The following is a 144179-nucleotide window of genomic DNA, read 5'->3' on the forward strand; positions in this document are numbered from 1 at the left end:
ATAGCTTCATTACTCGCGGCATCTTGCGTGCTCCTTTAAGAGTTGAGTTTGATATATATATATATATATATATATATATATATATATATATATATATATATATATATATATATATATATATCAAGAAAGTCTGCATGAAGTGTTCCAGAAAAATGCGGTATGTGACGTAACCGAAGGATTTACCCATCGGACGTCTTTTATTGTGCCATGCAGTTACCATTGTTAGCAAAGTGGTTATCGCCAAGCATAAACGTGCGTTGTTGTCCTCTCAGTTTTTTCTCTAAGGGGGATAAGCAGGCTGCAAGCTAGTTGTTGTACAGAATATGTATTAATAAATCAATACTTAACTATGCAGCTGTAAAACTGGCATTATATATACAACGTGCAGCCGATATTTCTTTTTTGCCGGAACGTCGATGTTTTTTCCAGCGATATATCGTTGAGTTTCTACGATATATCGAGGGCAGATAATAAAACATTCTTATAAGTATCGATATATCGGATTTCCGATATTTTTAAAAAAATCATACGTCCTACTCACAACTTCGCTGTGGGGGCCATATTTCTCGTGGGCCCCGAGTAGTCCTCAAGCTGACATCTACTCGCCAAACGTGGATATAAGAGGACACATGGCTTCGTTCACTCAGCTATCATCAATAGTTTCAGCATCAGTGTCACCAATATCAACAGAACCTCAAAACAGCATTAGGGCAACGTCGTTAGTCGCCGCCAAGAAGAGCAAATCGCTCATTGTATTCAGGACTAGGCAACAGTAAAAGGCAGTTCATCGCAGTTGAACAATGAACTGCTGCCACACACTACCGTGATACAAAAGTTATAGTAAATTTATATTAACAAGTTGTGGTAAATTATTGCTAATTTCTATCGTAGTATTGCCTATCCTTATTTTCCCTGAGACAGAGCTGTATAGTTGCTGCGTGCAAACAAGCAAACTCAGTGATAAGGAGGTATGACTTTCTCTTTTTTTCCCCCAAGATCCTATCAGTTGCAAAATGGAAAGCACATTGAAAATCAAAAGTGTTTTACGTGCACCATGTAGGTACACTTCCACTCACGTCTCTACATAGTCGTCACTCTGACTTATACATTAGTCTTTGCGTGGCTTAGCTTCCAATACACTCGCCGTACAAAGCAGTCGCTTATGTTCTCCACCAATTCCCTACACTTGCCTGCAGCTTGTTGTCTGTGCCAAAATCCTGTCCTCATAGCCATCGGTTCATGTAATCGTAGAGATGAAAATCAGAGCGAGCCAAATCCGAGCTGTATGCTGTGTGGTCAAACACTTACCATGAAAACACTGTAGCAACGTCGTTGTTGCGTCTGCAGTGTGCGGCTGACCATTGTTGTGAAGAAGGAAACGCGTGACTTTCGGTACGTGAGCTGCTTGAAAATAGGTGGAACTCCTCAGCAGGCACTACACTACGCTTGGCGGGAGATTCTATTGTTGTAGGCAACTTGACTTTTTGACTGTGCGAAGTGCAACATGGCGCGATCGACAGGCTTGATAGAGACAATGCGCAACACATCTGCAGAAAGCTTCATCGGATTTTCATTGTGGTTTTAATTTGCCAACCGATCGGAGGTTGGAAAAAAATAGTATTTATCGTATAATAATAATAATGTCGTGTGACGAGGGCCCCCCGTCGGGTTGACCGCTCGCCTGGTGCAAGTCCTTCGATTGGACGCCACTTCGGCGACTTGCGCGTCGATGGGGATGAAATGATAGTGATTAGGACAACACAACACCCATTCCCTGACCGGAGAAAATCTTCGACCCAGCCAGGAATCGAAACCAGGCCCTTTGGATTGACAGTTTGTCGCGCTGACCACTTTTTTTAATTTCTTTATTTTTTCTATTTTTATGTGTAGTAAAGTAAGAAAAAAAGGGGTAAAGGTGGTTTGAAGCTCAGACTGAGACTTCAACGCTACTCATTTTTTTATTTTTATTTTATTTATTTATTTATTTACTTTTTCCAATGTCAGACTTACAACCTTTGCTGACATGCATTTTGTTGTACTACCGCATAAATAGTATCTACAATGTCCAAATGTTGACAAATAGTGGCTAATTAGAAAATTAATTAAGTAAGGAAATGAAAAAACTGAAAATGTCCAAATGAAAGACATGAAGACATCGCGGATAGTAGAAATACAAAAGCAACATGCTCCTGTAGCAATGAAATGAAATTTATGTCGGGGGCGACACCTGCTCACGACCCGACGTTGGATAGAGCAAGAAAGCCATCTATCTATTCGTTCTCCAGACGTTGGTGTAAGACTGGGTCGTCTTTAACCACCGAGCTACCGGGAGCGGACTAGTATTTACGGTGGAATAGCCACACATTTAAGTTTAACACGAACAACAGCTGGTGAATACAAAATACACGATATATGTTCTGTTTCTGAACATAAGCTCTTTCTTTTGTTCTCAGTTGTACCAGTTTGCAGCCCTGTCGGAATATGAAGAAATAGTCCAAGTACTTCGTCACAAACGACGGGATGCACACAGTTACTGTGTTGTCATCTCACAAGAGATGAACGCTACATGCCTATGCTGCTCTTGCCTCAGTTTTTTTATTACAGAGGGCAGCTAACCCTCTGACCGAACACGCTGAGTTACCGTGCCGAGAATCCGTTAGACGGATGTAAAGAGCGAAACAGCTGTGAAGATACGCAAACTGTTGAAAGCTGTTGGCGGCATATCGCCGTCTACGCTCATTGTGTAGCCGACACGCGTGTAGCGGCACTGCAGTGAAGAGGCATTTGCATCTAGTGGCACAGGCAGGGCCAGTGACTGAGTCGGGGAGATAGCGGCGTGATTCCCACATGGCGAGGGCGCACGCAAAGCGCCTCCCTCGCTGCCGCAGACGGCTGGCAGACAGTGGGGTCGTGCGTGGGTTAGGGACCTTAATCGCGTCAAGACGGCCGACGAGGCGCACCCCGCCAGAGCAGGGGCGGGGGCAGCATTAACGAAGGCGGGCGGGGGCAGCGCCGCCGCTGCTTAAATATTTGTCCCGCCGCCCTGAGTGACGTGGACGTGACGGCGGCGCCAAACAGCCTGACGGCACCCGCCACTCTGCCTGACGGGACACGCGAGGGCACCACGACCTGCTCCGAGCCGGCTGGTCGGTCGACTACCTCGTACCTCACGAGCTCGCTTTCTGCTACTTTTTATTGGCTCCTACAGGTGCCGCAGTCATTCAGTATCTCTTTCAGCGGCATCATCATTTCAAAAAGAATTTGGAAGATCGGAGGAAGAAACAGTTAACGCTCAATTTCGTAAGGATGGGACTGTTGTATTTTCGAATGCTCTGGACGTTCAATAAGTAATGCAACACACATTTTTTCTCCACAAATTTCGGCTGAAAAAATGCAGAGTTTGTTGTGGCACATCCCCTATAGATTCATGAAGTTCCGATAGGCGGCAGCGCTATACTAATCCCCAAACTGGTATGTGTAAGGGACATGCGTTCCAAGCAGAGACCTGTCATTGAGTTTCTTTTGGCGGCAAAGTAGAGCACTGCGGGTATTAATAAGCGCTTTCAGAATGTCTATGGAAACTTGCCAATGAACAAGAGAACAGTGAGTCGTGGGTCGAGGCGTCTGGCATCAACGCAACAAGGTCGCGCAAGCCTGCCCGATGCAGGTTCAAAAGCGTGTAATCAGAATAATTGCTGGAGCTCATCCAAGATCATCCTGCAGACACTTATTTAACGAGCTAGAGATCTTCACTGTAGCCTCACAATATATATATTCACTTACGAAAATTGTTATTAACAATCCGAACGAATTCAAAAGTAACAGCAGTGTACATGGCTACAACACTAGGAGAAAGGATGATCATCACTATTCAAGGTTAAATCTAACTTTGGCTCAGAAGGGGGTAAATTATGCTGCCACGAAAGTCTTTGGTCACTTACCTAATAACATCAAAAGTCTGACAGACAGCCATATAGCATTTAAAAGAAAATTAAAAGAATTTCTTAATGGCAACTCCTTCTACTCATTAGATGAATTTTTGGACATAATAAGTGGGCAATTTCCCCAACCTCCCCCCCCCCCCCTCCGCCCAAAAAAATTAAAAATATTAAGTGTCATGTAATATTGTGTGTAATGTAATATCTTGTATAGACACCTTTAATTTACCTGACACGTTCCACATCATTACGAAGAGTCGTATTCATGATCTATGGATCAAGTACTAATCTAATCTAATCTAATCTTTCGCGTGCTGGCCGGCCACACGCTGCTATGACTCCTGCAATCAGTTGAAGACATAAAGTCTGAAAATGATTCCGTGATTATATTTTTGGCACTTAATTTTACAGGTTCGTCTTGATCACTTTTTTTTCTATTACCGGTTTCGGCCACTGCCATCTTTAGATCATAAAATATACTGATTATGAACGTCAAACTAAACATGTAGGTACATAGTAAGTGCACTTAATATGTACGTACATGTTTAGTTTGACGCTGACTGTAAAATAAAGAGACTCCTGCAGTCTTGGAACGTGCGGACACTCTCATCCGATTTGATCGACGGTTCGCAATCAAACACCTGGCTGCACAAATGGACGTCTCTGTTGGTAGCTCTGACCCACTCGTTCATCAGTTGGGGTACTGACTGTTGTGTGCCCGCTGCGTTCCTCACAGCCTAACAGAAGACCATAAAGAGCAACTTGTTTGGCCGAGCGGTTCTAGGCGCTTCATTCTGGAACTGCGCGACCGCTACGATCGCAGGTTCGAATCCTGCCTCGGGCATGGATGTGTGTGATGTCCTTAGGTTACTTAGGTTTAAATAATTCTAAGTTCTAGGGGACTGATGACCTTAGATGTTAAGTCCCATAGTGCTCAGAGCCATTTGAACCATTTGAGCAACTAGTTTAGCCCAATGAAGGATGCATTCTGCGGAAAGCAGTACGCAGATGATGGGAGGTTATTAATGCACAAGACGCTGGCCCCGACGTCGACCAGTAGAGTGGTACCAAGACGGCATATAGGTTCTCCCGATAAGGTGGCGTACCGCCGTCGCATTCAACGAAGGTCATGTTGAATAACAGGGTTTTGTAGTCAAAAGAGTTGGGAACAGTGTGTTCTATATGAATCCCGAATCAAACTAACCTGTGTTGAAAAAGAAATATGTTGCATTCCTCTTTGTACTCCCCTCGTACTGGCACTGGAAATACCTGTATACTACATAAATCGTGTATGTGTTCCTATCTATGAATTTCACCAGTATGTAAAAGCATCATCATCATTATCATCTTCATCTTCACATCCCTTTCAAGGATTGTTCTGATGTCTCTTCCAAACTCACAAACAAAATCATTGCCATCTTCTACGAGGTCTTACAATATCTCTTTTCCTATTCGGCTTTTAGTTGGGGAAATCTGTGAACTGTCATTCTCTACGCCAATCTGCACGATATTTTTGAATTTTTTCATTTATGTTGAAAACATTTTATTTTTTATATTATCTTCTTGTACAGCCTTTCGTTTCCCTTAGGAACATCATCACTTTTTTTAATTTTTTTCCGTGGTAACCAATTGTTTAGCTTCCATACGACAACCAAGAACTGTCATCACTTTATAGATTTTCGTGACGTTCTCATTTGTACTTTATGGTCCAATGTTCTGCTTATGGTACCACAGATCCTAGTTAAGATATTTGAGAGACTGAATTATCCAAAACAATTTTGACCTGAGCAGATATTTTCCTCGAAATGCTATTATTTTCGTATTATTAATAGAAATTTTGAAGTTGTATTTATACATATTTCTCCCTTCAATTGGAATACTGATTTTTGGGTGTCGATTTTATGCTACTGAATAATAACGATATCATTTGCAAACAGAACCACATTTGCAGATGACTTCGTTATTATTTAAAAGAATGATGATGACCTCCGAAGATAAGTGCAGCAGCTCATAGAAACATCCAATAAATACAACCGTAAAACTTATAGCATTAAAACGAAATAATGGCACTCCGAGAAAAATATCCAATCAAATATAAAAAGCAACAACTGCAAATGATTCTCTTACGGGTTACCACTTTCTTACTCTTTTAATTACGTCTTCAATCCCAGCTACCTTCGAACCTGTAAAAATGTAGCTGTCCTATGGAGTTATTGGCTGCAATGCCTCACGAAGTGGGCTCAGATGACCGTCAAAGTGGGTGTTCTTCCTTGCAAGTATGTGGAAACTGTGTCTTACATGTATTTGTAGAGTGTAGGGAGCGTAGTCAGTTCCTGTATGGTGTAGTGCCATGTTAGTGTTGCATGATGATGATGATGATGATGATGATGATGAGAGAAGGGAGAGAACAGCACCAAGGGCTCCGCCGAGTTTAGTACACCCATCCGACGGTCACCATCAACAATAACACATGCCCTCACTGCATGAGACATTGCAGACAGACAATTGGTGCAAAGAGTGTTGATCGGGAACTTGGCGGCCAAATACTATCAGTGGAAATGCTTTTCCCAAGCGGGATTCGAACCGGCTTATCTCCGAGTCGAGTACCAGTGCACAAGCGGGCGTTAGCGACCTTGGCTACGGAGGCCGGTATTGATTCTGTAAACGTGAACGAAGAGTTCGATGAACAGACGGATGGTGTTGCTATGGGGAGACCCTTAAGCGCGTTTATAGCGAACTTCTTTATGGAAAAATTCGAGGTCCAGGCATTGGAAACCGCGAACAAGAAATCGTATATTTGGTTCCTTACGTGAATGATACTTCTGTTTTGTGGCAGCTTGGTGGGGAGGAACTGTATCGTTTTCACAAACATGTGAACGGGATTCGTCCGAAGATTCAGTTTGCCGAGAAGGAGGACGCGGGTGACAGATTGGATTTCCTTGATGAGTTAGTTTTCCAGAAAGAAGATGGTACCTTGGGCCACACGGTTTAACGGAAACCCACGCACACTGGCCGTTACATACACCGGGATTCGAAACACCACCCGCAGCAGAAGCGAGGCATGATGAAAACGTCGGCTGATAGAGAAAGGAAAATCTGCAACTCAGAGCTGCTTGACTCAGAATTAAAACTTCTCACCAGTGCATTGCTCAAGATTCGTTATTCGTTCGCTGAGGTGAAAAGAGCGTTAAGACCACCGTGTGGAAATTATAGCGAAGCTCAAGAGCCGGTGATATAAAAGGTTTTCCTGCCATTCATTAAGGAGGTGACTAATCTCATAGGAAATATCTTGAGAAAGCGGAACATCGCGGCAATTACACACCCACATGGAAGACACAAGATAACCTAAAATCGGCCAAGGATGCCCGCCAATCACTGGGAAAAGCTGGAATTTGTAGGATTCCATGTAGTTGTGAGGAGGTGTACGTGGGCACTACAAAAAGATCTGTAAAAAATATTAGAAGAGCACAAGCGCAGTTGTACAAGACGAGAGACTGACAGATCAGCTGTGCGGAACATATTTTGCAGTCGGGAGACCACGACATTTATTATGGCAAGACTGGTACTGGCAGCCACGAGCCGGTACCATAAAAAGCTGTACAGAGTGGCCATAGAGATTGTAAAACACTCGGGAATCTTCATTAAGAAGGAGGAGGGCGTGAAATTAAATGACATTTGGATGCCGGTGCTGAAGAAAGTATGTACCAGCCTTCCACCACGGAATGATAGCATCAGCGGATGGCGACAGACGACAACGGCCAAATGCGATCGCATGTTTAAAACATGCAACGTCACGCCAGTGGAATTTCGCTGTAGTCAGTAGCGAGCCATGGTGTGAATCGGATTCAGAAAAATAGGATCCCCCTTGAAAACGTCTTACGCAAATGAAGACGGAACGTCAGGATCTAATGTGAAATCCATTCGACCACGGTATAACGGCCCGGAATATTTTATCGATTGTGAAACATGAGACAAGCGGAACCCAACAGGCGCTTTTCACACATATCCTGAAAGCTGTGGGTCAAGGCATTCTGGCGATATGTAGTATTTCCAGACTTCCGAAATGCATTTACGGACAACATTAATGATCATAGGCTGTATCAAAAGAAATGTGTGACTAAATTGAGGTTTTCACGGTACACTCGGTGTAGAATGCTATCCTGGAGTGCCATGAACAATATTCAAGAAGATCCAAAGTAACTTCAAGCGTGGCCCAGGACAGATCATGTCGGTCATTAATGAACTGGCAGACAATATTCATAATACACTACTGGCCATTACAAAAGCTACACCAAGAAGAAATGCAGATGATAAACGGGTATTTATTGGACGAATATATTATACTAGAATTGACATGTGATTACATTTTCACGCAATTTGAGTGAGTACATCCTGAGAAATCAGTACCCAGAACAACCACCTCTGGCCGTAATAACGGCCTTGATACGCCTGGACATTGAGTCAAAGAGAACTTGGATGGCGGGCACAGGTGCACCTGCCCATCCAGCTTCAACACGATACCACAGTTCATCAAGAGTAGTGACTGGCGTATTGTGACGAGCCAGTTGCTTGGCCACCATTGACCAGACGTTTTCAGTTGGTGACAGATCTGGAGAATGTGCTGGTCAGGGCAGCAGTCGAACATTTTCTGTAACCAGAAAGGCCCGTACAGGACCTACAACATGCGGTCGTGCATTATCCTGCTGAAATGTAGGGTTTCGCAGGAATCGAATGAAGGGTACAGTCAGGGGTCGTAACACATCTGATATGTAACGTCCATTGCTCAAAGTGCCGTCAATGCGAACCAGAGGTGATCGAGACGTGTAACCAATGGCACCCCATACAATCACGCCGGGTGATACGCCAGTATGGCGATGACGAATACACGCTTCCAATGTGCGTTCACCGCGATCTCGCCAAACACGGATGCGACCATCATGATGCTGTAAACAGAACGTGGATTCATCCGAAAAAATGACGTTTTGCCATTCGTGCACCCAGGTTCGTCGTTGAGTACACCATCACAGGCGCTCCTGCCTTGGTCTCCGAGATGATAGTCCATGCTGCTGCAAACGTCGTCTATCTGTTGGTGCAGATGGTTGTTGTCTTGCAAACGTACCCATCTGTTGACTCAGGGATCGAGACGTGGCTACACGATCCGTTACAACCATGCGGATAAGATGCCTGTCATCTCGAATACTAGTGATACGAGGCCGTTGGGATCCAGCGCGGCGTTCCGTATTACCCTCCTGAACCCGCCGATTCCATATTCTGCTAACAGGCATTGGATCTCGACCAAGGCGAGCAGCAGTGTCGCGATACGATAAATCGCAATCGCGATAGGCTAGAATACGACCTTTATCAAAGTCGGAAACGTGATGGTACCCATTTCTTCTCCTTACACGAAACATCATAACAACGTTTCACCAGACAACGCCGGTCAACTGCTGTTTGTGTATGAGAAATCGGTTGGAAACTTTCCTCATGTCAGCACGTTGTAGGTGTCGCGACCGGCGCCAACCTTGTGTGAATGCTCTGAAAATCTAATCGTTTGCATATCACAGCATCTTCTTCCTGTCCGTTAAATTTCGCGTCTGTAGCACGTCATCTTCGTGGTGTAGCAATTGTAATGGCCAGTAGTGTAACAGCAGGCTTTTTTCAGGTGTAGATTATGTCTAATATACTCGGAAAAAGATAGTCAAATATCTAGACAGATCATGAGAGAACTAAATGAGTGACAAGTTTGGCACATGGGTTTGAATGTTTTGAAATGTAAAATTGTACACTTCACAAAACGCAGGAACGTAGTATCTTGTGACTGTGATGTCAGTAAGTAAAAAATTAAATCAATCAACGCGTACTAATACCTGAGCGCCACAATTTATTGAGGAACGAAATGGCATGATCACATAGCTTCAAGTGCTAGTACAGCAACTGACACTCCCAGGTATATTGTTTGGATGCTGGTATAAAGCAATGAGTCTACCAAGGAAATTGCCCACAAAACACTCCTGTGACCCATTATACAAAATTGTTCAGGTGTGTGGAGGCTGACAGGGAATATTGAATATATATAAATTAGGTACACAGGTTTGTTTCACCCGGAGAAAAGCGTCACGGACATGATGAAGAATGTAAAATGGTAGACGTTGGAATATGTCAACTATCCCACGAAAATCTTCTTACAAACTTTCAAAACGAGTGTCAACTGATGAATCTACCAAGATTTATTTGTCACTCTCGCAGGGAGAATGAAGACTAGGTGTGCCTGTTTACTGCGCGTACATAGGTAATTAACCAATCACTGTTCCCGCGACCCACACTTGAATGGCGTGGAAAAAAACCCTGATTGTGCTACAATAGGAAGTTCTGTCTGCAGTGGACTTCACAGTGATTTGCAGAGTATGGATGTATATGTAGATCATTAACAGAAAAACAGTTTGTTTCTAACAGCTTCAGAAAAACCACCTTTTATTCTCCACATATCGAGTTTGAGCAGTACGGACACTCTGCTCGCATTCGGGAGCACAGCGGCTCCAATACCCTTTTAGCCATCCAGATTTAGATTTCCCGTGGTTTCCCTGGATCATCTAAGGCAAATGCTAGAATGATTCTCTCGAAAGATCACCGTACTTTCCTACCTCCTTCTTCTCCAACTCATGTTTGTACTCAGATGTTCTCGCCTTCAATGGATGGTTAACACATAATTGTCCTTCTTTATAACTGGAAGAATCTAAGTAAAATGTATCTACGCATGAGTGCTATTACTGTTATGTGTTAATGCAGATTAACGCGAAACAGATGATCTGCATCAGTATTCCGAAGGTAAAACGCGGTGACAGTAAGTAATTAATGCACCAGGGCCATCTTTAACTTTTCCTAGTCCAAGGGCGGTGTGCTGGAAAAACAACTGGTAAGCCCACGTATGAGACCAAATTTCTCCAATTTACTGCCTTCACCACAACGCCCAGTGTCAACTCTCGCACGATCATTCATATTCTGCCTTCATTTCGTATCAGAGTTATGTCCTGAGTGTTCAGTTCGAAATAGTAAGAACTTACCATGAGTAAGTGTTGTGAAAGGCGGCATGTCAAAGTGTCATATCAGTTGCGAGCACTGTTCAAAAAGCAGTGTTTGGGAACACCAATGTGTTGTCACGTAAAACATAATTACAACAATCCGTCGTCCTTTCTAGCACTTGCGTGCTACAAGCACGTGATTGTTGGGTTATGTCACAGCTATAACGGAACCAATAAATATTTGTTTACAGATGAAACGCATTTTTTTTTTTTTTTTTTTTTGCTGCAGTGTAGAAAAAGCCATTTAACTTATCAGCGAATATTTACACAGTATTCATGAGAAATCAGTGCACCTACAAATAACAGTAACACCAACTGAGCCACTGGGTGGTAAGAATTTTTGTGCAGGAAGTTAACACTCTCACCTGCTAGAACCGAAATAAATAAATAATTCTTACAGTTATGAATTCATTGGTGTCGCATCGTGTTTTTTTTATTTTTTATTCTTTTTTTTATTTTTTTTAGATGGCAGAGTTAGAAATTGTCAGTTTTTAGATACTGGATTCAATTACAGTCGTTGTCGCATATTACTTATGTAGTCTTCGCACTGTTCACATTACAGTATCAGACACTGTAACACTTTGTAGATCTTTTTGCAAGAATTTTCATTCACACTAATTATAAAATGTAAGCGTTGCAGGATAAGGCTATTCAAGATGACAAAAATGTCGAAATCAACCAAAGCTTCATAAATTACACGCTCTTGGAATAGGGCAGTCTGTTGAATGTATTTAAAATTCAGATTCATGCTTCTCGTGAGGTTGACGAAAACAGCACAAGTGTTGGAGTTCACCAGAAATCGGATGCAGCGGACCGGATTCATCTACATTAAGGGTCATTCTGAAACCAGTTCCGGGCTACTTAACTGACTTTTGGTCACTTTAAAGGCCTCCTGAATATTTACGAGAGGCAGTCGTTTTGTCGGAAAGAGTCCCCTAATAACCCGAAGGAAACTTAACTTCACAACAACAAACGCAGCAGTACCGTGTCATGGAAACTTTTCTCCGTTTTACGTAAGCCATTGTCGTTCTTCGAATTATATATTCAATAAAAAATTAATAAGACATGCTTTGATTATAAAATTATGATTTCTTTTCCTCGGCGACTGTTGTTTAGGTGTGTGCTGTTTTTCCACAGACAGAATAGATTATATTATAAGGCCAAGGATTATCCTTCCGTCGACCTCAGCTGAATATTAGTATTTCATTCGTTTTATTGACGCAGTATTTAAAGATGGAGCAAGGTTAAAAATCAATGTTATAAATAACTAAATATTACAGGCCCACCACTGCATTTCATTACGCAAGCGGAGAACTAACGCCTAAACACTCTGAAAAAAAAAACTGTCCTCTAGTTTGATAGTGGCTTTCGTAATCTTCCGCGATGACATGACAGTAAAATCATCTTGGTTTTCCAGCAACGGCAGTTGACTTTCAAAATGGTTCAAATGGCTCTGAGCTCTAGGGGACATAACATCTGAGATCATCAATCCCCAAGAACTCAGAACTACAACTAACCTAAGGACATCACATACATCCATGCCCGAGGCAGGATTCGAGCCTGCGACCGTAGTAGTCGCTCGGTTCCGGACTGAAGCGCCTAGAACCGCTCGGCCACAGCGGCCGGCAGTTGACTTACAATTTTCGAACTCCCGACACCTGTGACTACTATCATCTTCAGATATCGAAACCATAGCAGTTTCCAGGCAAAGATTATGGCTGCGGTAGCTGTTGAATTCTCAACGTACGCGTTTCGAACACCAAGAATACAACCCATCGGTGAAATGAGTGTGAAGATCGTATTTAGCAATTGTTTCATTTTAGTGTTTGCAATGTTGACGTAATGGTGTTTCCTTATGGTTCTTTTTGTTCAGCACATGTCACAGTCCCATCGGGATCGGGTATATAGTTTACTGTTTTATGAGACTTTTGTGATAGTAAGTCTAAGTGGAAGAACATCGTTATCTTTATGTGCCAAGAAATAAATAACGCAAAACGATAAAATAGGGCAGATTGCGATAAATTCAGACAAGGTTTAAATATTTTAATCTGTTTAAAATCACCAAGAAATAAGGTTTAGACGATTGTTAAAACATAGATGAACACGTTACTAGGTATGTGTGCTGAAGCTGATTGATTATAGTGGTGTAGTCGCACATGAATCTTTACTTCCATGTGCATCGCTCTGGCATCTCAGAATTCTTCAGATAAAAGAGAAATACTAGTACAACACCATGTTTCACTTTAAATTAGACACACTCAGTTTCAATCTATCAGGAAAGTTCAATTAAGAAAAGTTTCTTATGAGCGTCAATATTCGGCCATTACGTTACTTGTTGTTGCTAAGTCGTTATATCTGACGTTTGTCTTGGATTTTACGTTGGTCATTACTTGCTACTGAGTGATTGAATGCCATCCCTTCTAATTCCAAGTTAATACAATGAAGAAAGTGAATGAAGAGGAAAAAAGTGAAACTTAATAAAGCCTTGTGGCTTCCCAGACAATTGAGGCGATCGTTATCCTAGAAACTCTATTACAACTGCAGGCGATCGTTATCCTAGAAAATCTATTACAACTGCAAAGTCCTAATAAATGAAACACGTGAAACCACAATCCATTTACGTGAAAACAAAGAGAAAAAAGTGGAAATGGGAATAAAATACTCGTTGTTTAAACCAGTGAATACAGGCTTTCCTATTTCCTTGTTACAGCTTTATAAACAAAGTGCTGAAATTCGCATTGGTCATTTTCATTCTAATAGAGCTATTTCCATGATTTTTTTCCAAATATGAAAACCTACACATTATCTGGTGGATCACGAAAAGGGTATAATGCAATTGTCTATCAACGGAGTGCGTTAATATGTTGGTTAAAACAGTTTTTATGTAGAGGCTAAACTGCTGAGATGGCATAAAATAAAATAAAATAAACTGTCTAAAATGTAAAACAGAATAAAATTATCAAGGAGCGAGTGAGAAGACTTGTGTCTTTGAGTCTGTATGGAGGTCCTGACTTTACCTTTCCGTTATCTTCCCGTTTCCTTTAGAGAAATGGTAGGATGCTTTCTTGAACAGTTTACAACTGTTCCTTGACGCACCCTTATCAAAAGAACCATTTTTTGATAACGTGAGCTCTAGAAGACATTGAACTCCCACTTTTCTTCATTTCCCCTACACTTTCCGATGTTTTACACTGCCGATGGCTAGGAGTCTAAGTACACATTGTCCTATCACAGACTTCCGATCGTGTATCCCTAAGCTGCCACTTACTGTAAACATCACTATGTCTCTGCCAAAAGTTTAAACTAGGTACTGTACGAGAGTTTATTTATTCCTTTTATAAATTTCTACAGTAAATTTTGTTCAACAGCGTAACTGTTTATAATGGTAAAAGTTCAAGTTATTATTGGTTGGCGGTGTAATTAAATGATCGGTGTCAGTGAACAGAACGCCAAGCACAATCTCAGCTGAGATGAGGTCGTGGAGACTTTACCACAGCATACAATACAGTTTATAACTGGCGAAGTGAATGTAATCATGTCCATTCAACTGCTTCAGATTTTCATGACCCCATCGGCTTACTGAGGTTTCAATCTGATTAAAATTCCACGAGTGTCATTATGTCATTACCACCGCACATTTATTCTGAAGATTTCTGAGGCAGTGCGGACCTCATTGAAAGGGCACATAATTTTATTAATAAGGGTTCTGCATATCAAAAAGATACGTACATCTTTAGAGGCCAGTTTCTCCACAATATATCAAAAGCACTTGATAAAATACGTTTGAAAATCATACTCGGTAACGCTAAAGCATGATTCGAATAATTTTTGAAGTCGCTGTATGACTGTACATGAAACTTACATTCGCCATCAGTCTAGGCGGGCACGACCCATGTTTCAGCCTGACGCCTTTACTCGGTCGATAACGGAAATTAAAGCGCATTCAACTTCTGTGAATAAAGCTGAAACACGTCATTAACAAGACAAACAGATAAATTGTCTAACAAGTAATGTAATAAAACGATGAGAGATAATGGTTAGGCGCACATTACATGAACCATTGCTGAAATTCCTGTAGAAGGGATGGTAGTGGGAAAGAATAATAGGCGTAGTTCTAGACATGAATACATAAGCGGGATGGAGAAGTTATGGTATATTGGATCTCTGGTAAGCGACGGAAATGAGTCCTTTCACAACAGTTCTGATAAACAAGTTTCTTTTTTTTTATCAGTCTTCTAAATGCCTGACTGGTTTGATGCGCCAGCCACAAATTTCTCCCCTGTGCCAACCTCTTCATCTCAAAGTAGCGCTTGCAACCTACGTCCTCCGTTATTTTCTGGTTGTATTCGAATATCTGTCCTCTACAGTTTGCCATCTGCAACTCCCTCTAGTACCATGGAAGTCATCCCCTCATGTTTTAACAGATGTCTTATCATCCTGTCTCTTCTCCTTATCAGTGTTTTCCACGTATTCCTTTCCTCTCCAATTCTACCCAGAACCTCTTCATTCCTTACCTTATCAGTCCACCTAATTTTCAACATTCGTCTGTAGCACCACATCTCAGATGCTCCGATTCTCTTCTGTTCCGGTTTGCCCGCAGTCCACGTTTCACTACCATACAATGCTGTGCTCCAAACGCACATTCTCAGAAATTCCTTCCTCATATTAAGGCCTATGTTTGATACAAGTAGTCTTCTCTTGGCCAGGAATTCACTTTTTGCCAGCGCTAGTCTCCTTTTTACGTCCTCCTTGCTCTGTGCGTCACTGGTTATTTTCATGCCTAGGTAGCCGAATTCCGTAACTGCATCTATTTCGTAACCATCAATCCTGATGTTGAGTTTCTCGCTGTTCTCAGCTGTTCTGCTACTTTTGCTTACTTTCATCTTTCTTCGATTTTCTCTCAATCCATATTCTGTACACATTACATTGCTCATTCCATTCAGCAGATCATGTAATTCTTCTTAACTCCACTCAGGACAGCAATGCCGTCAGCGAATCGTATCATTAATGTCCTTTTACCTTGAGTTTTAATTCCATTCTTTGACCTTTCTTTTATTTTCATCATTGCTTCTTCGATGTACAGACTGAATAGAAGGGGTGAAAGACTACATCCCTGTCTTACATACTTTTTAATCCGGGCACTTCGTTCTTCGTCGTCCACTCTTATTACTCCCTCTTAGTTCTTGTACATATTGTATATTAACCGTCTCTCACTATAGGTTACCCCCATTTTTCTCAGAATTTCGAACACCTTGCACCATTTTACATTGTCGACGCTTTTTCCATATCGACAAATCCTGTGAACGTGTCTTGATTTTTATTTACTCTGGCTTCCATTATCAACCGCAACGTCAGAATTGCCACTGTGGTGCCTTTACCTCTCATAAAGCCAAACTGTTCGTCACGTAACACATTCACAATTTTCTTTTCCATACTTCTGTATATTAATCTAGTCAGAAACTTGCATGCATCAGCTGTTAAGCTGATCGTGCGATAATTCTCGGTCTTGTCAGCTCTTGCAGCCTTCGGAAATGTGTGGATGATGTTTTTCCGCATGTCAGATGGTAAGCCGCCAGACTCATACATTGTAACACCAACGTGAGTAGTCGTTCTGTTGCCACAGGCCCCAAAGATTTTAGAAATTCTAATGGAATGTTATCTATCCCTTCTACCTTATTTGATCTTATGTCCTCCAAAACTCTCTTAAAGTCTGATTCTAACACAAGTTCCCCTATCTCTTCTGGCCCCTGTTAGTTCTTCAATCACATCAGACAAATCTTCCCTCTTATAGTGGCCTTCAATGTACTCTTTCAACCTATCCACTGTCTCCTCTGTATTTAACGGTGGAATTCCCGTTGGACTCTTAGTGTTACCACACTTGCTTTTAATTTCACATAAGGGTACTTTGACTTTCTCTATATGCTGAGTCAGTCCTTCCGACAATCATTTTTTTCGATTTCTTTACATTTTTAACGCAGCGATTTCGTCTTACCTTCCCCGCACATCCTGTTTACTTCTTTCCTCAGCGACTTGTATTTCTGTATTCCTTAATTTGTTCAAATGTTCAAATGTGTGTGAATTCAAATGGACGAAACTGCTTAGGTCATCGGTCGCTAGACTTAGACACACACTTAAACTAATTGATACTAAGAACAACACACACACCCATGCCCGAGGGAGGACTCGAACCTCCGGCGGGAGGGGCCGCGTAGTCCGAGAAAAGACGCCTCAAACCACGCGGCCACTCCGCGCGGCCCTTAATTTGTCTGAACATCCGAACATCTTTCACCGATCAGCTGACATATTTCTTTTGTTACCCGAGGTTTCTTCGCAGTTACCTTCCTTGTACCTGTGTTTTTATTTCCCACTTACGTGATTGCCATTTGTAGAGATGTCCATTCCTCTTCTACTGCCTACTGAGCTACTCCAAGCTGTGTCTATAGCCTTAGAGAACTTCACACGTACCTAGTTAACCCGTAGTACTTCCATATCCCACTTCTTTGCTTATTGATTCTTCGTGATTAATCTCTTAAACTTCAGCCTACTCCTCATCACTACTACATTGTGATCTGTACCTATATCTGCTCCTGTATAAGCCTTGCAATACAGTATCTGATTTCGGATTCTCTGTCTAACCTTGATGAAATCTAACTGAAATATTCCCGTATCATCTGGCCTTTTCCATGTGTGATTCCTGAACAGAGTATTCGCTATTACTAGCTGGAAGTTATTACGGAACTCTACTGGTTTCCCTCCTTCTCATTCCTTGTCTCAATCCTGTATTCACCTCTAACCTTTGCTTCTACTGCTTCCCCCATAACTGCATTTCAGTCCCCCATGACTAATAGATTTTCATCTCTCTTTACATACTGTATTACCCTTTCAGCATCCTCATATATTTTCTCTATCACTTCATCTTCAGGTTGAGACGTCGGCATGGATACTTGAACTATCGTCGTCGATGATGGTTTGCACTTGATTCTGATAATAACAACCCTATCACTGAACTGAAGTCAGTAACACGCTCTCCACCCTACCTTCCTATTCATAAGAAGATAGAGCAGAGATTCATGTGAAGCACTTTTATCACAACCTACCAAAGTTTTGGCGAATGTTGGACAATTGCTTTTATACATTACTTACAATTGTTTAATCTCATGTTACTTGTCAGAACGTCATTATTGACAGTGCTTCAAGTAGTCAAAGGCTCTTAACCAACACAGAAACAAAAGTGAAACAAAACATGTTGTCTGTCATAGCCGTTATTTACAAAAATGGTTCAAATGGCTCTGAGAACTATGGGACTTAACATCTGAGGTCATCAGTCCCCTAGACTTAGAACTACTTAAACCTAACTAATCTAAGGACATCACACACATCCATGCCCGAGGCAGCAGCGCGGTTCCAGGCTGAAGCGTCTATAGCCGCTCGGCCACAGCGGCCGGCCGTTATTTACACATTATGATCAAAAGTATCCAGGGGCTCTTATGTAATGTTGAACTGATCAGTGGATGTCATGGGAGGAGGACTTGCGAGTATAAAAGGACGAAGGGAGGACTGTGTTTTCGTTAGAGAAGAATGAGGCGTCAGGAGGGCTCAGTGGCTTCGAAGGAGGACTAGGCATTGAATGTCACATAGACAACAAATCCATCAATGACATTTCAATGCTTCTGAAGCTGCGCAAGTCCATATGACTGTGAAGTGGAAGTGGAAACTCGAAGGAATACCCAAAGTTGAGACAAGACCAGGCAGATTCCATGTAATGACAGACAGGGGGGTGAAAACAGCGCAAGAAATCACTCATAGGTTCCAAAGTGATAGCAGCAGAACAACTACCACAACGACCGTGCTTAGGGAGTTAAAAGGAATGCGGAACAATGATGACGGCAGGAGTATTCGCGTGGCTATCCCACGCACTCTGATTGCGGATTGGTACATCAGTCTGATGATTCAACCTGTTGTGCTGCCCTTCATGAACACCATTGCAGGGTGCGTTTTCCAACAGGTTAACGCTCATCTACGTACCGTTGTTGTTACGCAACATGCTCTACAGAGTGTCAACGTGAGCCTTGGCCTGCTCGATCACTAGATCTGTCCCCAGTGGAGGATATATGGGACAACATCGGACAACAACCCAAGCGTCATCCACAAGCAGCAGTAAGCGTCCCTGTATTATCCAACCAAGTGGAACAGACAGCGAACTCCATCGCGCCAGCTGACATCTGGCACCTGTACAAAAAATTCATGCTTGTCTGCATGCTTGTATTCAATATTCAGGTGGTTGCACCGGTTATTAACGTATCAACATTTCACATTTGCAACCGCTTGCCTCATGCTTACATTAACTTGAGATCTTGCAATGTATTCGTTGCACTATATTCTACATATTCTGTCAGAGACAGGAAAGGACTTGGAGGAGCAGTTGAACGGAATGGACAGTGTCTTGAAAGGAAGGTATAGTCTGAACATCAACAAAAGCTAAACGAGGATAATGGAATGCAGTCGAATTAAGTCGGGTGATGCTGAGGGAATTAGATTAGGAAACGAGACATTTAAAGTAGTAAAGGAGTTTTGCTATTTGGGGAGCAAAATAACTAATGATGGTCAAAGTAGAGAGGATATAAAATGTACACTGGAAATGGCAAGGAAAGCGATTCTGAAGAAGAGAAATTTGTTAACATCGAGTATTGATTTAAGTGTCAGGAAGTCGTTTCTGAAAGTATTTGTATGGAGTGCAGCCATGTGTGGAAGTGAAACATCGACGATAAATAGTTTGGACCAGAAGAAAATAGAAGCTTTCGAAATGTGGTGCTACAGAAGAGTGCTGAAGATTAGATGAATTGATCACATAACTAATGAGGAGGTATTGAATAGAATTGGGGAGAAGAGGAGTTTGTGGCACAACTTGACTAGAAGAAGGCATCGGTTGGTAGGACATGTTCTGAGGCATCAAGGGATCACCAATTTAGTACTGGAGGGCAGGATGGAGGGTAAAAATCGTAGAGGGAGACCAAGAGATGAATACACAAAGCAGATTCAGAAGGATGCAGGCTGCAGTAGGCACTGGAAGATGAAGAAGCTTGCACAGGATAGAGTAGCATGGAGAGCTGCATCAAACCAGTCTCCGGACTGAAGACCACAACAACAACAACAACAACAACATATTCTACATTAGTTATTTTTTGGTGCTGCGATTTTTTTACATCATTGTGGTAGAGGGGACGACAGAAACTAGGTAACACGGAAATCCAGGAAAAACAGAAAGAAGAGAATAGGTCAGATCAAGGCTTTGTCGTTGCGGAGGAAGGTGCAGGAATACACCCTCCACTTTGGTCCGATTAGTAGTTTGTTCTTCTATTCGGAAATAAATGAAAGATATTCTCGTAAACTAATTCTGGGCTAATCACCGTCGGAAGTATTACTTTTGTTGTTGGGTATATATAATCGCCAGTCTGTACTCGTTATGCGTGCGTCCTCACTTGTAGAACGCGGCCATTTGGCATCACTATTACCCTTCCGGCGTGCTTCAGCGCGACGACCGCCACCCCCTTCCCCCACCGTCACACACCAACAATAGGGATGCGTATTGATTGGCTGCCGCGCCGCTAAGTAGGTCTGCTTATTAAACCAGTGTCGGCCGCCGGGTGTGGGAGGTCTTGTTTGCGCCTGCTCGCGATGACTCACACGCCGGTGATGTCGATGAACTCCTTACGTCACAGTATTGGGAACACTTACACCGTCAGTGCTCACCAGCTCCCACGAGACACCACTTTCAGAAAAACAAATAGTGCTGCGTAACTCAGTATGAAATTGCTGTCAAACAGACAAGTAGTTTAATTTCAATAACTAATTATTTCATATTCCAGGGAATTCATGCAGGCAAAATTCAGCGCTTAGGATGAAACAACTTGAGACGCGAGGGAAGAAAGAAGCAACAACAAATAGACAAAGGAATATTGGGGTTATAGGAAACAGAGTGTGAGAACCTGCATCCACGAACCACAGTAGAATGAAGTCAAGCACACGCTAGAACTAATAATTTTGGGTGGCCCTAGACAGTATTCCAGGCTCAAACGTCATAACTTTTCTGGTGAAAATAAGACTTTTCTACACGAATCAGGACGCGTGAAGAAAAAACCTGTTTGTACAATACACATATTGAACCACAACAGATTGACTTTGCTTACACGATAATTTGTAAAAGAACAGTGGGGGGGGGGGGGGGGGGGGCAATTTGTAGGAGGATCCCAAGGCTTGCCTGAGTAAGCAGCTTCAGATGGATGTAGGCTGGAGCCAGCAGTTACGAAGAAAATAATAGACCTACACAGTACAGACTAGTGTGCATCGTATCAGTCTTCAGGCTGAAGACCTTTACGAGTATCATCTTGCAAATGTAAGTGAACAGACGAAGTCATGTTCTAGATTTACGAAAAGCGCACGATACACTGTATATCACGTCTTCGACCAACAATCAACTCATAATCTCGCGAATTACTTTCTCAAATAAGTGATTGTGATATCGTGTGACTAGGACCTCCCGTCGGGTAGACCGTCCGCCGGGTGCAAGTCTTTCGATTTGACGCCACTTCTGCGAGTTGCGTGGAGAAAATCTCCTACCCAGCCGGGAATCGAACCCAGGCCCTTAGGGTTGACATTCTGTCGCGCTGACCTTTCAGCTACCGGGGGCGGACAGTGATTGTGATGAAGAATTTTTGAATACTGGATTACAATACATTAATATTCATGTATCGGCGAGTGTGTCTCCAGGAAGAGTAATAGGACCGCTGATGAATTATTTATCCATAAACTACTGATCAGATATGGTTAGCAATATTTTCAGGTTGTTTGCAATCTATAACTTTTACAGGGAAATGTAACTAGTTGATCTTAAAGAAAGGCAGAACGACTAGGTAGTGTTTCCACCATACATTACAATGTGTTTATGAGTAATACTATGACGAGATGTGCAATATGATTAGCTAAGAAATCATCAGAATAGAAACTTAGATTTGCTGCGGGGATTCTGGGAATGTGCGACAGACTTACGATAAAAATAACGCCACCATTTTTAAAACACTGCTCTAGTCTTAGAGTGCGTACAATCTAGGCAAGGCAGCAGACACCGAACGAGTACACAGATAGATGCAGATAAATTAAGTCTATAGGAAAGGGTAACGCAGTTGTTCGGAAGATTAAAATCGAATCCTTGTAAATCCTCTTTCCTTCCGCGAATATCACGAATATGGGTCATTGTAATAATGTAAGAAAGACACATAGGATTTAAAGACTTGAGCTACCGGTGAGCATTGATTTGTATCAATGGGGTAAGTTGAAAATTTTTGCGGGACCGATATTCAAACCCGGGTCTCCCGCTTACCAGGCAGCTATGCTGACCACTACGCAATCCTTCCACAGTGGTCACCACAGCCGCACGGAACACCCTAGCACGCCTCCCGTCCGACCCAATATTCTCAACTTACACCACGCACTACTGATGTAGTGCCCCTGGTCATTAGCCGCAATACTCGTGGCGTCTCGCCGATTATTTTAAGAGTTCAAATGTTCAAAAAATGGCCAAATGTGTGTGAATTCTTGAGCGTCCAAACTGCTTAGGTCATCGGTCGCTAGGCTTACACACTACTTAAACTAACTTATGCTAAGAACAACACACACAACCATGCCCGAGGGAGGACTCGAACCTCCGGCGGGAGGGGCCGCGCAGTCCGTGACATGGCGCCTAAAGCCGCGCGGCCACTTTGCGCGGCTATAAGAGTTCCAGCTTGGTGTGCATGTGCACTGAAGGGTCATTGGCCGTCGTCGCCGTAATTATATGTATGTGGCGTCTCTTCTTTCCGAACTGTCCGAAGGAACAGAAATCACATATATGATATAAGAGAGTACCGAGACATACCTTTATTTTACCCTCGCTCGATACCATGTGTGCAAGAAGGTAGAAAACTGCCAGTACATTCGAACTTGTGCAAGTGATAGCTAATGAGACCAGGAGTTTTTTTTGCGCTTATCAAGAATTCTCACTTATCTAGTACCTCACCTACGTACACTATGTGATCAAAAGCATCCGGACACCCCCAAAAACATACGTTTTTCATATCAGGTGCATTGTGCTGCCACCTACTGCCAGGTACTACATATCAGCGACCCCATTAGTCATTAGACATCGTGAGAGAGCAGAATGGGGCGCTCCCCGGAACTCACTTTGAACGTGGTCAGGTAATTGGGTGTCACTTGTGTCATACGTCTGTACACGAGATTTCCACGCTGCTAGACATTCCTAGGTCCACTGTTTTCGATGTGATAGTGAAGTGGAAACGTGAAGGGACACGTGCAGCACAAAAGCGTACAGGCCGACCTCGTCTTTTGACTGACAGGGACCGCCGACAGTTGAAGAGGATCGTAATGTTTAATTGGCAGACCTCTATCCAGACTATCACACAGGAATTCCAAACTGCGTCAGGATCCACTGCAAGTACTATGAAAGTTAGGCGGGAGATGAGAAAACTTGGATTTCATGGGCGAGCGGCTGCTCATAAGCCACACATCACGCCGGTAAATGCCAAACGGCGCCTCGCGTGATGTAAGGAGCGTAAACATTGGACAATTGAACAGTGGAAAACGTTGTGTGGATTGAGGAATCACGGCACACAGTGTGGCGATCCGATGGCAGGGTGTGGGTATGGCAAATATCCGGTGAACCTCATCTGCCAGCCTGTGTGATGCCAACAGTAAAATTCGGAGGCGATGGTGTTATGTGTGGTCGTGTTTTTCATGGAGGGGGCTTGCACCCCTTGTTGGTTTGCGTGGCACTATCATAGCACAGGCCTACATTGAAATTTTAAGCACCTTCTTGCTTACCACTATTGAAGAGCAGTTCGGGGATGGCGATTGCATCTGTCAACGCGATCGAGCACTTGTTAATAATACAAGACCTGTGGCGGAGTGGTACGCCGGCCGCTGTGGCCTAGCGGTTCTAGGCGCTTCAGTCCGGAACCACGCTGCTGCTACGGTCACAGGTTCGAATCCTGCCTCGGGCATGGATGTGTGTGATGTCCTTAGGCTGGTTAGATTTAAGTAGTTCTAAGTCTAGGGGACTGATGACTTCAGATGTTAAGTTCCATAGTACTTAGAGCCATTTGAACCATTTTTGTTTACACGACAATAACATCCTTGTAATGGGCTGGCCTGCACAGAGTCCTGACCTGAATCCTATAGAACACCTTTGGGATGTTTTGGAACGCCGACTTCGTGTCAGGCCTTACCGACCGACATCGATACCTCTCCTCAGTGCAGCACTCCGTGAAGAATGGACTGCCATTCCCCAAGAAATCTTCCAGTACCTGACTGAACGTATGCCTGCGAGATTGGAAGCTGTCATCAAGGCTAACGGTGGGCCAACACCATACTGAATTCCAGCATTACCGATGGAGGACGCCACGGACTCTTAAGTCATTTTCAGCCAGGTATCCGGATACTTTTGATCACATAGTGCATATTGGTTGAAAATTGACTTTTCTTACTGATAAAGTTTGTTCTCCTAATCCGTGTCTTGTAGTTACGACTCTCACTTACGGAGGTTCAAGAAAAAATTGGAAACTTGATACGGAATGCAAACAGAATTAAGACAATACGTGTAGTACAATATACAAAAAATTATTATGCACAACAAAAATTATTATGTACACTTACTCAAATAAATCTGTCAGTTTTGTTTTTACATTATGGTACCCAAAACATCTTTTTCAACTTAGTACATCTTATCGAAAATTGACTGGTCAATATCCACTGGAATTTTAAAGAAATCTTTACACTGTAACGCATTTAAAACTACTTGCTTCTTTCTCATCAAAACATCAGTTTTTCCGATCGTCTTCACCATCGCTGCCATTTCCGTTGCTGCAAGGGCTGGCACAATCCGCAAGAATATCGACATCCCTGTGTTCTCCGGCAACCGGCACAACATTTTATCCGGAAATCTCTTCCGTATTGTTGGTGTCGCCTGGATAACGCCCAGTAAAGGAATTAGGAGGTCTTTAGTGAACTGCTTATGCACAGGCGAATACACATGTTTGCCTCCACCGGCCGCTTTCTTAAAAATCAAGTGATTCCGCTTTTTAAACTATCCATCTAATCATTTCTAGTTGAATAATTCTGTATGTTCAGTTTTTCTCAAGAAGTCATGAGTATTTGCTTTTGGTGATGGTCCATCTATGGGATTATTTTTATCAATGGTTTGTTTGATCCGTTTCATGGGACACTTCTCGACGTTATGAAATTCAACAGCTCTATTTCTGTCAATATTTCCGCGTTTCTCAGATCCTTCAGACTTCAACGTCAGTTTGTCTTTTATAACCAATACAAGGTGAATTCAGGTAATCCAAACTAATATACGCTCCCATGTGCGGCATCCGAATCTTACTCTCAAAATTTTAAGTTCATAATTTAACTCCAGTTTTTCGCTTTCATATTCCGCGAACCCTTGAGATCCACGATTATCAACTAATTCGTCTTTGTTTTCAAAACCATTGTCACCAAGCAGAGAAAACAACCCCGCGTGTATCTACCCATCAAAACACCTAAGGAATAGCATTTCCCGTTATGTACAAGGAAGCAAACAATTGCTTTACAAACATACGAGTACAAAGTATGCAGAGTTCTAAGTGTTCGTCAGTATTCACAAGTCTGTCGCATATACATTGCACAACCCAATTGAAGAATCATTTTTTTCTAAACACCATACTTGTCCCCCTTTGCGACGTACAAGTTTGAAATTTGGCTCAAAGGTGTCTACACCTTTCCTCTGTGATGGAAAATCGGGGCGCCCTGCGACGTCACCTTAGGCCTCGGCGAAGCTACAAACAACAAGGTGTCGATACATGAGGAGGAAAGAACAGCTTTTAGAAATTCATGTGAGGTCGATTCAACCCTTCTTTGAGGACACTGTGGGCCAGCAACCCCACTAAGCGTGACAGCATCTCTTTGGAGTGCTATGCGGCAGCAGATCTTGCTTTGCTGTACAAGGTGGGTGCACTAGGGACTGTTCACAGCCAAGCGACGAAATCTGAACGCCATCCGAAGCGGCAAAGGATGCTTATATTTTTTCATTCTTCCTGTTTCTAATCCTCCTGTAGCGTAAATACAGAGGACGGGGGCGGGGTGCCAGATTGACTTCTACGTCGCAGTGGAAGACAATTACGGCATTCCGAGAAGTGATGCTTTAGTTGTGTTGCGAAGTTTCCGGATGAAATAAGTGTTTAGGTAAATAGTTTCCTCAGATTTCCTTCAATTCACCCTCACCAAGAAAATGGTTCAAATGACTCTGAGCACTATGGGACAACATCTGAGGTCATCAGTCCTCTAGACATAGAACTACTTAAACCTAACTAACCTAAGGACATCACACACATCCATGCCCGAGGCAGGATTCGAACCTGCGACCGTAGCAGCAGCGCGGTTCCGGACTGAAGTGCCTAGAACCGCTCGGCCACAGCGGCCGGCTCACCCTCACCAGATGAGGTAGTACAGGTGGTGCCATGGATGTTCGAATGTGAAAACACGGCTGTCACTCGATTATACACGTCTCACTTGTCCAGTTTCGACTATAGTGGCACGGAGCACCTTCCGTTATGCACAGTACAGTGGAATGAAGAGAATGTTTTCAAATGCTTTTGCGTGTCAATATTGTCGGTATGTCCGCCGTCTGTTCAATGAAACAGAACTAAACCTGCAGACTTACTTAGATGTATCTACCACGTGTGTGGAGCTTATAACGGTTTCAAATTTGGAGTTTGATGGCAGTAGGCAGTTATTGTCTGCAGGTAGCCTTGTAAGCCTAAAACCAGTTCACTAGATTAATTAATGTAGTAGAATACTCACATTTTATCTTTTCTATTTGTACGAAGAAATTAGTTTTGCTTCGTCTGCGTAAAAGGGACTTGTGCAAACATTTAGAATCACAAATATTTGTCAGCGTGTCGGTATAATAACAGTAACTTAAATTGTAACTCGAGAAACTGCTTGGTGGGGTCAAATCACACAGACGAACAGGAACGTGCTTCTGAGGTAATTTCTAACTGCGGTTATTGATTTGTGACTATAGTTAATTGTTACTGAGTCGAACGGGCTATTCATTTGGTATTAAAACACAGCTCACAATATCAAGCCTCTTGCTCGCTCAACAGGAAATACGTCGCGAAACGATCCTGAAATATCTGTACCTTAAACTATGTAGTAAGGCCTGAACACAAACAATAATGAGAAATGAGTAAACTGGTTAATTTCTCATAAGCCCAATTTAACACTACACTATGGTTCATCATCTAGAAAAAATTATGCAGTGGACACCAGGTTTTAACGCGCTTTTAAAAAGGAATGTTGGGACAGTTTTTTTCAAATGCACAACGTCTGCTTTTCTGCCATATTCCTGTCCAAAAAAAGTTGTCCTTAATGTGGATAAGACTTTCAGTCCCATCACTCCTTCCTTCTTACTCCTAATGTTTTTGAGAGGGCGGTGGTTCAAATCTGCTTCTGGTGATTTAGATTTCAGTTTTCCGCGATTTCCGCAAATCCCTTTAGGCAAATATTGCAACGATTCATTTGAATGGGCACAACCGATATGCTTTTCTGTCTTTTTCCAGTGCGAGCTTCTGCAACCTCTCTCATGACCTCAGCGACGTGACGTTAAACTGTACCCTTCTTTCATCTCAATTTCAGTGTAAAACATATTCACATGCACATATTGACAGTAGCTTTTTTTAACTTTTCATTCTCTTCTCCAAAGAACTTAGTCGGATGTTTCAGATACGTCCCAGTAAAGACCTGTTGTTCTTTGCAGCCAAATGCCACAGCATGCTGGGAGTAGAAGAGAGGTGATTCCAATTGTTTCGGAAGGAGCTTCCAGCCTCGGGATTCGTCTGATGACAAAGGAAAACTTCTGAATATCTTGGTCGAAATAAGGGGTTTGGGACAATGGTATCAGTTTCCCAGACGAAAATTAAAATTAGTATTCCTGAATGTAATGGCCCTCCCAGAGTCCCGAGCTGGGCCATTTTGGAACATCCTTGGGATGAATTAGAACATTTATTTCGCTCCACACCCAACGACCAACGTCACTTTCTTCTCGGGTTTCTCCTGTTTAGGAGCAATCAACTGCAATTCCTCCAAAGAGTACAATGGACTGCCATTACTACAAAGACATTCAGGCACCTCGCTGATAGCACCGACAACAGAGTTCAAGCAGTCACAAAGGCCAAGGCTGAACCCACCATTTATTAATGTCCGCTAATGTGTGTCTGGATACTTTTACTGAGGGAATATATTTCAGTATGAGTGTGTGTGTGCGGCGCGCTCGTATGTGTGTGTGTGTGTGTGTGTGTGTGTGTGTGTGTGTGTGTGTGTGCGTGTGTGTGTGTTTTGCCAATAGATTCAACCGAGATAGTAGACCTAAGACGACATCTAAGTCTGTGAACGTACGCTGAGATGAATGTTGTTGAGAAACTGTGCGCGAGGACTAGACTTCGTCAGGCATCTTTCTACATTCTGGACCATACAAACATGTTTAGAAAGTGAACCAATGCTGCAGTACGATTTTGCAGATTCAGCGACTTCTCCGTGACAGACAAAAGACAGTTACTTGTTAAAGAACTCTCAGTGAAGTAAGGACGAATTACATTCCGTTTCCCTGAAGATCACTGTTCCGGCGCTGCACAGAAATTGAGCACGGAAGTACCCTTCCATGTATTGCATACAATCATTCACTTTAGTTGAGGCCTAGCCCCCCCCCCCCCCCCCAAGACAATTTCAACACGTACAAAATAAGACAAATCTGCAATCAATCTACAGGGAGAAGCTTCTAAGTCAGACTATCCAAAACACACGCAGCAGATATATGAAGCCGCGATTTGCGCTAAGCTACAGCGGAGAATATGGCGAATTTTCTGACATACATTAGTAATTTTTGACATTCATGTGTGCCACGTTACGACGGCAACCATTTTTAATCATAATGGGACTATATACCTTTTTCTGTAGGGTTGAAATTGACTCTCTTAATTAGTGGCTAGAATGAATGGCTTGACAAGAAAACGACCGTCTCTTAATAAATTTTTGAATTTAACTTTTAAGTCAAAAGGCTTAAATTTATCTTTAGAGCTTAATATTTTACATTTATATAGTTTTTGCCTTCCAACAGAATTTCAGCGACATAACGTTAACGCAACTTTATCAACTTGTAACAAGAAAACAACAGAATTTCTCGCAGAATTTCCTTGTTGAAATCACCTCGGGTTATCAGCCAAGTCCTACTGTCGCAGGGTGTTGACGAGTTTCCTAATTGTCGTCCTCATGCGAAGTGTCTGATTCATGAGCAGTTCACTCCTCTACGGTGGACCAACCGAGACTCCCAGGTACAGCGACGACAAAGGAATGAACTGGACATTAATCTGACACTTCGCCTAAAGACGACGATTAGGAAACTCGTCGAAACGTTGCGACACCCCGTGACTGGGTCGATAACTCAAAATGATTTTTTCAACATAACAATGCTATAAAAAAAGAAAAAAACGTCGTACCACAGAACAATTATTCGAATGGGGCAGAAATTGGTAGTTGTGACGACGTTGATTACGATTTCAAAAAAACTGGATGATTTTTAGTAGAAAGAATTTCACAAACTGATTAAGTCAATAATGTGTTGGTCCACTTCTGACACATATACAAGCAGTTATTCGATTTGGCATTGGTTGATAGAATTATTGATATCCAACCGCTGTCTGGGGCGTCTACAGGCAAGTCGTCAGAGCTGAGTTCGAAGCGGGACTTATTCATGAAGACAATTCTACTCTAATCAATGAGAATACAGGCTGAAGACGCCTCTGGACACGCCCCAGAGGGCGATGGGATACCAACCTATGCGACAGACAGGAGTAATGGTGTGGCGTGCCATTTCATTTCGTAGAAGGACCACTTTGCTTGTCGTCCACTGCACCTTTACAGCACAGCGGTACGTCGACGATATTCAACGCCCCGTTTTATTGCTCTTGATAGCAAGCCATAGTGCTGTTACGTTTCAGCAAGATAACGCCCACCTGCACACGGTGGGTGTTTCTTTTGCTTGTCTTCGTGCTTGCCAGCAACGTCGCTGGATCTGTCCTCAAATGAGAACATTTGGAAAATCTCTGGATTTTGACGATTTAATGCGCCGATTGTACAGGATTTAGCACGATAACCCTCTGCCAGGCACTTAAATGTGATTTGCAGAGTATCCACGTAGATGTAGATGTAGACTTCTAGCCGCGACTTGTCACTGAAATCGCAGCTAATTCCGTAGCATGACACCACGTTTACAAAAAGCAGTACGAAATTCGGCCAACAGGTGACACACGGCGTTGAATGTGAAAAGCTAGTTACGACTGCTAATTATTACTGATATCGCAGTTAAATTCTGTAAAGTTGTTATTACGATATCTGTGACATCTCAATCACTGTGATTTCTTACAGATACACGATCTCCTGCCCGCCACTACTACTATAGTTACAATGTGAACATTAGGTTCCACCAATACAACACTTGCAATTAACGCAATGCTTCAGTCCAGAATATCGGCTTAGATCTAAATAAGATCCAAGCCCTTCAAAAATTGACAAGTACTTGCCGCACGCGCCACAGAAGTCATGTTGTACATGTGTTTGCCAAGAGAATATATTGCCTTTGGTGTAATAGTTGCCAGCGAGTATGAAACAATCTCGTCGTAAATATTTGCAATTAAAGTTCGTTACACCAGCTTTAATAACGTGCTATAAATCATGAGATATTAAATTGTGTTTCATAACAACTTATGTTACAGAAAATTCAAAATGCGACATAAAATCAACTACCGTTTTAAGCTCGTCTCCGCACATCTGTTGTTTGGGTTCATCAATAGATGGCAGGACAAGTCTTGTCATGCTACGTGATGTGTTGGTAAATGTGCCAACACCTGGTAGATAGAGGAGGCCGAAATCTCACGCAGACGGGCGTGAAATCTGGAACAGGATAAGTAGTGAATTCTAATAAGAAAAGTATGCAGCTCCTCGAATACTTATCTTTTATTCTTTGATGTGAATACAGCCATCTTGATGAGACATTTCATACGATAGCTATCAAACTATGTATGGCTAATGGCGTCTTGCTAGGTCGTAGCCATGGACTTAGCTGAAGGCTATTCTAACTGTCTCTCGGCAAATGAGAGAAAGGCTTCAGTGTAGCCGCTAACAAAGTCGTCGTACAACTGGGGCGAGTGCTATCTCGTATCTCGAGACCTGCCTTGTGGTGGCGCTCGGTCTGCGATCACACAGTGGCGACACGCGGGTCCGACATGTACTAAATGGACCGCGGCCGATTTAAGCTACCACCTAGCAAGTGTGGTGTCTGGCGGTGACACCACACTACATGCATCTGGGCGATTCTTGCAATGGCATCCTTGTTGGGGACTGTGTATTGCTCGTGGGCAGAAAGTAAAATTGTGGTTAGAAAATTTGGATATGGGTTGCTGTGCTCCACCAAGTTGTAACAGCACTTCGTCTAAACGGTTCAGGTTATTCGGATTCCTTGCAGCTTAACATCAGAGAGCAAAATGAAGCATCAGAGAGGACATCCAACAACTCTATCATTCAATGCCAAACCGAAGCCAAGCTCATGTAAGGGCCAGAGGCGGACCGACACATTATTGGGCTGCTCAATTTGTGAATCTCCTTCTCCTGAATAAATCTCACAATTTTTCTGAAATTGTAATCGTTTCTTTGTCTGTAAACGTACATCACATTTACTAATTTACCTCTCATTCAGATAATTCCTGCATCGTGTGAACTTTCTAGACTGTATAATGTATTCATAAGGGGAACTAACAATCTAATAACACAGAGTTTTTTCTGTTCCATACGTGTTTGATTTATTTTATGCAGCCATTCTAATTCACAGGTGTATTCCCACGTATTACTTCTGTGGAATAAACAAAAATTACGTTCGTCAATGAAGGGCGAAATTAACTGATTAAAATATAGGGGGCATTGTTGCGGACTTACCAACACTATAGTTGTAGGCCAAGAAAATGCACAGTTGCTCTTTCTACATGGGACAAGGGCCTGTCCCTCGTGTGGTTCTGCCCAGAAATTCAAGCCGCGTCCAACTATCCCGCACACAGCCTGAGGCCAGACCGCCCTCCGCGCTTGTGGAAAGCGGCCAGAATCCTGCCCGCCGGCGCTCTCGCAGCTTAAGAAGGCGGCGACACGCGCGCGCGGAATATTTCATTTTAATGCGGCCACGCAGCCCGCATTAAGCCAAGATGGCGGTCTGCGGCGGACCACGAGACAAACGGCCCCGTCTTGGCCCCAATCCCACCGCCAGCAGTTCGCGTCTGCATCGCCTCGCCTAGCTCCTGCCTCTCCCTCTTTCTCAAGGAGACTTCACTATAGCAGCAATTACAATATGACTAGCACCTTCAGCTGCTGAAGTAAACAACAACTTTATTCACTACTGCTTTCGGCTTACGTTTTATCTTCTTCAGTTATAAAAGTCTAAATTCATTTCCTGTGTCAGTAGTAGCAAGATATAACAAAATGCATGCGTGTCCAAAGGAACTTTGCATCGTAATCAGAACAACAAATGCACTGCAATATTGTATTTCTCTCCGATACCGGACAAGCGACTTTCAAGTACAACCTCTGACCTATACAGGAACATACATAATGGATGCTCGAGTCCAGGTCGTTGACGCTTGTTTGGCGACATATGGAAGTTTGGGTCTAGCCGTGAGTCGCGCACGGACAGCCAAATGGTCAGGCGACCGTTCGTGATAAGCGGAAAATCTGGCGCAAATTTTCATTGTAGTCATTCCATTCTACAGCTGATGGTTGTCAGTATTGGCAGTAACGAATAGATTTAATGTATACATGCTTTCAGGCTCAACCACTTCGAAAAATCAATTATCGCACAAACGAAACATGTCGTCAACAGTCCCGAAAACAATTTGGCAATACTACATAATGAAGCCAATGGCAAGACCTTCAATCTGATAGAACAGCTCGAGAGATACCTCCATAAAAACAAAAAACTAAAATCTATGTTACACTAACAATCAGACTTCGCAAACCACAGTTATTTCAGTAACTTTAAAGACATATTCTAAAATTATTTCCTGCATATGTCAATCGTTTAATAATTAGATCTCTGGCAATACCATTAAGTTTATCTTTGATCACTCCATATACAACAATATCTGTGAAGTGTTTACAAAAATGTGTATGCAAAAGTGCCGGGTCTAGTGAAGCACGGGATACAACCCGTCGGCTTTGACCAATGACGTCATACATTACTCATAGATAATAATGTCTTCACTTTCGGCCATAGATATTAAAACAGTTCTGTGTTCCGGATAAGCGCTATCATTGTACATTAAAATAATTGAATGTGATTTTAAAAGAGATCGCTACATATTGCTCGAAATATTCTTCGTGTGCATTTATTTAAATAATTTGTTGTTTGCAATTCATTCCGCACTTAATCTCATTCTTAGTGATATTGAGGTAATTTGGAATATCAGTTTCTTATTTTAGGACAATTTTTAGTATCTCATTTTCGTTTTATCTGTTCCGATGAACATAGATGATTTGAGAGAGGCTATGGGCGCAGATATGTTGACCACAATCTGTTTTTTACAAATGTGTGGTCTCGTTGCCGACTATGTTCGATGTCGTGAGTGCGGTGAACATATGCGCCTCACAAGTGCATCTCGTCTCCGTACTCACGACTTATTCGTATGGCGCTACAGGAAAGATCGGTTGTGGCGGTCCATTAGACGAGGGACGTGGTTAGAAAAATCTAAGTTCGTCTTGAGAGACATTACGAAAATCACGTACTGATGGTGTTTGAGATATCCTGTGTGGCTGTGTGTTAATGAATGTCGTGTGGGTAAGCTTGCATTTGTGAATTGGTACTCTTTTTGCAGGGAATACGCGAAATATAGGGGGCCGTTGGGGGAGCCGTGTGTTATGGTCGAAAATGACGAGTCACATTTTGGCAAAAGGAAGTGCAACAGGGGGAAACCTCTGGTGGGATTATGGGTTTGGGGGGCTGTAGTTTCAGGTCAAGAATGTGACGATGTAGTGTTTAAAGTAGTACCCAATCGAAGGAAGGAAATTTTGGTCAGCTTAATTTAAAATCACGTTGCAGAGTGTTCCACTGTAATTTCAGATGGTTTTTCTTCATATAGGGATTTAGGGGAAAGGGGTTATCAGCATCTCGTAGTTAATCACAATATTGAGTTCAGATCATTATCCTCAGGGGCTTGCACAAGTAACATAGAGGGTTATTGATCAGCTGCGAAATCTCTTGTAGGGAAGGGAAACGCCGGATTTCCACACTTCAAAGTCACTTCGACGAATATTCACGGAGGTATAGTATTCCCCAAACATATTGCCCATTTAAATGTTTTGTTCAACGTGATGGGCAAATGTACCGCCCGAAATATGTTAGCTAATTTCACATTAGGATTGGGGGCGGGGGGAGGGTGAATGTGTGTGTGTGTGTGTGTGTGTGTGTGAGTAAGTATTTTCGTAATGTTTTGCTTGTTGTGTATGTGGGTATGTGATTTTTGTTGACGTCTTTCGAGGAGAGCCGAGTTTCGGTTCTTTTAAGAAGTTCCCGTATGGTAAGTTCGGTTTTCCATTTTTTTCTTTTACTGCATTTGACTATTTTGACGTATTTCATTTTTGCATTACGCCATTACGTATGTTTTCGTGTACTCCACTACGTAATAGAAATTTCGCAGCTGTCGTTCTTCTTTCGTTTCCCAGGACTACCATCAGTACGATTTTTCCGGATCTGTACTAGCAATATTAAAGTCGAAACGCCGGACACAACTAAAATTTGTATCCCGTCCTTCAGTTGATCTTTACACTGACACTACCTATTCGAAAAGAACGACGTATGTAACATTCATGAGATTTACCAATATCTGTCAACTGGAAGAGCAGGATACAAATGTTGTGTATAGCTATACAGCTCAACTAAAGAATGGGATACTATTGTCACCGCTGTGACTAAAATTATAACTTTCAGTCGATACTATTAGCATCAAAGGCGAAAAAAAACTGTACCCCATATTGAAGTACTGGATACAAATAGTGTATGTGTCGTCTTATTGCCTCTTCGTGTAGTTCAACTGAGGCACAGATTGAAAACGTAACGTACGTCCATTTCCACGTTTTCGTTAGCAGTGTACATATATATAGGTTAACGGAAGTATGGGGTACAAATATTATGTACGTAGCTCGTTCTGCCATCGGTAATACTGCTATCTGCGCAAGAACAGACTATTAGTGGTAGCAGAGGCGAAAGAAACAACACATGTAAAATTTGTATCCCGTGCTTCAGTTGACCTATATAGTTCAACTGAACAACAGAATTAATGCTAACGAAAACGAAGAAATCGACGTACGCTAAACTTGTATCCCGTACTGCAGTTAACCAATACAGTTCGAATGAAGTTCGAGATACAACCCATATATATATATGTGACGTGAAGAACGTATTCTATGCGACCAATATTTCCATCCATTTTTCCCCATCATTTTCCACAGAAATAATGCGATACAAACACGCGATATCCTTAACGTGAAAATACTAACTGCCTTGGTATATGTCAACTATATTTTTCGTTTGCCGTATTCCTTTGTTTCTGAACAGTCTTGTCAGCTCTGTCATCTGTGTAATAAATGCTCTCTGGCCAATTCTGACGTCATTGGTCAAAGCCGACGGGTTGTATCCCCTGCTTCTTATGTGAAGTGATAGGCATGAAAAGGATGGAGAAACCAATGTGCAATCATATTAAAAAGTTAAAAGCGCTTCTCTCGGATTATATGGTAGGTTTGTACTGTTCATTTTTTCCACTGTTTCGCACGTATTTTCCGCATTTGACTTGCGAAATTTATAACCTTACATCAAACCTTTTCATGACAGGAATATGCATTTCACCTCAGTTAAGAGCAAAAATAAATGTTTTATTAAGACAAGTTACATCTCAGGATCCGAAACGCATCGTGTATTTAACAAAACACGAAAAATTGTGACTGAATGCAATTTTTTAATTAATACTTTCGGTGTACGGCCTCTACTGTTGTAGTTTACAGAGGATTCAACAATTTTGGGATGAAAATAAATATAGACGAGAAAGATTTAGTCATTAGATAATTGTAAATCACCTATAACACGATTAATACTGTTTGCTATCACTTTTACTCGTGACGGTATCTACAACAGTCGTAACTCTCATTTGTGGTCAGACGAAAGTCCAAATGGCTTTGTGGAGAATCATTTTCGTTGGTGCTCCTCTGTAAATGTGTGGTGTGGTGTGATAGGCAATCAGTTGAGGGTACCTATTGCACCCAGGAACATATCGGACTTGATCGTTTCGCTGGTCCCGGTGTTCTGGTGCGGAGAGTCGTAATGTTGCACGGGCGTAATAACTTCCAAATCTTTCAATACGGTACACTCTTCACTCAACGTTATTGTGACACTGTGCTCCTTCTCGATGTGTATCTTTCCATGGGTAAATTTGGACAATGCACGACCGCAGAGAGGGCGGCAGAGGTGTTCTTGCAAGGAGGGGGTAGGCAGCGAATAGACCCTTCTGCACGATTCTCCGACTTAAATCCCATCCACCATGTATGGTATGCGTTGGAGAGACATACAACAACGACTATTTAGCAGTTGTAGCCTGCGTTGATAGAAAAATGGAAAGCTCTACCACAAGAACTCCTTACCAACATTGTGACCAGCATGCGAGCTCGTTGCAGAGCATGCATTGCCGCCGTGTTGATCATACACACTATTCAGAACCTCGTGCCATCTGTTGGAATGTCCAAGAAATAGCATGAATCGTGGTGACATCATGATGATTATTGTTCAAATGGTTCAAATGGCTCTGAGCACTATGGGACTTAACATCTGAGGTCATCAGTCCCCTAGAACTTAGAACTACTTAAACCTAACTAACCTAAGGACATCACACACATCCATGCTCGAGTCAGGATTCGAGCCTGCGACCGTAGCGGTCTCGCGGTTCCAGACTGAAGCTCCTAGAACCGCTCGGCCAAGGCGGCCGGCGGTGATTATTGTCTTCCAAGAAAGGTGTTATCTGTGTTGAACTCGTAGCGTATTTCTTTCAAGTACCTTCTGTACTACACTGTAGCTGTACTTTCTATGTATGGTCCAAGTTTAATCGAGCAATGTTACTTTGTGGTGATACATCAGGTGGAATTTACTTTCATCCTAGTGTAGTTAACTAACATAATGTTTGACGTATGAGTTCAGAATCGATAGGTCAAGATGTTGGCATGTGTTTGTCTTTCCATTTTTAGAAAGTTATGTACTGGAAAATGGGTTTATAACCTGAACCTAGGTCGTACAAAAATAAAAAATTGTGAAACAAGGCAAAAAACTGTTTGGTTTAGTCAATGCTACGTACAATATTTCATTAAAGACCCACATTTAAATCAATTAAAGTGGTTCATTCTTGTTCTTGCCATATAGTCTGACATTACACTGCAAGGCGGAAAAAAGAGTAAGTTTTCACGTAATGTCGATAGTGGAGTCATTAGATATGAAGGTGGGTTAGGAAATGGATACCTCTTGCTTCCTTTACAGTAGAACCATCCCGTCAGTTGCTTCCATCGATTTAAATAAACAACAGAAACTCAGTCATAATGGCAGAATGAAGATTTCGATGCCGCTCCTTTAGAAAGCGTTTTTGCTAACCAGTGCGCAACATTTTCGGTGTGTGGATGACTTCCGTGTTAAGATCGTCAAAAACTGCCTAATAATTGCTCAACACTATCTTATGGTTGATTACGAAACAACTAATCTTCAAATTTTCCAGTTAGTGTGATTTTCATGCCTGAAGAAATTATCCTCTTACGGATGAAAGAAGATGCCATCGTCTGCGTAACGGAACAAGGGAATACTAAGTTTCTTCTTGGGTACAGCGACTGTCTATAGAAGATCCAACGGACTTTATGCTGAGATGAAGATGGTTGTTGGTGGTTAACGAACGGTTCTTCTGTAAGGTGCAAGTAAATTGTAATTTGTTTCTGCCTTACGAGGAATAGAAATGACGGATGCGCGTCTGATAAGCTTCAGGAACATTTTGATGACAATGTTAAGGAATCTATGTTTGATACTCTTGTGCGGTGGTCACCTGGAACGAATATGTCTTGCTTCAATCGATTGTTCTGGGCCGCGCGGTGTAGCCGCATGGTCTAGGGCGCCTTGTCACGGTCGACGAGGCTCCCTCCCCCCCCCCCCCCCACCCCGATCGGATGTTCTTCTCCCTCGGGTATGGGTGTTGTGTTGTCCATAGCGTAAGTTAGTTTAAGTTAGATTAAGTAGTGTGTAAACTTAGGGACCAATGACACAAGTAGTTTGGTCCCATAAAATCTAGCCACAAATTTACAAATGTATTGTTCTGGGAATTAGGTACTAAAGTTGACTTCAGATAGACAGGAGGAGATTTATTGGTTCTGAAAGAAAGGAAGATTAACATTTAACGTCCCGTCGATTTTGGCATTTGCGTGAAGCGATTTAGGGAAATCACGGAAAGAATAAAACAGGATGGTCGAACGCTGATTTGAACTGTCGTCCTCCAGAATGGGCGTCCAACGTGTTTGCCAATGCGCCAATTCGCTCAGTTGTTGTGTTTTGGGTGCAGAGTTAAGGTAGTTTAAATGTCTTCCAGGGAAAGCAACCGGTAGATATGGCAACATATAGCACGTGACTTCTACTGAACTGAGATGTTATTCCATTTTGAGAGATACCTAAGAATACTGAGAAGGGTTTGTGTGGTGTATTCTAGTAAGTATAGTTTTAGTGAGCAGTATTCTTATACGTTGTTGACTTGATCATACAGTGTAAGACATGATGTGCTAGACAGGGAGCTCAGGAGGTGAGGCAGACAGGCATTTAAGCCTGATCTCCTTCAATCGAAGTCCTTAAAGTAGGTTATATGAGTTTGTGACATTCATTTAAGGAAATCCCACATTGGCCCACAGCCCCTATCGTAGAACCGAAGTTTAAAAAATTTAAAACATACAGAACACACCCTAATCCTGTGCACAAGACGTAAATAAGTTAGCCTCATATAGCTGAATGATTGACGAACAGTGGAACAGTGGGCAGGAGGTTCGGGAAACAGCTGGATGCTTGAAAAGAAACTGTGAGACAATATGGAAGGAAACTTAATAGAAACGAATGTGAGTTTCTGGTTTCAACTAGAAAGAAAGATAGCCCAGATAGCACAACAGCTATTGGTGATGAATAACTGAAGAAGATGGAGAGTGTCAAATAAATGGGAAGAGTGATAGAGGACAATGGAAGAAATGAGAAAGAGATCAGTGAACGTGGCAGACAGGCAGAAGCATTCCTACGAACTGTTATAAGCCTGATTGGAAAAAAGAATTCCCAAAAAAAGCAAAGAAGTAATACGAGGGTCGTCCACAAAGTAAGTTTCGTTTCTATATCTATCCGCGGCATCGCTACGATCGCAGATCCGAGCATGAACGGCAGTTACTCAGACACAAGGAGAAGACATGTACGCAATTTTCAGATCGCTCCTGTCGACGTGTGCTTTGTAGTGCTTCTTTATAATGTCAGCCGCAATTGAAAATGTCGTCGCGTGTGAAATCAGATTTGTGATTCGTTTCTTAAATGCAAAGAAAGTTAAACCAAAGGAAATTCATCAGCAAATCAGCGAGGTTTACGTACAAAATGCTATGATTGATTCAATGGCTAGACGATGGGTCAGACTGTTGCATGAAGGACATGATCAAGTGCACGATGAAGAACGAATTGGAGGCCCGTCTGTGGTTACTGATGAACTGGTTCACACAATTGAAGAGAAGATTAAGCACAACCGTAATTTTAAGCTTAGTGCTCTTGCTATGGAAGTTACGCAACTCTCACGATCACTAATTTATTAAATTGTTACTGGAAAACTGAAATTTCGAAAACTTTGCTCACGTTGGGTACCCAAAATTCTTACTGAACAACATGTGGTACCATGTTGAAGCTGCATGGGCAGCTGTACCTGTACACGCCATCCAAGCTCTGTTTGACTTAATGCACATGCGTATCAAGGCCGTTATTAGGGCCAAAGGTGGTTGTTCTGGGCACTGATTTCTCACGATCTATACACCCAAAGTGCATGAAAATGTAATCACATGTCAGTTCTAGTATAATATATTTGTCCAATGAATACTCGTTTATTATCTGCATTTCCTCTTGGTGTAGCAATTTTAATGGCCAGTAGTGTATATTATTATGATAAAGGATAACTGTGATATTAGTGAATAATGGTTGATGATTTCTAATTAACTACTGTATGAAATGCGCATGCTGGTGTGCAAGTAGCGTAAATGCGAAGAAAATTTTATGTATTCTCTATTTCATCACAATGAAGAACAGTGTGTCTTGCAAAGAGGTTATAAAATGAGCGTCGACAAATATAGAACAAACGTGGTGGAGTATAAGTGAATTATAGCAGATGTAAATTGAAGGGGACCACTGCTGTCAACTTCAGCGGGACATTAAGCGGAAGCAGCGCCTTTTTCTTCTTTTTTAAAAAAAAATGGATCAGGTGATGGGTTGGCGGAAGCATAGTGGGCAAGGGTCGCAACCCGAGGCCTGGCCAGAATGTCTCCTCGTTTCCGTTCCTGGGGATGAGGTCCAAAGGATGAAATGGTACTTTTATTTTCTTTTACTTTCTCATTTTATTTGATTTTTTTTTTTTGCTATTAATTTTCTTTGACTTTTATGGCTGCAGAACACGACATACAGAAACTAAAAGTGCCATTCAACAAACTCAAACGTGAAACGGCTCCCAACACAGTCTTGTTTTAAAGAATTGACTAACAAAGAAACGGCCCAGTTGGCGTGTATCTAGCTCGGCTTCTCGCTAACTTAAAACTGATATATAGGGTGGTCCATTAATAGTGACCGGGCCGAATATCTCACGAAATAAGCACCAAACGAAAAAACTACAAAGAACGAAACTCGTCTAGCTTGAAGGGGGAGACGAGATGGCGCTATGGTTGGCCTGCTAGATGGCACTGCCATAGGTCAAACGGATATCAAATGCGTTTTTCAAAATAGGAACTCCCATTTTGTATTACATATTCGTGTTGTACGTAAAGAAATATGAATGTTTTAGTTGGACCACTTTTTCGCTTTGTGATAGATGGCGCTGTAATAGCCACAAACGTATAAATAAGTGGTATCACGTAACATTCCGCCAGTGTGGACGGTATTTGCTTCGTGATACATTACCCGTGTTAAAATTGACCGTTTACCGATTGCGGAAAAGGTGGATATCGTGTTGATGTGTGGCTATTGCGATCAGAAAGCCCAACGGGCGTGTGCTATGTATGCTGCTCGGTATCCTGGACGACATCATCCAAGTGTTCGGACCGTTCGCCGGATAGTTACGTTATTTAAGGAAACAAGAAGTGTTCAGCCACATGTGAAACGTCAACCAAGACCTGCAACAAATGATGATGCCCAAGTAGGTGTTTTAGCTGCTGTCGCGGCTAATCCACATCAGTAGCAGACAAATTGGGCGAGAATCGGTAATCTCAAAAACGTCGGTGTTGAGAATGCTACATCAACATCAACTGCATCCGTACCATATTTCTATGCACCAGGAATTGCATGGCGACGACTTTGAACGTCATATACAGTTCTGCCACTCGGCACAAGAGAAATTACGGGACGATGACAGATTTTTTGCACGCGTTCTATTTCGCGACGAAGCGTCATTTACCAACAGCGGTAACGTAAACCGGCATAACACGAACCATTGGGCAACGGAAAATCCACGATGGCCGCGACAAGTGGAACATCAGCGACTCTGGGGGGTTAATGTATGGTGCGGCATTATGGGAGGAAGGATAATTGGGCCCCATTTTATCGATGGCAATCTAAATGGAACAATGTATGCTGTTTTCCTACGTAATGTTCTACCGATGTTACTACAAGATGTTTCACTGCATGACAGAATGGCGATGTACTTCCAACACGATGGATGTCCGCCACATAGCTCGCGTGTGGTTGAAGCGGTACTGAATTGCATATTTCACGACAGGTGGATTGGTCGTCGAAGCACCATATCATGGCCCGCACGTTCACCGGATCTGACGTCCCATGATTTCTTTCTGTGGGGAAAGTAGAAGAATATTTGCTATCGTGATCCACCGACAACGCCTGACAACATGGATCAGCGCATTGTCAGTGCATGTGCGAACATTACGTAAGGCGAACTACTCGCTGTTGAAAGGAATGTCGTTACACGTATTGCCAAATGCATTAAGGTTGATGGACATCATCTTGAGCATTTATTGCATTAATGTGGTATTTACAGGTAATCACGCTGTAACAGCATGCGTTCTCAGAAATGATAAGTTCACAAAGATACATGTATCACATTGGAACAACCGAAATAAAATGTTCAAACGTACCTACGTTCTGTATTTTAATTTAAAAAACCTACCTGTTACCAACTGCTCTTCTAAAATTGTGAGCCATATATTTGTGACTATTACAGCGCCATTATCACACAGCGAAAAAAGTGGTCCAACTAAAACATTGTACATATACTACACGAATACGTAATAAAAAAAATGAGGGTTCCTATTTAAAAAAAGAACGCATTTGACATCCGTTTGACCTGTGGCAGTGCCATCTAGCGGGACAACCATAGCGCCTTCTGGTTTCCCCCTTCAAGCTAGACAAGTTTCGGACTTTGTAGCATTTCTTTTGACGCTTATTTCGTGAGATATTTGGCCCGGTCACGATCAGTGGACCACCCTGTATACCTCCCTGAGTACATCAGGTATTAACGTAAGTTCCTGAACGTCGAGCTGTCTTCTCATTTCATAGCTCACACATGGAACACCCCAGCTAGCCAGAGGGTCGGTTACCGGGCACGTGCGTTAACCACTGCGCCATCCGGAATACAGCATTACCGCCACTGCGCGGACTGCCTCGCCACGCCTGACGAGCGACCCAAATCCCCACCGAGCGCCATCTGTCAGCAGCCTCTACCCATTTTATTCCCGTTCGATACTCTGAGATTGCTACAGGGGGTCGGACGATTTTTGTGCATCTGCACTGAACAAGGTGGATCCACTGCCCAGCTGTGCACATCAGTTATACTGCATGTATACTTGGTGTCTGTTCTTCCGCACTGTTCTTTCATATGAGTTATGTCAGTTAATGCTGTGGGAATTAGGTTATGAAATGAGACACTGAAAGGAAAAGACGAATTTTGGTATACGGCCAGTAAAATAACTGAAGATGGCACCAGTACAGAGGATACAAAATGCAAGTAGGCGATAGCAATATTTCAGCTAGTATATATTTGTTAGGTAGTCTTTTCTGAAGGTGAAACGTGGGCATTCGGTATTACGGACAAGAAAAGAATAGAAACTTTTAAAACGCGCTGTTACGTAAATATACTGAAGATGAGCTGGAAAGGTCAGATGACTAATGCAAAGTCACTGAGGCGAGTTCATAGGACAAGACCTTTACGGCACAACTTCACTAAAAGAATGGGTGGGTTAATTCTGAACTATCAAGGAATAGTCGGCTTGTTGGAAAGGGGGGAGGGGCGGATGTAGAGGTGCCCAAGGCTTGAGTACAATATGTTGTTGTTGTTGTTGTTGTCCTCAGTCCTGAGACTCGTTTGATGCAGCTCTCCATGCTACTCTATCCTGTGCAAGCTTCTTCATCCCCCAGTACTTACTGCAACCTACATCCTTCTGAATCTACTTAGTGTATTGATCTCTTGGTCTCCCTCTACGATTTTTACCCTCCACGCTGCCCTCCAATGCTAAATTTGTGATCCCTTGATGCCTCAGAACATGTCCTACCAACCGGTCCCTTCCTCTTGTCAAGTTGTGCCACAAACTCCACATCTCCCCAATTTTATTCAATACCTCCTCATTAGTTATGTGATCTACCCATCTAATCTTCAGCATTCTTTTGTAGCACCACATTTCGAAAGCTTCTATTCTCTTCTTGTCCAAACTATTTATCGTCCATGTTTCACTTCCATACATGGCTACATTCCATACAAATACTTTCAGAAACGACTTCCTGACACTTAAATCTATACTCGATGTTAACAAATTTCTCTTCTTTACAAAGGCTTTCCTTGCCATTGCCAGTCTACATTTGATATCCTCTCTACTTCGACCATCATCAGTTATTTTGCTCCCCAAATAGCAAAACTCCTTTACTACTTTAAGTGTCTCATTTCCTAATCTAATTCTCTCAGCATCACCCGACTTAATTCTACTACATTCCATTAACCTCGTTTTGCTTTTGTTGATGTTCATCTTATATCCTCCTTTCAAGACACTGTCCATTCCATTCAACTGTTCTTCCAAGTCCTTTGCTGTCTCTGACAGAATTACAATGTCATCGGCGAACCTCAATGTTTTTATTTCTTCTCCGTGGATTTTAATACCTACTCCAAATTTTTCTTTTGTTCCTTTACTGCTTGCTGAATATACAGGTTGAAAGACATCGGAGAGAGGCTACAACCCTGTCTCACTCCCTTCCCAACCGCTGCTTCCCTTTCATGTCCCTCGACTATTATAACTGCCATCTGGTTTCTGTACAAATTGTAAATAGCCTTTCGCTCCCTGTATTTTACCCCTGCCACCTTTAGAATTTGAAAGAGAGTATTCCAGTCAACATTGTCTAAAGCTTTCTCTAAGTCCACAAATGCTAAAAATGTAGGCTTGCCTTTCCTTAATCTATTTTCCAAGATAAGTCGTAGTGTCAGTGTTGCCTCACGTGTTCCAACATTTCTGCGGAATCCAAACTGATCTTCGCCGAGGTCGGCTTCTACCAGTTTTTCCATTCGTCTGTAAAGAATTCGCGTTAGTATTTTGCAGCTGTGACTTATTAAACTGATAGTACAATATAAGTAAGTTCAAAGGGATGTTGGCTGCAGTAGTTACGCAGAGATGAAGGGGCTCTCACGGGAAATATAAGACTGGAACGCTGTATCAAATCAGCCTTCGGACAGAAAACCACAACAGCAGTTGGAGAATTTATTTCGTTTGTTCCAGTCTATGATCACCAAAGTATTTCTCATAATATCATCGATTTCGGTCAGTGGTGACCATCCTCAGAGCTGCAGAAAAATGGGGGAACCAAATCTGACCAACGGACAGTCTGTATCTTTTAAACAACAAAGCTATACTAATTATAAAAATGGATGTGCATATGTACGTATGCTCCGCAGCTCCTCTTCAACCACTAGACCGATTTCAGCCAGACTTGGTGTACATGTCATTTACTGTCTGGGAAGAATCACTGTGAGGGTAAGAACACCCCTCCTACATTTTCGCATTTCTCGCAGTAAAACTGCCACATTTATTACTTGTTTGCTGCCACATTTATTAATTCTTTACTACAAACTGCATTCGTGACACGTTTTACAGACGGTATTCACATATACCACTGAATTCACCAGAAAAATTACATCATTGTGCGACTCATAGTTCAGGAGGTACAACGTCATAAACATTAGGCTGCGTGAAAATGAAAGTGCATCCGCTAGACATACAGGTGAAATATGTGTACGAAAACACGTGAAATATGCTAAATATATGTTAATAATTTGGTATGTACGTATGCTAGCAGAGCCCAGTTACAAAGTTTATCCTAAATCACTGCAGCAACTTCATTCAAATTTGGTACATACATTAGTTACAAACTGGATGGAAGTAATTTAGGAGTAAGAAGCACCAGCCTCCTATTGGGGTGAAAGTGATAATGTGGAGAGAGAAAGGAAGAAATGAGGGGGGAGAGGAGGAGATGGACACGAAAGGGGTGGAAGTGAACAGAGAGAGGGTAGGAGAGGATGGTCAGAGAGAAGAAGGAGGAGAAGATTGACAGAGACAAAGGGAGGAGCTAAATGGAATTGAAGGGCAAGGGGCAAATAGACAGAGGGGGGAGAAGCAGATTGACAGAGAGAGAAGGGGGAGGAGGAGATGGGCAAAGAGAGGGCAGAGGAGGGGATAGACAGAGAGGGGGGGAGAAGATGGGGGGGGGGGCTAGGGGAAGAAGCAGATGGACAGAGGGGGAAGGAGCAGATGGATAGAGGGGGTAGGAGCAGATTGACAGAGAAAAGGGGGAGGGAAAGGTGGACAGAGAGAGGGCAGAGGAGGGGATGGACGGAAAGAGAGGGGGGAGGTAGAATTGGAGGGGCTAGGAGCACATGGACAGAGGGGGAAGGAAGAGAGGGAGAGAGGGGGGACCAGCAGTTTGACAAAGAGAGATTGGGGAAGGAGATGGACAGAGAGATGGCAGAGGAGGGGATAGACAGAGAGGGGGGAGGAGATGGAGGGGCTAGGAGGAGATGGACAGAGGGGGAAGGAGCAGATGAACAGAGGGAGGACCAGCAGATTGCCAAAGAGAGTGAAGGGAAGGAGATGGACAGAGAGAGTGATAGAAGGAGATGAGTGGAGAATGGGACGTGGAGGAGGTGAACAACGAGAGGGGGTGGTGGAGGTGGACAGAGGAAGGAAGGGCTGGAGGTTATGGACATGGACTGGCGGAATAGATAGAGGAAGGAGGAGAGGTCAGTAAAGAGTGAGGAAAGGAGATAAAGGGGGGAGCAGGAGGTGGAGATATATATATAGAGAGACAGAGAGAGAATAAATGTCCAGGAAAAGCCAGGTTTCTCAGCTAGTTATTACATACGGTATTACTTTCATATATATATAGAATCGATACGCTGAAAAACGGGACGAATGATGCGTGTTTAAACACACACACACACACACACACACATATATATATATATATATATATATATATATATATATATATATATATAGGGTGAGTACCTAACGCTACCGATGGATATATTTCGTAAACCACATCAAATACCGACGAACCGATTCCACAGACCGAACGTGAGGAGAGGGGCTAGTGTAATTGGTTAATACAAACCATACAAAAATGCACGGTAGAGTGTTTTTTTACACAAACCTACGTTTTTTTTAAATGGAACCACGTTAGTTTTGTTAGCATATCTGAACATATGAACAAATACGTAATCAGTGTCGTTTGTTGCATTCAAAAATGTTAATTACATCCGGAAATATTGTAACCTAACGTTGATGCTTGAAACCTCCGAAGTTCAGTTGCGTGTTGTAACAAACACGGGCCACGGTCGGCGAGCGGCATCTGCAGGGACATGTTCCTTTCTGTGGGGTACGTTAAAGGAGAATGTGTACCGTGATGTGCCTACAACCCCAGAGGATATGAAACAACGTATTGTGGCAGCCGGCGGCGACATTACACCAGATGTACTGCGGCGCGTACGACATTCATTACGTCAGAGATTGCAATTGTGTGCAGCAAATGATGGCCACCACATTGAACATCTATTGGCCTGACATGTCGGGACACACTCTATTCCACTCCGTAATTGAAAACGGAAACCACGTGTGTACGTGTACCTCACCCTTCATGGTAATGTACATGTGCGTCAGTGAAAAAGGCCAATAAAAAGGTGTTAGCATGTGGACGTAATGTGCTGTTCCAGTCTCTTCTGTACCTATGGTCCATCACCTTTCCCTTTGGATCCCTACGTAATTCGGTGCTCTCCGATACACACTATCGAACAGCAGAGAAGTGGTACTCAAGCGTCAACTTTAGGTTACAATATCTCCGGATGTAATTAACATTTTACAATGCAACAAACGGCATTGATTACGTATTTGTTTATATGTTCAGATGTGCTAAGAAAACTAACGGGGTTCCATTTAAAAAACGTAAGTTTGTGTTAAAAAACATACTTCCGTGTATTTCTTTTATTAACCAATTACACTAGCCCCTCTCCTCACGTTAGGCCTGTGGAATCGATTCGTCAGTATTTGATGTGGTTTACGAAATATATCCAGCGGCAATGTTAGGTGACTCACCCTGTATATATATATATAAAGTAGTCGTTTCCTTCCATTAACTTTGCAACGTTAGGCCTTGATATTTTGTAATTCTTCTTTTTAATTTATAGACACAATTGTACGGCCGAAACCGGTTACGATTGTGTCATATGGCCGAGCGGTTCTAGGCGCTTCAGTCTGGACCCGCGCGACCGCTACGGTCGCAGGTTCGAATCCTGCCTCGGGCATGGTTTTGTGTGATGTCCTTAGTTTAGTTAGGTTTAAGTAGTTCTAAGTTCTAGGGGACTGATGACCTCAGACGTTAAGTCCCATAGTGCTCAGAGCCAATTGAACCATTTTTTTTTTTTTTTGAACTGGGTCATAAACATGTGATTGTGTCTATAAATAAACAAAAAATTCTTACAAGAAAATCAGTCACGAACTCCATAGACAAAATGTCATTTTTTCCAAAACCTTGATACTTAATGAGTCTGACTGTGTCAAACAGCCCACAACCAATATTGTATTCCAACTTCAAAAGATAGTTTTTCTAACTGTTTTGCGTGAAGTTACAGATTTATACATTTTCAGAAAGCTGTCTTTCATCATACCAAATTGAAATTTTGTCCAAGATCGTTAATGTGGTCTCTGCGACCTTCGACGGCGGCTGTATCTTCTGCACACTGTGCCTGCTTTTGCCAATGCACGCAGAGGACATACCCTACTCGTGGACACAAGGCTTACATAGGCTGTTCTCACATATTTGCATAACTTACTACGAAGCGGAAGAAATGACATCCATCAAAGAAATAAGATAATCGTCAAACCTAAGGCCCATATTGCGTGTGTGAATGAACGATCCCGTACACTTCCTTGTGGAACATTACCCGGTGTGTTCAAAATGGTTCAAATTGCTCTGAGCACTATGGGACTTAACTTCTGAGGTCATCAGTCCCCTAGAACTTAGAACTACTTAAACCTAACTAATCTAAAGACATCACACACATCTATGCCCGAGGCAGAATTCGAACCTGCGACCGTAGCGGTCGCGCGTCGTTCCAGACTGTAGCGCCTAGAACCGCTCGGCCATTCCGGCCGGCTTACCCGGTGTGTGATGTGGCCATTACCCACTCACTGTCTTTGCAATGTCCATGTGTCTGTTGGTTAGTTTAGCCGCCGCTTGTGACGGTCTTAACACTCGGAAAGAAAAATCCTCTGGGCAAATAGTCCAGATGTGACAGACGAGATGCTCGGACGCTAGGGACTGTCTCGTGTTGCGGATTGCAGGCACAGGAAAAACTGACGCTAATGCTCCAGTGCGGAGTGCGTCACGCTTCATAGCGGTAAGTAGTGCGTAATTACGAAAATGCTGCCGCTGCCTCGGAGAGCGAGCTACAGAAGGGGAGGGAGAGAGAGAGAGGGGGGGGGGGGGAGAGAGAGGGAGAGAAAGAGAGAACAGAGTCCGGCATTACAGCGGCGCAAGCTGCGCTCACTGTGTGTATTATTTAATTGTCAGGCAATTATGAGTCATTGCAGAGCGTAGCTTTAAATCTGCGTTAACGAACAGCGGCGCCGGCGCCGGTGCGGGCCGCGAGCGGGGACAACACGCAGCGACAACAGAGTGGCGGCGGGTCGTCGCGTGATGCGATGTTTGCGCGACACAGACGGACAGGTGGAGGGGAAGCGCTAATGCGCCCGCTGAGTAATTAGCAATGCAGCGGCAGCCCGCTGCAGCGCGCCGAAGTCGCGCAGGCCTCGCCGCGGCAGTGTCCACTCCCGATTCATTCCGCGGCAGCGATCGCAGAACCTCACCGCATAACAACTTTGCTTCGTTACAAACTGTCTAACAGGCCGCACGTGACTCGAATACACATTATATACTAAGGTGTCACGACTATAGACATCTCAGTTGTAGATGTAGAAAACAAGTGTCCACTGCGATGATGAAACCGGGCATTCCGTCCTACACACAAGGAAACTACTCATCTCAAAGTCCTACCGGTCTGGCTCACCCTGAGGTGAGAAAAGTCATGGGATACCTCCTAATATTTATTTATTGTTCCGTGGGACCAAATTAAGGAGAAGTGGCGAATGGCTCTGAGCACAATGGGACTTAACATCTATGGTCATCAGTCCCCTAGAACTTAGAACTACTTAAACCTAACTAACCTAAGGACATCACACAACACCCAGTCATCACGAGGCAGAGGAAATCCCTGACCCCGCCGGGAATCGAACCCGGGAACCCGGGCGTGGGAAGCGAGAACGCTACCGCACGACCACGAGCTGCGGACTTAAGGAGAAGTCTCCATGGTCATGGAACGAGTCAATACATGAAATTATAACACGACAGTAGAAACAGATAAAATGAAATATAAGAAACGTATTCAGACGACAATTCGTAAGTTTAAATAAAGAAAATCAACAATGTAACACTGGAATTTGCTTAATTCTTCAGTTCTTTCAGGAGCTCCACGACAGAATAAAAGGACTGAGCCATGAGGAAACTCTTCAGTTTAGACTTAAAGGTGTTTGGGCTACTGCTAAGACTCCACAGCTCGTGGTCGTGCGGTAGCGTTCTCGCTTCCCGCGCCCGGGTTCCCGGGTTCGATTCCCGGCGGGGTCAGGGATTTTCTCTGCCTCGTGATTACTGGGTGTTGTGTGCTGTCCTTAGGTTAGTTACACATCCATTCCCGAGGCAGGATGCGAACCTGCGACCGTAGCGGTCTCACGGTTCCAGACTGTAGCGCCTAGAACCGCTCGGCCACTCCGGCCGGCCAGCAGAATAGTGCACTCCTTTCTGCACAAGAGTCAAGGAAGTGCATTCCACATGCAGATTTGATTTCTGCCTAGTATTAACTGCTAACTCTTGGGAATAAGCTAATATTGCTAACAACAAACGACATTAAAGAAAGTATATTCTGTGAGGGAAATGTCAGAATTCCCAGACTATTGAATAGGGGTCGACAAGAGGTTCTCGAACTTACACCACATATAGCTCGAACAGCCCGTTTTTGAGCCAAAAATACCCTTTTTGAATCAGAAGAATTACCCCAAAAAATAATACCATACGACATAAGCATATGAAAATATGCGAAGTAGACTACTTTTCGTGTTGAACTGTCACTTATTTCAGATACTGTTCTAATGGTAAATAAAGCAGCATTTAGTTTCTGAACAAGATCCTGAACATGGGCTTTCCACAATAGCTTACCATCTATCCGAACGCCTAGGAACTTGAACTGTTCCGTCTCGCTTATAGTATTCCCACTCTGTCTGATCAAAATATCGGTTCTTGTTGAATTGTGAGTTAGAAACTGTAAAAACTGAGTCTTGCTGTGATTTAGCATCAAATCATTTTCCACAAGCCACGAACTTATTTCATGAACTACATTATCTGATAATGTTTCAATATTACACACAAGATCCTTCACTACCAAGCTGGTGTCATCAAGTACCTCCTTTTGTCCGGTGCAGTGCAGCAACACAACATGGAATGGACTCAATAAGTCGTTGAAAGACCCCTGAAGATACAATGAACCATACTGCCTCTATAGCCGTCCATAATTGCGAATGTTTTGCTAGTGGTGGATTTTGCGCACGAACTGACCTCTCAATTACGTCACATAACCGTTCGACGGGATTCATGCTGGGCGGTCTGGGTGACCAAATCATTCATTAGAATTGTCCAGAGTATTCTTTAAACCAATCGCGAACAAGTGTGGCCCTATAAAAATTCCGTCGTTGTTTGGGAACATAAAGTTCAAGACTCAGAGGGCCATAGACACGGGTTCCCAGGTAGATGCCCTGTTTCTTGACTACCGCAAGGCGTTTGATACAGGTCCATATAGTCGTTTAATGAACAAAGTAAGAGCATATGGACTATCAGACCAATTGCGTCATTGGATTGAAGAGTTCCTAAATAACGCGAAGCGAATTGTAGTGTGAGGAGGGCTATGCGAGAGGCGTTCAATGAATTCGAAAGTAAAGTTCTATGTACTGACTTGGCAGAAAATCCTAAGAAATTTTGGTCTTACGTCAAAGCGGTAGGTGGATCAAAACAAAATGTCCAGACACTCTGTGACCAAAATTGTACTGAAACAGAGGATGACAGACTAAAGGCCGAAATACTAAATGTCTTTTTCCAAAGTTGTTTCACAGAGGAAGATTGCACTGTAGTTCCTTCTCTAGATTGTCGCACAGATGACAAAATGGTAGATATCGAAATAGACGACAGAGGGATAGAGAAACAATTAAAATCGCTCAAAAGAGGAAAGGCCTCTGGATCTGATGGGATACCAGTTCAATTTTACACAGAGTACGCGAAGGATCTTGCCCCCCCTTCTTGCAGCGGTGTACCGTAGGTCTCTAGAAGAGCGTAGCGTTCCGAAGGATTGGAAAAGGGCACAGGTCATCCCCGTTTTCAAGAAGGGACGTCGAACAGATGTGCAGAACTGTAGACCTACATCTCTAACGTCGATCAGTTGTAGAATTTTGGAACACGTATTGTGTCCGAGTATAATGACTTTTCTGGAGACTAGAAATCTACTCTGTAGGAATCAGCATGGGTTTCGAAAAAGACGGTCATGTGAAACCCAGCTCGCGCTATTCGTCCACGAGACTCAGAGGGCCATAGACACGGGTTCACAGGTAGATGCCGTGTTTCTTGACTTCCGCAAGGCGTTCGATACAGTTCCCCACAGTAGTTTAATGAACAAAGTAAGAGCATATGGAGCATCAGACCAATTGTGTGATTGGATTGAGGAGTTCCTAGATAACAGGACGCAGCATGTTATTCTCAATGGAGAGAAGTCTTCCGAAGTAAGAGTGATTTCAGGTGTGCCGCAGCGGAGTGTCATAGGACCGTTGCTATTCACAATATACATAAATGACCTGGTGGATGACATCGGAAGTTCACTGAGGCTTTTTGCAGATGATGCTGTGGTGTATCGAGATGTTGTAACAATGGAAAACTGTACTGAAATGCAGGAGGATCTGCAGCGAATTGACGCATGGTGCAGGGAATGGCAATTGAATCTCAATGTAGACAAGTGTAATGTGCTGCGAATACACAGAAAGATAGATCCTTTATCATTTAGCTACAAAATAGCAGGTCAGCAACTGGAAGCAGTTAATACCATAAATTATCTGGGAGTACGCGTTAGGAGTGATTTAAAATGGAATGATCATATAATGCTGATCGTCGGTAAAGCCAGACTGAGATGCCAGACTGAGATTCATTGGAAGAATCCTAAGGAAATTCAATCCGAAAGCAAAGGAAGTAGTTTACAGTACGCTTGTTCGCCCACTGCTTGAATACTGCTCAGCAGTGTGGGATCCGTACCAGATAGGGTTGATACAAGACATAGAGAAGATCCAACGGAGAGCAGCGCGCTTCGTTACAGGATCATTTAGTAATCGCGAAAGCGTTACGGAGATGATAGATAAACTCCAGTGGAAGACTCTGCAGGAGAGACGTTCAGTAGCTCGGTACGGGCTTTTGTCAAAGTTTCGAGAACATTCCTTCACCGAAGAGTCAAGCAGTATATTGCTCCCTCCTACGTATATCTCGCGAAGAGACCATGAGGATAAAATCAGAGAGATTAGAGCCCACACAGAAGCATACCGACAATCCTTCTTTCCACGAACAATACGAGACTGGAATAGAAGGGAGAACCGATAGAGGTACTGAAGGTACCCTCCGCCACACACCGTCAGGTGGCTTGCGGAGTATGGATGTAGATGTAGATGTAGAACAGAACGCAGCATGTCATTCTCGATCGAGAGAAGTCTTCCGAAGTAAGAGTGATTTCAGGTGTGCCGCAGGAGAGTGTCGTAGGACCGTTGCTATTCACAATATACATAAATGACCTTGTGGATGACATCGGAACTTCACTGAGGCGTTTTGCGGATGATGCTGTGGTATATCGAGAGGTTGTAACAACGGAAAATCGTACTAAAATGCAGGAGGATCTGCAGCGAATTGACACATGGCGCACGGAATGGCAATTGAATCTTAATGTAGACAAGTGTAATGTGCTGCGAATACATAGAAAGAAAGATCCCTTATCATTTAGTTACAGTATAGCAGGTCAGCAACTGGAAGCAGTTAATTCCATAAATTATCTGGGAGTACACATTAGGAGTGATTTAAAAAAATGGAATGACCATGTAAAATTAATATTCGGTAAAGCAAATGCAAGACTGAGATTCATTGAAGCAATCCTAAGGAAATGCAGTCCGAAAACAAAGGAAGTAGTTTACAGTACACTTGTTCGCCCACTGCTAGAATACTGCTCACCGGTGTGTGATCCGTACCAGATATGGATGACAGAAGAGATAGAGAAGATCCAACGGATAGCAGCGCGCTTCGTTACAGGATCATTTAGTAATCGCGAAAGCGTTACGGAGATGACAGATAAACTCCAGTGGAAGACTCTGCAAGTGAGATGCTCGGTAGCTCGGTACGGGCTTTTGTTGAAGTTTCGAGAACTTACCTTCACCGAGGAGTCAAGCAGTATATTGCTCCCTCCTACGTATATCTCGCGAAGAGACCATGAGGATAAATCAGAGAGATTAGAGCCCACACAGAGGCATACCGACAATCCTTCTTTCCACGAACAATACGAGACTGGAATAGAAAGGTGAACCGATAGAGGTACTCAAGGTACCCTCCGCCACACACCGTCAGATAGCTTACGGAGTATGGATGTAGATGTAGATGTAGAATGGCTGCAAATGGTCTCCAAGTAGCTGATCACAACCAGAGGACTCAGTCCATTCCAAGCAAACACAACCCTCATCATTATGGAACCACAACCAGCTTACACAATTCATTATTGATAACCTGGGTCCATGGCATCGTGCGGTCTGCGGCACACTCGATCCCTACCATCAGCTCTTACCAACTGAAAATGGGAGTCATCTGACCAAGACCATGGTTTTCCAGTCGTCCGACCTATATGGTCACGAGCCCAGAAGAGGCACTGCAGGTGATGTCGTACTGTTATCAAAGGCACTCGCGTCGGTCGTCTGCTGCCACAGCCCATTACCGCCAAATTTCGCCACACTGTCCTGATGGATACGTTTGTCGCACGTCCCACATTCATTTCTGCTGTTATTTCAAACAGTGTTGATTGCCTGTTAGCACTGACAATTCTACGCAAATGACGCTGCTCTTAATCGGTAAGTGAAGGCCTTCGGCCACTGCGTTGTCCGTGGCGAGAGGTAATGCCTGAAATGTGGTATTCTCGGCACACCCTTCTCACTATGGACCGCGGAATTTTGACGACTGATGCTGATTGTATAAATGAATAGTTCTACCAGCAGCTCAAGGCAGTAATATAACATTTTGCAAATATGTAACTATTTTAGGGCACCAACTCTTGAAAATATACTACACTATAGTGCTGATGAAACTGTATGCCTTGACTTACTCAAACAGAAACTCAATTACATCGAGTTTTGTCCGTCGTAGACAATGTTACAGAAGTTAACCCTTTGACTACCGATTTTATTTCAGAAACATTAATGTATGGTTATTTTAATTAATTTCTTAGTCAGAAGTAACAATACGAAAAGACTATTTTCCGCCGATTCGTTTTCCAAGGAGGTTTGGGTTGGGGGCGTTGGACACATAAGTTCCTCCAGGGTTTCAGAAGACGACTGCGCAAAACTACAAGATATACTGATACCAGACGCACAAAAGTGGACAGAGCATCCCTAAAATTTTCTAACTCACTACGGGTGATAGTATGGGCTTGGTTTGTGATTTGGAAAACGTGAATTTGTGAGTGCAAGTCGTTGACGCTTTGTGTCTGGGAAGGGGCGAAGGCAGCCCACTTTGCGAATCTGGTAACTGGGTTGCAAATATGTAGGTGTTTTGTGTGTGTGTGTGTGTGTGTGTGTGTGTGTGTGTGTGAATCCCTAAGGGTCAAAACTGCTGAGGTCATTGGTCCTTAGAATTACGCACTACTTAAACTTCCACTAACTTACGCTAAGAACAACACACACACACACACACGAATGCCCGAGGGAGGACTCGAACCTCCGGTGGGTTTTCATATTAGGTGCATTATGCTGCCACCTACTGCAGATACTCCATATCAGTGACCTCAGTATTCATTAGACATTGTGAGAGAGCAGAAACCGAACGAGGTGGCACAGTGGTTAGCACACTGGATTCACATTCGGGAGGACGACTGTTCAATCCCGCGTCCGGCCATCCTGATTTAGGTTTTCCGTGATTTCCCTAAAATCGCTCCAGGCAAATGCCGGGATGGTTCTTCTGAAAGGGCACGGCCGACTTCCTTCCCCCTCCTTCCCTAATCCGATGACATCGATGACCTTGCTGTTTGGTCTCTTCCCCCAAACAACCCAACCCAACCCAGAGAACAGAATGAGGCACTTTGCAGAACTCACGGACTTCGAACGTGGTCAGGTGATTGGTTGTCGTTTGTGTCTAAGTGCTACATTTACACGCTCCTAAACATTCCTATGTCCACTGTTTCCGATGTGATAGTGAAGTGGGAACGTGAAGGGACAGGTACAGCACAGAAGCGTACAGGCCGACCTCGTCTGTTGACTGACAGAGGCCGCCGACAGTTGAAGAGGTTCGTAATGTGTAATAGGCAGACATCTATCCAGGCCATCACACAGGAAATCCAAACAGCATCAGGATCCCCTGCAAGTACTATGACAGTTAGGCGAGAGGTGAGAAAACTTGAATTTCATTGTCGAGCGGTTGCTCATAAGCCACACATCACGCCGGTAAATGCCAAACGAGCCTCGCTTGGTGTAAGGAGCGTAAACATTGCACGATTGAACGGTGGAAAAACGTTGTGTGGAGTGAGGAATCACGGTACACAGTGTGGCGATCCGATGGCAGGGTGTGGGTAAAGCGAATGCCCGGTGAACTTCATCTACCAGCGTGTGTGGGGCTCTCCTAAGGCTGTCAGTAGTTCTAATGGAATGTTGTCCACTCCCAGGGCCTTGTTTCGACTATGGCCTTTCAGTGCTCTGTCAAACTCTTCACACAGTGTCATATCTCCCATTTCATCTTCTTCTACATCCTCTTCCATTTCCATAATATTGTCATCAAGTACATCAACCTTGTACTGACCCTCTATACACTCCTTCCACCTTTCTACTTTCTCTTCTTTGCTTAGAACTGAGTTTCCATCTGAGCTCTTGAAATTTATACAAGTGGTTCTCTTTTCTCCAAAAGTCTCTTTAATTTTCCTGTGGGCAGTATCTATCTTACCACTAGTGAGATATGCCTCTACATCCTTACATTTGTCCTCTAGCCATTCCTGCTTAGCCATTTTACACTTCCTGTCGATCTCATTTTTGAGACGTTTGTATTCCTTTTTACCTGCTTGATTTACTGCGTTTTTATATTTTCTCCTTTCATCAATTAAATTCAATATTTCTTCTGTTACCCAAGGATTTCTACTAGCTCTCGTCTTTTTACCTACTTGATCCTGTGCTGCCTTTACTGTTTCATCCGTCAAAGGTACCCATTCTTCTTCTACTGTATTTCTTTCCCTCATTCCTGTCAATCGTTCCCTTATGTTCTCCCTGAAACTCTCTACAACCTGCAGTTCTGCCAGTTTATCCAGATCCCATCTCCTTAAATTCCCACCTTTTTGCAGTTTCTTCAGTTTTGATCTACAGTTCATAACCAATAGATTGTGGTCAGAGTCCACATCTGCCCCTGGAAGTGTCTTACAATTTAAAACCTGGTTCCTAAATCTCTGTCTTACCATTATATAATCTATCTGGAACCTTCTAGTATCTCCAGGCCTCTTTCATGTATACAACCTTCTTTCATGATTCTTTAACCGAGTGTTAGCTATGATTAAGTTATGCTCTGTTAAAAATTCTACCAGACAGCTTCCTCTTTCGTTTCTTACCCCCACTCCATATTTATCTACTACGTTTTCTTCTCTTCCTTTTCCTACTATCGAATTCCAGTCACCCAAGACTATTACATTTTCTTTTTAAAAATTATGGGTCGTAGGTGTCGTAAGGAGGACGGAACAAAACTGCGTGCATTCTCTTTGCATGGCAGTGTCCAAGCAGCCCGACAGTATGCACTAGTCTCCATGTGATCTATTTGGTCTCTTCGCGTCCATTACGAACCAATGTACATCTCCCCCTCCTCTCCCCTCATCACAATACTGTGCTGCACAAATAAGTTGGATGGGGGAACAGCTGGAACGGAAGCTGGATCAAAGGCGTTGGATTCTCTTGACTGACGAGTGCAGTAACTGTCTGGCGATCGTCGTAGGAGTCTGTGGAGGGAGCAGTCTCATGATTTCAACATGGAGGTGGGTCAGTCATGTTTTGGGCTGGTTATCATGGACAGATATTGGACATACCTCACCGCTATCGAGATCTGTGCAGGATACTCGAACCTAATGTCCAGACCTGAAGTCAACATTTGGATGAAGGGTTCATCTTTCGCGATGATAATGCACGATCACACTGTGTTCACATTGTGAACATTTTCCTCTAGGAAGCAGCGATCGACGGAATGGAATGGACAGGCTGATAGGAACCCAAACGAGGATGCTCGAGTCAGTTGAAACTTACACCATGTCGTCAACGTAACCTTCTTTACCAAGTGGATGACATGGCATGGCTGCTGTCTGTAGGCCTGAGCAGCTACGTCTCGACCAGCTGTGGAAAGCATCTCAAGGAGGATCCAAACTGGTTGGATCATCACGGTACTGGACGTTACCCAATAGCAGAGGCGCTCACACTGTGAGGTGTCGAAGAGACCCACCTCCATGTCTGCTACTACTTATCAATTGCTACATGTGCTCTGACATCTGAAGTAAGACCTTCCTTTGCATCACTGCTTTGTTTCGTCAAACGGCTTAGCAGGTGACCTGACCTTCAACTATCCATTTCATCACACCTTGCCAAAGATTAATCTTCCACCAGGTGAAGTGGTGTGAAAGCTTGGAGACGTTCCAGTTCCTGAAAGTATGTGAAATGACGTGCACGTCATAGCACCGAATGGGTGGTAATCAGGAGGGTCCAAGTCAGGAAAATACGGTGTGTTTGTCGGTAACTGGAAACGCATTCCAGCGATGGCAGCTGTGGCTTCCAGACTGGTAAGGGAACGAGCGTTATCGTTTTGCTAGAGCACGTTTCGTTACGGTGCACATCCTCCACATATTGCCATCGATTACCTGTGAATATTCGCAGTATTTACATCCTCCTTCCAAAGAAATCACGTCGCCCAGCGCTGTCCTTGATGACCACACTCTATGTTGGTCCGCCCATGAAATTACAGGAAAATGGGACGTGCTGTGCAAGGGATTACACTTCTAGTGATTTTCCTGTAACCTACGGCTAGACCACAGGGCTACATACTTGGAAGTGCAATGATGAGCGAAATGCCGCACCATGGAAGACGAGAAAAAATAAAGTGTAAACAAACATGGAATTCCTCTCGTAATAGTGAAACCAAGTCAATCTTCTCAGTTGCTATTTTATGTATTTTGTTTTACAAGGTTCACAAAACTGAAGCATGTTTTTCCTTTCTTTAAATTCATTAAGGGCTTTTGGGCATCACCCATACAGACAGCCTCAGAACCTTAAAAAACAATAGTTACTTGTTACATCCACTTAAATTAAACTTAAGTTAAAGATCTAAACAAACTAACGTATTTATTATACAGGGTGTATCTGGTGTAAGCGCAGATATTTCTATTATGACTGAGAATAGTGTACTGAACAACATTACTTCAGTATATACATCATTTGTAGGTTTATAAACATAGCAATTGCAAGTTGTATGTTTTCATGTTTGGTAGTACCTCCAAGAAGGTGTGGCAATGAGCAATCCATTACTGTAACGCTTATTTTCCCCTGGGCAGCACGTCACATATTTGTGTGGATAAAAACTAAAACTCCGCCCGAATAGGCCATGAAGACCCGACCGTACCCAACGGCCGCCTTGTCATCCTCAGCTCACAGACATCTCTGGATGCGGATATAGAGGGGCATGTGGTCAGCACTACGTGTGTGGATGTGTGGACGCCAAACGGTTAGTCTTTAACAAGTTGTTCCCAACAGGTGGTCCGCGGACCCCCAGGGGTCCGCGAGCTATGCCAGAGAGGTCCGCAAGATGCTGTTAGAAAAATAAATATATTAAATATATTTCGTATGTTAACAGATTTTTTGTTCTAGCCGCTTCCTGCATGAGCAGAGCTTTAGCGAACGCTAACTTCTGCATCTAGTGTCTTCCTAGAGCCAACTGACACTAGTACACTCTAGAATGGCTCTGAGCACTATGGGACTTAACATCTGTGGTCATCAGTCCCCTAGAACTTAGAACTACTTAAACCTAACTAACCTAAGGACATCACACACATCCATGCCCGAGGCAGGATTCGAACCTGCGACCGTAGCGGTCACGTGGTTCCAAAGTGAAGCGCCTAGAACCGCACGGCCACACTGGCCGGCGCACACTCTAGAGCAAAACTAGTATTAGATAGAGGCAAATAGTTCTGCTGTATGCCGTTAGACTGCGCGCGGTGCCTCTTTGCAGCTGACAACTGACAGTCACTTTACACAGAAACTCGCAATTCAGACGATAATCGGCCATTGTTAATTCAATGCCAGTGCTTTTACATACCTAGTTGTTTACATATTCGAAATTCTGTATTAAAACAGTAGTGTTTGTGAAGAATTGTTTTTCGTGGATGCTACATTTCGCGTAGTTAAAAATGGACCGTTGGTTAAAAAGTGGTTCGTTAAAACGAGAAAGTGCTACAAATGAAGAGGAAGATAATGCATTTGATGTTCAAGCAAGTAAGCCAGTGACTCTCGAAACGAAGTTTTCAGTGTCCATTGAACCTGAATCGTCGTAGACACATGTCTACTCAATGCAATCTCAAATGTAGTACACTTGAAAGACCAATACATTCAGTATTAATTTTTTCCTGTCATTTTCAGTTCATAATCAATTTTTATTTTTTAAGAAGTTTATTATACTAAACAGCCAGATTTGAGGACAAAAATTGAACAATAACAATGATGGCTAAGTTGAAAAATATTTAGGCTCAATATTTCTTCAATAATGAATATGTCAACGTTTTTACTAAGTACCAAAAATAGGACACTATAAAAAGACTCTTAATTTGGCTTTTTTAGGTACTTGATATGACAAGGTACCTGTTGTGGTTGGCAGGAGAGCCAACACCGTTTTACTAAAGGAGGCCGAAATGCACGCGTTTTAGCTCACGCAGGCTGGAGTGAGGTCTGGAACATGACAAGGAAATTAGAATTTAGAAAAAACGGACGTAGCTGGTGGAATACTTAACTTAAATCCATTAATGATGAACGTCGGTCTTGACGGTACATGATTCACAATATCAATAGTAACTGATAATGGCGCCTTGCTAGGTCGTAGCAAATGACGTAGCTGAAGGCTATGCTAAACTATCGTCTCGGAAAATGAGAGCGTATTTTGTCAGTGAACCATCGCTAGCAAAGTCGGTTGTACAACTGGGGCGAGTGCTAGGAAGTCTCTCTAGACCTGCCGTGTGGCGGCGCTCGGTCTGCAATCACTGATAGTGGCGACACGGGGGTCCGACGTATACTACCGGACCGCGGCCGATTTAAATGCTACCACCTAGCAGGTGTGGTGTCTGGCGGTGACACCACAGTACCAATCATGCTCGTTGAGGGGGTCCTCGAGAAAATTTTGTTGGGAACCCATGGTCTATACTAACAGGCATAGCACTCTTAGTGGTGCAGTTACGACCAAGTAGAAAACACTGGTCATAAAGTTTGTGACGCGTATGTGGGAAGACTGTTCGACACAGAGATAAAACAAGGAACACACTGATGTTTTACATTTTAAAGTAATACATCTAAAATATTTCCAGTTATACCCGTTACGGTCTGTGTACGTAAGTTAATTATTGATTTGATTTTTAACATTTATGATAGGTACCCCATCTCTGCTATATTTAAGTAAATTTTGGGATTCATTTGTGGGTATTCCCTATACATCAATATTATACAGGGTGTTACAAAAAGGTACGGCCAAACTTTCAGGAAACATTCTTCACACACAAAGAAAGAAAATATGTTATGTGGACATGTGTCCGGAAACGCTTACTTTCCATGTTGGAGCTCATTTTATTACTTCTCTTCAAATCACATTAATCGTGGAATGGAAACACACAGCAACATAACGTACCAGCGTGACTTCAAACACTTTGTTACAGGAAATGTTCAAAATGTGTCCTCCGTTAGCGAGGATACATGCGTCCACCCTCCGTCGCATGGAATCCCTGATGCGCTGATGCAACCCTGGAGAATGGCGTATTGTATCACAGCCGTCCACAATACGAGCACGAAGAGTCTCTACATTTGGTTCCGGGGTTGGGTAGACAAGAGCTTTCAAATGGCCTCATAAATGAAAGTCAAGAGGGTTAAGGTTAGGAGAGCGTGGAGGCCAAGGAATTGGTCCGCCTCTACCAATCCATCGGTCACCGAATCTGTTGTTGAGAAGCGTACGAACACTTCGACTGAAATGTGGAGGAGCTCCATCGTGCATGAACCACATGTTGTGTCGTACTCGTAAAGGCACATGTTCTAGCAGCACAGGTAGAGTATCCCGTATGAAATCATGATAACGTGCTCCATTGAGCGTAGGTGGAAGAACATGGGGCCCAAACAAGACATCACCAACAATGCCTGCACAAACGTTCACAGAAAATCTGTGTTGATGACGTGATTGCACATGTTGATTGTGAAAATTTACAATTTGATCACGTTGGAATGAAGCCTCATCCGTAAAGAGAACATTTGCACTGAAATGAGGGTTGACACATTGTTGGATGAACCATTCGCAGAAGTGTAACCGTGGAGGCCAATCAGCTGCTGATAGTGCCTGCACACGCTGTACATGGTACGGAAACAACTGGTTCTCCCGTAGCACTCTCCATACAGTGACGTGGTCATCGTTACCTTGTACAGCAGCAACTTCTCTGACTCTGACATTAGGGTTATCATCAACTGCACGTAGAATTGCCTCGTCCATTGCAGGTGTCCTCGTTTTAGGTCTTCCCCAGTCGCGATTCATAGGCTGGAATGTCCCGTGCTCCCTAAGACGCCAATCAACTGCTTCGAACGTCTTCCTGTCGGGACACCTTCGTTCTGGAAATCTGTCTCGATACAAACGTACCGCGCAACGGCTATTGCCCCCTGCTAATCCATACATCAGATGGGCATCTGCCAACTCCGCACTTGTAAACATTGCACTGACTGCAAAACCACGTTCGTGATGAACACTAACCTGATGTCCTTGATGCTAGTACTGTAGAGCAATGAGTCGCATGTCAACACAAAGCACCGAAGTCAACACTACCTTCCTTCAATTGGGCCAACTGGCGGTGAATCGAGGAAGTACAGTACATACTGACGAACTAAAATGAGCTCTAACATGGAAATTAAGCGTTTCGGGGCACATGTCCACATAACATCTTTTCTTTCGTTGTGTGTGAGGAATGTTTCCTGAAAGTTTGGCCGTACCTTTTTGTAACACCCTGTATATCTTCACTCTGCAAGCCACCGTAGGGATTGTGGCGGAGGGTATTTTGTGTACCACTGTCACTTCCCCTTTTTCCTCTTCCAGTCGTGTGTGGTTTGGATTTCCTGCACGAACAGCTATTACACAACAGACCACCATCTTACAACGCTATTTTATAATGACAATTATTTCACACCCAGTTACCCCTGAATCTAAGCCCACACACTTCCGCTGAAAAACAGATAGTGTGCAACCTTTTTTGAGCAGTAATTACGTACTGACCAGAGTCGAAACAAGGCCCTGGGAGTAGACAACATTCCATTAGAACTACTGACGGCCTTGGGAAAGCCAGTGCTGACAAAACTCTACCATCTGGTGAGCAAGATGAACGAGACAGGCGAAATACCCTCAGATTTGAAGAAGAATATAATAATTCTAATCCCAAAGAAAGCAGGTGTTGACAGATGTGAAAATTACCGAACTATCAGTTTAATAAGTCACAGCTGCAAAATACTAACGCGAATTCTTTACAGACGAATGGAAAAACTGGTAGAAGCCGACCTCGGCGAGTATCAGTTTGGATTCCGTAGAAATATTGGAACACATGAGGCAATACTGACCTTACGACTTATCTTAGAAGAAAGATTAAGGAAAGGCAAACCAACGTTTCTAGCATTTGTAGACTTAGAGAAAGCTTTAGACAATGTTGACTGGAATACCCTCTTTCAAATTCTAGTGGTGGCAGGGGTAAAATACAGGGAGCGAAGGGCTATTTACAATTTGTACAGAAACCAGATGGCAGTTATAAGAGTCGAGGGACACGAAAGGGAAGCAGTGTTTGGGAAGGGAGTGACACAGGGTTGTAGCCTCTCCCCGATGTTATTCAATCTATATATTGAGCAAGCAGTGAAGGAAACAAAAGAAAAATTTGGAGTAGGTATTAAAATCCAGGGAGAAGAAATAAAAACTTTGAGATTCGCCGACGTCATTGTAATTCTGGCAGAGACAGCAAAGGACTTGGAAGAGCAGTTGAACGCAATGGACAGTGTCTTGAAAGGAGGATATAAGATGAACATTAACAAAAGCAAAACGAGGATAATGGAATGTAGTCGAATTAAGTCGAGTGATGCTGAGGGAATTAGATTAGGAAATGAGACACTTAAAGTAGTAAGGGAGTTTTGCTATTTGGGGAGCAAAATAGATGATGATTCGAAGTAGAGAGGATATAAAATGTAGACTGGCAATGGGAAGGAAAGCGTTTCTGAAGAAGAGAATTTTGTTAACATCGGGTATAGATTTAAGTGTCAGGAAGTCGTTTCTGAAAGTATTTGTATGGAGTGTAGCCATGTATGGAAGTGAAACATGAACGATAAATAGTTTGGGCAAGAAGAGAATAGAAGCTTTCGATATGTGGTGCTACAGAAGAATGCTGAAGATTAGATGGGTAGACCACATAACTAATGAGGAGGTATTGAATAGAATTGGGGAGAAGAGGAGTTTGTGGCCCAACTTTACTAGAAGAAGGGATCGGTTGGTAGGACATGTGTTGAGGCATCAAGGGATCACAAATTTAGCATTGGAGAGCAGCGTGGAGGGTAAACATCGTAGAGGGAGACCAAGAGATGAATACACTAAGCAGATTCAGAAGGATGTAGGTTGCAGTAAGTACTGGAAGATGAAGAAGCTTGCACAGGATAGAGTAGCATGGAGAGCTGCATCAATCCAGTCTCAGGACTGAAGACCACAACAACAGCAACAATTACGTACTTCTCTTGAGCAGTAGACAGCACTGGAATGTCACAAATGTGGTGAGTGTTACGCATATTCCCCTCTACCTGCTGCTTTGACGAGCATTTCAAAGGGTTTACGTCATCTGCAGAATAAAAGTAGCCTCGCTTAACTTAAACGTTAACGCTTTACGAAGAGAGCAACAGTACAGGCTGGTGAGAAATGTCGCAGTTTTGGTGACAGGGAGCATTTTTCTTTTTTTTGCCCCCGCTTTCATTGGGTGCCGCCTCTGTGGAAGCGGCCTGTAATTAATCTGACAGTGATAAAACAAGGAACACACTGATGTTTTACATTTTAAAGTAATACATGTAAAAATATTTCCACTTATACCCGTTACGGTCTGTATACGTAAGTTAATAATTGATTTGATTTCTAACATTTATGATAGGTACCCTATCTCTGCTATATTTAAGTAAATTTTGGGATCCATCTGATTATTCCCTATACATCAATATTATATATCTGCACTCTGCAAGCCACCTTACGGTTTGTGGCGGAGGGTATTTTGTGTAACACGGTCACTTCCCCCTTTTCCTGTTCCAGTCGTGTGTGGTTTGGATCTCCTCCATGAACATCTGTTACACAAAAGACCACCATCTGACAACGCTATTTTATAATGTGTGGTGTGCGTACTGTAAGACCTTCGGTACACACACCATCAGATTATTTGACTTGTCGCTCTTCGAGGAGGCGAGTGTCAGCAATATGTCTCGTGGTCTTAACGTGGCGTGTTTATCTTCTGCCGTTAGGTCAGACGATAGAAATGCCACTTGCGCACTTAGAGTAGCAGATTGACGGTGACCAACTTTAAACAGAACTCGATTAATTTTCACACACATTTATTAAAATAATAAAAAGCATAAAAATAACTTAACTTGGTTCTGGATGCTATTTACAATTGATAATCTGAAGTTCCTTTGTCTTGGTACGTTAATCTTATTCTCACATATCTCTGATACTTGACAAAGTGTCTATTCATTTATCTTCATGACCATGTACAGGAATCTGGTAATCTTATTAGGCGCAGATCGAAACTTGACTACAGACTCTTGCAGACTGACTAATCGGAGGTCTGTACACTCGCTATAATACCTCGAGCGTTCAGGTATCACTGCGCGAGTGTGATCCGCGAGGAGAAAAGGTTCTACGTTAGCAGCAATCTCATTGGCTGCATTACATACACTCCTGGAAATTGAAATAAGAACACCGTGAATTCATTGTTCCAGGAAGGGGAAACTTTATTGACACATTCCTGGGGTCAGATACATCACATGATCACACTGACAGAACCACAGGCACATAGACACAGGCAGCAGAGCATGCACAATGTCGGCACTAGTACAGTGTATATCCACCTTTCGCAGCAATGCAGGCTGCTATTCTCCCATGGAGACGATCGTAGAGATGCTGGATGTAGTCCTGTGGAACGGCTTGCCATGCCATTTCCACCTGGCGCCTCAGTTGGACCAGCGTTCGTGCTGGACGTGCAGACCGCGTGAGACGACGCTTCATCCAGTCCCAAACATGCTCAATGGGGGACAGATCCGGAGATCTTGCTGGCCAGGGTAGTTGACTTACACCTTCTAGAGCACGTTGGGTGGCACGGGATACATGCGGACGTGCATTGTCCTGTTGGAACGGCAAGTTCCCTTGCCGGTCTAGGAATGGTAGAACGATGGGTTCGATGACGGTTTGGATGTACCGTGCACTATTCAGTGTCCCCTCGACGATCACCAGTGGTGTACGGCCAGTGTAGGAGATCGCTCCCCACACCATGATGCCGGGTGTTGGCCCTGTGTGCCTCGGTCGTATGCAGTCCTGATTGTGGCGCTCACCTGCACGGCGCCAAACACGCATACGACCATCATTGGCACCAAGGCAGAAGCGACTCTCACCGCTGAAGACGACACGTCTCCATTCGTCCCTCCATTCACGCTTGTCGCGACACCACTGGAGGCGGGCTGCAAGATGTTGGGGCGTGAGCGGAAGACGGCCTAACGGTGTGCGGGACCGTAGCCCAGCTTCATGGAGACGGTTGCGAATGGTCCTCGCCGATACCCCAGGAGCAACAGTGTCCCTAATTTGCTGGGAAGTGGCGGTGCGGTCCCCTACGGCTCTGCGTAGGATCCTACGGTCTTGGCGTGCATCCGTGCGTCGCTGCGGTCCGGTCCCAGGTCGACGGGCACGTGCACCTTCCGCCGACCACTGGCGACAACATCGATGTACTGTGGAGACCTCACGCCCCACGTGTTGAGCAATTCGGCGGTACGTCCACCCGGCCTCCCGCATGCCCACTATACGCCCTCGCTCAAAGTCCGTCAACTGCACATACGGTTCACGTCCACGCTGTCGCGGCATGCTACCAGTGTTAAAGACTGCGATGGAGCTCCGTATGCCACGGCAAACTGGCTGACACTGACGGCGGCGGTGCACAAATGCTGCGCAGCTAGCGCCATTCGACGGCCAACACCGCGGTTCCTGGTGTGTCCGCTGTGCCGTGCGTGTGATCATTGCCTGTACAGCCCCCTCGCAGTGTCCGGAGCAAGTATGGTGGGTCTGACACACCGGTGTCAATGTGTTCTTTTTTCCATTTCCAGGAGTGTATTAATACGCGGATCGGCGGAAGCAGAATTTGGTCTGTCTTTATCGCAGCGCCATCTCGTAGAGCGGAGACGGACGAGCGCAGCGCCTGCGCTGTTGTGCTTAGCGGGGCGCGCTCTAGTGGGAAAGTTGTGTACGCGCCTGACTACGCGGAATTATGTACACAACATAATCACAATTATTACACTCCCAGTTGCCCCTGAATCTAAGCCCATACACTTTCGCTGAAAAGCAGATAGTGTACAACCTTTTTTGAGCAGTAATTACGTACTTCTCTTGAGCAATAGACAGCACTGGAATGTCACAAATGTGGTGAGTGTTACGCATATTCCCCTCTACCTGCTGCTTTGACGAGCATTTCAAAGGGTTTACGTCATCTGCAGAATAAAAGTAGCCTCGCTTAACTTAAACGTTAACGCTTTACGAAGAGAGCAACAGTACAGGCTGGTGAGAAATGTCGCAGTTTTGGTGACAGGGAGCATTTTTCTTTTTTTTGCCCCCGCTTTCATTGGGTGCCGCCTCTGTGGAAGCGGCCTGTAATTAATCTGACAGTGATAAAACAAGGAACACACTGATGTTTTACATTTTAAAGTAATACATGTAAAAATATTTCCACTTATACCCGTTACGGTCTGTATACGTAAGTTAATAATTGATTTGATTTCTAACATTTATGATAGGTACCCTATCTCTGCTATATTTAAGTAAATTTTGGGATCCATCTGATTATTCCCTATACATCAATATTATATATCTGCACTCTGCAAGCCACCTTACGGTTTGTGGCGGAGGGTATTTTGTGTAACACGGTCACTTCCCCCTTTTCCTGTTCCAGTCGTGTGTGGTTTGGATCTCCTCCATGAACATCTGTTACACAAAAGACCACCATCTGACAACGCTATTTTATAATGTGTGGTGTGCGTACTGTAAGACCTTCGGTACACACACCATCAGATTATTTGACTTGTCGCTCTTCGAGGAGGCGAGTGTCAGCAATATGTCTCGTGGTCTTAACGTGGCGTGTTTATCTTCTGCCGTTAGGTCAGACGATAGAAATGCCACTTGCGCACTTAGAGTAGCAGATTGACGGTGACCAACTTTAAACAGAACTCGATTAATTTTCACACACATTTATTAAAATAATAAAAAGCATAAAAATAACTTAACTTGGTTCTGGATGCTATTTACAATTGATAATCTGAAGTTCCTTTGTCTTGGTACGTTAATCTTATTCTCACATATCTCTGATACTTGACAAAGTGTCTATTCATTTATCTTCATGACCATGTACAGGAATCTGGTAATCTTATTAGGCGCAGATCGAAACTTGACTACAGACTCTTGCAGACTGACTAATCGGAGGTCTGTACACTCGCTATAATACCTCGAGCGTTCAGGTATCACTGCGCGAGTGTGATCCGCGAGGAGAAAAGGTTCTACGTTAGCAGCAATCTCATTGGCTGCATTACATACACTCCTGGAAATTGAAATAAGAACACCGTGAATTCATTGTTCCAGGAAGGGGAAACTTTATTGACACATTCCTGGGGTCAGATACATCACATGATCACACTGACAGAACCACAGGCACATAGACACAGGCAGCAGAGCATGCACAATGTCGGCACTAGTACAGTGTATATCCACCTTTCGCAGCAATGCAGGCTGCTATTCTCCCATGGAGACGATCGTAGAGATGCTGGATGTAGTCCTGTGGAACGGCTTGCCATGCCATTTCCACCTGGCGCCTCAGTTGGACCAGCGTTCGTGCTGGACGTGCAGACCGCGTGAGACGACGCTTCATCCAGTCCCAAACATGCTCAATGGGGGACAGATCCGGAGATCTTGCTGGCCAGGGTAGTTGACTTACACCTTCTAGAGCACGTTGGGTGGCACGGGATACATGCGGACGTGCATTGTCCTGTTGGAACGGCAAGTTCCCTTGCCGGTCTAGGAATGGTAGAACGATGGGTTCGATGACGGTTTGGATGTACCGTGCACTATTCAGTGTCCCCTCGACGATCACCAGTGGTGTACGGCCAGTGTAGGAGATCGCTCCCCACACCATGATGCCGGGTGTTGGCCCTGTGTGCCTCGGTCGTATGCAGTCCTGATTGTGGCGCTCACCTGCACGGCGCCAAACACGCATACGACCATCATTGGCACCAAGGCAGAAGCGACTCTCACCGCTGAAGACGACACGTCTCCATTCGTCCCTCCATTCACGCTTGTCGCGACACCACTGGAGGCGGGCTGCAAGATGTTGGGGCGTGAGCGGAAGACGGCCTAACGGTGTGCGGGACCGTAGCCCAGCTTCATGGAGACGGTTGCGAATGGTCCTCGCCGATACCCCAGGAGCAACAGTGTCCCTAATTTGCTGGGAAGTGGCGGTGCGGTCCCCTACGGCTCTGCGTAGGATCCTACGGTCTTGGCGTGCATCCGTGCGTCGCTGCGGTCCGGTCCCAGGTCGACGGGCACGTGCACCTTCCGCCGACCACTGGCGACAACATCGATGTACTGTGGAGACCTCACGCCCCACGTGTTGAGCAATTCGGCGGTACGTCCACCCGGCCTCCCGCATGCCCACTATACGCCCTCGCTCAAAGTCCGTCAACTGCACATACGGTTCACGTCCACGCTGTCGCGGCATGCTACCAGTGTTAAAGACTGCGATGGAGCTCCGTATGCCACGGCAAACTGGCTGACACTGACGGCGGCGGTGCACAAATGCTGCGCAGCTAGCGCCATTCGACGGCCAACACCGCGGTTCCTGGTGTGTCCGCTGTGCCGTGCGTGTGATCATTGCCTGTACAGCCCCCTCGCAGTGTCCGGAGCAAGTATGGTGGGTCTGACACACCGGTGTCAATGTGTTCTTTTTTCCATTTCCAGGAGTGTATTAATACGCGGATCGGCGGAAGCAGAATTTGGTCTGTCTTTATCGCAGCGCCATCTCGTAGAGCGGAGACGGACGAGCGCAGCGCCTGCGCTGTTGTGCTTAGCGGGGCGCGCTCTAGTGGGAAAGTTGTGTACGCGCCTGACTACGCGGAATTATGTACACAACATAATCACAATTATTACACTCCCAGTTGCCCCTGAATCTAAGCCCATACACTTTCGCTGAAAAGCAGATAGTGTACAACCTTTTTTGAGCAGTAATTACGTACTTCTCTTGAGCAATAGACAGCACTGGAATGTCACAAATGTGGTGAGTGTTACGCATATTCCCCTCTACCTGCTGCTTTGACGAGCATTTCAAAGGGTTTACGTCATCTGCCGAGTAAAAGTAGCCTCGTTTAACGTAAGCGTTAACGCTTTACGAAGAGAGCAACATTACAGGCTGGTGAGAAATGTCGCAGTTTTGGTGACAGGGAGCATTTTTCTTTTTTTTTTTTTTTTGCCCCCCCCCCCCTTTCATTGCGTGCCGCCTCTGTGGAAACGGCCTGTAATTAATCTGACAGAAGAGAACGAAGATACCCCAGACACACCCGACGCCCGGCGACCTGGTGGACGGCGGCGTGCGGCCGGCTTGCGGCAGCGACAGCGGCGGCGGCGACGCACAGCGGTGAACCAGAAGCCGCCCGCCACGCCGCACCCAGCGGCGGCGCCGCGCTCCACGCGATTCGTTAAAATTACGCGCACACGACGCCTAAAAGATTTAAACGGTGGGTAACAAAGCGAGGAAATCAAATAGACGCGCCTGCCGGCCCGCGCGCTGCCGTGTTTGTGCGTGTTGACGGTGGTGTGAGGGAGGCGGGGGTGGATCAGGGGGTGCGTTTGGGTTTTGGTCGGGAGTGTGTTGTGGGTGGGCGCGAGGGGGCAGAGGGGGGTGGGGGGTGAGACAGCGACGGCGGTGGCGGCCTGTGTACGGTGGCTTGCTTTTTGTGTTACGTGCTGTTTGCTTGTCAGAGAGCGAATTAAAAATAACCGATTCTATTTGAGTGTGAGGCTGAAATTAGGGAGCGGGATGGTGTGTGCACACGCCTCGCGCCTCCTAGTACGCACGTGTGTGTGTGTTGGTGCCCGGTGTTCCGGGGCTCGGCGGCAGAGGGCGGATTCGGGTTACTGCATGTCCCGGAATGGTGTTAACTAATGCATTTCTCGCGCCACTCCCCTTACGCCGCGCGCCGCTTTTTTCACCACCACCCCCTCCCCTGACCCCTCCACCCCCTCTGGTCGGGGGGCCGCTTTTTTTAATAGCCGGCGCCGGTGCTTCCACTAACCCCGCGCGCGCGCGCACACACAGAGACGCGGGGAACGCGTGCGGTCCAAACTCCGCGATGTGTGTTTAGTGTATGTTTTAACAAAGGCCTAATGCGCGGATAGGAACTCGCATGTCGGGTGAATTACATACGTGTTCCGCGGACAGCATAGGGTGGGGTGTTAGAGCGGGGGTGGCACCAGAATTGTAGAGTTCCACCGACTTTTTTGTGCTTGATGACGCCGCCAGCACCGTCTCTCTCCCTCTCTCTCTCTCTCTTTGCGGAAACACCTGTTGGGGTGGGAAGAGGGGAGGGGGGAGACGAAAAAAAAAAGCGAGAAGGCCTCGGCAGTTTTATGTTGCCGAGGCCGTTGAAAGGGCCACTATATTAATTTATCTGGCGGAGCGGCGTGGATTCGCCGCCGCCACCGGCGGTCTCGCAGGACGCGGTTCGACTCCGGGCAGAAAGCAGGGGGGCGGCGCCGCGGTGGCGGCGGCGGCGGCGGCTGCAGCGGTGCGCGCATTATGCAGCGCGTGATGCGTAATTGAAATGCGGGATTGGAGCTGCCCTACACGGTGGCGCGGGCGCCCTCTGCCCTCTGTTGTGTCGCGCCTGTCGCCGCGACTCGCGCCACCGCGTGCATGCGATACGCACGCGCGTGTGTGTGCGTGTGTGTGTGGCGCTTGTGTGAGTGTGGCGGCAGCGCTGGGCCGTGTCCGGACCGCCGAGGCCGCTGTGTTTCGCCCGCGCGCGCCGCCGTCGGCCGCTCCTGTTTATATCTGCGGGCATGACCCGACATACGTACCGCGCTTATGGTCACCGGCGCAAATCCCCGTCCTGGCACGGAAGGCCGCTTGGGCCACACCGCGGCCGAGAACGTGACGCAAATTCATTAATTTTTTTCGCAAAATATTAGCAATTTTTTACATTCTTCGACGTACTGTACCGTTGTCACCAGGGCGTCAGACACATGCTCAGGTCTCAGCGTAGGAAAGTGTCATGTCCCTTTTCCCCAAAAAGAAGAAAAATATTTTACTAAAATATTTATATATTTATGAATACAGAGTGTAAGATGTAGAGGAACTGTGCATTATATAAGAAAAACGTTTTTAAACGCATGTTGAAGATCAAGAACAAAATGGGAATATATCTTTTATCATGGCAGTAATACCTTGCACTATTTAACTTTACCATACGATTGTCACGTTTGCAAAACTAAACCAACTTTCAATGAAATTATTAGACTTTACAAACAACACATTTCATAGAACCGTGGTAAAAGTTTCCTAATAATACATAGTAAATATATTTTTTTATTACTGAAGAATATGACATATGAAGGCAAACTTTGTTACGTTTTCATTGGTTTCTGTCGTCATTCGCCGGCCGGAGTGGCCGTGCGGTTCTAGGCGCTACAGTCTGGAGCCGAGCGACCGCTACGGTCGCAGGTTCGAATCCTGCCTCGGGCATGGATGTGTGTGCTGTCCTTAGGTTAGGCTAGGTTTAATTAGTTCTAAGTTCTAGGCGACTCATGAACTCAGAAGTTAAGTCGCATAGTGCCCAGAGCCATTGAACCATTTTTCTGTCGTCTTTCACTCATTTCATACTATAGCTGTTTATTTTAACGACATCGCGGACATAAAAATTGTCTTCTTAGACACCGAAATCTTCTTGCTCTCAGCGATAACATTTCGTTCACTGCGCCCATTTTCGCAGTATTTGTTGTCAGAAAAGCGCCCTGCACAGAATAGGCACTTCGCGTCATCGTCAGCACCGCTAACTGAATCACCACTCACATCCAGATATCCATCGGATACAGAGTCACTACGCGATTCTTCCCCTACACGTTTTGAAGGTTTTCCACTCTTCTTCCCGAATAGATTTTTTTCTTCTTTTTTCTTAGCTTCGACTGACAATATTTACTGTTTAGATTCTTGTAATCGCTTAACAGAAAAATTATGTTTCCTACAGATGTTTCTATTGCATGGGATGAGGCCTCTTTTCTGAAGGCATTCTCAGACGTTTCCATTGTTGCTTCTCGGTTGTGAAGCTGCCCCACATAACCTCGCTAATAATAATGGGGTGACAATACGATTTGGATAACTCGCCAGTCATCTTTCTAACTTTCGGGCATAGTAAGTTCTAAAGGGCCCCATAAATTCCATCAGAAATAGCCCTAAAACTACTTCAACTTTTCTGAGTTTGTTACGTTATTTTATAAGAAACGTGAGCGGAGCACTTTGAATTTGGAGGAATACTGATTACCTTACGAGCACAATCCTGCTCTAATAGAAACGTCCGGAAAACTTGTCAGGTTTCTATTCATAGGAATATTCAAAATAATCACTGTTTATGTTAATTTAATAAAATAAAAATAGACGTAAATGATATTAATTTACTATAATAAATGATAAAATATTGTCGTCTTATTATATTATTTCATAAATTATATGTCACAAATTGTGAGAGGACGAGTTCCCCCAAAATGTGATAGTATCTTAATATGCGACGCTGTCACTTATTTCGGATCTCGTAATCTTGACAAACAATCACTTTCATGCTAACAATGTTCGTTTGAAAATGAACCTATCTGTCAATAATCGTAGGTAATTTCGCCACAAATAACAAGAATAGGAAAGTACAGTAATATCTATCCAGATATCAACTTAGTACCGATGTCACAAAAACTCCAAACACTATAAATTTTATAACAGCCTCTACCCTCTCTGTTCAGCTCAGCAATGGCGTCCCCGCCGTCCTCTAACACGCTAGAAATCTGTGTAAGGAAATCTCCTCCAGAGTTCATCACCTACCATGAGCAAAGTTGATGTGTCCCACATTAAGGATCTGTCGCGTAATATGCACCTTTCCTCTGTCATCTATGAAGCAAATGTTACAGTATGGTGATAATTTTTATTTTGGGACCATCTAATTACAACTGAATCAAACACAAGTATTGTTGAATGCGTTTCGCCCTTATTCTTTCCAAGGAATCTTCAGTGGTCTGGGATATGTACACATGTTTGTTTATATTATTTGGTTTATATGTAGGACGATGTATATAGATTATAAACAGTTCTCTCAATTTCTACTTTTCTATCACACAGTAATAATTTAAACTTTGAAAGGTCTCTGTTGGATTCCTTTCATGTTAATTTCTTAAATCTGATGTCATTTACGGCATAAATTCCTCTTCTAAATTTACTGTGGTGTTTCTGAATACCTGGGAGGAAACTGAGCAGTGAAACATGTTACTTTTACACATAAACAAGAACGATCTGTCACACTGCTACACTTTAAAACACAATTTATATGTAATTCATGTCACACAGTCTCATACGGAACCTATATCCGCTTTCTTTGATATACTGTATATGATAAGATACTGTCATCCCCCTTCCCTTCTGTGTGAGACGATGAATGAGCAAATGTATTTCTAGTTGCATGCTTGATGGTAGCCGACAAGTCTGTCTGCTAGAGAACAGTAGGACCAACATCAGAACAGGTAGCTACGCTTTCTAAAAGCAGAGAGGTTTCTATTTTTAGTATGGTCCTGTACATCCCTTGTCATGTTGGTATAGGAAGCTGCCTCTCTGGTCACTTCCGTTTGTATCTGTGAGGCACCCTCAGGAAGGGACCACGGCAGTCTGTCCGCGGCGAGCGTCTGAAGTGGTAAGATCTCCGGCTAAGCGCGTGTCTGCTAAGTCCGTAGGACAATGGATTTCTTAAGTTCAGCCTAACTGAAAATTTAATCACCTTTATTTCAGGTTTAGCTCTAAAATATCTAATGTTATCTTAAATTGCAACACAGTGTAATTCGAGTGTGAAGTTCAGAATGTCTTCCGGTAGTTGTTTTGTCACTACTTTGTGAGTAAAGTGGAACCACGTGTTGATCAGTAACTCGAACTACGATCATCAATCTTAAATGCGAATGTGCATGAGATTATAACGTCTCGTCTTGACAATATTTTTCAATATAGCAACTTTTCTTTATGTTCAACCCACGTGGGTGTACGTTGTGAGACCAGTACCACGTGCTTATACAATTGTTTGACCCGTCAGGTTAATAGTAAGACGATAGTAACCAGTTCGAGGTTTTTCTTTTGTAAATTGCTTTTCGATCTCATTTATTTTAATTATAAAAATTATTGTGGAGTTACACTCTTTGTGCAAACCAAGTTGCCCACGTGAAGCATGTGGTGTAAGCATCAGAGTAGCCCTCAGCTATTCTTTTCGGTAAGATTTTATAGGGAGTTAGTATGAATTTAGTATACCAGTGTGTGGTAATTTCATGACGGACAGGATTGCACTACGAACGTAACTTCTTTGGGTGAAAATTGAATCGGTTGGTTGTGGTTAATTTCCTCTTGCATATGTTTCAACGTTCTTCGTGTGTTATTTTATGAATGCAATGTCGTATGTAGTCTCCCAATCTTGGCTCCCTATTTGATGTGTTCCGTCAGATTACAAACTCACATTTACACAATTCTAAATAAGGCACCAGTTTAGTTATGAATCAAGTTTGATATGCTGACATTTTAACGGAACAATGATCAAATTTAAAATAAATGTCCAAATATAAACTGATTTATTTCTTTTTATTTAAATTGTCTTTATATATATATATATATATATATATATATATATATATATATATATATAATCACCGGTTATCGTAAGATGAGTACAAAAAGAGTATAATTAATGTTAGTCTGGTTGGGAATTTGGTAAGCTAGACTGGATACCTAGTGAAACAGTTGCGCAGTAATGCAAGGTTAACTTCCTCAGACAGCTCATAGCTTTTAACCCACTTTTATGGTCTTGAATATCAGCACCGCTTTCAGAACAAATTAAAGCAACAACATTACAACTTCTACGTAAAAATTTCGTGATGTTGGTCTACATGTTGCGTTTTCGTTTCTTTCTTATCGCTGTTCTTCTTTTTATAACTGTCATTATTTGAATTTTGGTTTCAGACTTCACAGATCTAGGAACCGAATATTCATTTTGATGTTTAGTTTTGGTTAGCACTGTTGAATGTCATTGCCAACCACTGAATATGTTTTTGTGATGTTTGCGATTTGTTCGTTTGTGTATGTGTGTGTGTGTGTGTGTGTGTGTGTGTGTGTGTGTGTGTGTGTGAATTGCTGTTGGTTTCGGTATCATTAGGTACGTACTTCTTTTTGATATAATGGCACAAAAATTGTGTTTCATTCAGCTGTGATTAGCCGGTCTCAGATTAAAAAGTATCAACATAACGTAATATTATATGCAACCAAGGACGACACGACCATAAAAGTTAAAGAAGCAAATGTTGTTTAGCTATCAGCGTAACGGAAACCAGTGTGGCTGCCTGTCCAATAACTTTATTCTTTACGTTGGTATGAACAGCAGTATGTCTCTTTACTCGTTTTATTTACGTCTACGTGATTACTCTGCTATTCTTAATAAACAGCCTGCCAGAGGGTTCAATAAACCACCTTCAAGCTGTCTCTCTAACGTTCCACTCTCAAAAGGCGCGCGGGAAAAACGAGCACTTAAATTTTTCTGTGCGAGCCCTGATTTCTCTTATTTTATCGTGATGATCATTTCTCCATATGTAGGAGGGTGCCAACAGAATGTTTTCGCAATCGGAGGAGAAAATTGGTGGTTGAAATTTCATGAGAAGATCCCGTCGCAACGAAAAACGCCTTTGTTTTAATGATTGCCACTCCAGTTCACGTGTTATGTCTGTGGCACTATCTCCCCTACTTCGCTGCCCTTCTCTGAACTTTTTCTATGTCTCCCGTCAGTCCCATCTGCTGAGAATCCCACACCGCATAGTAATACTCCAGCATAGGGCGGACAAGCGTGGTGTAAGCAGTCTCTTTAATAGACCTGTTGCACCTTCTAAGTGTTCTGCCAATGAATCGCAGTCCGAAAGAACAGACACCATATCCATATAAGGATATAGTTCTGGCAATACCAGCCATGGCCTTATTCTTCTGTGCGGCTGCACACATATTCCCCGAACTATTATGGGACTTGTTAAGAATGTCTTCCACGAGTAATGAGTGTGTTGGGTTGGGACACTACGACTGTAGAGTGTGGACATACAAGGTGATAATGTGGTTCTCGCGGGAGGCGTGAGCGAGATAGTTGAGATATTTGAGCTTCAATGCTTTCTATTAGGGCCTGGAGCTCTGGTTCTTTCCCAACACAGTCATCACAATGTACTACTACAATACCGATCGTTTCTACAACTAACTTACTCTGTTTACCTGCCCCCTTTTAGACGGACGCCCTTTCTGTGGTTCCCTGAGGCCCTCTAACGTAAAAAGCCGCCCAGTCCCTTCCACACAGCCCTCGCTACCCGTGTAGCCTCTTTCTGTGTGTAGTGGACTCCTGACCTATTAAGCGGAACCCGGAAACCCACGACTCGATGGCGCAAGTCAAGGAATCTGCAGCTTACACGGTCACAGAATCGCTTGAGCCTCTGATTCAGACCCTCCACTCGGCTCTGCATCAAAGGACCACAGTCGGTTCTATCGACGATGCTGCAGATGGTGAGCTCTGCCTTAATCTCGCAAGCAAGACTGGCACTCTTTACCATTTCTGCTAGCCACCCAAAACCAGAGAGAATCTCCTCTGATCCAAAGCGACATACGTCTTTGGTACCGACATGGGCCACCACCTGCAGTTGGCTGTACCCTGTATTATTCATGGCATCTGGAAGCAGTCTTCCACATCCAGAATTATTCCCTCTGGTATGCATACAGAGTGCACACTGGCTTTATTCTCCTCCTTGGCAGCCATGTTCCTGAGGGGCCCTATTACGGGCCTAACGTTGGAGCTCCCAACTACCAGCAAACCCACCCTCTGTGAACGCCCAGACCTTGCGGGCCGAGAAGCTTCCTCTGGAAAGGGGTGGGCGACTGCATCCGCCTCAGAGACACGTCAGCCACAGATAACGCCCGAAACCTGTTCGTAAAAACGAACCGGGGAGGCCCTACGATCGGCTCCTCGGAACGTATTTCGCTGCCTGCCAGACTTTGGAATGATCTCCCACTCGAACGTGGGTGAGGGGTCAACCTCAGTTCAGGCAGTACCCGGGGTGGCCACAGCAGTGGACCGATCGGGGAACACGTGAAATGTGCTCGACGTCTCTCTCATACCCGCGTCCGTACCCCCACAGTGATGCCACTTGGCAGCAGCCTCAAGCTGTGTGACGGAAGCCAAAGCAGCTTGGAGCTGTGAGCGAAGGGTCGCCAACGCAGCTCGCATCTGTGCACAGCAATCACAGTTCCTATTCATTATTGCATCTTGAAAATATACAACAATTGAATGGTGTACTCGGCTTACTAGCAGCAGGAATTCTAAGTGCTCTCTCACTAACGGTCTAAACGACACTGAGCTACACTAACCAAAACAAACAAAAGCCTTTACCATCTGAGCGTCGATATAAGGGTCGATAGCAACGGAGGTACGGTAGGCTACACTGTTATTAAAATAAAAGCTTGTGCCTAATAGGTACTGGGACACGCAAGAAATTACAAAAATAATTTAGTAACTACACAGGTACCTGTAAATTACGAAGATATAAACAACAATACCTCTTTTTTACGTACCACTGTATATTTTTAGTCGCTAATTTACCTCCTCCTCTGAAGACCTATTCAATAGTTGACAGTGTTCTGTTCGCATACTCATTGTAATGTTCTTAAAACACAAAACTGACGGATTGTCCTGCACTAACCTACAGTGCAGGCAGTGTGGGTAACGTAACTCGCCCACTTGCTGGGGTTGATAGTAAATACATGGAAACACGAGGAAAATACACATTGCATATTCAGTCAACTGTCCTCACATGAAAATTTGTGTGAGCACAGTGTATACGAACGAATAGAATGTACGAATGCTACCTATCTACGCAAAATGTAAGTTAGCGTAATAGTAGCCTATTTGCAATAACTTTTTCTTCATCGTGTTCAAGTTGTTTATTGACTCTTATAACGATTATCAATTCTCTAGATGCTATCCTTGAACGTCGTTACCGAGCAACCAGCGCTGGCCGTCCCACTAGACGGCGCACCAAACCGCCGGCCAAAGTCGTATGCGCTGCGTCCGCGATCTCGCCTGCTCTCCGTGTGTGGCGATCCTTGGAGCGGCTTGGGCTAAAGTGGCGTCAGCGAGAATAGTAGAATTTGTCTTGTGTTTGGAGGCGATGACTGGCATTTTGTTTTGGCTTCTGTCAACTTGAGCCACAGTTGAAGGAGACGCACTGGGTACTCTGCAGTTGAGGACGCCCCAGCATCAACATACAGTCCTGTGAAGGCTCGGGCCTGTCGCAGAGTGATGGAGTATGCGCGTGAAGCGCCAGCTGTGGCCTTCTAGCGTTCACCACACCGTGAATGGAAAACTGAAGAAGAATGAATCTGGTGAGGTACATTTTGGAGCAAACATTTCAGTCGAACTGTTGTTAACTTGTTAAGCATCATTCGATCTGCTTGTTTTGTTGCAGAACTGTTTGCCCTAGGTGGTGTTTTTGTGATGGTCATAGCTCCTCTGTTAAAATAAAGAAAGAGTTTTTTAGAGGTTCTGTTATTGTCTACTTTTATTGCATTTCAGGAAGATAATGGGTCCTTTACTTGATGTTACTAATCTTAGGGATTTAAATATAATTTAATTCACAATTCAGAAAGATTCTTGTTGCCTGTTTGATATTTTCATTGTTCTGTGTGTAACTTAGGTATTTATGCGAATTATAAGACTTTGCCAATTGTCGCAGCGTTCATATACGGACAGTTCAATGTGCTCAAGACTTGACGACCGAGGCCAGTTGCTTATTGTATGTTGTGTACATTAAAGCACGCCGACCGGGGTGACCGAGCGGTTCTAGGCGCTCCAGTCTGGAACCGCGCGACCGCTACGGTCGCAGGTTCGAATCCTGCCTCGGGCATGGATGTGTGTGATGTCCTTAGGTTAGTTAGGTTTAAGTAGTTCTAAGTTCTAGCGGACTGATGACATCAGATGCTACGTCCCATAGTGCTCAGAGGCATTTGAACCATTAAAGCACGATTTTGTAAATTTATTTTGATGCCACAGGACACAGGAAGTATTTGTATGTATTTATGTATTTGAGACAGAAGCCTTGATGTGGTAACATTGTGTAGATTTTGTGCAGTACTGACCTCAAAAAGCTCCTTCTTTTTTTAACTAATTTTTTCGTGTTTGAGTGGCGGGGGGGGGGGGGGGGGGGGGAACTGGGAGAGGGAGTTTGGCTCTTCGCTCCCTACCCATTCAGCGCTTCCCTCCGTTAACTGTCAACTCCAGCAAGTGGACGTTACCCTGGACACCTGCTCTGTGTGAAAGTCCAGGAGATTCGAAGTCAGCCTTACGCTCAGTTTTTAACAACATAATGCTTACGTGAATGGTATACGGTGAACTGTTGAAAATATCTTGAACAGATGTGGCGGATTACTGAACAAAAAATGTAGGGTGTTGTTTTAAAAAGATATACTGCTGTTCACACTTTCGTAGATAAGAAGACTACAAGGAAGGCCACCATATAGATTAATGACCTCCTGATAGCTAAAAAGTATGTTGGACAGTAGCTGCACAGACGGCGTGGTGCGGGAGGGGCAGCGGGAGTGGTTGTGTTCCCTCGAGAACGGACACTACGCGGTAGGGCATGTACAGTTTGACAATTGAAACCTGTACACAAACAAATGTTTCGCCTAACTTGTAAGCAAGAGCTAGCGAGACTGCAAACTACTGTATCAACAGATTATTTCAGTACGAAGAACAATTCGACAGCTGGCCGGAGTGGTCGAGCGGTTCTAGGCGCTACAGTCTGGAACCGCGCGACCGCTACGGTCGCAGGTTCCAATCCTAGTATTCTGAAAGTTCGCTTATCAGTGGTGTAGAATAATATTTAATTATCCGTCATCCACATAACATCTATAGGGGCACATGTTTTGTTCATGTGTTGCCTCCTTTAGCGCTTACAAGAATCTTAAGTGGACAACTGTTGCCCTAATAGTAGCATAAAAGACAAAAATATGTACACTAATGGACAATTAGATATTAAGCTCCTTGGTGCAGGCATTGGAGTAAGTGTACTCGACAAAGGCCATCACCAGAGGTACAGGTTACTTACGTGAGATTAACCGGCAGCTCATAACGCGGACCGACTTTATAAAATGAGCGTAATAAAAAGAGGTATAAACCTTACCATTTTTTCTGAATGATTTCTATCTTAAAAGAATAATTCGTTCCATTGTAAACACACGAGAGGCAATATGTGGAAAATTAATGGAAAATATAGTAAAAATATATAAAATACAGAGCAACTACACTACTGATTAAAAAATTTAATACATAATAAATAAATGGAAGAACTAACAATAAAATAATGTCACTAATGTATTAAAATACCAATTGACAATCTACGAACTGGAGAAGCTGGACATTTTAGAGTAATTCATCGAAAAGATCGAAGAAAAACTTCACTCTAAAATATAGTTGCTCATTAAGGAGAGACAACTGTTCTTTTTATGTTTAATGTAGAATTCAAGTTTCCCTGAGGTATTAAGTAAAACACGTATTGGTTCTGTGTGAAGAACTTTGAGGTTATTAACTATGGTTCGCCAAGAATACCTGTTATGAATAATGTGCTGACCAAAAGCAGATTTACTAGTATCTGTTCCGGAACTACTTTCGTGAGATCTGATTTGAAAGTTTTACCTGCTTGACCTACTTAATGGCTGTCATAAGTGTTTCATATTATAGACTCCGGATTGCTACCACAGCTTTCTATTGTATATCTTAACTTATTCTGCAGAACGTTATTTGTTCAAAATAGCTATGATCAGTTCTGTATTTTTAAATAATTTACTGACAATTCAGAGACGGTGCCTAGGTAGGTAATTTTAATAAATCTACAATTACTTTTAACTGGTTCGCAACTGAATTTCGACAACAGTTTTTTAATTTAATAAATACGGTAATAACATACTCAGTATCACAATTACTAGTTGTAGGCATCTGTTTGAATATATTCAGTTCCTTCTAAATTGTATGGCTTCTAATGCTAGCTTTATTATTCTAAACATCGTGCACTGAAAAAATGCCTTTTCATACAAGGGTGGGTGACAGGATGTGGCGTTAATAATAGCGTCAGAAGTTGAAAGGTTACTCGTGTTTACCGATATGATTAGAAAGTGTGATATGTAGAAATCGTTGCTCTTATGGACCTCATGTTAGATGGTGAACTGTGTGCGGCCGGCCGACATACGGGAGATCATAAAGGCGTGTCACTCCACGCCTCATCGTGCGCCTGTTAACTGCCATGTCTCGAAAACGGTTCAAATGGCTCTGAGCACTATGGGACTCAACTTCTCAGGTGATCAGTCCCATAGAACTTAGAACTACTTAAACCTAACTAACCTAAGGACACCACACACATCCATGCCCGAGGCAGGATTGGAACCTGCGACCCTAGCGGTCGCACGGTTCCAGACTGAAGCGCCTAGAACCGCTCGGCCATCACTGCCATGTCTCCGTAGACATTCTGCTAGCAACTTTGAATATCTACGATGCTCTGGTTTTCCGACAAAAGGAACTCAAAGACAGCTCTTTGGGACGGACCTCCGTCACAGAAAGTCATTTTGAAGGGCATAACATGACGTTGCTTTTTTGTTACTAGGTGGGGTCGCTTCAGAGATATGAAGGTCAACTTTGTTTTTTTAAATGGAATCCTATAGTGATGTCTAACAGTAAAATCTTTGAAGGTCAACGAAGGTCACAAAGGTGGCATGAACGTCCATTTACAGAAGGTGTTCGAAGTGATGACCATTGGTATCAGTGCCGTGCTCCAATCTTCTTATCATGGATTGAGTGGTATTCCTTATCACTTCGGCACTTATCGAAGCACATTATCTGTCAATTCTCTCTTGCATATCTCAATAAGTAGTTGTTGTGTCTTTATAAACAACGTCTTTTACGAATCCCCACAAGAAAAAATCCAGAGACGTCAAGTCTGGCGAACGAGCCGACCACGACACATCTCCTCCGAGTCCAATCCAGCGGTTTGGGAATTGTCTCTGCAACTCATTTCTAGTCATCAGCGAAAAATGTGCCGTACAGCCATCGTGTTGATACCACATTCTGTTCCTTGTTCCTAAATGTATTTCTTCCAATAACAGACCTAATATTTCTTGCAGGAATGTGGATTACTTCCTACCATTAAGATTTCCTTCGATGGAATAGAAGCCTATAATTCTGTCCTCTAGAACCCCACGCCATACACTCACCGAGCACGGTTTTTGGCGTGAAACTTGCACAACCATAATAGATCCTCAGTTGCCCAATAACGCATACTATGCAAATTAACATTTCCCTGGTTCGTGAATGTAGCCTCGTCAGTAAATAAAGTCAAATTAATAAACGTCTCATCCCCCTGAATCTGAAGTTGAGCCCATCGGCAGAATTAAATGCTACGCATACAATCCACACCAGTTAATTCTTGGTGGAGACTGATATGGAAAAGATGATATTTATGGCGATGCAAAACACAAACAACACTACTCTGGCTTGTGCCAGATTCCCTTGCGATTTGACGCGAACTAACACAACGATCCCGAACCACACTGGCAAGAGTACCAAGTTCCGTTTCCTCGTTAGTAACTTTCCTTAGCCGGATATGTTTCCCATGCGTTAAAGATCCAGTTGTTCTCAATTTGTCATACACATATTTAAATGGACGACATGCAGGGTGAGTACGATGAGGATACCTGTCACCGTGTAAGTCTCTAGCTCTCACTGAATTTCGTTGACATTCTCCGTAAATGAGAAGCATATCGACTTGTTCTTCGAATGAATACATCATTCACATCCGCTTGATTCGACGATACAAGTCTTACCGTTCCTATTAGTGTTGTATTGCGAAATCATCGAATGGTGTTTACATGTTAATGGCACGTTAGATGGATATGCCGTATTCGGCCAATATTTACTGTTTTCACGATATACGGGAGAGAGTTGTCGGAGCATGAGCGTCGATAAGTGCCAAAGTGATAACGAATACCACTCAATCCACGATAAGGAGACTGCAGTACTGCATTGACACCAATGGTCATCACTTGGAACACCTTCTGTAAATGGAAGTTCATACCACCTTTTTGACCTTCAAAGACCTTACTGTTACACATCATTGGATTCGTCACGATAGCCGCTTTCAAAAAATAAGTACCAAACTACAGCATCCCATTAAAAAAAAAGTTGACCTTCATATCTCTGAAGTGATCCCACCTAGCAGCAAAAAACCAACGTCATATTATGGCCCCCGTTGTCCCATGCAACATTTGTCCCACAAACGTTTCATCTACTGTCATACTTTCGTAGTTATTCTAGGTGGCAATAGTTACTGACTCACCCTGTATGTCTCAAAATTTGGTTCGACATATGTGTGCTAATGTTTTTCTTCTGCTATGAAGTTTACATACCCCCGTCAACGTCCAGTTTCAGCAGATGTTAATCTGCATAACTCGATGTGTTTGTACCACGAACCATGATTCCAGGTATGTTACATTTTCTGAAATGGAATTGTGTACACTGATGAGCCAAAACATTACGACCACTGCTTAATAGCTTGATTGTCCGTCTTTGGAACGAAATACAGCACTGATTCTCCTTATCAGGAATCCGACAGGTTGTTGGTATGTTTGGAGAGGTGTAACGCATTAGATGTCTACACACAGGTCATGTAATGGGCGTAAGTAACAGGCCGCTTATCTGCGTATTCCGGTGATGAGACCCTACAGTGACCCAGAGGTGTTTCATAGGATTTACATCAGGCGAATTTGGTCACCGTCAACGTGAGTTCATTATAATGGCCCTCAAACCACTGTAGCACGGTTCTGGCTCCGAGATACGGACAATTATACTGCTCAGAGGTCACATCGCTGTTGCGGAAGACATCAAGCATGAAAGGATGCACGTGGTTCACAGTTGTCAGCGCGTCCGCGATTACTACCACAGTCCCTATGAAAGCGCAGGCGAAAGTCTCCTATGCATAACACTGCTCCCACCAGCATGTGTCCCTGGCGCGCTGCACGTTTCGAGCCGCCGATCACCTTGACGATGGTGTTTGAGGAGGCGACTATCGACCTAGTGTAGCAAAAACGAGATTCACCCTAACAGCCGAAACATTTCCATTGATGGACTGTCGAATCCCAGTGGAATCGTAATTGAAAACGTCGTTGGATCAACATTTGAACGCATAGGGGTGGTCTGCAATGTACAATGAACGGTGGTGTGCTCCGAAACACTCGTGCGTGCACCATCTTTGTGCTCTGTCGAGAGAAGTGCCACAAATCACCATCTACTTTACAGAGCGGACAAGTCTCCGAACTCCATGTTCTGTGAAGAGTCGTGGACGCCCAACCATTTAGCGCCTAGTGATAGTTCCACTGTCCTTTTCGTAGATGCTAACGACAGTAACCCGGTCATTCGACCAGCTTTCGAGATACTCGTTCACAGGCTCTGCTTAAAAATAGTCTGCCCTTTATTAAAGTCGCTTATCTCAATGGATTTCCCCATTTGCAGCCCATATCTTCGTTAGGGCGAGCCCCGTCTTTGCCCTCTCCGCTTACAGGCTTTTGTTAGCGCGTCACGCGCCTGCAATGCCGTGGCATTGCAACGTCGGTGGGCAGTGGTCTTATCAGTGTATAAATTTATAGACATCAGAACCAACTGTTAAATGAGTCCATATAAAACTTTCGTCTAGTTCTGTTCGCCGTGTTACAACTATCTAATGTATTTATTTAATCAAGTGACAAAAGTTATTGCTTTGAGGGAAAAAAAAGTTATTAATAAACACACGCGATAAATTATGCTGCAACATTTGCTTTTTGGAAGTAGTTGCGCTGTGCTACAAACATGTCTTCCTAGTTTCCCACGTGTGCAGCATTCGGTCGGTATGTAGCCATCTCGCCTGCGTACCTGTTCGGACTGGCGCGGTGGTGGGGGAAGCCGAAGCGCTGACTTCTGCGTATGCAGAGAGTGCTTCAGCGCGCTGCGGGAGCACGAATCTCGACCAGGACTGTTATAACAGACCGAAACCGTTCACCAAACAAACACCCTAAATACAATCAAGATTGCTTTTATTGAAATAATTTTGAATACGTAATCAATAGGTTCAGGTGGACCATACTTAACGCCACAGAGGATCACAGGGCCCTCCGTGTCAGACGTACTGATCCCTCGGGTGTGCACGTTTAGGCAGCCACGCCACGTAAGTCGGGATCAGGAAATGGGCTTGCTTGCAGCAGGAGAAGTACGACGACGCCTGGAGCACTGCAGACTCTCAGTGAACATCATTGCAGGAGTGGCGCGTCCGCTGTGGCACGTCCAACGATCCTGTGTACATGAGCGGCATCAGAGATATCAGACGAGTCCTATCACAAAGGAGCGATCCGAATGTAGAGCCTACCATGAGACTGAACGTTGCCAGACTGCATTCCTTACCAATACTTGGGCCCAGAACCTGTCGATATGGGTACACAACACTACTAACTCTGTGGACAACAGGCGCTACATTTCTGACGAGTTAAGGCCGGTGATTGGGCATTATATTCGGGGATGCGGGATGTTACCTTTCAACAAGAGAACGCAAGACCGCACGTTGGCCGTGTTGTCCTCACCTACCTCGATGTACACTCCTGGAAACGGAAAAAAGAACACATTGACACCGGTGTGTCAGACCCACCATACTTGCTCCGGACACTGCGAGAGGGCTGTACAAGCAATGATCACACGCACGGCACAGCAGACACACCAGGAACCGCGGTGTTGGCCGTCGAATGGCGCTAGCTGCGCAGCATTTGTGCACCGCCGCCGTCAGTGTCAGCCAGTTTGTCGTGGCATACGGAGCTCCATCGCAGTCTTTAACACTGGTAGCATGCCGCGACAGCGTGGACGTGAACCGTATGTGCAGTTGACGGACTTTGAGCGAGGGCGTATAGTGGGCATGCGGGAGGCCGGGTGGACGTACCGCCGAATTGCTCAACACGTGGGGCGTGAGGTCTCCACAGTACATCGATGTTGTCGCCAGTGGTCGGCGGAAGGTGCACGTGCCCGTCGACCTGGGACCGGACCGCAGCGACGCACGGATGCACGCCAAGACCGTAGGATCCTACGCAGTGCCGTAGGGGACCGCACCGCCACTTCCCAGCAAATTAGGGACACTGTTGCTCCTGGGGTATCGGCGAGGACCATTCGCAACCGTCTCCATGAAGCTGGGCTACGGTCCCGCACACCGTTAGGCCGTCTTCCGCTCACGCCCCAACATCGTGCAGCCCGCCTCCAGTGGTGTAGCGACAGGCGTGAATGGAGGGACGAATGGAGACGTGTCGTCTTCAGCGATGAGAGTCGCTTCTGCCTTGGTGCCAATGATGGTCGTATGCGTGTTTGGCGCCGTGCAGGTGAGCGCCACAATCAGGACTGCATACGACCGAGGCACACAGGGCCAACACCCGGCATCATGGTGTGGGGAGCGATCTCCTACACTGGCCGTACACCACTGGTGATCGTCGAGGGGACACTGAATAGTGCACGGTACATCCAAACCGTCATCGAACCCATCGTTCTACCATTCCTAGACCGGCAAGGGAACTTGCTGTTCCAACAGGACAATGCACGTCCGCATGTATCCCGTGCCACCCAACGTGCTCTAGAAGGTGTAAGTCAACTACCCTGGCCAGCAAGATCTCCGGATCTGTCCCCCATTGAGCATGTTTGGGACTGGATGAAGCGTCGTCTCGCGCGGTCTGCACGTCCAGCACGAACGCTGGTCCAACTGAGGCGCCAGGTGGAAATGGCATGGCAAGCCGTTCCACAGGACTACATCCAGCATCTCTACGATCGTTTCCATGGGAGAATAGCAGCCTGCATTGCTGCGAAAGGTGGATATACACTGTACTAGTGCCGACATTGTGCATGCTCTGTTGCCTGTGTCTATGTGCCTGTGGTTCTGTCAGTGTGATCATGTGATGTATCTGACCCCAGGAATGTGTCAATAAAGTTTCCCCTTCCTGGGACAATGAATTCACGGTGTTCTTATTTCAATTTCCAGGAGTGTAGATGGTGTTCGACTGTTGCCCTAGCCAGCAAGTTCTAAAGATCTCCCATCCACTGAGAACACCTGCTCCCAGGTTATCGAGAGCCTGGCACATAACCACTCGTCAGCCACTAACATTGGTGAACTGTGGGATATGCTGCAAGCAGCATGGATTGTTGTACATGTACCTCTAACCCACAGTCTGTGCGACTCGGAGTCCTGCCAGGATACAGCAACTGTTGCTGCCAGAGATGATAATTCTAGGTGCTAAATTTCGTGCCCAGGATACCCCCAAAGTAATAAAAAAATGGCTCTGAGCACTATGGGACTTAACATCTGAGGTCACCAGTCCCCTAGAACTTAGAACTACTTAAACCTAACTAACCTAAGGACATCACACACATCCATGCCCGAGGCAGGATTCGAACCTGCGACCGTAGCGGTCGCGCGGTTCCAGACTGAAGCGCCTAGAACCGCTCGGCAAAGTACTTAATAGTTTGATCATGTGTTCATCCTAGTCACCAGATACAGACGAATATGGCTAAAAGAAGCTTATCAGTATCAAAAACAGCCATTAATTTGAGAAACAAGTGTTTGAGACAGTACGTCTGGATCACAGCAATGTACTGGAAGAGAATCATGGGCGGTGGGAAAACCGATGAAGAAGAGAACCGAAGCATCAGGGATGTGACGTTGCAGAAACTTGCTGAAATGTAGTGGACTGATAAGATCTGATGAGGTGCTTCATAGAATCAGCGATAAAGTGATAAACAGATAACTGAGTAGAAGAAGGGACTTAGCAATGGGAAATGTGATCATACATCAGGGGACAACTTTCACCATACTGTAACGAGCTGTTGAGGGCAAAAGCTTCAGTGGAAGACAAAGATCGAAATATACTAAATAAATACTTATTGGCGTCGGGTACAAGTGAGATGAAAGTGTTGTCATGGGAGAAATAGCGGGATGCATCAAAGCCATCATAAGACAGATGAACCAAACCAGCAGATATTTCCTTCATTCCTCACCACCATGAGTTGTAGGAAGGAAGGAAGGAAGGAAGAGAGATTAGGGTTGAACGTCCCGCCGACATCGAAGTCTCTGGAGACGGACCACAAGCGGATTTTCTACATCTACATGTATATACATACTCCGCAATCCACCATACGGTGCGTGGCGGAGGGTACCTCGCACCACAACTAGCATCTTCTCTCCCTGTTCCACTCCCAAACAGAACGAGGGAAAAATGACTGCCTACATGCCTCTGTACGAGCCCTAATCTCTCTTATCTTATCTTTGTGGTCTTTCTGCGAAATATAAGTTGGCGGCAGTAAAATTGTACTGCAGTCAGCCTCAAATGCTGGTTCTCTAAATTTCCTCAGTAACGATTCATGAGAAGAACGCCTCCTTTCCTCCAGAGACTCCCATCCGAGTTCCTGTAGCATTTCCGTAACACTCGCGTGATGATCAAACCTACCAGTAACAAATCCAGCAGCCCGCCTCTGAATTGCTTCTATGACCTCCCTCAGTCCGACCTGATAGGGATCCCAAACCCTCGAGCAGTACTCAAGAGTAGGTCCTATTAATGTTTTATAAGCGGTCTCCTTTTCAGATGAACCACATCTTCCCAAAATTCTACCAATGAACCGAAGACGACTATCCGCTTTCCCCACAACTGCCATTACATGCTTGTTCCACTTCATATCGCTCTGCAATGTTACGCTCAAATATTTAATTGACGTGACTGTGTCAAGCGCTACACTACTAATGGAGTATTCAAACATTACGGGATTCTTTTTCCTATTCATCTGCATTAATTTACATTTATCTATATTTAGAGTTAGCTGCCATTCTTTACATCAGTCACAAATCCTGTCCAAGTCATCTTGTATCCTCATACAGTCACTCAACGACGACACCTTCCCGTACACCACAGCATCATCAGCAAACAGCCGCACATTGCTATCCACCCTATCCGAAAGATCATTTATGTAGATAGAAAACAACAGCGGACCTACCACACTTCCCTGGGGCGCTCCAGATGATACCCTCACCTCCGATGAACACTCACCATCGAGGACAACGTACTGGGTTCTATTACTTCAGAAGTTGCTTTAACCGTCGGCTTCACGAATGCAAGTTCAGTGTGCTAACCACTGCGCCATCTCGCTCGGTGCTATCAGGAATACTCTTGTCTGTTCGCTTTTCCTAGATCTCAACGCAGACTTTAAAGATAAGAATGAAGATTGGGGGTTAGCGTCCCTTCGAGGGCTGTGAGACTAGAGACGACATACAAATTCAGGTTTTGGAAGAACCGATCGTATACCTTCCAATGGAGCCATCCCAGCATTTTCCTTTATCTGTTTAGGAAAACCATCGAAAAACCAAATGTGGATGGCCAGACGAGCTGCGTCACCTCGCTCCAAATAGCTATATCTACAGTATTTCAAACCCTTCTGTAATTCTGAATAGCTGCCACGTTCACTAGCCGGATCAGCATTGAGTAGACCACCACGATTATTTCGGTGCCTAAATGCCGCGAATGTCAGCTGGGCCTCTCCTTTTCGCATGGACAGATAACGGAACGTCTACGGCTGTGCGAAGGAGAGAGTAGCACGGCTAAAAATGAAATTCCAGTGCGCTGCTCCCTTTCAAAAGACTCGCCATCACTCAAGGAGGCTAACACCAAGACAGTGTCACCTTCAAATGACTCTTGTCTACGAATGTGTAAAACACACAGTAGGGCTTCCTTCTTTTAAGGTCTACCTACAGTGCACACACATTTTTTGTAGCACATACAGGCAGGTACCGCCTGGGAACTGATGGAAGTAACTTAGATCGCTGTAAACACGTTCAAGAATACGCAGAAATGCTGGAGCCCCAGCGGTGGCAATACTGTTTTCTTGTTTACGATACCGGTACATGAAGTACGGACTATATTAGTTAGCAGAACAGTAATTGCAGTAATGTTCTAATAATTTACACCCTCCATAGATAAGTAGCATTTGTACCTTCTCTTCACTGACGTACGCTGTACTTATACAAGCCTGCAACGCAGTCTTAGTGAGTGACCGCTGTGCAGTTTTCTTGCGTTTCCATCTGTTTTCTGCCAGCTGCAGCAAGTGGACGAGTTATGGTACCTGTGTATCTGCACTGTATGCTAATACAGGAGAGTCAACGTCAGTTTGGGTTACGTTTTTAATAACCTCATGTTCACGTGAATGGTACAGTGGGATACGCTTTAGAATATATTCTGGGGGGAGAAAGTGGATTAACGTATAGTAAACACCGGGTGGTTATAATTAAAGCGCAGTTACGGAGTTCAGGTGTTGGCCGTAATTACCGTATGCCAGTGAAACTTGGTAGATATGGTAATGTGTTAATAAGGAACCGATTTACGCTTAAAAATATTAGTACCAATTGTGGCCACCAGGTGAAAATCTAGCGCTAAGCACTGTTTTTATGGCGGTATGACATCCGCGCTCTCATTTGACAAGTCATAACGTGAGTGGGCAATATGGCTGTCGAGAAAAAGAGACCGTGCGCTGTTAATGAAACTATTTTACGTGAACGGCAGCAATTACAGAGCTGCATTGAGAGAGTATCGGCGACTGCAAGATCTGAGAAGAACCCTGATGTTATTAAACGTTTTAAATAAGATGATAATGAAATTCGAAAACACGGTAAGTTTACTGTGGTACCTGACAAGGAAGGCGTCCTTTTTCCGGCGCAAGCTATTGACGAGGTTGCTGTTGCTGTAACTGACCATGAGCCGGCCGTTGTGGCCGAGCGGTTCTAGGCGCTAGAGTCTGGAACCGCACGACCGCGACGGTCGCAGTTTCGAACCCTGCCTCGGGCATTGATGTGTGTGATGTCCTTAGGTTAGTTAGGTTTAAGTAGTTCTAAGTTCTATGGGACTGATGACCTTAGAAGTTTAGTCCCATAGTGCTCAGAGCCATTTGCACCATTTTGTTATCTCCAGAGGTTTCCCGGATGAGTGTCCTGATCTGAATCCATGTGACTTTTGCTCTTTGATATGCAAAAGAACTAGGGACTTATTCGGTCTCTACCTGACTTGAAGGACAGTACATAGAAACACATTGCTCCGATTCCACAGGAACTGCTGCGAGCAACCGTTGGTCACGTCATGTTACGGATGCAGGATATCGTCAACGTCTTTGGTACTCTTGTCGAACAAATTGTGGCAGTTAATAATAAAATCAATATTATGCCTTTCTCTCGTGTTTGACCTTTTCTTCCGTTGGCCCGTTCTTGGTCCATTACATATGGAAACATTTCTGTACCTCTTTCTTGCATTCACAGCGCCACATTTGCGTCTCGTGCCCAAAATTAGAAATAATTTTTTCACCGTTAACGCATTATCATATGTACATAGTTTCACTGCCATACGATAATTACAGGCCACACTAGACCTCCATGAGGAGCTACACTTTAATTGTAACCACCCGGTACGGATGATCTATTTGTATATGATTAAATTGAAATTGGTGGCAGCCTTGCACCGAAGTGATACGAAATGTGTCATAGAAACGTGAGCAGCAGATGTTTTTCCAAGCATATCCAAACGTCGATAGTAGTCTATGAGACGGCTTCAGCGGACGGACGGTATTGCGAGCGGCGGTGTACGTAAGTTCAGTAACGTGCAGCTCTGAGCGGCGGAAGCTTGCCATTTGTTGCACTCGCGCCCTCTGCTGAGGGGAGGCTCCTCCCTGAATCACTGTGCGTCGCGCCGCCTGGTGGATGAATCATGCGCGGCCCTTCCCCGGCGGCAGATAAAGAACGGCTGGCCCTGTTAACTGCTGGTAATTGTCTGCAGCCGACAGCGTCCGAGGGGGAGCAAGCGCCCTGACCTACAGCCCGCCTCACACATCGCAGGTAGCGCCTTTAGCGTTGCCAGTTCCGAAGCCAGAAAATCCGGACTCGACATTATAGAATGAGGTGCCCTAAGTCAGGCGATAGCGAGAAGGGCATATTGAGATGACTCGTACAAAAGCTATATAAGGGCTGTGCATTCGTGGAGCTGTCATTTGTGACTCACATGAAAATGTTTCGGATATAATTATGGCCTCACGACGGAAATTAACAGAAATGCGGAATGGTAGTTGGAGCTAGATGCATGGGACATACTATTTCGGAAATAGAGAATTCAGTATTCCAAGATCCACAGTGTCAACAGTGTGCCGAGAACATCAAATATCAGGCATTATTTGTCACCACCGACAACACACTGATTGACGTCCTTCACTTAACGACCGAGAACAGCGCCGCTTGCGTAGAGTTATCTGTGCTAATAGACAAGCGACATTGCGTAAAATTACCGCGGAAATCAATGTGGGACGCACGACAGACTTATCCGTTAGGACACTGCGGCGAATTTGGGCAGACAACCGACGCAAATGCCTTTGCTAATACCCGGCGTCGCCCGCAGCGCTTATCCTGCTGATTTCATTTATACTTCATTTCATTCAAACTAGGTTGCATAAAAGCTCAAAGAATATTTTCCTAGTATCGAGGTTACTGTAAGTATCTAGGCCCTACCTCTCCTTGTCGCGAACATCAATGGAGAAAGGTCACTTTCGAAAACGTAATTTGTTGGAAACAGTCTTCAAATCTCCATGTTAGATCCACCGTTATGGCGTCGATATAAGTAGCTTCATCATCAAGAAGCTTAGGCACAAACTGATCCAATAAAAAACTTTCAGTCTATTACTTTGAAACCCATCAGCCTGGTGTTGGACAGATAAGTTTCATATTTCATTTGTATTGCGCAGATTTATGGAAATCTGTTTGAACCGACTTACAGAAATCTCTTTGTTAGGTCAAAATGATAATGATTGCGAGGACAGAATCCCTGACATCCGTCTCTTTTTTTCTTCGTTTTTACCTACCTATTTGCATGTTTCTTTATTTAATGAGTTGCACGGCTCCGCAGAAGAAACGGATCAGCTACAGAACATGTGTGTGTACTTGAAATGGGGACCTAGGAACGACAGACAGGCTTCGTCCCGCCCTAGCCCCAGTGGTTCACAACCCCACAAAAGGCCATAGCAATCCACCCACACCACACCGCCGCCTCACACCGAACCCAGTGGAACCTCCCCCCCCCACGGTAACGTCTCATACCAGACGAGAGTAACCGCAAATGTTTGAGTGTAAGAGTAATTGTGGTGTACGCGTACATGGAGACAGTGTTTGCGCAGGAATCGTCGACGTAGTTACAGAACATGTGGTCTGGAAAGCCGCTGGCTGTTGGTGGACGGCGGGCGTTTCCCTAGGGATGAAGCGATATTTAAAGGGAAATCCACACGAGGAGCGGGCAGTGGCCGGTCACTTAGGGCAGGTAATCCCTTCCGGCCACGCCGCTTCGCCACGGTGGCACCGGGCAGTTGCATACGGCTCCAGCTCCTTAGAACTGCGAATGTTATGCGTGTCCCAGTAAAAGACACCTTTTATTGGTACAGTCATGCCAACAGGCCTTCCAAGAAAGCTGGGGGCAAAGGCAACGATCTTGCCGTTTTCACGTGGGAAAGCTGTATGACAGTTACTGCTAAGGCTTTTCTCCTCTTTTATGTGTGTGTGTGTAAAAAGGGGTTGGAGAGGGGGGGGGGGGGGATGGCGTCATCCAGGAACAAAATCACGCGAAAAACAAATGTGTTTCTCGTGATGCGGGAAAACATCTCACTGCTCACTGTGAAACGTCCCCTTTTTGAACAATTATACAAGACTGTGCTTAAACTGACACACAAAATTTTTAGCGCAACGCAATCTGACTTTCAATAATCCCTACAAAAGAATGGCCCTGACTAACATTAACCTATACCTTTCACAAATCACTTATCTCACAAAAATCTTCGTTACTCGAACTACTGCAATACAGCAAGCGCCACTACTGCCAGCTAAATAAAAGATTCAAACTACGGAGGGCACTAACTACTGATAGGCATAGTTAGCAAATGAAAGATTTTAATAGAGAACAAACAATGTATTTACCTTAATAGTGTTGAAAAATCATAATATACATAGCAGTTCATGACATCCAGTCTTACAAATTTCAAAACTCCGCCATCTCTCTCCCCACATCCACCACTGCTGGCGGCTCACCTCCAACTGCGCAACGCTACGCGCTGTTAACATCCAGCTGCCGCTGCCCCGCACTACAATGGCAGACAACAATGCAAACTAGCCACAGACTGCACACAGCACAGCCAGTGATTTTCATACAGAGTGCTACGTAACGTTGCCAATAAGAAAACATAAACAGCCTACTTACAACTGGATGGCTTAGAAAACATCTGGCTCCATTTCTAAAATTATATAGGACAATCTTCCGGCGGGCCTTCCCATTGGTGGAGTAGAGTTCGCGCGGACGATAGCGGAAGAATCTGTAGCAGAGAGGAACGTAAAATTTTAGAGAGATTCTTACGGGGAATGTGCAGAATGATACTCAACCAGAAGACGTGGACGAGAGGAGTGGATTTGTAGTCGTCAATTAGCTCGTCATTCCATGATTGATGACTTATTGCTGCCAGCAGGCCACAGAAACGCAGTGCTTGTTGCTCTGAAGCCTAGTTTCTGGTGGGAATAGCCGGTAGCGTTGGCTATCACTGGAGAAGAACGATTAGTTGTTTTAGATTCGTAATTTTTAACCTTGATTACACAACACGACTTGATGTTTCGTCTTCTAGCAGAGGGCTCATCCATACGAGAGTGGGTTCATGTATTTGCATGTGGAACCGATACTTTGTTTTCGCAATTGGAAGAGGGGAATGGTAGCTGTTCCGTAAGTACCCTTCACCATACCCCAAAAGTCGACATGCGTTATATAGATGCGGATAGAGGTGTAGATGTCGATACATATGTAGATGTGTACGTACATTTACATAGATATACATCGACATCTACATATGTATTTATATATAGGCTACATTATCTGACCAAAAGTATCCTGGTATACATTAGTGGACATTAATATGGTGTTTATCCATCCTTCGCCTTTATGGTGGCTTGAATTCTGCTGGGGACACGTTCAGTGAAGTATGTGAGTGTCTGTGGAGGAGCCCATTATTCCTCAAGACCCGAAACCAAAGGGAATAGCTACACTGGACGCTGGGGTCTGGAGTGAATTCGACGTTATAATGTATTGCAGAGGTGTTGCATTGTTTTCTGGTCGGTACTCTAGGCGTGCTAGTCCTTTCGGGAGTGTTACTCTCCACAAATTTTTGCCTCACAGCTGGTACTTTATGACAGGATGCCTTGTTATGCTTGTACAAACAAGCGTCTCCGAACTTTTCCTTTGCTATACTGAGCGCACAGTGCTGTAAAATGAGTTAATAGCTTTCCGCATTAAGCGTTTTCTTAACAGCAGTAAGAGGACCATAGACTAACCACGAAAAACAGCCCCATACCGCAACACTAACTCCTCTGTACTCTATTCCTGGCACTAGACGTATGACAGGTGACGTCCTACAAGCTTTCGCCAAACTCAATCGCCTCCGTCGCTATTTCTACAGGGTATAGAGTGATCCATCACTCCAAATCACACTTGTTCATCCACTCTCCATTCGCGTCGTCCTTTACACCTGCACTGACTACAGAAATATGTGGCTTATGAGCTACACGACATTGCAGGCCATACTTCTAAATGAATACGCACAGTCATTGTGATAGCTGGGTAGCTGGTAGCACTTTGGAACTCACGAGTGATTCCTTCCGCTCATTTCATACGATTTTTGTAAGAACCTTCGCCACGTTTGACCATCCCTGTTCATCAGTACGCAAGGTCTACATGGTGTTGGTCGATCTGTGGCTGTTCCTTCGCGTTTCCACTTCACAGTCACACCGCCAAAAGTCGAACTGCGTAGCTTCAGAGCACGGTTGAAATGTTTAGGGTTGAAACGTCGCTGATGGATTTGTTACTCACGTGACATACAGTTACTAGTCCACGTTCGAAGTCTTTCATTCTCCTGACCGACCAACTACGCTGTTATGTGACATCTAATGGTCATTTCCGCATTACAAAGATGTGTCCATATACACTACTGCCCATTAAAATTGCTACACCACGAAGATCACGTGCTACAGACGTGAAATTTAACCGACAGGAAGAAGAGACTGTGATATGTAAATGATTAGCTTTTCAGAGCATTCACACAAGGTTGGCGCCGGTGGCGACACCTACAATGTGCTGACATGAGGAACGTATCCAACCGATTTCTCATACACAAACAGCAGTTGACAGGCGTTGCCTGGTGAAACGTTGTTGTGAGGCCTCGAGTAAGGAGGAGAAATGCGTACCACCACGTTTTCGACTTTGATAAAGGTAGGATTGTAGCCTATCGCGATTGCGGTTTATCGTATCACGACATTGCTGCTCGCGTTGGTCGAGATCCAATGACTGTTGGCAGAATATGGAATCGGTGGGTTCAGGAGGGTTATACGGAACACCGTGCTGGATCCCAACGGCCTCGTATCAATAGCAGTCGAGATGACAGGCATCTCATCCGCATGGCTGTAACGGATCGTGCAGCCACGTCTCGATCCCTGAGTCAACCGATGGGGACGTTTGCAAGACAACAACCATCTGCACGAACAGTTCAACGACGTTTGCAGCAGCATGGACTATCAGGTCGGAGACCCTGGCTGCGGTTACCCTTGACGCTGCATCACAAACAAGAGCGCCTGCGATGGTGTACTCAACGGTGAACCTGTGTGCACGAATGGCAAAACGTCATTTTATCGGATGAATCCAGGTTCTGTTTACAGCATCATGATGGTCGCATCCGTGTTTGGCGACATCTCGGTGAACGCACATTGGAAGCGTGTATTCGTTATCGCCATACTGACGTATCACCCGGCGTGATGGTATGGGGTGGGGGGGGGGGGGTCCAGTGGTTTCACGTCTCGGTCACCTCTTGCTCGCACTGACGGCACTTTGAACCGTGGACGTTACATTTCAGATGTGTTACGACTCGTGGATCTACCCTTCATTCGATCCCTGCGAAACCGTACATTTCAGTTGGATAATGCACGACCGCATGTTGCAGGTCCTGTACGGGCCTTTCTGGATACATAAAATGTTCGACTGCTGCTGTGGTCAGCACATTCTCCAGATCTCTCACCAATTGAAAACGTCTGGTCAATGGTGGCCGAGCAACTGGCTCGTCACAATACGCCAGTCACTACTCTTGATGAACTGTGGTATCGTGTTGAAGCTGCATGGGCAGCTCTACCTGTACACGCCATCCAAGTTCTGTTTGACTCAATGTCCAGGTGTATCGAGGCCGTTATTACGGCCAGAAGTGGTTGTTCTAGGTACTGATTTATCAAGATCTATGCACACAAATTGCTTGAAAATGTAATCACGTGTCAGTTCTAGTATAATATATTTGTCCAATGAATACCTGTTTATATCTGCATTTCTTCTTGGTGTAGTATTTTAATGGCCAGTAGTGTACTTTTGACCAAACAGCGTAGCTGTAGAAATAGATGTAGATGAACACTTAGATACGGCTACAGTGTCACATTGTGATAGTAACGCCTGATAGAGGATTGTGCTGGGTACATGTTCACCCAGTGTGGTTCGGTAAATATCTTCTTATGAACTGCACTTTTGTGTACAGCAGATATATTATCAAGACATCTGTACTTTCAGTCACTGCACTGATCGAGTTTATGTGATCGCTCTAAGCTTGTTGACACCAGTGTTTACCAATGTAAAGCCGGCCGTTGTAGCCGAGCGGTTCTAGGCGCTTCAATCTGGATCCGCGAGACCGCTACGGTCGCAGGTTCGAATCCTGCCTCGGGCATGGATGTGTGTGATGTCCTTAGGTTAGTTAGGTTTAAGTAGTTCTAAGTTCTAGGGGACTGATGACCTTAGATGTTAAGTCCCATAGTGCTCAGAGCCATTTGAACCATTTGAACCAATTTAAATTGTATATTACAGCACTGAGGATGGTCAATAAGTGACCGAAAATCGATTTTGCGGTTAATAAAACAAAAAAATGCGACCAATGCTGTCTCTCCTTCTAAAATTTCAATGTAGTAGCCAAACATTTTGTCTCTCGCATTCGGTGTAAGGTGTTCGCTTTACCTTTTCCTATCGATTCTAGCTCAAGCATGTGGGTTGGAACAGCTATTTGTCGTGTAACAAGCGCTCTAGTGACAATCAACCGTTCGTATTAGTCGTGTCTGCTGTCTACTGGGACACGACAAGGGACATCATGGCCGTAAATAATTTCCACCTTTTTCCCAAAAGTCTTCTGTTAGGATTGGACTTGCTTTCTAGAATAGTCTTTCTCGTAGTTAAGTGTGGTTCGGTAAATATCTTCTTATGTACTGCACTTTTGTGTACAGCAGATATATTAATTTAGATCAGAAGAAGGGTTCGTATCATAATGTTTCTGACAGGATTGCTGCAGTTTGCTCTAGACACTACAGAAATCTGTCCATATTTATACTTGAAATGATTTCGCGACTGACTCCTTTACTTGTGAGATTTACATATAGGAAGAAGGAAGGAATGCTAGAGATTAACGACTTGAGACGTTGATATCAAAATATAGCACTAGCTTTCTTGGATGCAACAACCGTGAACTTGTTGAAGAACCATTAGGATTTAACCGTTGAATTAGCGATAAAATTATGAAAATATGATGAATTTAAACGACGCTCTTCCGGAATATGTTTCAGGTATATTACGCTCTGCACGAGAGGCATCATTTTCTTTTGTTTCCACTACCTGCTCTCATAAGTGTTTCATATGTTCTAGTATTTCTTTGCTCACACCATATTTTCTTCTCCATCTTTCCTTGCAGTGACAAGTTCATTATTCCGAGATGCTGTAGGTAACGCCCCATTAGCCTCGATCTTGTTTGAAAAGAGTGTTACATAGATTTCTTTTCTTTTTGAAACAGAAAAACAAATCACACAGACAGAATCCTGCATTGGATGATTTTCGTTTTAGCAATATTGCGGTGTATAACTATGACATATAGTGCCCAGATACCTAAGAGTGGTCTATAGAAAACTCAATAACATTCGAGCATTTTTTTACTGAGATATAAGTCGTTCCCCAAAACAGACATATTCCATATTTTTCTTAAAATTGTGGTCTGCAGTCTGTACGGAATTATTAGCCGACGTATTTTTTCCTTAATCAGACTGTAATTATTAGTCTACACGATCAGCTGATTTCATCCTCTTTGTTCAAAAAAATGGTACAAATGGCTCTGAGCACTATGGGACTTAACATCTATGGTCATCAGTCTCCTAGAACTTAGAACTACATAAACATAACTAACCTAAGAACATCACACAACACCCAGTCACCTCTTTGCTCATTATCAAGACATCTGTACTTTCAGTCACTGCACTGAACAAGTTGAGGGTAGTATCTTCTTTGATGTATCAGATGCGTTTGACTGTTTAGACCACGCTGTATTTTCTTAAGTTATGAGATACGGAACTGAAGATTGGTTCATATCATACGTATAAAACGGGAAACAGAAGTTTGTCCACAAGTGAAAATTTCAGGGAATAGATTTGAAATCAGACACAGGGGGGTGCCAGCAGCGTCCGTTCTCGATCCTTTACTTTTCATAAAACAAGTCAATGATTTGCTGCTAATCGTGGCCGGCTCTCTATTCGCGGATGATAGAGACGTCACTGTGATACCCATGCACTGTGTGTAAATAACTGAGAAAATAGGTAGTGCATAAAATTAACTCGTGGCCAAACCGAGGAAAAAGAATGACACTTAATCAAACGCTGCTAACTTTCCTACAAGAATAAATCTCACTGTATCTGACACTACTGGAACGCTATCCTATGGTATTAGATTCTGAGGAAACTATGTAGCCGGCCGAACTGGCCTAGTGGTTCTAGGCGCTACAGTCTGGAACCGCGCGACCGCTACGGTCGCAGGTTCAAATCCTGCCTGGGGCATGGATGTGTGTGATGTCCTTAGGTTAGTTAGGTTTCAGTAGTTCTAAGTTGTAGGGGTCTGATGACCTCAGAAGTTAAGTCCCATAGTGCTCAGAGCGACTTGAACCATTTTTTGAAACTATGTACTTTTGCAAAGCATTTTCGTAGCAGAGATAAGGTCAGCCAGAACGGTCTGCGATATCAGTTCGTTAATTCCGTGCAAAGATTTCTTAAAGTGCCTCAGAATTTCAACTCTGGCTTCTTTGTATAAACATCCCATCCAAGAACGTATGATTAATAACATGGTCTCATTCAAAAGGCACTGCTACACTCATTCAGCGAACACTAGACGGAAAAACAATGCGAACTTCGATAACTCTTCGTTCATCCCGTTGCAGAGACACGTGTGCAGTGTTCAGCATGTTTCAATTTATCTAGTATTAGGACTGAGAAATTTTGTGTTACGAACCCTAGATTCCTTTTATTCTATAGAGGAGCTCCTCGTAATAGGCTAATACCTTGCAGAACATTACTTATTGTATGTACTATTGCAAGTTAATTTTTAAGTTTCTCATCAGCTTTCTGTGGATTGTATGGTAAGGCACTACGTGACCAAGTTGCTTTGGGCCACAAGGTCTTCTCAGGACACTTGTGGAAGAGACGCTTATTATTTAGTTTCCAGGTATATCGCATGCGAACACAAAACCTGATCCATATTTCTGCAATATCGCTGTTAGCCATGAAGGCACGAACGAATGCCACTGCAGTTTCGCTCGAGCAGGAAGTGGTCGGTTCGAGTTCTGTACTGGTATTGAGAGAAAATTGCATCTTCTAAATGTGACAGAAAGGGAAGGTTTGAGGGTGACGAAATAATGAGCCATCAGTAGTTTGTCCAATATATGATAGTACAGAAATCATTTGAAACTAAAATAGTTGAATTCGTAGAGTACAATTCAGCCAACATCGTCACATGACATATATTTGATTTACACACGCACGCGTCTAACTGGTGACCGCTTATGAAAATTTGAGTGACTGGTTTTCAGATAGTAAGTACTAATAGTGCAAGGCCTACCAGTTCAGCCTTAATGCAAACTTTGTTACTAATGATCAATTCCACTACGTAAGGATGTAACGAAGAAGAGACTGGATGGTACTCATTTCGTTTTTAAGAGGTGGGAAGGAAGCATTTTCTTTCGAAGATAGAAGGCTGACGTTACCGAATATTTTGTGAAATCATTATAAACACTGCACTGCTGGTCGACACTTGTCCCACATAATTCAGCTACTAAGACTTATGAAAACCCACTTCCTTTAGATCTTAGTATACTACGGAACATCAATGAGAATATCATGTATAGAACAATACCGTACTCCTTAATTCACCCTGCCTAGAGTCAGACTGGAGTTAAAGAATCTTCAGATTTAACGCAGCACGTTCATATTTATAGAGAAAACAGTATAATGCAATAGATATTCAGCAATCAGTGCAAAAAAAATACTTGACTTTTTTGTGATACTCCACCGATTCTTGTAGCATAACTAAAAAAATTTTTCGAAAGAATTTACTCTTAATAAACAGATTTTCACTTAGCTTGAATAGAGTTTGAAAGTGCATGAGAAGTATCACTGCAATTCGCATTAATATCCACGTAAAGTGATACCTTCTTCTTCTGTCGTTCAGTATCGTTTAGGGAAACGAGTTCTTCGATGTGATTGTTCTGATACTGATCTTTCTATGAATATTAGGAGCTATAGTTTGGCGCTGCATGGTCCCAAAAAACTGTGTGGAGACATATGTTGAAACTACTTTTTCTTCTAAGCATATATTGTCTTTCTCTAAAGACTGCATAAAAACATGGATTTTATTCTTGTGAGCCGGCATAGAATGAAAGACATTTAAAACCAGTTCAACGGCAAAATGATCTGTTTGTCGAATTGTACTTCCGCGACAAAAATCGCAAAGAGCGAAAATGCTTTGTTTCTTGCTGTCTTTGTTATCTCAGCTTAAGAGATCCCTACTGTTGACGGCAGAAAATTTTCTAAGGGTAAAGAAGTGACTGTTGAATGAACGGTACATCTCACAGTTTGTTGAATTATTTTAATTAACGTTAATTACTAAGCCTTTCAAGAGAATTTCATTCACCTTCAGGTTTTTACAAACAAGAAATACAGACTGACCACTGTATGTTATCTTAAAAATTATGAAAATCTACTCGAAATTGTTATACGACAATGAACTGACGCAATGTATCTCCGTCAAAAGAAGACGAATATACCTCTTGCTTTCCTGTGATGCTAGATTGTTAATAGTTCTAGTTTATTTGATTAGAGTTGCTCTTTTGCACACACCAAAATCGGCATTGCAACATTATTTTGCTCAAAAATTACATGCGTCTACTCTACTCACTCTGCACATCATACACACTGCTGGATTCATTTGAATGTGTGATTTTTTTTTTCTTTTATTGCGTAGTTTGGCCGACTGCCTGCCACAGAGGTAACACCAGTTCCCGTCAGATCACTGAAGTTAAGCACTGTCGGGCTGGGCTAACATTTGGATGGGTGAGCATCCGGTCCGCCGAGCGTTGCTCGCAAGCGGGGTGCACTCAGCCCATGTGAGGCAACCTGAGGAGCTACTTGATTGAGAAGTAGCGACTTCCGCCTAGTAAACTGACATACGACCGGGAGAGCGGTGTGCTGACAACATGCCGTCCATATCCGCATCCAGTTCAGCCTATGGGCTGAGGATGACACGGCGGCCGGTCGGTACCGTTGGGCCTTCATGGTCTGTTCGGGAGGAGTTTAGTTTTTATTGCATAGTTTGAATTGTTTCATTATTACTCTACAAAGGTGATCGCTTTGTATTAAGATCCTTTGCACTTTTGTCGAAGGGTAAGCTGAATTTCTTAACAATTTCAATTACGGCCATCAAATTTTTTGAACTGAACGAACCATCTGTATAAATCATTAACGACGTGCAATGGTTTTCTAAAGGCCCTGAACCGTTAAAGGCGCCTCTCGTAACTTTTTTCCGAAATAAAAGGAAATATTCCGTTGTCTCTGCTCCTCAGCATTAGCATCGGGTAGCTGCAGACACTCACTGGCGACATAGTTAATACGCGAATCCGTTGTGACATACGATCAATGAAGAGGAGTTACAGTTGCTCTATTGATATGGGAAATTAAGCTATGGTACTTTCTGGAAACTTGCTGTTAATACATTTATGATAACGTAATGTTAACACATAATAGTTTTAAGCCGATGCCTTCGCAGTGGCTGTTGTTACCATCTATTCCGAAAGAACGCACGCTATTAAGGTATCCGAAACGTTATTTGTAAAATGTTGTAAGTATTCAGTTTAGTATGCAAATACTGCTATCTACAAAACTTGACATCAACTCGTTTGCTGTTCTGTGTATAATGAATTTATAATAAGCTAATATTTTTTCTGCGAGCATTTACATTTTATCCAGATTAATGCAATACATAATACGTGTACAGAGAACAGCACTCGAAATTCTGATGACAATCCTTGTTATCATGCAGAAGATATTTATACTGTTCGGTCTGATACACATCTATACAATAAATGGAACACATAAAGACTTCCTCCATACAAAAGACTTTCACTTTCCTAGGTGTTAATGTTGTTCTTCCACTGTCACCTGCTGAAGAATTTATTCATTCACAGATATTGAAGTGAAAGAATGATCTAGAACAGAAAGCAGGCGTTTAAAACTTTTGTAGAAGCATGACTTACTTTTACGAAGTTCATTTCACCAGCGTTCAGAGCCTATAGATTACAGTGGCTCGAAACATACACTTTGCACTTTCTTACTGGACAGTGTCCTATTCATAGGTTATACGTCAGAAGAACATTCATTTGAATATTTTGTGTGTACCTTATTTTTTCCTCCTAAAGCGACCAAAGGCGTTATTCTCTCCAACGGTGGGTGGTCCCTTTATGAAAAATGCCTCATAATTTGTTAGTACATTGTTTGCTTTCTTTCTTTTAATGGTATAAAAGATGAGAAATTATTTCGACCTTTGAACTTGTCTCCTTACCAGTATCATTAAAATTTAGCTACTATGTGGCCTGATAATAGATCTTGACTCCAAAATATCCATAATCATTTACATGTGCCAAAAAAAGGAGCCTTTGCGTTTCATTGGTTCATAACTTTAGTTTTCATATTATTGGGTCACAAGGTATTATGATGAGGATTATGGCAGTGCACTAGATATTTCTTAATGCCGCATTTCTGAAATGTGTAAGGAGATGACAATAAAATTGGTTTCCAATGTCAAGAACTAAGTAATTTATACTTTTCGCGCTCGGAAGCTTTAAGTGAATCAAAGGATGATTCTTAATGGAGGGTGCACGCTCTGATGCAAGTAGAACCAATTCCATACTTCACTATGACTTCTTAGCGACCAAACTGTAGAACACGTCGTTCAGTTCTCATGCTGAGATTGCAACATAGCGTACACATGTGATGACAACATCAGGAGAGGCTTCCGAAAATAGTAAAACCTCTGTGATAAAATCGAGAGGCGCTTTACAAACAACAACAGCGAGACAATGTGTAGACTCTGTAAAGAAACGGCAGTGTCAACATTACTTTATGGACGTGAATGTTGAACATTGATAACAAGTCGGAAGAAAAGAGTTGATACTCGATAGAAAGAGATATTACGCAGGAAAGAAACACATCGAAAATGGGCATCAGTAAAATACAGGACCAACTGGAACTCGTACCAGGAATGCGGAGCCAGAATGTCGAAGATACTGCTGAAAAAAAAATACGAAAAAAGCGAACTTAGATGAGTGATGAAAGAAGTCTACACAAAGAATTTTGTGATCGAAACAAACAAATAACAGTCTGAACTTTTATCTGGTTATCGCTGCTACAGTTGCTTGTGCTAGTGATAATGATGACGTCTCTTGAATTTGGATGCAGACCTTCTTTATTAGGTGGCTTCGTAATTAATTATGTTCACTTGGTGACTGTTTGTATTGTTATGAAATCCTAAATACATTGCAGTAGTCACCATAAGAGTACAAAGTGCTACATACGTCAAAGGCGACTGAGTCAATGTCTTCAAAACTTTTGCGCCGCTCGAATGGTATGAGACAAGATTAATGTTGAAAGTCCCGTTGACGACAGGGCGTTACAGACGGAGAATATGCTAAGGTTGAGCAAGGGTGGGGAAATAAATTGGCCCATTTCAAAGAAACAGTCCCGGCATTTGTCTCAAGCGATTTGGGGAAAGCACAAAATCCTAAATATGGATGTCCGGTCGGAGGTTTGAACGGTCCTCCTCCGGAATGCAAGCCCAGCAGAATTTCATTCGGTAGCGCCACCCGAAGGCATGCCTCTCTCAATACCATAACCGTAATTTCTTAGAATTAATATTTTCTGGGAAAGTGACACGCTTTAAAAAAAGTGTGTACCTTACACACAACCTTCGATTAATATCTTGTTAGTTACCTTTGATCTGTAGTGCCTATACATGTAAACAACTGTGATTTTACTTATGTACTACATGTTCACTTCGGCTTATGTGGCTAACGCGCATTTTTGTGTGCCTATGTGCCACATGGACATCGTTTTCATGCTTAGCAATGCAGTAATGGTGGCACAAGCGCAATTCATTTTACCACATGTTTATTAGGTCGATTTCATGTCTGTTTGTCTGTTCGGTACACATTTTGTAACTGACTTTAAACAAACTTCACGATGAGTTGTAGGCTTGAGGCTTTCAGCACAGCTCAGAACTGAGTGACAATGCAAAATAAACTCGCTTTCGTGCCTGGTGTTGGCCGCAGCGTACTTTGTTCTTCTGTTTGTGTCTGTGTTCGGTACAAATTTAGCAATTCATTTTAATCTAACTTCCCGATGAGCTACAGACTTGAAACTTTCAATGAAGCTCAATATTCGGTGACACTGCATTAGTAACCCACACTCTTGTCTGATGTGTGGCGGAGGGTACCTTGTGTACAACTTTTGTTTCCCCCAATCCCTGTTCCAGTCGCGAATGTTTTGCAGTAAGAATAATTGCTGGTAAGCAGTCGCGTAATCTCGATTCTCTCTAATTTTTACCTTGACAGTCTTTCCGATATCGTAGGAGGAAGCAATATATTGGTTGATTCAGATGAAGAGAACTGACATAAACCTGAATTCACCTTGTTCTAATCACATCAAAATGTTTGACACCGATAAAACATGTCACAGAGACTAGACTAAAAAGCGGAAAATAATTATTTACAAAAATAATTTCTCCTGTCCGATACAAATTCCTAACCCCATACAGATAGTCCTGAAAATATCGTCCTTGTAAATTTTTGAGAGCTATGGTTGTAATGGTAAAATTTAAAACGAAAAATTTGGGGCGCATTCAGTTGATGAAAGGAGTGTAGAGAATAGCTCTTGCTGAGAAAAATCACATGGCAGCTCGTATCATTTACAGCGCAATAAAACTGTTGATGACTTTGCGAACTATTCAGCATCAATTATCTATTGCATGCGCCCCACATTTTTCCTTTTAAATTTTACGAGTGTTGTCATAGCTATTCAAAATTTACAAGCACAAATTTTCAGGACTATCTGTGTGAGGTTAGGTAACCATATGGAGCTGGGTGAAATTCTTTTATACTATTTAGTCCGCTTTAAAACGAGTTATATTAAAAAGCTTTTCATTTAAATAATTATTCTTTGCTCTGTTTTGTATTAATTGCTGGCCGCTGTTATCAACCTTAAATTGAGATCTATACAAGTAGGTGTATTTACGCTTATATTAGTAGCGTGTAGTAACGTGTTAATTGATGCGCATACTGGAACGTGGTTATATCGGAAGTATATCATTTCATTACACACAACGGGTATAATTCACACTTTCGACAGTAACATATGACGGATTAACTTGTCCAAGAAATATTAACAGAATTAGTCCATAACTGACTATGAGACATGAGATGAGTAAAAAGGGCTTTTTCCACGAAATCGTGAAGATTTTCCATTACGTGGAAACATCATATTTAATGATTTCTTGTAGTAGAAAGTAATGGCTGGAAGCTTCATCATTAATGCGGTGTTGTTTCATTCCAAAATTTAGTTAAATTGAAATCTGTGTGTACAAAAGACGGCACCTGGACAATCTTTTCTTACAATTTAGCACTTCTTTTCGTTCTATAACAAATGGTTTCTTCGAAAGATTCATATACTGAGATAGTATTTTTGCTATAGAATTCGAGTACAGTTACGGATGTAAATGTCTCACGTAACTTTTGCTACATCGTTTTGGATTGTTGAAATAATTATTTCAAATTTTATCTCAGACTTGTTCAGGACATGACTTCGAACCACTGCAACTATGAAGTGTATTAAGTGAAGCAACAGTATTAGTAATGAACTGTGGGAGCTAAAAAAGCAATCATATGATAATAAATCATCTGGATGCGCATAGGGGTTGGTCCTAATACCTTTTTGCCCATTTACTCCCCTCCAATACGGTATTTTCCTATTCTCCATCATGATAAAGTAATTTAAAATACTGAACAGCAAAGCAATAATTTCAAATACGCTACTTTTCATTTATAAGTTATTATATTTTTAGTACGCACATGGAAACTAGTAGAATAAAACACACTAAAAAAAGATGATTTTCTTTTACATGTCCATCGAGAGGCATTCCCGTGAAACGCACATTTCTAAACAAACTGTGTGATGTTTAGCATGTTTAGGGTGAATGAAGCATTATTTTGGTACAAGCTAATGTTACAGTACACTGGCCACCTAATACTGATACTCTCTCCTGGCTAATTTCCGCACTCTGTTCTGAGAAATATTTGCAAAGGATAGAATTCACCTCGTGTGATATGCCAGCCGGAATCGAGTACACTAAATCGAAGTAGATCACAGGTATCACTAATAAAAAGTAGTGTGTGTGCAGGCCTTTGGAGAATATCAACATCATACAGGGAACTTCTGAAAGAATGTTAATATTGTTTCTTTTTAAATAATTCAAAGCGGACAGTCACTGGAAAAGAGACAATTAAGAAACCCCAAAAAATATTTTTGAACTTGTTTAGCAGTTCCACGTATTTCGTAACTTTAAAGACGGTAAAATGAAGGCCAGCTGTTCATTAATTTAGACATACGTCCACAACTCCTACACACAAAATGCGCGCATTGTGAAGAAAAACAAAGATGTGTCATACTTTCTTTTTCTCATCGCTAGAGAGCTGTTTTCGAGTTTGCTGTCACCGTCAGACGAAACTCGCAACGCTAAGTCGATGTTATTCGTAGAACTGTAAAACACTGAACTTTAGTATTTCTAGCCCACAAAAGAAGTTAAATACATCACAATATAGAAAAAGAAAAGAAAGTCGAAAAAACATGGTCAGTAGTGGATCTGTCAAAACCACAATGTCCGGAAACATCTACTTTGTAATGTTAGCGGTATTGAAAGTATAGTTCCGTATTCAATGCTTATCTTCCATGAGTATCAAACGAATAACAAACGTATATTTATATTATTTGTGTGATTTACTCTTTTGGCATACACTTTCTCTACGCATAATCTTATGGAACTTTCAAATTCGGGCTGCAGTGATAGATAATAAACTGTATTACCACAGAGAACACAAGACAAACAACAGTAAGTTCATTCCTACAAAAATTTTTTGTTCATAATCATAAATATTTGTGCTTCTTCTTTCCATAAGATCCATTAATAATAGAAAATAATATTGATTGTCACGATTTATTCATTTATTTAAGCAATTATTACTTATTTAAAAACAACAAACGATTTTCCATATACTGAGCGGTAATTGTTACTAACTCAAGGTGCCACTCATTACAGCAAAAAAGTTCGAATGATGGTTTCATTGCGATCTATACTAACAAAATGTGTAATCACAACGGCCACTTGCAGCAAGTTTATGTAAAATGACTGAATGTAACTGTGAGTCAACCAACAATTATGTTCGCTAACAAATTGAGTACATCAGTCAGATTTTTCAGTGATAGATAGAAGAAATAGTTAAGGCTATTACATCATTATTTGTTGCCAAGAAAAGTGTAATTAGTTTTTGTATGAATGTTGTGGCTATATCGAGTGAAGAATTTGGCAATATTTAATATAAAATTGTTTCCCATAGAGGTCTGAGCAGTTAAAGCCCTAATAGTGTATGTTGTGGACTGACAAGACAGCCAGTCCACAGTGACGGGTAACCGAAAGGCACGCGCTTAAACTCACGCAGGCTGGCGTGAGGTCTGAAACAGGATACGTAATGAATGCTATAAAGAAAAGTACGTAGCTGCTGGAATACTTAACTTTAATCCACAATTGGTGAACATTGGTCTTGTTACTGTACATGCTTCATTAGATACGTAGCAAAGGATAAATGGCGCCTTGCTAGGTCGTAGCAATTGACTTAGCTGAAGGCTATGTTAACTATCGTCTCGGCAAATGAGAGCGTAATTCTCAGTGAACCTTTCCTAGCAACGTCGGCTGTACAACTGGGGCGAGTGCTAGTAAGTCTCTCTAGACCTGCCGTGTGGCGGCGCTCGGTCTGCAATTACTGACAGTGGCGACACGCGGGTCCTTCGTATACTAGCGGACCGCGGCCGATTTAAAAGGCTACCATCTAGCAAGTGTGGTGTCTGGCGGTGACACCACGGTGTGTACCTGTATATTTGTATCTGTATTCCGTAAGCCACTCCAAAGTGTGTTGACGAGGACACAGGACGTACCGTCACCCTTTCCTCCCCTTTTACTTTTCCATAGAAAGGACGCACATCAGTAACCCATTATAATTTCTACGTCACGGACGTTTAGCGAGATAGTCGAGTATTCAGTACAGAGTGATACATTGCTTGACTCGTCTTGTAATGTGTGCCCTCTGGATTTCAACAGTGACAGCGCTAGTAACTTCTTCACTGAAGGCCCTAAATCCTCATTCCCAATAGCTGTTTTAACAGAAAACGTCTCTTTTGTGCACATCTCCCCACTTATAGCCATTCGAGAAGCCGTCGAGTGTACCAAACTAATACACTATGAAATGCATTGTTGTTCTTTAGTTCCGCTCTAGAAATCATACCATAAAATATACAAAAAGCAAAATACTACAATATCTTATGTCTGGACAGTGTTGCAGCTGCCTTTTTCAGAGCACAGACTCCAGGCCTAGACTAAACCCAGAACACTAAAACACCCGATGTTTAGGCGGTGTCACAGCGTACGAAACGTCGGCTACATTATTGTGTTAGGTGCAGACGACACAGCAGTACGCACAGATTGATTTTAGTGACTGCCCTCTTCTTCTTCTTCTTTTTATTATTATTTTTTTTTAATGCGCCATTCACAATACAAGTCCACTTCACAGTGTGTTAAGGGGGACACAATGCGTACAGCTATCCTTTTCTCTCGTTTTGCTTTCCCAAGGAAAGGACGCATATCAGTATTCAGTTATAATTTCAACGTCACAAATTAATAATATTATACCTAAGGCAACACCTAAAGGGTTTCAGGATTCATGGGTGAGTTAAATTTACGTAAGTTTCTTAGTCTCGTACCTATAATTACTTTTATGTGGTCATCCTTTAACTTACTGTTCAAATGTTTAAACGTGTATGAAATCTTATGGGACTTAACTGCTAAGGTCATCAGTCCCTAAGCTTACACACTACTTAACCTAAATCATCCTAAGGACAAACACAGACACACTCATGCCCGGGGGAGGACTCGAACCTCCGTCGGGATCAGCCGCACAGTCCATGACTGCAGCGCCCGAGACCGCTCGGCTAATCCAGCGCGGCTTTAACTTACTCCAGACCATACTGCTAGATGTGTAACCGTTTTCAACGTTCGTGACTGTTTCTCATTACTGTTTACTTCGCTACTGTCTTCGAACTTACTGCTGTGCAAAATCGATTTGATTGGGTAGGGCAAATGAAAATCGAGGTTGGAGTTGTGTGTATGGCAATATCTCCCAACCAAAATGTCTGATAACATCGCACATTTCTAAGGCAGTCGGTAGAAGGCGTTAGCGTGCAGCAGAATCACAACATTTGAAAGATTTATTTGCACCTTAAAGCAACGCTCACTGTTCACGGTGAGGTATCTTTTTAAACAATCACAAAAAATTGGATCCATATAGACCCAGAGGACAGCTAACATTTTAACGATAGGTACCTGAGATGTGAATGTTTTTTTTTTTGGTGGGCATATCTGAATGTTTCCATTCAAAACTTCGTAGTTTGAATTAAGATATACACTGATGAATCCAGGGTTCATCCCACGTTGCACGATTTGGAAAGTTATTAACATCCTTGAAAATCCGTTTACTGAGTTCTTAACAAATACGAATATTGGTGTTTTTAGTGACTTCAGCGGACAGTCACGCAATCTACCTCGAACATTTTTTGCGACTGAAAATATATTCCCAACAATCAACAATTCTCACAACTTTGATGTATCTGTCTTTGCGACTGAAATCATTTTACTCCTTTTTGCATTGCATCAGTCAAAACTTCAACTGGTTGTCCTCTGCGACAAACACGAGTGGGACTTGTTCAGTAAGATTTTAAAACGTTCAATCGATTTAAACGCGTTTCCATGGCCTTCACATTTTTACGGCGTTTTTATTGTCTGCAGACGATTGTGATTGCTGTAATTATCTTTTCATTTTAGATAATCTGGATCTCCGGATGGCCGCATGAGGCAGTCGAATCGCGTTACCTGAAAATTAATTGTAACTCTGTCGGCAAAAAATTATTACAGCCATTTTTCATGACACTTTTCCAAAGTTCCAAAGTAAATTGCATCTGGTTTAACACGTTTTTGCATAAAAAAGGCCTCGTCATTGGTCTACACGTTTCGAAAGAAACTAAAATCGCATTTCAAATATCTGACTGAAATGATCTCCAAGGTTGCCTTATAACCACAGAGGGAGTTACATCTAATAATATTCGTTTGTATAAATGCAGAGGAGTGATTCTGACATCCCGCTATTGCGTGCCACACAGCGGCATGAGCCAAATGCTATGTGACGTCCTCCCCATTCTGGCACGCTACGAGGAAATGTCGCCCTAACAGCTAAGTATCATGACAAACACAGTGCCACCTAGTCGTTATCTGCAGCTAATATTCATTCCTTCTAACAAACATAATATGCAACTAGTTATTTTTCTTCGGTTGTACGTTACTATCATTACATAATTATTACTCCTATCCAATAATTTCCTTACTTAATGTATGCACATCATCATTTGCTTATGAAAAATTCCTACCCCCTCCCTGCCATCACACCTCCCCCCGTTTTTGCAAACAATGAAATTTAAAAATGGTTTCAAACGCTTTTATAGTTTTTATAATTTTTTTCAAAAGCGATATCACTTTTCTCTAATGAATGTAAGTACAAAATCTGCCGAAGCATATCTTTCGCGAATACAGACAAGTATGAATCGACAATGATAGGACTTCAGTCCGCCTATAACGTCTCAACCTGTATATGTTGTTGATTTTAATATTAGTGACAGGGCAATGGGAACGTTACACCGCCGCTTGCAGGCTGTGTCTTTAAGTATAATTTTATTCATGCTTGTTTCCATTTAGGTGCTTACTTGGTAGATTTTAGATTTTAGAGATGATCACTTCATTTATAATCTCATATAGAGAAATCTAGTTCAGTTCAACTTTGGGGCACATATACAGCCTTGCACTCTGGAATTGCATCAGTGAGAACTTGGTTTTTGGTCGATCTGTATAGTTTAGAATTTTTTTGTATATTTTTATTTCTATTTTGTTTTATTTTATATTTACATAATTATATTCGTTTTATTAATTAACATCACTTACTGTATTATATAGCGTACCAACACACAGAGCAACAGCCAGGGCAGAAATATTAGAAAAAGGTCCACTTCCTCGTGGCTAGGACGGGAAACGGAATGGGTGCTTGTCAAGCTAACCTAACTTGTGAACAGCCATTACGGCTAAGAGACCTACATGCTGCCTGGCTTGTTACTTGTCTTAAGTAGCATACGGCCCACCTTAGTAACCCAGGTGGTGGGCTACTCTGTAGTGTTTAAATGAATGAATGAATGAATCCCATAATGATTCAATGTCCTCTTTCCATGTACTGACAACCTGAAGATGGCCTGATTGGTCGAAACAGGCACTGTTCAAGCCCTTTTGCAAATGTATTCTTAAAAAAAAGAAAAAAAAGGTGAGATGACGCAGCAGTGCATCCGGAAGAATTTTAAAATTGAGTGAAACAGTTTTGATCGCAACAGATAATAATTTTGGTTGGCAACTGCATTCGGTCTATTATTTAAAACATTTTGAGGCTGTAGTCATTATGATGCCGGCTTAAGAACATTGATTGTCTGAATTATAGATCGAAACCGGTTCCAGCCAAAATACACATTTCCCGCAATCAAGACTGTTTTACCGAATTTTAATGCTCTACACCAGTCGCTATTTACTCTCCATTGAAAGAACGTTTTATAAAATGTTTCGGAAATATTTTAATGAGGATTCAGTAGTTTTCTCGCTACTCCAGATTTTCGCACTGATTACTGTACGACTCTCGTAAACTGAAACGTACTATCCACCTGCCATAGAAATGTAGACGCAGATGCAGTACGTCGACCTCAAATGCGCGGTGCCTGCACGTGTCACTAGAACTGAATAAGAAGACAGTACTCCGTAATGGAGAACGCTCGGCCGGCTCGCTCTTTTCGCCGTTCTTGAACTTTTTCCGCTCCGCGCCCGCCGGCGCCTCAGGGTCCGCCGACCGCAGCAACTCCAGCAACTCCGCCGGCCGGCCGGAGCGGGCACGGGCGCGGCCGCAGGAGGATTAAAACGCCGAAACGCGGCGCCACTGCGGTCGCGCTGGCGCGCAACTTTTCTCCTGGATATTAAATGATAAACGAAGCTGCTGCTCGCTAATTTGCGAAACCTGTGGCTGCCCAGACCGCCCGGGACCACCCCTCCAAAGTAATATTGGGGATTAAAAAAATTTGCAGCCTTTGTTCCCCGGTCTCAGTCCACGATGCCGAAGATCTCCCTGCTAAGGCCGGCATTGTACTATCATATTTCTTTGTCAAAGCTGATATATCAAACATTTACGTCAAGGAAATTTGATGGTGTAGTAGGGAACTGTGTCAAATCTCGCCTGTCGTCAAATAAATATTATCAAATCTAGGGCCTCGCCGTTGATTTGATCATAAAAGTCGTTAGTCTTCTGTTCACTGCAATATGAAATGTAACCGCTGGGGGGGCTGGCGTCGCTACATCTAGCTGACGTCTCCGTAGTGTGTTTCTAAACATAGCTTCAAAGTCGTTGTTTCCTTCGACTCTCTGTTTTTTTTTTAATTAACTTCGACAAGGGTAGGGGTTAAGCAAGAGGCACAGTGCATGCAATTAATCGTGTGTTGATGGGGAGATGGAATACGCTGCAGGCGACTTCATATCCACAATCACAGCTACGGCCATCCACCTCTACATCTGGAAACATCCAAGCAGATTTTCAGCAATCCGTAATAGAAGATGTGGTCACACTCTAAAATAAAAAAAAAATTCTTTCTTAGCTTTCCATTCTAATTTGTCTGTTTTTGAACTCTGGATGCCACAAGTTGAAACGTGCTTCATCTGTTTCGTACTTTTCATTAATTTTGTAGTTGTTGGAACGCTAATTCCATTAATTAAATTATTCAAAATTAAAAATAGTTCTTATTGCCAGTATAGTGTACTAAACATTTGTTTACCTTCACATATTCCCCATTTAGAGCTATAGAGCTTTATAAATCGCTTCAAACGTTTCTGGAATTATTTTGCTTGGTATGCAATATGATATTCGAAAGCTGTGCTGTAAACTATAGTAGCTCTCTCCTGTATCAAGAAATCGCGGTCTCACAGTTTTCTTGTCTTCTGCACAAATAGCATTTCTCAAGAGAGTATACTTTTTGTAATAAGAGAACCCACTTTACTGAGCAAATACTGAAATACGCTTTCGTCCATTCGTAAATAATTTACATCTTAAGATTTGACTTCCTCCACTTGCATCTCTAGCAACAAATTTTGCCGAATGCTTTTATTATCTCGACGTAGTACCTACGGCTTCATCCATGTATGTTTCCTTCTTTTTCCGCCGCTTTTCTTCCAAATAAACGTAAAATGCAATTGTGGTATTAGCAACTGGAGCGCATAATAACTAATTGTTGACCGCCAACTTGAAATTTGACGAAAAGTTCAAATGGCTCTGAGCACTATGGGACTTAACATCTATGGTCATCAGTCCCCTAGAACTTAGAACTACTTAAACCTAACTAACCTAAGGACATCACACAACACCCAGTCATCACGAGGCAGAGAAAATCTCTGACCCCGCCGGGAATCGAAACCGGGAACCCGAGACGAAAAGTATGACGACAGTGTAATACCACTTTTCAGCGCCACATCAAAGATCTATGTCGAAGAAATTTGACGAATATTTGATCATCAGAGAGCTGCTAGAGACATTACATCTACGGTGATTATTTTGCTTTCATTTTGTCGACGTGAGTGCATCAGGGATACGATAAACACCACTGGGAGATAACAGTATAAGAGTCCTTCAGTGTCACACAAGGATTGACATTTAAATTTGAAGGTTAACGTTTTGAACCATATTCCCGCGCTACTCGTCAAATGACGTTATCATTATCATGAGGACATCCACGTTTTGTACGCGTTTCGTGCGGACTACTCCCACTTCTAAGCATTCATCATTTATTTGGATCACCATTCTTCCGCAGTAGCTCTTATACATAAGTTATTATATTTTCCTCTCTAAAGCGTACTGCAATTTAAGAGAGTTTTACACCAGACGCGTTTCGCTGCGATTTACAAAACATCATCTGTAGTGGTTCTGTAAAGATAGCAAAAATATTATGTTCCTTCATTTTGCTATTTATAGATTGAAACAGTTTTAATTATAATGTGCCGTGCAATTTTCGTACGGCCTTTATCAGCCCTTTCCAAACGTTTTGAAGTTAACAGGTTTTTCCCACGTCGTTAGCAGAGTATGTAGCGTAAAAGATGGTTGTTCTTTCACCGTCGCAATTTTTCGCCTTTTAGAAGGCCGCTCTTTTTTGCTGGACTTGCGTTCCAACGCTTCACTTTTCTAAAATTTCACACAAGTTTTCCTCATAAAAATTTTACTGTGGTTTCGTACGTTCGCCTTTCTTCAACGTGTTTTCATGCGTTCATTTTCCTGCAGCATGTGTTGTAAGTATTGCTAACATCGCAAAAGCAATATTTTTAAGCATACTTTCGTATTCATGTCTGTGTTTGTGCGTGAGTCGGAGAGAAGGAAAAGTGTACAGAAAGAGAGAGAGAGTCTGTGTAGGCGAGTGTGAAAATGAGAGATGTTTCTCCACATTTTTCATGTCCTGACAGTCATCAACCAGGAAAGAGTTCATCACAATTGAATGTTTTGAATGAGATACAGTTTTTTGCATAGTAATAAAATTTGATCAGTGATTAAGACAATAATTTTAAAATCAGCCTAGTTCTTAGCCTGACCTACATTTCGTAAATTTCTGTTAAATATGACGAAGTTTATGCGTTACTGTCACTCGGTTAGCAAATTACCGCCGAAACAGTGGTAAAAACGTGTGTTTTATCTTGTAATCATCATGTTTCACTAAGTACCAAAAGTAACGTCAGCAGGAACTAACGACAACCATGAATGGAATTCTGTGGTATAGTGTATAATATATTGCTAAGGACTTGTTAAATTTGCAGTTTATAATTCTTTTGACGGGTAAGCAACTCTATAATTCAAGACTATGGGAATGACAAACCTTTCGCGGCGCACTACAAGTTAAAATTGTTTAATGTGTTCAGTTCCATTCGCCGAAATCAGTCGATTTTTCGACAGGCTTCTGTACAGGATAACAGGCGCATTTTCTCCTTGTTGGACATTCAGCACACACAGCGTTCTCCGAAACTGTATTTGTAAATAGCGAATATTGGCGAGTCTGGCAGATGAGATATTATTCACAAAAGATAGTAATTCAATAGGAAGCTACAACGTAGAGAGTATCTTGTCACGAATACTACAGTAGTGTGGCCTGTATGGTTCGAGTAACTCAAAAAGTACTTTGCATCGATCATTTCATATTTTCTGGGCAATACGAGGTGTAGAGGCTGAGATGTGGTGAGCAGCCTGCATACACATGTACGTTGGCCTGGATTATTTAAACTGTCACTTCACAATCGTCCCTTCCTTTTTCCATGCTGATGAGGTTGGTGTTGAATATACAAAAGCGTGGCATGTTTTATATTCGTTTCCGGTGACACACACAATGACAAAAATGTTTGCGGGTATCAGTTTAACGCGCGACTGTGTCGTGTGGGCTTGTAGGATGGTACGTCGGAACAGTTGTTCAGAATTTTATTACACGGTTACTGCGGAGAAGCAGGAAATATAATTTATAGGACTACGAGAAAGCTGATTATAAACATCTGTTTACCACGTGACTCTAAACTATGAGCTTTAAACTAAGCACTACACTTTTTTCCGTAACTTGTTTCGAAGGTTTTCATTATCACACAATTCTGAAGGTACTTTAATGCCATTACTACAACAGATAGATTTAGAAGCTCTTTTTGAGCAGTGCAGTGAAAACGGCAAACAACGTGCGTGTAGTACTTTAATTGTCCATTGCTTGCATTTGGAGAGAAGGGCGCATGTAACAGAAAGTAAAATTAATCAATGTTTCCATTCTTTCGTCTCTCCGCTGCCAGCCAGTTTCACACTGGCTGCCATGAAAGGGTCCGTTCACTTTTGTGATACTCTGGTACGCTTAACAGGGTAGGGTATTGTTAAAGGCAAACAATGAGATTCAAGCTCGCTAAATAACTCAGACCCACACTCTTGTGTTAACAAACAAGAGGCAACAGTAATTTTAAAGCTTCGGAAAAAGCGAGTTTAATTACAGGAAACCCATAGAACACCTTGATGTCCTATAAAATGCAACTTGCTCTCCTGGAAATGCTCTAATATGGAAAAACTCACAATGTTACTGTAATTAGTATATAAGGACTACTCTAAACAGACATGGAATATTTAAACGGATTTTTCCCGCTATCAGCACCGTACATAAGATATAATGCTTACTTTTCCCTTTTATTAGTACCGATGCGTTCAGTGGTTCCATTTAGAAACTTGGTTGCTCACTGTTAAGAAGGCTAATTAGACAACGCGCGAATGCCTTCCGCAATTTCCTCGTTTAATTAACTTTCTTTTGAAACGCACACGTTTATTTGGGCTATTTGACTGACATACTGAGTTAAGCGTTAGATCACTGACACCAGTTACTGGTCGTATGGTAAATATATAATTCATATTGTCTGTTTAGAATTCTAGGGTATTGTTTTGACTTCTCGTCCTCACATCTTCCGTTAAGCGTATCAGAGAAGTCTCATTTCGGCTTCCATGGTTTAGTACATCAGGTGAAAACCGGGATGGTTCCAGCTAATAGCTATAGAATAACCCTCTTCTTCATTAAGACTTGTAAAATTAAGTAAATTCTTATTAAGTAGGTTTATACACTACTGTTTTCATACTGACTGTTCACAGTTCGTTGCAATATCAAGCCCTTTCCATTTTTCTTTGAAAAAATTCATGTCTGTATTACGTCATATTCTCTGAGATTGTGCAATTAACATAAATGATTACATATACGTCCACCCATCTCAGCATTACAGGAAAGAATTAAGGCGAATATTTTGTACTTGGGGGGGGGGTCAATTATAGATACTGACAAGTTTCATAAATATTTTAAATTTATTCATTATTTACAAAACAGTTAGATAAATCTAACTGGTTACAAGCACTATTGCTACATTCTATAATTGTTTATAGAATATCTACTTAATTGATTTCTGTGATTAGCGTTTTAACTCTCAGTCCTCTGTTCTAACTCCATGTACGTTATATTCAGATTATTATATTTATATAAATTGTCTTTTATTATATTTCATTTACATTTCATTTAGGTTATACTGTTTCAGGAATCTTATAAAGAGCGCATTATATGACATTTTATTCAATTGTTACGTAATTTAACATTGAGACCCGTTCACACAGCATCTACGTTCGTGGTTAATGGCAGTAAATATGTATATATTTAGTCTCAAACACATAAAATGGAAACATAGCAGACGTTCTAATCAAGTAACCAGCAGACTATCTGTTACGCCAGTGCCTTATGTTTTATTTGATATAATATTCAAATTTGTTATTAACTTGGCAAAAAAGATAAAAAATAACATTGCTGATATTTTTTTAGTTCTCTCAGAAAAAAATATATAACAGAAATTCAATTCTTAAGTGCATTAAAGAGCTATTGTTATTTAGGAACTGATGAAGTACTGGAATATCATGTAAGCTACACATAATACAAAGTTAATGAATAGCAAACGAATAGCTCTTTTTGTGAGTAAACTAAATTAAGGGTGTACTAACTTATAAGGGAAAAATTGTTACATGTGCTACTTTATTCGTCATGAATATCTACTAAAGACTAAGAGTGATGATTTACTGAAATTTTGTTCATCAGTGACAAAAAATATGCAACACACAAGTGTTAAACAGTTGTTAACTCTGAAAAGTGAAATTTAAGTTAATATATTTTCAGGGCGAAGAATCAATTCGTTAAAACACATATCGAGAGCTTCGTTTTAGGACAGCTTACAACTAGCAGAATAACGCACAAAGAACACAAGTACTGAACAATGGTGTCCTAGTTTGATACCCATTACGTCAAATAGATTTCGCTTGTCACAAATGTTCATCACATTGTGTGTTCTGTCTCAGAAATAAATTTGTCATTTCAGGTTACATAGCCTGGAGAGATACGTCAAATTAGAGTCCAACAGCAATATCTAAAATACCTCAATACAACATCAAGTGCTAGTATGTCTGAAAATCATATATACGATGACATTATCGAGAATCAGCAATACGATAGCAGCATACAGGAAGAAGTATTACAGAAAATACGCGAATTATGCTAGATACATTTTATAGCTTTATTGACGTGGAAAAAACGATGATGAAATGCAGTGATGAAACGTATATTCAGTCAGCATAAATGAATTCCCTGTGTATAGTAAATTGTTGTTGAAAAACATCATATAAAACGGGGTAAATAAGAAAAGAAGAGATTTTTAGCAAAAACTGTTTTCTCGTGAACTGAAAAAATGCAAATAATATTCCATAAATCGTATAAGCATTACGGTTATTCAGAAAGACGTACTGCGGTGTCAGTGAGATGTGTGACCAGGAAAATCTGATGATTATTATTGTAGTTGTGGTGGAGGTGGGTGGGGGTTATGATGGTAGTGGTGCTGAGAGTAATGATGATTGCGATGGTGGCAGTGGTGATTATGATGTTGTTGATCACCGATGGAATTGTAACTCAAGACCAAAATTCAAATTTACGGTAATCTAGCAGTCCTCCTTGATTTCTGTTGGATCAAACAAGCTACAAATAATGCTATGACCATTATTAAAAATATTTCTTTACGTTAAAACAGGTTCCAGTAGAGAGAGGGAGCTACCGTTTCTAGAACTGGAAGGAAACAAACGTGATAAGTGCTGTTTCACCAGCACAAGTGTGGCAGGTTATTTTGAAACATGAGGAATACGGACGAAAATTCACTGTTGACTACCAGTAACGAGCAGTAAATCATGGTATGTCAAAAGTCACTTGATATACTGTTTTGGAGGTCTGCGTATTGTTAAACAACCCACACGCACTATAACTGTTAGGTTAGCGTTAGTATTATAATAGCAGTACTTCACACGAAGTTGTGAAGACCCCAGTATTGCACAGACGTGTAAAACAAGTAGTGTACAGAAAAAACATTAGACTCTTCTTCGTGAGAGCTGTAGCTCAAATCCCCGTCCGATAATCTCGATTTATACTTCTAATCGGTCAACGATTAGTCAGTCGGTGCCCAATATTTTCTGCTGTTCATTCGTAATTGCGGTGGAACTCCATGTCTCAGGGCTTCGTTGTTCTTCTTCGCCCAAAGCAGAAGTAATGGCCTGTACTAATATACGTTGCAAGGGGGTACCCACACAAGACACAGTAGAATGAGGTGAGGTTTTAAAATACGATATAATGAAGGTGCAAGTGTGAATTATTCTTAAAAACATACAACGCTTGGAAAACAGAAAGTTTAAAGAAACTCTAATCGCATTCTCAATATTACATTACACAATGCGTGCATGTTTACGTAGTTGACACTTTTTTATACTATTAGTATACGCTCCAAGATTTCGTAGGGTCTGTTTGCAGTCCTTTGTTCCGAAACGCAAGTGGGACCTGATGCCCGGAGAAAATCAGTATGGGTTCCGGAGGAATGTAAGCATACGCGAGGCAACACCGATCCTGTGATCTAGTTTAGAAAATAGACAAACCTACGTTATAACATTTAGATTCAGACTAAGCTTTTATGTCAACAAGAATATACTCTTTCAAATTCTGAAGCTGGTAGGGATGAAATACAGGGAGCTTAAGGTTATATACGACATATACTAAACCATACTGCAGTTATAAGAGTCGAAGGAAATGAAAAGAAAGTGGTAGTTGACAAGATAGAGAGACGGTATTGTAGCCTATCACCGATGTTTCTCAATCTGAACATTGAGCAAGCAGTAAAGCAAACTCAGGACAAACTTGCAAACGTTAATTAAAGTTCATGGAAAAGATAAAAAAACGTCAATTTCTGCCTATGACATCAAATTCTTTCAGAGATGGTAAAGGGTTTGCAAGATCAGTTGAACGGAATGGATCGCGTCTTGAAAAGAGAGCATAAAATGAACACCAGCAAAATTACGAGGCGAACAATGAAACAGTGTCGAATTAAATCATGTGATGCTGAAGGAATAAGATTAGGAAATAAGGACACAAAAAGCAGTAGATGAGTTTTGTTATTTGGGCAGCAAGATAACTGATGACAGCCGGAGTGAAATAAGGAGAAAAACGTTTCTAAAAAAGAGAAACTGGCTACCTTCTAATATAAAAGTATTTATGTGGAGTGCAGCTTTGTACAGAAGCGACACGTGGACAATAACGAGTTCAGATCAGAAGAAAATGGGGTGGATGTGGGCTGCAGTGGACAAAACACCAAGATTTTAGACAGCTATGTTCAAGAAGTTCTATGTGCAACACCAAACGTAATATTTACAATTCACTTCTGTCTTCAGAAAAATATTTTCTGTAAATCAAAATGTCCTTAATAATTCTTCAGACAAAATTATGTTTCTTCTTCATTTGTAAATCAAGTATTCCTGTAGCTCTAGTACTTCGTATGTAAATCATCCAAGGCGCCTATTAAATCTCGAATGTCGATTTCTTAAATCATATTGTTTTTCTCATGAGGCAGTCGTAAAATTATCAAGCCTCGAATATCCGGAGCTGTTCCGCAATATTTGTTTATTCAAAACAGATGCTCAAGTTGCCAGTTATGTTGTAGTTTTATTCACACAATAGTTTTCGACTGAATCATGTGTCATTCTCAACTGTGTTTAGTGGTTATGCTGATGACTGGATTGTGACGTGATAGCATGTAGACCTGTAATCAGAGTGAGACATGTCGTTGTCAGTTGTCGTAAAAATTGCAACAACTGATAATTTAGGCTGTGTTCTTTTTGTAGTCTTAAATAATAACAGTCATGTAGTGAAAAGTAATGACGGAAGTTTCGGCTATTGCTGCAGGTAGCTTTCAGATATTATTACAGTCAGCAGGCATCTTCTCGGAAACAGCAACCAAAAGAATTATTATTTTTAATCCACATATACATCAATATTCTGAGAATCAGGTCTGCTGATATTGTCAGCCGGGAAATACGCTATAAGTTGTAAGCCTTTATCACTTATTTTAGGTCTCAAAATCCATGAAGTCAAGGTCGCACATGAAATCCTCTTTATTTGAATGATTATTAGTTTCGGCTAACAATATAGCCATCTCCAGATCATAAAACATTCTTGATTAGTGTTGGTGCCATTATGACTTCACACATGATCAAAAAATTTCTTAAAATGATAACATCCATACACGACATAGCTTATCGTCGTTGGTGGCCAGTGTAATTGAAAGATGGTCATAAAACAAAGACGTTATGCTGTTAAAACTTAGTCACTGATACAATCAGTATTTACATCATCTCGTAATAGCTGATGTAAACCATGACCGTGTCAGTTACCAGGTTTTTAACGGTATTATGCCTTTGTGACCATCGTTCAATTACATTGGCCACAAAGGAAGACAGGCTGAAGTATTAGCCGAAACTAGTGTACTATCTTGGGGCTTCATGGGTATTCAATCCCTAACAGAAATAAAAAATTCTGCGAAACATTGTGAAGCGCATAGTAAAGCCTACTTTCCAAGGTTCCACATGTTTGGATTTCTTTCCACTCTATTCGTATAGGGAGCGCGGGAAGAATGCTCGAATGTCCATGTGCCCGATGTGATCTGCCTAGCCTTGCGTTCTAGATCTTTACACAAGAGACACGTTAGGGGACAGATAGTTGACATCTGTCTTCATTCGTCTGTCACTTCAGGTTTCTCAGCAGTCCCGTGAATCTCTTCCGCGAGTCACACAGGGTGGGCTAAATAAAAAGAAATTTTAAAAAAATTAAAAAAGTTTCTGGCCCGGAAAATATTTTTGTGCACCGTAAGATGGGCAACCCAACTTGCGTCATCTGCTCTAATATGGGTACCTACATGTTCATCTACATGGATACTCTGCAAGTCGCATTCAAGTGCCTGGCAGAGGGTTCATCGAACCACCTTCACAATTCTCTATTATTCCAATCTCGTATAGCGAGCGGAAAGAATGTACACCTATATCTTTCCGTACGAGCTCTGATTTCCCTTATTTTATCGTGGTGATCGTTCCTCCCTATGTAGGTCGGTGTCAATAGAATACTTTCGCATTCGGAGCAGAAAGTTGGTTATTGGAATTTCGTGAGAAGATTCTGTCGCAACGAAAAACGCCTTTCTTTTAATGATTCCCAGCCCAAATCCTGCATCATTTCTGCGACACTCTCTCCCATATTTCGCGATAATACAAAACGTGCTGCCTTTCTTTGAACTTTTTCGATGCTACTCCGTCAGTCCTATCTGGTAAGGATCCCACACAACGCAGCAGTACTCTAAAAGAGGACGGACAAGCGTAGTGTAGGCAGTCTTCTTAGTAGGTGTGTTACACTTTCTAAGTGTCCTGCCAATAAAACGCAGACTTTGATCAGCCTTTCCCACAACATTTTATATGTGTTCCTTCAAATTTAAGTTGTCCGTAATTGTAATACCTAGGCATTTAGCTGAATTGACGGCTTTTAGATTAGACTGATTTATCGTGTAACCGAAGTTTAACGAGTTCGAAACTTCCTGGCAGATTAAAACTGTGTGCCCGACCGAGACTCGAAATCGGGACCTTTGCCTTTCGCGGGCAGGTGCTCTGCCAAAGTCCCGAGTTCGAATCTCGGTCGGGCACACAGTTTTAATCTGCCAGGAAGTTTCATATCAGCGCACACTCCGCTGCAGAGTGAAAATCTCATTCTGGAAACATCCTCCAGGCTGTGGCTAAGCCATGTCTCCGCAATATCCTTTCTTTCAGGAGTGCTAGTTCTGCAAGGCCGCAGGAGAGCTTCTGTAAAGTTTGGAGGGTAGGAGACGAGATACTGGCAGAAGTAAAGCTGTGAGACCGGGCGTGAGTCGTGCTTCGGTAGCTCAGATGGTAGAGCACTTGCCCGCGAAAGGCAAAGGTCCCGAGTTCGAGTCTCGATCGGGCACACAGTTTTAATCTGCCAGGAAGTTTCATATCAGCGCACACTCCGCTGCAGAGTGAAAATCTCATTCTTTAACGAGTTCCTTTTAGACCTCATGTGGATGACCTCACACTTTTCGTTATTTAGGATTCACTGCCACTTTTCACACCATTCAGATAAGTTTTCTAAATCGTTTTGCAGTTTGTTTTGATCTTCTCATGACTTTATTAGTCGACAAACGACAGCGTCATCTAAAAACAACCGAAGACGGCTGCTCAGATTGTCTCCAAAATCGTTTATATAGCTAAGGAACATCAAAGGGCCTATAACAATACCTTGGGGAACGCCAGAAATCACTTCTGTTGTACTCGATGACTTTCCATCAATTACTACGAACTGTGAGCTCTTTGACAGGAAATCACAAATCCAGCCACATAACTGAGACGATATTCCATAAGCACGCAATTTCACTACGAGTCGCTTGTGTGGTACAGTGTTAAAAGCCTTCCGGAAATCCAGAAATACGGAATAGATCTGAAATCCCTTGTCAATAGCACTCAACACTTCATGTGAATAAAGGGATAGTTGTGTTTCACAGGAACGATGTTTTCGAAACCCATGTTGACTGTGTGGCAATAGACCGTTTTCTTCGAGGTAATGCATAATGTTCGAACACAATATAAGTTCCAAAATCCTGCTGCATATCGACGTTAACGATGTGGGCCTGTAATTTAATGGATTACTCCTACTACCTTTCTTGAATATTAGTGTGACCTGTGCAACTTTCCAGTCCTTGGGTACGGATCTTTCGTCGAGCTAACGGTTGTATATGATTGTTAAGTATGGAGCTAATGCATCAGCGTACTCCGAAAGGAACCTAATTGGTATACAGTCTGCACCAGAAGACTTGATTTTATTAAGTGATTTAAGTTGCTTCACTAGTCCGAGGATATTTACTTCTACGTTACTCATATTGGCAGCTGTTCTCGATTCGAATTCTGGAATATTTATTTCGTCTTCTTTTGTGAAGGCATTTCGGAAGGCTGTGTTTAGTAACTCTGCTTTGGCAGCACTGTCTCCGATAGTATCTCAATTGCTGTCGCGCAGAGAAGGCATTGATTGTTTCTTGCCGCTAACATATGTAGGTTGGGTTGCCTATCTTAAGGTGCATAAAACTGGATTATTTACTTCGTCTTCTTTTGTGAAGGCTTTTCGGAAGGCTGTGTTTAGTAACTCTGCTTTGGCAGCACTGTCTTCGATAGTATCTCCATTGCTATCGCGCAGAGAAGGCATTGATTGTTTCTTGCCGCTGACTTATGTAGGTTGGGTTGCCTATGTTAAGGCGCAAAATATGTTCCAGGCCATTTCCATTTTGTCCACCCTGTAGAAACCTGTTGGATTCATAGCGACTTCCGTTGTATGCGGACAACATTCAAGGACAGACTACACCAACGTCTTGTAAGCAGTCTCCTTTGTAGATTGACTGCGCTTCGCAGTACCCTGCCAATGAACCGAGGTCTGCAGCTTGCTTTCACGATGCGTCCACACTCGCCGAAAGGTTTTAATGCAGTAATTGTAACAAGGCAGCATGCTAATCAACTGAGTGCTCTAAACGTCCCTCCCAAGCCGGACACTTTATTTTTAGACGTCTGTGGCGCCGGGAGCAGCGAGCGCAGTGCGCTCGTCACCGCCGATCACCGGCTTTTGTTCCGGGCCCGGCGGGCAGTGCGGTGTGTACCGCGGGCGGCGGCGGCACATCAAAGGCCCGCGGGAGCGGCAAGTAGCTGCCGGGCCAATCTGGTTAGCGCCACGTGCTGCGCGCGCTCTGATCAAGGGGCCTCATTCCCTCCGCCTCGTCCCTTCGCGGCCGTCTATCCCCCGCGGCGGTCACGCGTCTCCACCTGACAGTCATTTCCAGGTACAGCGTCGAGGCGTTTATTAATGCCTGCCTCTACCGGTTTTTAGAAGTAAGGACGCGAGGCCAGAAATGGCGGGTAAGCCTTCAGTTCTCAATTAGCTGGAGGGGCATCATCATTCGTACGGTACACCATGCAGTACATTTATAACATATAATTAATGTCATTGCATAAAACAAGAATAAAACTTTACTGTCTGCCATCGGGTTCCCCTAAATGGCAGGCAGCACCGCATAACAGCCACGCTATGAGGGAAACAAACCAACAGCCAAACAGGCGAAGACATCAGATAAACACGCCGAGAATTCCAGTCGATTAATAGGAACCTTTCTTTGCAGAGGTCGCCGCGAGATATCCGGCCACGGATTCCTACGCCGGGTTTCTATTGGCTCCAGCTCATTATATAGGCCCGGGCGGTCGAAGGTAGACCAGTCTTCGTCCGCTGCTAATGGCTACCGCTATAGCAGAGTCTCCGAGAAGATATCACCGAAGCCGCTGTGCTACACCGTCGATCGAAGTACCAGCCGACCGAGAGGAACCACATCTCCGGCTAGATCGACGGACGTCTACATCTATTGTACAGCCAGCTATTGTATTGTAGAAGAAGTTACGTTCTATAAACTGTTGGAGAACACAACAGTGGATATGTCGCCGCAACCTCTGCAAAGAAAGGTTCCTATTAATCGACTGGAATCTTCGGCGTGTTTACCTGATATCTTCGCCTATTTGGCTGTTGGTTTGTGTTGCGTTGGCAGAAGAGCCAACACCGTGTTACTAGTGGCGAACGAAATGCACGCGTTTTAGCTCACGCAGGCTGGCGTGAGGAGGGAAGGACTATACTGACTTGAGGTCTGGAACATGACAAGGAATTAAATTCAGAAAGCGGACGTAATTAGTTTGATACTTAACTTTAATCCATTAATGATGAACGTAGCTCTTGATGGTACGTGATTCACAATATTATCTGTTCGGAATACATTCTAATAACTGAATATGGCGCCTTGCTAGGTCTTAACAAATGACGTAGCTGAAGGCTATGCTAAACTGTCGTCTATGCAAATGAGAGCGTATGTAGGCAGTGAACCATCGCTAGCAAAGTCGGCTGTACAACTGGGGCGAGTGCTAGTGAGTCTCTCTAGACTAGACCTGCCGTGTGGCGGCGCTCGGTCTGCAATCACTGATAGTGGTGATATGCGGGTCCGACGTATATTAACGGACCGCGGCCGATTTAAAGGCTACCACCTAACAAGTGTGGTGTCTGGCGGTGACACCACAGTTGGTTTCCCTCATAGCGTGGCTGTTATGCGGCGCTGCCTGCCAGTTAGGGGAACCCGATGGCAGAAAGTACAAAAACAAATAAAAATTAATAACTAGGCTTCTAATCCATTCCACCGTTGTGCCACCGCCATTCATAAAACCATTCCGCGTGCCATTATAGCACCGCAGGACGTACCCCTCTCTTGTAAGTCTGACAGATTGTTCAGTGCAAGACAGTTGCAACTCGGGAGACGCCACATATCCCAAATAAGAAGTGAGTCAGAGCACCGACCACATCCAGTGCGGATCCGATTTAATTTGACCCAGTTTCCTGTTCGAAACCCACAGTATCACAGTTACATTTCTCGAACCATTCCCGATCTTAGCAATTGTCGATATGTTGGCAGTTCTGTTTCCAGAGATCTTACTTTGGTGTGGCCGAGCGGTTCTAGGCGCTACAGTCTGGAACCGCGCGACCGCTAAGGTTGCAGGCTCGAATCCTGCCTCGGGCATGGATGTGTGTGATGTTCTTAGGTTAGTTAGTTTTAAGTAGTTCTCTAAGTTCTAGGGGACTGATGACCTCAGAAGTTAAGTCCCATACTGCTCAGAGCCATTTGAACCATTTTACTTTGGAGTTAATTGTAGCTAGTTGTGCAGTGTATAGGTTGTTCCTTATTCCCTAGTTCTCTTGTATACTATGGTAATCTCTAAGCAGGGTCTCAGTTCTGCTAATCTGTGATGCCTAGATATTGCTTAGAGGGGTTGCCGGTACACGGGATTCGTCTGATTGTACCAGTAACCATGCGGGTCGTGTTGTTGAGCTGCACACCGGTAAGGCTGGTATCACACAGCTATTACATAACACTGAAGCACAGTTCTCTGAAAAAATCAGTTCTAGTGCCGATGCACGTGAAGTCCGCACTGAAGCTCCCCAGGTTGTGCGACACAGATTCTGAATGATGTTGTTAAGAGATTTTATCTTAGCTGATGTGTTTTCCAGATGTTTTTATAAAGTAGAATGCGGTCGAGGGTGATTTGAAAATACTTGGGTTACTAGTGACGGATGATAGTTCCATCAAATGGCACCTTGAGCTCAGTGTTAGCTTGTTTATTCCGGACTGAAGCGCCTAGAACCGCTGGGCCACACCGGCCGGCACGTTTCGCTGTCTTGTGCGAAAGTGTTGTGAATGTGGGCATTGAAATTGCAAGTGTGAGCCTAGGAACTCCTACTGGCGCAGAAGCAATTTTCAAATTTTAAAAAAATGCTGTAAATTCCCCAACATAATGCCGCTGATAATGGTTACCAAAAACAAGATTATAGTGATGACAGCAAAAAAAGTGTAGTTTAGTATCCATGTAGATGTAGATGTAGAATTACATCAAACGATTGGCTTAGGCTTGTCAGTTTATTGAGTCTAGACCTTGAAATCCTCCGTAAAGTATAAATAGAAATAGAAATTAAAACGATTTTGTTAGAAAGTGTATAATATTGCCCAAACGATCCTATAAAAATTATATTATTGCAGCAGGGAGACTATTAAGTTAATAGAAGCATTGAAATAAAATAAATCAAAGACTGCTCAAATACAGGCACAAATATTCTGTTCTCAGACAAATAGTCCGTTTTCATCACAGTTTTACACGTTTCGTTCTCTATTTCATTCTCCATTTTGAAGGTAGTAAATGTTCGTGAAAGAGAGTAAAGAAAGAAGTTGGATTTAGGACGAAATATAAAAAGCGTAAATGACGAAGACAGGAATTGAGATACTTGCTAAGTAATAAAACTGGAGGGGCACATTGGAAGAAACTGAGATTTCTGGAAATTTCGCGGAAGCCTTTGAAATATAGTGCTACCAAAGAACGCTAAGGAATTAAGCGAACAGACGTAGTACAAAATTGAGTGGTACTATACACAATATGTGCGGAAAGATTCCTGCAGAAACTTTCGAAGAAGAACTGACAGCTTTGTTACTGTAAGGAACGACAGAGAAGAAAATTGTAGCTACAGCAATGATTAGAATGACGGAAAGAATAGGGTCACAGAATTAGCTCAAAACGACTGCTCCAATCTAGGGAGAGAACCGATGAGTTAAAGAGAAATGAAAAAACTAATGGAGGACATTGGAGGAAGAAATGGACGGAATCAAAAGTGAAGCAGAATATGATTGAGAAAGAGATAATTTACAAATTAACTGGATAGCATTCGCAACTTTGACAAAGAACTTAGAGGCAACAGAAAAAAAGAATGACTAAACAAAAATCAGAAATAAGCTGAACTATAAATTTTCTTCCAAAAGACGTAGGTAATGACAAACGAGATTTCACCATCAAAATCGAGCACAAGCTATGGAAATAACACAGGAACAAAGAAATTTAATTATCTAGGAGCACCCAACAAGCTTAATGGAGGGGAAAGAAGCCAAGAGAGCAGTATTAAGAAAGAGTTTTCTAAAAAGGAATCATTTATAAATCCAAGAAAATCATCATTACAAGGCAGTAATTCGTCCAGAATTTACATACACACCAGAAACGCTTTTAGGATCAATACCAGACACTGAAGAAATCAAGAATAAAAAAATAAAGTTTGTAAGATATTAGGAAACAGAACTACAGTAAAGACGTGTAAGGTAAGTATACAATCATGTAACAAAAATTGTGGAGAAAGTAGGAAAAGGAGGCTATGCCTCCAACGAAATATGCAAAGAATGACTCCTAGCACACCGACAAGAAAGGTCGCAGAGCGTTCTGAAAAATTAGAAGACAATCCCTGCTGACTTCGGAAAGTACATGGAGATCTACAGGAAATCGACATAAATAAGAAAGAAAAATTGAAAACAGAACAAAAATAGGATAACGTTAAGAGGTGGGTAGGTTTCCAAGACAAAACATTCCAAAAATACGGTGAAAAAATTGGACGGCGGAAGAAAAGAGAGAGAAAAGCGAACAGATGAAGGAGTATTGGAAAAATGATAAACACAACATGGTATCGTACGTTAAACATGGTCCTTAGCTGGTCTCTAAGGAAGAACAACTGCAAAGATGACGTTGCTTGACAATACGTCAATAACGCTACCTCTTTGCGGTACTAAATACTAAACAAAATTTAACAAAAGGGAATATCTCATCAGATGTAAGTTCAGACGTCTCTTAGTATTCCATACTGTAATAACACATTTATTTCTCCCGTACTATTAAAATACACTTGGATTCCGTGCTTTGGGCTTTCTCTGCAGAGTAGGTACCACGAACGGTTAGAACTGCTACTGGCAAATCAAAAGGAAATAGGAAATCACCTTCCCGAATTACAGACCATTGGCGCAAGCGAGTTTCCCCGAGCAACAAGGACACCTAACAGTCCTACCAGGGGTGGCTAGCAAAGGCTGAACGCCATATACTGTCTCAGAAAATCACGGTACTGAAAAGCATTTAGAAGAGAGAAACAGTAACCTAGATTAGAGTCAAGTCTGACGGAGACAAGGAAATGAAAATTTAATGTGACCAAATATTAAAATGTAATAGGAAAATTAGACTAGCGGCTGGGCTAGACTTGGTGGCTTTCACTTCTCATCTTAGTTTAGCGGACTGAAAACGACAGCTGGAAACGCTTCTGAAGCTCGTTTCTGTCCGCAAAACTTATGCGACATGTCAAAACTAGGAGCGCATCAGGCATGCTGACATTTCCAACACTGTTTGAATGCTGAAAGTTCCGGAAGGACCAAAACTGTGCGTCTGATCTGGACTCGAACCTTGCACTATTCATGACCTACCCTCACAGCTGTACTTCCATTAGTACATCACCTCCCATAGCGGAACAAACACTGGTAGCAGTTACTTCTGTAAAATATCTGGGAGTATGCGTGTGGAACGATTTGAAGTGGAATGATCATATAAAATTAATTGTTGGTAAGGCGGGTACCAGGTTGAGATTCATTGGGAGAGTCCTTAGAAAATGTAGTCCATCAACAAGGGAGGTGGCTTACAAAACACTCGTTCAACCTATACTTGAGTACTGCTCATCAGTGTGGGATCCGTACCATATCGGGTTCACGGAGGAGATAGAGAAGATCATAAGAAGAGCGGCGCGTTTCGTCACAGGGTTATTTGGTAACCGTGATAGCGTTACGGAGATGTTTAGCAAACTCAAGTGGTAGACTCTGCAAGAGAGGCGCTCTGCATCGCGGTGTAGCTTGCTCGCCAGGTTTCGAAAGGGTGCTTTTCTGGATGAGGTATCGAATATATAGCTTCCCCCTACTTATACCTCCAGAGGAGATCACGAATGTAAAATTAGAGAGATTCGAGCGCGCACGGAGGCTTTCAGACAGTCATTTTTCCCGCGAACAATACGCGACTGGAACAGAAAACGGAGGTAATGACAGTGTCACGTAAAGTGCCCTCCGCCACACACCGTTGGGTGGCTTGCGGAGTATAAATGTAGATGTAAATGTAGATCTTCCAAACTTCACACAAGTTCATCCGTATACCATTCAGGACTTGCACCGCTAGAAGAAAGGATAATGAGGGGACACGGCTTAGACACAGCGCGGGGGACTGTTCCCAGAATTAGTATGCTAATGCTGTTCTCAAGGCGTTATTAATGTTGACGTAATGAACTTCAACGTACTTAATCACGTGTTTTATTGGAGCGCTCGCACTGCTGGAGACCCGGTCTTAGGACGTATTGTCGTATTTTCAGTTTCAGTCAACCTCCTGTCGTTGCGTCCTGGTCTTGCGACAACGTCGATATGAGCCTTTTCTCTTCCTATCCACGTTGTTTTGTAGTACCCTGTTCTATTTTTGCCGTTGCTAGGTTTGATCTCTACGACAACTAATACATATGCCGCCTGCAGAACAGAATTACTAATTACTTTAAAAAACAGTCGTCTTTGACACGTCTTATGGGAATCTTGTGACAACAGACGCGCACGACCTTGAAGCGTCGGGACACACTCGTACGCCCAGGCGAGGCGTTTGCTGAGGAACTGCCGCGCGGCCTCGGGCGGTCGAAGGGTCGGGACGTCCCGCACGCCCCCCTAACTAAGCGAGCAGAGGGCGGCGGCGTCTGAGGCGGCATGCGGATCACGATCGCTCCACGCTGTAGCAAGTGTTGCATCCGACGCGGCTGCTGCGCCACAGACAGCGCACCCTCAGGCACTGGTGCGCCGACAAACTCAGCGTGCCGGCTTGCAGCGGCCGAGGTCAACACAGGCAGGGCCGCCCATGTCTGCTGCTGTGTTTCACTCGTCGAAATCGTCGAAAAGCAAATTACTCTTTTCAGGAAGTACGACGTTATAATACGGTACTGGAATTCAATTGCCCATACACGTTTCGACACCTTTGTGTCATCATCAGTCCGTAATTTTATTCAGCTCCTACATTCTAGAGTGTTAGATTCTGCAGAACTTTCTTTACAATATTGTACAGCTAGCCATATTTTCGTGTTATCTTCACCTGTTTCGATCTTCATAAAAGCACACGTTTATGCTGAGGAGCTTAAGCATGGTGTTTTATGTAGCTGAAAAAAGACAGACCACACAAAGAACTACGGAAGCTGTACAACCATGGGAAAGTTCTATAGAACCTTGATGATGATGATGATGATGAAGTCCCATACTCCGTGACGGAGCGTAGGGGAACGATGCGGGAGACCCGCACCGCCGCACTAGGCAAGGTCCTAGTGGAGGTGGTTTGCCATTGCCTTCCTCCGACCGTAATGGGGATGAATGATGATGATGAAGACCACACAACAACATCCAGTCATCTTGAGGTATTCACCTATACGTCAACCTGTCAACAGAATCACAAAAGACAAAGTACTTGTCTTTGTTTAGTAAGAAACTGAAACCTTTTACTGATTGTTGATTGATTTTACACTATATGTGATTTTTTGCCCCATATGTAATGGGAAGAAATATGAAATTGACTGGAGGAACAATATTTAAAAAAAAGCACTATGTGGGAACAGCATAAAAAATGTTTTGTGTTTATACCATCTGCAACTATGACAAACACGTACTGTGTATTCCTTGACATTAATTATATTATGTATAGATTTGCTACCCAATAGTGGCATATAGAAATTAGTACAGGACCAAGACTCAAACCCAAATTTCCCGCCCATGGCACGTGGTCACCTTAACCACTTCAGCTACATGTGCACACTCCCCAGATGAACCAAATTCCGTATGTCAAACTGTTTACATCCTTCTTTCAGACCAGCACGTACTACAAGTGCAGGCGGGCACACAATGATAACAACATTGGTCCCAATTCAACATTGTCTCATTCCCACTGTTGTGGCAATAAACATAATGTTGCAAGCATTTATGTGACGAATGATATATGGATGTAGACCGTGTGACACACGGAAGTTTGGGTTGATCCAGGGAGCATGCACTGATAGCCATTTGATTAAGGTGATCATTTGTGATAAGTGAGAAATCAGGGTTTGAGCACCGGGCATGCACAAATTTCATGAGTGACGTAAAGAATTATAATAATACTGTGATAATATTACTGTGTGTACATGTGTGAAATATGTTATTTTCATGATTTGTAAGTTTTAATCACAGCACCTCATGTCATCAGCCGTAACACCATACTTGTCTGATACGATAATCTATCTCTTGTACATCATCATGTGCATGTCTTGTGGGAAAAAAAAGATTCAGAGGGAAAATAAAAAACAATACACAAAATAGAACCTTATATTCCCGAAAACCGAAACTGTATAGAAGCACCCACTGATGATGGCACTAAAGAGAACTGTCGTCTGCGTAATAGGCGGACCTGAATTCTCGTAATTTAGTCTGCAAATACGGCTGCTATTATAAACCCAAAACCAAGTTCGTGATTGGAATAAAACAATTTTTATTTACTGGCAGTCATTTTTGTACACGTACGATATCACAATATATCATCTTCAGATAGGCGCGCGTCACAGGAGTCGTTGTTTGTTGCTAACTTTATATTTCCACTCAACATCTACACCTTCATATATGCTCTGCAAAGCACTATGAAGTGCATGGCAGAGCGTACAGTCTACTTCTGTTTCTATAAACCGACAGTGTTGTGATCAGTTTTAGGATGCTTTGACAAGTTAGTCATAGAAACGTTAGTGAAGATAACCTTCTTTGGCAAGATCGCTAATAATCTTTATTCACGATAACCGGTTTCGGTAATCAAAGTTACCATTTTCAGACTTGGAAAGCAGCTACACAGTGTGAGCATACACAAAGCAATTCTAATATACGATATCAGATGCGACATAAAAGACAACAACAAGAAAAACAATATTCCTTGACGGACAGGTTATTGCATTTGTCTTAAAATAGCAGTAAAAGTACTCTTTCTCATAAACTGAGAGGAACGTCCAGACTGGAAACTGATGCATCGGCATCAAGCATCTACCAGCTCTGGTTTTCATCATTGCCGAGAGGCTGTTCCGTGAGTCAGACAAACTAGTACCAAATCCTGCAAGTCTTCTTTGAACATGTTCTGTATTCCCAGTGAGACACATACTTGACCAGTATTATAAGATGGGGACGCACAGGTGATTTATGAATGGTCATCTAAGTTGTTGGGACTACTTTGGATGCGTGCTGATTGGAATATTATACTCTTTTTCGTTGTGCGTAGACGATGAACACCGTTGGACTAGGGGGGGGGGGGGGGCTGTTCATGGCAAAATCTTAGACGTAATCGGAGTGGCTGTTGGTGACCTCCACAACGATGTTCGGATGTGGGCTGGAGGTAGCACAACCGTTATTCGGCGTAGTCTCTGACGCAAAAAACGTCATTGTTAGAGTATAACAAAGCAAGCGATTTACGAGAACTAAATGTCAAGAGCAACTAACTGAATAACGGACTGTGTGTGATGCAGAAAATTAGACAAGTTAGCCCACTGCAGCCAGATACTTTAACTAAAATTCACACGTATATTTAAAAATAAATAAATAAAAAAAACGCACTACCTATGTCGTATGAACCGATACATGTAACAAATGTGTTGTATCTATTACTGTAATATTTTCAGAAAAAAACCATTGTTATCGCGTAAGTGAGTCAGTAGACTCAACAGGAGTAAAAATAAAAGTTCAAATGCTACCATCTGAGTTTGTAACCATCAGAATCCAGTTTGCTAATACTCATGGGAAAAGCACGAGGCGAATTACAAAGCATACTTACAGATTTCCTAATTATGGATCTTAGTAACACACAGTAACTGGTTGCGACTGCATCATATTGTCAACTGCGATGACGAACAAACGGAGAACTGGCGAATATTGTTAAGGGATTTGAAACAAACGGTTAAAAATTGTGTCATATAATACACAGATATACTTTTTTGTTTTAATGAAGACGATAGATTTCGGTCATGAAGCTTTCCATCCTCGAGTCAAAAAAAAGTTTTCAGCTGTGAACTGCACAACTGCAATACCGAATAAAACCCTTAAAATAATCCATATATAGCTGCACATGTGTAACAGCCATGTTATGTAAACATCAAATACGCTTGTGTCAGCCCTATTGTCTCACCCTGTGAGTTTACAATATTACTGATCTGAAGAAACTGTCATATTATGTCCGAAACGAAGAAACAAGAATAAGATCCAAAAAACATACAATATGTAAATATTATTTACAAATGCTGCTATGATAATTGAAAAGAGGCTATTTTAGGGTCAAGAAAGATGAACATATAAGTAATTAATGTCATTTGAGGGCGAGATATATCTAAAAGAAAGAATGTAAAATGTAACTGTACTATATACCTCCATAACACATAATACGATGAATGTCAAACGATTTCTGCGATCTACTTGTGGTGAACACTCTCATTTGGCTGCGATCCGTCTCCTTCCAAGTACACAGTCTGAGATAAAATACAAATTCTACCGAAACACCGTAAACATATGTTCCAGTGAAAGTTGAATTCTTTTGAGACACAAAACGCCAAATCTGTCAATTAATGAATCTAACCTAGAACTATAAATCTATGGAAATATTACGAAAGAATGTCTCCTATGCAGCTGTTATATGTAACGCCACTCTTCAAAACTGTAGCTTGTAGCTCAGTATGCCACATTACCAACGAAAAGTTTAGAAATATTTTGATGATAGGTTGGAAAGTAATATTAAATACAAACCTATTATCGAAATACATGAGTTATGCTGGTCTGTATTAGGCTAAGAAACAGTGACATTTTCAGCTAGTTATTCCACGTGATAAAAATATGAGCCATCCGCAAGCCACAAAGGGGCAATCTTTCATGGCACTAACGTTTCTTGGAATGCAAGACACGCACATCGCTAGATTACTAACATGCCTTGTTGAAATGCAGCGTACGTATATCAGAAAGTCCTGATAACTGTCAGGATACAAGACACAGCACAAACATCTGCCCCCAATGGCACTAAAATCAGTCAGTTACGCTACGCGAACAATGACGACAGACCATGTGAAATTAGAAGCTAGCGAAAAAGAGCCATTTATGGTAATGTTTCGTAATACTCAAACGCTGTCAATACGGCGACACGTTGTGGTCTATAGGTAGCTGGAAGAAACGTGCTGTAACAGTCCCACAAAATTATTTTGGGCTACGAACGTCTGTTTGTTCTGAAAAATCACGAAAATCATTCCGAGTAAAATCATGATATTTTTCAGACCATAACGCTTGACCATTTGACAGTGATAAACCAGTTATGTTTTTCCTCACGTTTTACAAAGGGCTTTAGGTTCACGCAATAAAAATTTCATGCTGTCAGTGTGGCAGCAATGAATACATACATGATGGCAGTGTTGACATTCTTGTAAACCTGATTCCGCAAAGTTTAATCAAGAGATTAATACGTTTCTGTCCAGTAAGTACCGTTTCTACAATCATGCACAGTTAGCCTGCCGAAAAGACATGGGCTTTCGAGATAATTCTGGACGAAACAGGAAGCAGTCCTGGTTTATCCTTCTGAAATGTTTATTTGTCCATTAGCCAGCTTTCAAGCCTACGTAGGTACTACGTCATACGGTGAGAGCTACAGTACATGACATCGTAAACAATGCCCTATCGTCGCAGACGTTGTCAAACCAGCAGCCAAAATGGGTATCTGTTAAATAAGATGTGTTATTAATATAATTACGAACCATTTTGAGTCACAATCGTTATTGCTAATTCTTGTCCAAGTAGAAAGAAAGGTGTGAAATTTAGAGTTTTCTACTTGTTGAGGATTCCCAGTATTGTTACCTGCTCTTTTTTGCACGTAATTAACAACAACGATTTGTATTATATAAAGGAAGAACCCTCACCTTCAGTAATAAATTGCAGTTTTTATAAAAACAGACGATGAAGGACAGCCTTCAGGTTTCTTATCTTTGTGTATGTGGCAGCTTCCACTGCTCCGATTTGACGCCAGTTTAACAGACCAAAAGCAGAAACAACTCACGTTATGAAAACACATATTTTTCACGTTACATTGGGTTTTCTTTCCGGCAGAATTATAATTCAAAAATTTCTGTGATTATTGTCTTAACATATTCCTCTACAGTGTCTGATTTCATCAGCACTTCCAATTTTTTCTGTGATCTGTCTGTTGTTTACAGTATAATCTACTGTAAATGTCATCATCCGACACTTGAAAACCGATAACTGATAAGTATTTAAAAGAAAAAAAAATCATGGATGATTGCTGCCTCGTATACACGGCGAATCAGTAATGCATAGACGAAGTTTCGGAAGATTTTCAAAGGTTTTTTTTTTTTTCCTAAGGGTATATGGTCTCCTGTGGTTCGCTTCAGAGTGAATTTTGTTACATCTTTTATCTTTGTACCTTTATTACACCGAAAATATCCCCACTTTGCAGATTTCGACGGCATGAACAGTGTCTGTTTACAAACAAACTTGTTCCATTCACTCACAGTACATGCTGCTTGCAAACAGTAATACCTGTGTTATTCTTATCCTTCAAGTTGGTTTTCAGTACTTCTCGTTTCTGTCTCGGTTTTGTTTTTCTGGCTGTGTTAATTTTACGTTGACAGTTGAAGAGATGGTCGAAATGCACCTCGTGTATGGGTTCAGTGTTTGCAGTGGAAAGGCGGAAGAAGGACGCTACCCTGAGGTGTTCCAGCAGTGACGACAACGACAGTACTTCTGTTTCCGAGGATAGCTGAGAGTCATGTTTTGTGTTGTTCGTTTTGGTGAATGCATATGATAGGATTTTCCACAGTCCTAAAAGTATTGTCATAGAAACGAAGACAGCTGGGGATAACAAACCGAATAAATCATAACTGACTTCCACACGTATACTAGAAGTACAGATTTTTTAAGTACTTTGTGTCTCCTGGCCTAATAGGTATTAGTTTTGCGTCTGAGGATGTGGGAAGATTACTGAAAAACATATGTAAACAGTAAAGATGTGAAATCCAAATGTAGTCGTCTCGAGTAAAGTACACAACTAAGACGTATAGGATTGCAGACATTTCGTCACTTTTGATTTCCAAGGAGTAATGCACCTTAACTAAACAACTGAACTGTCACCTGATGATGGAGCAACATTTACGAAAATCATCGCAAATTTTTTTAAAAGAAAAGCAAATAAGATAAAATTTAGTGGCTGGTCGTTTATATTTACAGCATAATTAGAATATTAGATGGCAACGAGCCACCAGGGACTACCAGTTACTGACACCAAAATATTCAGCAAATATGTAGAGCGATCTCACAAATTTTATCAGAGGGGTAGACAGTACAGCTGTATTTGTCTACAGTGGTCACGGTTCAGTCAGAAACAGTCAGTAACGACGGACAGATACAGTGTAAAGTTCTGACGGTTGTGGTCCGGTGACGTAAGAGACAAGGAGTCGACCAGAGGCCGCGGACTCACCCCTGCCACTGCGGCCGACGAAGCGCAGGTCGTTGAACTTGGCCACCTGGTTCTTCATGACGGCGGTGCAGTTGCGCAGCTCGGCGCAGTAGTTCTCGTCGTTGCCGGCGCGCACCGTCACCAGGGTGCCGTCCAGAACGTCGCCGAGCGCCACCACCTTGAAGGCGACGGGCAGCGTCTTGTTGGAGCGCCAGTGCGGCGGCAGCACGGTGCACACCAGGTGCGGGCTCCCCGTGCGCACCAGTTCCCCCGGGTGTTCGGCCAGCAGCCCGTCCAGCGTCCGCTCGGCCAACACGTCCGCCGTCAGGCCCCCGAACGCGCCGCCGCCCCCGCCGCCTCCACCGCCGCCGCCGCCGCCTCCGTCGACGTTGGCGCCGCTCATGTCGGACGACAGGTGCATAGCGCCGCCGGCCGCGAGTCTTTCCGAAAGTCCGCAGACCACACCGGCAGCAGGCTGTCGCCCGTCGCTGTCACATGTTCCGCGGCGGACCCGCAATCGCGGCGTCGGAGGTCCAAAGCGCGGCAGAGCAGAGAGGCGGCACCCTTTCGCAAACTCGGTCGCCTCTGTTTGAACGGGACCGTCCTCTTTTCTTTTCTCCTGGCCGATTTTCACGCGGTTTCCCCGCGACACCTCCGCAATCGAATTCGTCTCCGTCGGGTGCACATCTCAAAAGACAGCGGAGAGCAGAGAGGGGAAAAGAAGAAGGGAACCACTAGATCACAGAGGAACACAAACAAAGAATTTGCGTTTTTCTTTTTGCTCTCGTCCTGACGTTCCCTTTGCCGAACCGTCGCTTCTCGCCACCGCAAAGCAATCACTTTCTCAGCCCCTTCTCCGTTTGACGCCCACACTCTAGGGGAAGACACAGTGTCAGGGGCAGCAGCCGCGAGGCGTCCACAGAGAGCCGGCAGGGGGAAAGAGTTGGCCGGCTGCAGCGGCGCCGCACCGCACCACGGCCGCTAGCGCGCGGTAAAACACTGATGAAAGCGAGCTCTCACACGCCGCCGCATCCACCGCCGCCCCCTCCTGGCGCGGCACGCGCTCCGGCCACCAAAAAAAGCAAAGAGACGAGGCGAGCCGCGCTCGCTGGTGGAGCACCGCCGGCGCACGGATTGTTTTCTGCGGGAGGGCGGGCACCGGTGGTGCACCTCTTTTTTCCCCTCCCCCTACTCCTCCTCCTCCGCCGCCTCTCTCTCCCCCTTTTTTTCCCACGCCGGTCTGCGTTTTTCCGGTGACACCCGAGTACGCCGCGTCCCGGCTTGCGGTGACTTTTCGTGGCGGGAGTCCGTCACACCGCATTCGCCAATTAGACCGCGGCGCGCGGCCGGCTGGGCCCGCCCCTCCGCGCACCCCCTCCCCTCCCTGCCCCTCTCCCGCAGCCGCTGGCCGTCCGCGCGCTGGCCCGTGACGTCACGCCCCCTCCCCGGCGCCGCTGCCGCCCCCCCCCGCCGGCCGCAGTGGCCAGGTGGGGAACCCCCGACGCGCGCCACGCCGCGCGGCCACTCGCCGACCGCCGACCCGCCGACCGCTCTTCCGCACTTACGCGGGGAAAACTGCCGCGGCTCCGCGCCTCCACAGCCTCCCAGCGAGACGGCGTCTCCCGATGCGTGAAAAACACCAGCGTACGCGGGTTCTCGACCAGTCAATCGGACGCCCGCGCTACCCTTGCACTATAGTCGCGGCGGTGGTACGACAACTGCTGAGCGATTTGCGTCGTACACCTCCGACTCTGCCCCGGCAGAGGGCGCGTCGCTTGCTTCTTTTTCCGGCAGCAACACGAGAGCGACTGCTAAAAAGTCGCGGCAGCCTACTTCTTGAGGCGGGCGTGCGGCGGCGTGCGGCAGCGGCAGTGGTGGAGAAGGAGCGGAAGTAAAGTGGGGAATATGGGGCACCGCGGGGGTGAAGCGGGGCGAGGGAAGAGGACGACGACCCCCTCCTCCCCCTTGCCAACCCTCTTCCTCCCCCCAACCCCTGCTCCCCCCTCGGCGGGAGTCCTGCCGCGCTTGGGTTTTGTGGGCGGAGTTGAGTTGTCGGCGCTCGCCTTAAGACGGCAGCCGCCGCCGCCTCGAAGGA

The sequence above is a fragment of the Schistocerca piceifrons genome, chromosome 2, assembly GCF_021461385.2.
Source record: "Schistocerca piceifrons isolate TAMUIC-IGC-003096 chromosome 2, iqSchPice1.1, whole genome shotgun sequence".
NCBI lineage: Eukaryota > Metazoa > Arthropoda > Insecta > Orthoptera > Acrididae > Schistocerca > Schistocerca piceifrons.